Here is a 144,179-nt window from a genome sequence, read left to right as displayed (position 1 = left end):
AGGTAACTTCTTGAATCTAGATCTTTTCTTGGACTCGAATGTTTTGGTAATCTTCTCAATCAGATGCAGCAAGTGCTGCTCCTTTCACTTCTACTTCTTTGGACTATTGTATTGGAAGGATCCATAACTGAGTGTAATCTGCACCCTCCTGTAGTTTTTCAGGATTAAAAGTAGTGGTCTTTATTGTTAAATCTTAATATAATTCACTGTTAACATCTTGATATCACAAGTGGAACATTGGCAGACTTTCTGATATGAGTTGAGTTCTAACTTCTAATCAACATGCTTCTTGATACTGTAACAGAGGTCTCTCTTTTTTTCAATGAAGTTTTGCAATGAAACAGAATTGCTAATAATGCAGGAATTGTTAGTTACAAGTTTAAGGATTTTGATGCTGCTGTTGAAGACCTTTCTGCATGTGTGAAGCTTGATATGGATAACATGTCTGCCTACACATATTTAGTCAGTACCGATCATATGAAACTATGCTGATTCTACACTTGAGTTATATTATAGATTCTATTGATGATCATGCACTGACTGCATGTTTGACTTTAATAGGGTTTGGCATTATCTTCAATTGGAGAATATAAAAAGGCAGAGGAGGCACATCTAAAGGCAATCCAACTTGATCGCAATTTTCTTGAGGCATGGGCTCATCTAACCCAGGTATCTATGAGATACTATTATCTCTTATATGAGGGGCACAGTTTAGTTGATTTCTTAACTACGGATCGTCATGATAGTTATTGTTGTATTTCTAATGTCAATGCATGCAAGCATTAACTGGCAATAAGACACAGACCATCATGGAATCGGGCTGATGAGAAAGTCTCTTTACAATTGGCAGGCTTGTACAAAGCATGTTTCCAATATTCTGAATCTACACATTTTTCATTAACATAAAATTATTTATGTTAAATTGCATTTTCTTTGAATTGATACAACATAACAGAAGATGTTGTAGAACACAAGATTAAGAAATTGCTTTGATGATGCATATGTGGATAGTGATTGTGTGAACAAAATAGAGGGGAGTAAAACAATAAATTAGACTTTTATGGATGCAGAGATGAGAGAAAGATGGGGGATGGAGAGACTCAAGTTACCAAACAGTTGAAAATTTATGTTTGATCGAGGTATTAGTGAGATAGCAAGGTAGAATGGAGATGAATGAGCATAAAAAGAAAATGCAAGGAATTTGGGAATGGAAAATTAGTAGTTGATAATAGAGTCACTAGGTTATTTTCAATTTCAAGCACATACACATACAGATTGTGCTATCAGTCTTTGATGTGATGATTCCTTTTCTTTTTTTTTTTGTTTGTTTTGTTTTTTAAAATATCTACTTATTGCTTCTTCAAGACACAAGGCAAGTTTGTTAACATACTTCATATCTTACTATATCTGTCTTGATGGTAAACTTATTTCGTACTGAACTTGCTCAACATCTATATACAACTGGGTTCAGCTTCTTATTCTTTGTGGGTTTCCTGTGGCATTTAAATCTGAATGAAACACCTGTAAAGACTAAAATTTTTAGTTAATTGATTCAAAGTCTGAGAGCTTGGTGCACTCAAGGTTGTTAAAATCATTTAAAAAAAAAAAAAAAACTAGGATCAGCAGGGGGTTTGAAAAATCAAATTGTAAAATCAGAAGTTATTATAAACTACTAAAATTATGTTTTATAACTACAAATACAACCAGAATAAGTAAAAAAGTGCTCCACCGTCCTTCACTTATCCCATCCCATCCCATCCCATCCCATCTTGATTTTATGTCCACACTTTTAATCTATTGTTTTTTATGAAGATTGAAACTACTAAATTCAAATATCCTTGTCATTAAGCCACATAAATTACCAAGTTAATAAAACACACTTGTATAAAAGAAGTTATCGATCCAGGCCGTCAAATAAAGACTTGATTTGGGCCATGTTCAAATCAAGCACTTGAAAGGACTTTTCTTCCGTGCAGAAAACTTTGCAATCATTTGGTCAAATATCCAACACAACAACATTATTAAACCATGTAGTTTCTTTCTTATCTTCTCTATTTTTCTGTTTTCCATCTTTACTCCATTAAAGTGCCTGAAATCTTCTAAGAGTGATTCTAGTTTGTTTTCCTATACTTTATCAATCACTCTTCTTGCTCAATTGTTCTCATCCTTCTTCTTCTTAGTTGTAAGTCACACATGTCAGAAGAAAATTAGTCAGAGGATGATTGAAAATAGTGATCAAACTCCATTAGAACACAGAAAATGGAAATGGGATGAAGGAGATAAGAGAGTAGGTAAAGAGAGTGTAAGTGACAACTATAGATTCAGTAAATAATAGTAAAAGGAGGCAGGCATGAGAGGAGGGTTAGTTTTGTCACTGTATCAAAAACTCCTAATCCCTTTCAATTTTCAACTCCTTAAAGATGTGGGTAAACTCGTGATTTTAAAGAGCTTGACGTTTCAATTACTGATCTCATTCTAGTAGGATTTTCTAGAGTTAAATCATAGGTCAATTTTGAAATGTAAAACTTGAGAATCGTACAATCCAAAATGTGATTTTGATAGCCTTGGGTATAATTGAACATTGATTCCTGTGTTTTTTAGAACTAACAAAATAGTCTCTTGTCATTTTATTTACAAGGTAAGGCTTTAGTGGCTTTGTAACTTCATTCCTTGTTAATTATGCTTTATAGGGAATATGGTGTTGGTTTTAAAAGCACAAGGATTAAAATTTAACCCGCAACTTTAGGAATTTAAATTGCATTATTTAAAGTCTGTTCATGCTATCCTCACTAGAGGTTGGAAATAGTCATGATTCATTGTGTCTTCAGAGCACTATAGAACTATGCTGCACCAGGTAGCTCCCACCATTTTACTTAGTGTTAAAATTATAAAGAAAAAAGCTGCATTGCTAGTTTTGTGTGAAGCAGTTCTGTACATGTTTGTATTTCAATTGTATTTTTGGCAGTTCTATCAAGATATGGCAAACTCAACAAAAGCTTTAGACTGCATCAATCAAGTTCTCCAAATTAACTCAAGGTAACTGTCATGTCTGTTCCATTCTGTTCCTCTTCTGGATGAGTATGCTTACCTTCTGGTATCTGGTTCTTCCGATCCATTTATAAGCTTTTTTGAATTATGATTGTTACTGTTACTGCTTTCAATAGGTTTGCAAAAGCATATCATTTGCGTGGGCTGCTGCTTTATGGAATGGGTGAACACAGGTATTTTATACCAAATAATTGATGCTCTGTGAATGATTTGAGTTTTTATTTAGTTGAGAAGTGGTTCTCACAATTGACTTTTGTTATCCTTGGGACCAATCCATTGATGATGCTATGAGAAATTGGGAAGAATAATTTACTGTAATAATAAAATGAGAGGGTTGTTCACAGTTCTTTGTGGATTTGCTTAACATGATGTTACCGTTTGCTACATGACAATAAAAACTGTAATGTCAAATAATAACTTGGTCTTCTGTCCTAGTTCCAGGGTGATGATCTAATAATAACTTCATCATCTGATTACATAGCTACTGATGCATTTGGTTTTTTCTTTTCTCCTGATATTGTTATTTGACTGCCTCAGCATTCCCATTTTATGTGTGGATCCATGATTTTGATGCCCAAAAACGACAAAATAAGTGTACGGCAAAGCATTTCCATTCATTTGTGTTCTTATGCTTGAAGAACATCCATTTTGTATGTCCTGTCTGAGTGCTGCATTTTGTATAGTGAAACGTCTTCATGTTTGTCAGCAATAAGCCATTCTAAAGAGAAATCAAATCTTACAACACCAAGCAGTTACTTCTGATGCAATGTTAACTGATTTAGCCTTTTTTGTTTCTTTTCTAGTTTTATCTGTTGAATTGCACTTCTGGTTGATGGTCCCTCATTTTAGCATGAATTTTGTATAGGAATTTGTAGAGCTTCCTTTAGTGTTATAAAATTGAGATGCGACTAAGAGTTGGGTTTTGGATTGTGGTAATCATTTGCCAAGCCTTAATGGGATACTTTGACATTGCTTCATTGTATTCTTTTCATGCATTCTAAACTCTGTTTCTCCTTTTTTCCTCTCAGACCATAACACAAAGGCTATCAATTCTTCATAACATCTAATTTCTTGAATGTCTACCATAAGCATTGGAATTAAAGAATTTGAAGAAACTTACAAGGTTTATAATGCATCAAAATGTGGAGAGTCTTTGAAAGTCCCTGTTTTATGAATCTTATGCTTTTGAGTATGAACAACTTACATAGCGGGCTTTTGAGTATGCACGTGTGCATTTAGAATTGTTTCATCATCAGTGTTGGTGTTTTCTCACCAAGCAAATTGACTTTTGATTGTTGCAGGAAAGCCATCAAGGATTTATCAATTGGGCTGAGCATTGAAAATGCAAACATAGAGAGCTTATATTTACGAGCATCTTGCTATCACGCTATCGGAGAATATGGAGAGGCGGTAATGATTTTTTGTTTTTCTTCCATTTGTTCTCATTTCCCATAACAGAGTTGACCCCCTTAGATTACAAGTTCTTGAACAGCATTTGTTTATTTATTTAATGTTTCTACAAGCAATCGACTTTAATTTGTGGGTTATATTCAAATTCATAACTTGTATTTTTTTTCTTCAAATCTTTTAGGACATTTTTTTCAATATAATTCAACAGTATCAATTCACATACATTTGTCTTTTGGAAATTTTTTATCCAATCCATTAGAAACTGTGAATATGTTCTCCTTTTACTTTTGTTTAGCATATATTACACTACTTCTATAATACATCTTGTTTGTGGATAATTTTTTTAATATTCTGAATTATCTATTTGTAGTTTGATATTTTAAACTTTTTTCTCGAAGCTCAATTTATATTTGATTTAGTTAGAATGCAAGCCGACATCTGAACAACTAAAATGAAGATATGTGAAGCTACTAAAAGAAAATGAGCATTCAACTTTATATTTTGTTTATAAGTCTTTTATTACAGAGTACAGACCCCCTTTATTTTTTGTACTCACCATCTACACTTGGGAATTGACTGAAATCTTGGTCAGTCTCAATAACATGTTAAATCTCTACAACCATTTTTTCCATCAGTTTTCATAACATTTATTTGATGGTAACAGGTTAAAGATTATGATGCTACACTTGATTTGGAACTAGACTCAATGGAGAAGTTTGTGCTCCAATGCTTGGCCTTCTATCAGGTAGGGTTTGACTTAATAGTATAGCTTGTTACTTGTTAGACATGTGCCCTGTAGTGCTCTTCTTTTGAATATTTAAATTATTCCAGGTATTCAAGAATGCAACTGGTAGCCATAACCACCATTTGCACTGTATATGATTATATGTGCAGGGTTGCTAACTTGCACAATCCTTGAGCAAGTTGGCCTTGTGCCACTTTTATTGAATTTAAATTACCCCTAAATATAGAGTTTTTGAGCTTTTAAATGTCAAATCAGTGAAAATAAGGAAAACCCTTCAACTCTCTCCTATCAAAGCATGGTTCTCTCCCCTTAGCTCATGTTTTCTATGCTTTGATTGCTGAACAAAAAATTTTCACATCTTTAAAGTTTGGAGAAATCTATGATGATTTTTGTTACTGAAATCACTTGCTTTTGATATGGAAGAAATATATATATATTTTGAATTGCTATCTGATTGTTTGCTCACAATATAATGATTAGATTATATTTAAAATCTTGATGCATTTAAAACTTGTGTCATACTAGAAGACAGGAAAAGGTTCAAACTTGACTTTCAAAAGAATAGAAGTTCAACCCTGTAGTGTACACAGTTTTTTCAATTTTCAAAGTCTTCGTTATTTAATTGCGTAAAGATTGGCATGTGGGTTCCTATTGGTTGATTAAAAAATTGAAGTGGTAAGTGAATTCAATTATCTCTTATAAATTGATCATGAAAGGCCTTTCTGTTTGTTTGATTAGTTCAAAAACTGCAGTGAAGAAAGAAAAGATGTGAAGGGAGAATAAGTGAGATGAAGGTTTTTGTTAGTTTGACATATATCCGTAAAACCCTCTAATTCTAAGGGTAATTTAAGTCTGGGAAAAATAGGCACAAGGGGTGCACAAGTTAGCACCCCCTATATGTAATATAAACATTTTAAGTTTTGAAACTTATTTTGGACATTGTTTCAGCATATGATTTGAATTACCTGGTCACCATGTTGAATAAGATGTTCTTACTTCCCTTTTTCATAGTACAATTGTTTCGCTCGTGAGTTGAATATGCAGAATACAGGTGGCCTCTACTGTGCCTTCTTTCGCATTCCAGCAGCAATGCCTTTTAAAGAATATTAGGTGTTCTTTTCTATGAATTTTGAAACATTACAAAGAAGTATCATAACTGCAACATTTTATTTAGCCACTTATTTCCTTTTTTATTTTAACTGAAAGCTTTATGTTTTAAGCGCCATTTGTTTTTTCAACTGATATCATAAGGTAGTCAATCCACATGTAATTTAGAGGGACATGGTTTATTACGAATTTGCAATGCCTTTGCTTTTACTGAGGCATTGGATACAGCCCCTTACTATTTAATAAACCAATCGGGTAGTTATCACATTTAAACCCAAGGAAGTGTATAACTGACCCTAATTTTTGAAGAAGGTTCTAAATTAAACTCTTTTATTTTGCAGAAAGAAATTGCTTTGTACACAGCTTCAAAAATCAACAGCGAGTTTTGCTGGTTTGACATTGATGGAGATATCGATCCTCTGTTTAAGGTGATAGTTATTGAGAAATTTACTTATTCCACAATCTCATACTCTTTGCTATTACTGCTTTACATCTCATGCCTTAATTTTAGGGTTTTTTTTTTTTGGTATTTTATTTTATTGTGTACATGCTTGTGAACTCCATGAATATTTTGTTTTGAGAGCTCACTATAGCGTTTTAGACTTTTCTTTCAGATATATTATCATATTGTGTGATTTACTATTCATCCATCAACTTGCATGTTATTAACTTAATTGGAAAAGCACTTTGGTCTGAATTCCAACAGCCTTGATAAAATTGGAAAGAAATAGCAAAACACTTCCTCAGTGCAATTTAGACAAGTACCAACTGGCTTGTTTACATTAAAATCTCTCAATGCTTTCATGGACTATTCTGATGAAGCAAAAGTGCTTTATAATTGAAATAACTTTCTTTTAGGCGTGTTCTTCATGCCCATATTTACATTGAGTTATATCATGATGGAATTTTCAGGAGTACTGGTGCAAAAGATTGCACCCTAAGAATGTGTGTGAAAAAGTTTATAGACAACCTCCTCTGCGGGATTCTCTGAAAAAGGGTAAACTTAGAAAGCAAGATTTTGCCACAACAAAGCAGAAGATTGCTCTATTGGCAGCTGCAGATTCGATTGGCCAGAAGATTCAATATGATTGTTACGGCTTCTTATCCAATAGACGACAGGTAACTGATTTTGCAAACATATTTAAATTAATCTTTTTCTTATAGTGTTTCTATGGTTTCTTCATTTTCTTTTTATGTTCTCAGTATTTGTCCATGTAAAATCATTTTGCATCTTTCTTGTATCCAGAATGATTGTTATATGTGAAGTTTCCATATTATTTTAATGTTTTTTCCATGTAGTTTTGAAATTGAAACAAGATGATATCATGTTGCACTAGTTCTTGTGGTCAAACTGACTAATTTGGATGCTAAACTAAGAATTGATGTGATCAAGTTAGTTACTTGAAAGAAAGAATGAATTTCACCTCTGATAACACTTGTAGTTTTTGTAATGCTTGTGAATTGTGTATTGTTTTATTTTCATCTCTTTGGTTCAAATTGAAGATTATAAAACCATTGAGATGTGTTCTTCTCTAATCATTATTTTTTTGCAGGGTGCTCTGTTTTGTATTTCATCTTACAGTATGGAGCTAGAAAATCCTTATTCTGAGTGTTAGGTTGGCAGACAAAACAGATAGAACAGACATTGTTATGGCATTTAAACGGTTAATGACTGTTAATTCTTAGCTAATGTTCTTATTCCACAAGGGAAACATTTAAGCCAAAAAAATCGACTCATTGTCAGAAATATAGACCATTTGAAATGGATTTAGGACTTTAAATAATTGCAATTTTATTGGAGATTTTACGGATGTGAACATTAAGTATTTCTGATCTACTTCTGCTAGTGTATCAGAGTTTCCTGCAGCTGTTTCAGTTAAAATTGTCTCCATATGTTCCTAAGTGATGTGTCAGACAATCTTGTTAGCCTTGTCATTTCAAACTACACTTGCGAAGCACTATCCAGATTTCTGGTGTTCACATTCTAATAAATGATCCGGTCATTTCTAGAGAATTTCTCACTTATCTGAAGGGGCCTGCTAATAGTCTTATCAGGGTTCAACACAATTTTTTAATTCTCTTTCAAGAAGTAGATTTATTTTTTTATTTCCTGTCAATTGTCAAAGAATTTGAGTATATTAATAGATTCATTTTCTGTTACATGTCAGCATCGTATGGCAGGATTAGCCATTATTGAAATTGCACAAAAGGTTGCAAAAGCATGGCGTTCTTTACAAAATGAATGGAAGCATTCTAATAAAAGCACATCAAAATATGGTAAACGTGTCCGGAGAAGAGTCAACATACCCAGCCAGAATAGAGGTGGGGCAGGTTGTAGTACCAGTAGTCCCTCTGAAACGACAACCTCATATGGCGTTCTTGAAGATAGATCATCTGGCCGTTCTACAATGTCATGGAAAGATGTTTACTCGATGGCTGTCAAATGGAGGCAGATATCTGAACCTTGTGACCCAGTTGTTTGGGTTAACAAGCTAAGGTATCCTCTTCATCTACCAAATTGAGTAAAATCTGTTGGGATTGTCATACGTTTTGTAACAGTGCTATTTACCAGTTGTGTGATTTTCATTGCTGCCTTGTTACTTTGTTTGGAATAGAATGACTGAAAACTATGGTTTAAACTATTTTTGGTTATTTTTTTCTTTTTAATGTGAAACATCGCCATCATTTTTATTCCTCATAAAACCCATCATTTTTATTCCTCATAAAACATTAAACTCAAGCAAAAGCAGTACTGTCAAATCAAGACAACTCCTTTACTATCTCTTACCTTATTCGCTTGTGAGTTCCCATTCAAACCTGCACTTTCTGCTCCTAGTCGACTCCATATGTAGATCTCACCTTTGTTGAGTTGCTATAGTTATTCATGTGATGCTGAATCCAAACAATTCAGAAAAAAATTTCTACTTTTGTTTTATGTTTTTGAAAGTTTCAGATGAATGGTTTAATATGCTCTTCCTTTCTCCCATTGTTTGTTTTCGTGTTAATTTGGTATCCTTGCAATTCAGTGAGGAATTCAATTCTGGATTTGGGTCTCACACACCAATGATTCTTGGACAAGCGAAAGTTATTCGCTACTATCAAAATTATGAAAGGTGATACCTGGTTCTGATTTCTTTTAGATCAATATTGTCTCTATAAATGCTCACTACTGGTTGACACTGCAGAACATTTGATGTTGCAAAAACAATCATGAAGGATAAACTCTTTGTGCACAACAAGTCAGACAACATCATTGATTTGCCCAAAGATAAAATTCAAGCTGTGAGCATTTCAACTCTGTTTCCATAGATGATCTCCCTCCATTTTTTTCTTTCCATGATGATCTCCCTCCATTTTTTTCTTTCCATGACATGATGCTCAAAATAGGATGTTGTGTGTATAATTTTTTTGTAATGTGAATCATCTAAAATGTACAAGTGAAAGCTAATTAAATAGTAAGCTATGAAAGAGGTCAACTAGTACCTGAAAGACAACAATTCAGGTGTTGATCGGCTCTTGCTTGATTGTTACTGTTTGAAAGTCTTCGTCTTTGTCATCATCTTCTTCTTTATTTTGAATGGCTGTACTGTTTAAAAGCCTATGAAATGAATAACATCCATAATTTATTAATTCATTATTACATTTTGATAAGGCATTCCAGTTGATCAAATATTGTGTCTCAATTGATGTTGTTGGGTATTGGTTAAGAAAAAAGAATGGTTTATGCACAAGGCTAATGTTGAGATGCCATGTGCAGATTATAGATGCAAAAAACTGTTCTGATCTATACAACGTAGTTGGTGAGGACTTCTGGTTGGCTACATTGTGCAGCAGCACAGCATTTGAAGAGTAATTATCTTTTTAATTTAAAGTGCAATGCAGTGAGCATATAAAGTTTCTTTCATTAACATTGTTCTTGGCTTTTCACAATCATTTCAGGAAGCAACTTGAGGGCACGAGGATTACTCTAGTGAAGATGTAAATACCTTTATTATTGCTGCTGCTGCTGCTGCTGCTGCTGCTGCTGCTGCTGCTGCTACTCGTTGTTTCTTTCTTCTTTTATTTGATAATATACACTCTTCTAATTCTTTTTTTTTTGTGTGGAAATATTAAATGATTCTTTCAGGGGTGAAGGTGGATTTGACTTTGCAATCAGAACACCTTGTATGCCATCTAGATGGGATGACTTTGATGCAGAAATGACAATGGCATGGGAAGTAAGTCAACCAAGTCCTCAAAATAGTAGACCAAAACTCTTGGCATGTTTACTATCATGCTTTTGTTTCTCTATTAATTTTTTTTCTGTTCTGATTAGCTCATCTGTATTTTTTAAAAATGGTCCTTCAGTGTGTCATTTCTGATGTTCTAACTGAGCTTATGCTATTTCAATTGATTCCAAATAGAAACAGAAGATGTGCTAGCCATTTAAAAATGGAGTAGAAGAAGCTATGTCTGTTTCCCTTTAGGTTCTTATCTACCCGTGGTGTTTATCACAAGGTAGCTGTGAGAACTTCGTGTGCTTAATTGACAATTATAGTGGATGCTTTAGTGGTTGAGTGACAAAGGAGGACTTCAAGATTTGGGTTTGACTTGGGAGTGATCTTCTTACCACCGAGATGTCAATGTAACTGTACTTCAAGCCTTTGTACCATCCATTCTGGCTATTTTTTGATATTGTAACTCTTCTGGTTGGAGCTAGACCTGATGGATGATCAAGTTTAATAAATTCTGTACATGAGTTTATACATGCCCTACTTGATAAGGTCCTAAAATTAGCAACGTAACTGTACGAACCCACAACTTGGTGAAATCGCAATTACTTTCCTCAGTGGATCTGTGCTCTTTCCTTGGACTCTAGCCCCCATAAGCAGACTGGTAGCTCATTGTTATATCATGAAGTTTTGCTCATGTGTCAGATTCATGGTGTTGCTATTTAACACACCCACCTGCATTTTCTGCTGATGTTTTTTCTTTCTATTAAGACTGAGTAGTGGGTTTGGATTTGCAGGCTGTGTGCAATGCTTATTGCGGTGAAACTTATGGGTCAACTGATTTTGATGTCCTTGAAAATGTTAGAGATGCAATTCTAAGGATGACTTATTACTGGTATGATACATTTATGTTAATTGTGTTGAAATAATTGATCTTGGATAAGTTAAGGCTCTGTGTAATGATTTCTGGAATGTTTTTTAGGTACAATTTTATGCCATTGTCTAGAGGCTCTGCTGTTGTTGGGTTTACCGTTCTGCTTGGATTACTTCTTGCTGCAAATATGGAGTTTACAGGGAAAATCCCAAAGGGTATACAGGTGGACTGGGAAGCCATTCTGAATTTTGATCCTAACTCCTTTGCAGAATCTGTTAAGAGGTGGTTGTATTCTTCTCTAAAGATTACGACATCTTGGAAAGATTATCCAGATGTCGCATCGACTTTGGCAACAACAGGATCTGTAGTTGCTGCTCTGAGCTCCCATGATGATTGAGCTGCTATGAATCCAGAGCAGGTAAGTTAGATACATTAAACGTTTGAGGGGTAATTCATGATTGAGCTCCTATGAATTGTTGATCCATAATTCTTATAAATGGTGTGGTATTTTTACCATGAGAACTAGGAGTAACTATTAATGCGTTGCAAAACTCAAAAAACGTAATAGCATCTTGTTTCTGAGCATACAAATGGTTCTAACAAGCGTTCTGACCATGCAACTTCAACCTCAATGCAGTGAGGAAAGCGATGTGTTGCTCTTCCCTGGAATGGAGTCCTCCCTTCATGTGGACCAGAATCTCGCCCATTTAGACAACAGATGCCTCCGTTCCATACCACACCAGTTTAGCAATCTTGCAGGCATTATGTGTTGTACAACATCTTAGAATAATATAGTCGCAAAGCTTTAACAGTTGCAGATCTCCATATATTCAAAAATAAATGCTCATGTTTGCAGAAGTCTGTTCATTAGGATAAATAAACAACATGTCATTAGCCTTGTCGTTGTGTTTCATTTGGCTTGGTAATGATTGTATTTGATCGACATTTTCCTTTGCTGGTTTTGAGCACCTGCTAACATCCATTGGTCGTGTGCTTCATCTTCCCGCCGGAAACTGTGCCAACGCCTGCACTCTATATTGTCCTTCCATATAGATAACAACCATGTGGAAAGTTGAATACAAGGTGTAGCTCATTTTATATTATTCTTGGTTTATGTAATGTTTGTTTTTGATGCATTGATTTGTCTATGTATGTGAAGCTTAGGATTCTTCATCGCTTTTTTTTCTGTTCCCCCCCGGTAGAATGTACATATGAGGTCACTAAACTTGGTCCGTAATGGAAGGCTCACTGTGAATGCACGTACCCACCCACCCACCCACCCACCCAACATCCTCGATAGAGCCAGCTAACGTTAATGCACGATAGAGCCCTCTTTTATTAACGGGAGATGAACAATATTAATAACCAATTCCTCAATATTCAACAGTAAAGAACAATTAGTGAGTTAGGTAAGATATCCCACATGCAAAATCTAGATTAGGTATTAGAAAAGATTTTGGTTAGATTTTCCAGTGGGAATTACGGTCTTCATTAGATAACAGGTCATGATCCGTAAGCATCAATGTATTTTGTGGGGAAATTTCAAGGTAGGTTTTCCGTTAGTCAGCTCGATAAAAGTTGTGGAGAAATGGTTAAGACAGAACTAAGGCAACAAAAGTATAAAATTTAAATGGCCTTCAGGTATCAACGAAGACAGCTTTGAAATCGTGAGCAGTGGCTAGATGACAGTGCTTTTAATTTATAGTAGCTCTAGCTTGTTACAGTAATATAAGCAAGTCCATGTCTCTGTTTCTATTATTATTGTTATGGGCATGGCCATACGATAGGACGTTGATCTGCCTTGAAGCTTCCAAATTCATTTCTCGGATTTACACAGTAGTTCAACACATCTCACTGCATCTTGAGCTGCCAATTCTGCAGCAATGGCCAGCAGCGTCTTTTCTCTGCCTTGACCTACCTTGCTTGCTTCTACTTCTCCGTTCCCCTTCCATAAACGATCCATCTGGAACTGAATCTGGCAAAGAACAGAGCTAGTTTATGCTTTATGGACATAATTCAATCAATAATGCAATCTCAATGAGTATTTTGATTAAATAACTATCTAATCCTGTTAGTATTAAAAGCGGCTCAGAGAGCAAATTCTTCTTGCACAGTGGACATCCAATTAGACCCACAGATATGAAATGATAATAGAAAAAGAGTTTCATTTTAAGAATATTAAGGTTACCACTCACCATTTCTCTCTTTGATCCCTGTCACTTGGCATTGGTCCTCTCCATGCTCTAGTACTTTTGGTTTTTCTACTTCAGCTTCATATTTGTCTTTCGACTTGGCAACAGTTGCGAAAAGCCATGTTGCATTCATTTGCTTGTGAATCATACGTGCTGCGAAGTATGGGATCTTGGCATTCTTGGTTTTCTCAGCTTTCATGCGTCCATGGATGAACATCAAGCAGTCCATCAAACTCTCCTTAGCTAACCCTTTCATATCATAAGCCTGTGCCCTTCTCCAAAGGCTCTTCCTGTGAGGATTCGCAGTAGTGGATAGGCACAAGGCTCTAGTTGTGTCACTGATTACAGCTTCAGGGTTGTTAAGCAGCAAATAACCCTGGGCTCTATTACTATACAGAACTATTCTCTCCTTTCTCATCTTTGATGGGCACAAATCCAGGGCTTTTGTGTATCTGGTAACAGCTTTTTCAATGTGGCCAGACCAAAACTTTTTGTTTCCTTCCTGTTTCAGCATGCCTACCAAGTTTTTTCGCTCTTTCAGCTCTTCTTCAGACATTAGCTCCTCTCTCTTTCTTCTCTCTACCATCAAATCCCATGTCTCCTTTAATGCTCTCTCAGCATCTTGGCTACTCAACTTTAAGTCACCATATTTGATCTTATGGTAATCCTGTAAGAGTGCCTGTGTTATTGCTTCTCCGACTTTTTTTCTTTCATTAAGGCTTCTTAGCTCTACCAAATCAGCCAGAGATAAAGCTGCGGTGTTTATGACTATGTATCTTGTATCTGTGTCTTTTAGAAGTAAGAGAAGACAATCAATAGCCATACACTGCCAATCATCAGAAGATCTTGAGATATTGCATAAAATCTCTATCACTTCTTTGGAATTCGCTAAACTCTCTCTTCCAGTCTTGAAGTTGCACAGAGTTCTGATGCATCCTATCCCACCAGGCGATGCGCAATTTGCCAAGCCACCCCACATGCCGCCCAACTCCTTCAGGAAGTGTTTGTTGCAGATAAGATTTAGTGATCTTCCTTTGCAAGCAAAGCAGTTTAAGAGATGCAAGGACCAGCACTGTAACTGACTAGCCCATTCCTCAGCCTTTCTGTTCTCTATCTCCAAGTCTCCAAGCCCAGTTGTAAGCAGGTCCGAATGGTACTTCACTCTCTTGCTATCTTTAACACCAATAAACCTTCTATAGACGGTTTTAATGCAATTGCAAGCTATTTCCATGGCCAACTTTATGATTTCAACTTCATGCTCGGCAATGGCTTCAAAGGTTCTCGCATGGCTAGCCAAGTGGCCTAGTGATCGAACCGCAACTCTTTGCTCAACCCAACTGATTTTGCCTCTCAGAAGTTCTATTAGAGGCAGAACCACATTCGACTTAACTGCTTTCTCGGCAAATTGAACTTTGTTCATGGTGTATGAACCAATAATATGCGCTGCATAGTATGGGATGTAGATGTTTTGATCTCTAAGAAGCCATTCCTTATCGTTAACGGCTATCTGGATCAGTTTTCCCATGCACTCAAAGACGCCAAGGGATGGGAACTCAGGATCATCAGGTTGAGTCATGGCAATGTTCCAGATCCCACGTAGGACCAAGACATGTTCTTGATCATCTCTCAGGGGCATTTCTTTGAAGCATCGAGCTAGTTTGGCTTTTCTGAGAGACGGGTCTTGTTCATTCATGGTGCAAAAGAAACATGAAGGATTGGTGCATGCTGGTTCTTGGACCGAACTGATCCTGTCAAGTGACTTCTTTTGAGATTGTGACTCCATTGGAGGTTAGCGCAATGAGTAGAGTCGTCGTGTTTTTTGAATTCTCGTGGGGGGGTGATATACTTAACATGTAAGTTCAGTACTGCCTGTGAGAGGGGGGGAGAGATAATTACACTTTAAGCAAGCAGCAGCCACTAATAAAGTAACGTCCAAAACTAGGCTGAATCATATTCACAGGTGGGCAGAAAGAGAGAGAAATATTTTAGTGGAAATGAAACCAAGTTGGAATTAACAAGTCTTGAACAGGAAACAAAGTATTTCCCCTGTAAAACATTCCTCGAAGCACTTTAGAGCAGCCGCACTCGAAGTCAATTATACTAGAAATGGTCAGTGGACTGGACTGGAATAGCATACACAGGTATCAACCCATTAGCTTCAAATAACAATATTCATGAAAAGCAGAGACTTCAAAGACTACAAGCATCCATATTAGCTGCAGATCAGGACTCAAGTCAGTCATGATGATCCCCATTTAGAATTAGATCCCTTTAGAGCCAAGAAACTTGCCCTGGTCCCCCCCATATGAAGCCAATCAAAGTGCTCTGTTTTCCAAATAATGTATTAACTAGCCATACGCACCACAATTCATAAACACTAAAGCCTGCTTCTCAGTTAGTTTCCAACTCAAAAAGTGCAGTAGAAATCCCAAAGTATGCTCATGCAAGTACAGCCGGGTTGGTCTCAAGAAAATGCGGCTACCAAAATGCAATCTCTAACTGCAGGAAAAGCATGATCAGTCCCATATTTTGACTATGTATGTATGGGAACTTGGTTTAATAATGTTCCTGCGCATATTAAAGTAAGCAAAGTGAGTCTTTCTTTTTTAGCATGATTATGAACACGGCCATGATCATGATCATATTATCCACATACAGTTGAGTTCAGATCTTGACATGTGTGTGTGTGTGTGTCTGTATATAAATGCCCTAGCTCTTTTAGTTTGTCGTTATGTGTGCACCAGCATGAATCTTAAGGCACATGAAAAAAGATGGGCAACTTAGAGTGGACGAGAAGGCGTAATTCCTGGATAAAGTCTGCAGCAAGAATGAATGGAATATTTAATTTCAAAGAGTTCTTTAATTTTGCGAGCAAACCACCAAATTAAGGTCATTACAACTTGAATTTTAAAATTAGATGGAAGAGCATAAAATATGTTCATAGTAGTCTTTTTTATTCTTTGTTTCAAAAGTATTTTTTTAAAATTAATTTTTTTTCTTTGTTTCAAATTAATTTTTTTGGTGTTTTTAAATTGTTTTGATATGTCAATTTCAAAAATAAATTTTAAAAAATAAAAAAAATATTATTTCAATACATCTTTATAAAAAAAACATTTTAAAAAACAACTTTTTTATAAATAAATTAAAACAAAATAAAAAAATTATTTCAAAGCTTCTTCCAGTAAAAATTATGCGTCATTATAATATCAAATATGCATTTAATTTCACTCCCATAGAATGATGAGAACAGAATATACAGGTTAATTAAATGTTAGTACGAAGAGCACTCTATTAATTATTCTCTTTCCTTTCATTTTGTCGCAATCTCTATGAAAAACAAGTAGCGAGAGGACCCTCCCTCCCTTGTCTTCTTCCCTCCTACCTACCTACTTCTTTTCTCCCCATTTCCTTTCTTTTCAAGTTTCAGGGATCGACGGTCCTCGATTCTTAATTCATATCACAACAACATCTAATTATGTCATTATGCTCACAGCGTTCTCGATCCTCCAAGATTCCTGCTATAAACATCAGCAAACATTTCAAATAGATGGACATGGTGGTGTGATATGGATAACGATGCAGAGCTTCTTGGAATGGACATGGTTGTCCACTATGCTGTTTGTTCGTCAATTGCATAGAATTTTGTTACAGAAGTTGTTGTTTGCAAGAGGGATTATGAGAGCAAACAGATATTAAAATATAATTTATATTATTTTTTAATATAATTTTAGAAGCTAGTGAAAAAAATAGAGACGAGTTTGTAAAAACTAAAAGTTTAAAATATTTAAGTGAAGATATGATATTATTAGATTGAGATTTTACTGAATTATACTACAGAGATAAACTAATATATGTTTTTATACATCAATAAAATAGATTTAAATTTTAAAAAAATATTTGGTCACACTACACTAAGCTACCATTTTAGAACTAAAATAATAAGAGATTTGACTATTAAATTGAGATAAAAGATTTGACTATTAAATTGAAACTAAATTTTTTAATATAATTTTACAAGTAGTTTTTTTATGAGTAATTATTTTATTGCTTTTTGGGCCATTAGATCTTCGAGAATTAGATTCAGAAGTTGTTGTTTTGATTAATTTTGTTATTTTTTCTAGGATTTTTTTATATGTTTTTTTTTTATTTTGGATTATGTTATAATTTTCTTAATGTCTTTTAATTTTAAGTTGTTTTCTAATAGAAATAGGTTTTCTTGGTTCTATTTAAAGATCCTGTAAATTTCTTAAAAAAAACAATCATATACTTAAATTTCAGATAATAAAATTATAAATTTAGAATATATTTATATGCTAATAGATCTGTGCTGGTGAGATGATTACTGGCTTACAACTTTGGAGTTGAACTGATAAAGCTTTATACTTCTATTTCAATCCTTTATCTTGTTATCAATTGACCATTGCATTAACTAATACATTCAAAGAATTCCGAATGAACCATCTAGGTGGTGGCCCAGTGGTAAGAGTTTAAGACTAAGAGGTTTGCTCCCTCTGTGGTCTCAGGTTCGAACCCTGTGATTACTTATATGATGGCCACTGGAGGTTTACATGGTCGTTAACTTCAAGGCTCGTGGGATTAGTCGCGGTGCGCGCAAACTAACTCAGACACCCACGTTAAACTAAAAAAAAAAAATTCTAGGTGTGCACTGTTCATATTTTTAAATTGCAAATACATTATTTTAAGTTATATGATAATGGTTTTATAGGTTGAGATATCTTTATATTTGTGTGTGTGTGTGTGTGTATATACACAAAAGACTTTTGAGATATATAATTTGGTAATAAATTCAAGACTAATTTTGCAAACTAAAAATTTATTGATAGTTAAAAATAAAAATTAAAAGAATATAGACTAATTTTAACAAACAAAACAAAACATACCCCATTTTGAAGTTTAATATTTTTTTGTTTCTAAAATTTGTGGATAAAAGAGAAAGTCGCTAGAAAATATTTAGAAGAGAAAAAATTATTAATTATCAACATTTCAACTATAAAAAAAGATGATTTTAAAGTTAATGGGCTAAGCTTTTCTAGAGGAATTCGATGGAGGAGAAATTTTCACTCTCATCATATTAGAAAAGATAGATCGAGATTTCTAATTTTTTTAAGAGATTAAGGTTGTTCTTTTTTTTTTGTTACAAATGGGTTTTTAAAGACTTCTAAAGTATTTTTTTTTTAAAATAAAAACAGGGTGAGAAAGAGATTTTTAAGGTTCCAAAACTCAAAACCTTATTCTTTTGTTATAAAAAAAAATCAAAACATGTTATAAATGATGACATGTCATATGTCATAAAGGATGGCCTATTATCCAAGCTAAAATGAAGATCTCTTTTGGTTATCAACTACTCCATTAAAAAAGTTAGCCTGGACATGCCAAGACTATAGGTTCGGCTAATCACATTGGCTAACCTATTAGGCTCAACAATGCTTGATTTTTTATATATTTTTTGTTATTGTTTTTTAGTTTTAAAATTTTAAAATTTTTAATTTAATACCTTTCTTTTTTGTGTGTGTAGATTTTTCTTTTTATTTATTTTTATTGAAATTTAAATTAATATCTTCTCTCTCTAATTTTTTTTTAAATTGTTTAATTCATTTTAAAAAAAAGTAGTAATTTGTTTTATAATACTTCAAAGAGATTATTTTAATTCATCTTTAAATTCTTTTTTTTATATTTGATATATATTTATAAAAATAAAATTATTAGTTATTGATAAGAAAAAAATAACCTTTAAGATAAAAGAAATTATAAATTATAAATTAAAAAAAAGTTGAGGTTAAATATTTGGACACATATTAGTTTTTTTTCTTTTGAAAGGAAGATTAGCTTTTCATTTTAGTATTTAATTAGCATGAATAATGTTTTCTTAGTTTATCAGGGTTTTTTTAATTTATTTTATTAAGTGTAAGTAATATCTTTTTATTTTTAAATTAAAAAAAAATATTTGATATCAAAACACTTTTGTAACATTTATTATTGTATTCTCAAATAAATATCCCTATATTTAGTTTGTACTCGATTTTACAAGGGTCTATTTCTGTTATTGTATAATTAATTAAAAAAACAAAGTTATTAAACCTATTGGATGATTTTGGTAACGAGTTTAGAGGGTTAAATAATGAAGCGAAGTTGATTTAACACATCATTGTTTCGCTATTAAAAAAAAATCAACTTGAATTTTTTTTTTAAAGTCAAGTTTATTCTAAGTCAAGCCTATTTAGCACTGGAAAAGGAAAGCACGAAGAATTTAGTTTTTTGACATGCTAAATTAATTTAAAGAAGATTTATTGAAAAATGTTGTGAAGTTTACAATATCAGATCCCAGAAATAGAAACCTCGTCTACTTGACATCGATCGGATCCATTAATCAAGGCATGCAAATTAAAATAATAATTAAAACATGATTTCACAGCAGGCAAAGAAATCATTCAAGCCTAATTACAAAATCACATTAATGGCAGATCATTGAGAATTAAACTTAACCATATCACATAAATAAAGAAGCATGCTTACGTGAAAGTCTTGCCCACAAAATATGACATATACTGACACTATTATTATATATTATTATTTGTATAATTGATAGCATTTTATATACTAATATTATTATTTATCATTATTTATATATGTCATCTTATTCGGTATTTACAGAACCAAATAAGATGACATGGATAAAATTCAACCATATCATATAAAGAAGGACGCTAACGTGAAAGTTTTGGACACAAAATATGACAAATTGACACCATTATTCTGTTTATCAAAAGAGAAACTACAATATATATATATATATATATATATATATATATATATATATATATATATATATATATATAACCTACTATGTTTTGAGTGCAATGACATCTAAATATGACAAACACTTTGTATCTATATATAGATGATATCACTTTATATATACTAATTAAATTAAGAATATGTGAACTCAATTAATTAAAAAAGTGTAAAATATATATTATAGGTTTGTCCTTATTAATTGTTAATTTAGTACCCAAAACATCCTTAAAAATATCTATATGTATAAGTGAAATATTACAGATTTTCCACCACTCTTGCCCTTTATTCCCTCTCTCGTCCATGGAAGTAAAAACAAAACGAGTTGTTTCTTGCTTTTTCTTCTTAGGGTTTTGTTTCAATTTATTTCTCTCTTTATCTACAAAACAGTATATATAGTTTCAAGCTTTCTTATCGTATTTCATGGCCATCTTTTTTTGGTAAAGCTTATTGTAGCAAATGGTGGCTAACCTCTACTTACTTATCATATTTAGATGCTCATTACATAATTTGATCCATTTTGACTATTATAACTTTGCCTCCATCGACATTCTCAAATAAAAGATTTTGAATAACGAAGCATTTTATGTTAGTCTTTATAGATAACAATCATCTTCCACATGATTTTCTTGATGTTGTTATTGGCTACCTCTGCAACACCATCTATTTTTTGTTTGTATGGGAAGGAGTTTAAGTGTTTAAAGTTCCATTTCTTACAAAGTACAATAATCATTTTCTCATTAGAATTTCGAGCATTATCTGTTATCAATATCTTTAATGAACCATACCAACATATTAGGTCTTTCTTAATGAATTGTCAGACTATTTTTTAGGTTACATGAACATAAGAAGATGCTTCCACCTATTTGGTGAACTACTCGAACACCATTATAATAAAATGATGCCCATTGCTTTTCTTATAATTAATTAGATTGATAACATCCAATCCCTAGATGGAAAATGACCAAGAAGATACCATATTGAATAAAGGTATTTGAGGCGTATTGATCTTGTCAATATACACCTGACATTTATACATTTTCTAACATATTCAGTGCAGTTCCTTTTTATAGTCAACTCAAAGTACCATGATCAGAATATTTGTCTGGTCATCATATGCACATTAGAGTGTGTACTGTGTAGCATAAATTTCTTCATGGACTTCTTGTATAGTTTTCTTAGTTTATGTTGTGTTTAGAATTTATAACAAGGTTTCATCAAAAGCTCTTTTGTATAGTATTTTATCATCCAAGTAATAATCTACATCCATCTTTCTTAAAGTTTCTTTGTCCATTTTAGATTCTCCTAGTGGGTATTCTTGGCATTTGATATATTGCTTAACATCATAGTATTATGGTTTTTCATCTACTTCCCCTTTGACTGAGCAACAATAAGCCAGTGAGTTTCTAATTTCAATGCAAATAGTTTGTACTTAGAATCAATTTTAGCCATTAAAGTTAAAGTTATTAGATTTGTAAGTCGATTTTTATCTTGTCTTAGTCTGCAAATTCTTGGTAAGGTTTTAACTTTTTATCTTTAGTCTGCCACTCACCTGTCACTTGATAAATTATCAACATTGAATCATCATATATGTCAATCTTGACTCGTATTTTTAAAACAACTTCTAAATCATGGATACAAGTCTTATACCCTGCCATATTGTTGGTAAATTTAAATTATAGCTTTATAGAGATGGGGTATTATCTCTTATTTAGGAAAATCATTGCTGCCTTCAAACATTCCCGAAGGCATTCACAACAACATCAAAGTACATGCTCTACCATTCATCTTCCATATCACCTATTTCTGCTTTTATCATCATGATATCCTTGTCTAGGAAATCAGAATTTAAAGTTGCATGGTCGTTAATTGCATTGTCTATTGGATGATCAACAATCACACTACCTTTCAAATTGTTTCTCTCTTTATATAAATGATATCATATTCAGCCAACAACACTTGTCATCCTGCTATTTGACTTGATAGGTAAGGCTTCTAAAAAATGTACTTGAGAGTGTCCACCTTCAAGATTAGTCATGTGGTGTAATAAGCATGTATTGATGAAGTCGTCAAGCACTCTATACTAGACCACATCTTAGCTTTTCTAATGTACTATAGCAAAACTCGCATTAAGGTAGCGAATCGCTTGTCACTTTCTTCCAAAATATCATGTTGGTTCAATACACAACTCGTGGCAACTTCAATGATTATCATATATAAGGTGAGAGGTCTTCTATATACAGGTAGGACTAAAAAGGGTGGCTTATGTAGATACTATTTGATCTTATTGAAGGTTTTCTAACATTATACATCCTATTTTCCTGGATTTTTTTCTTTTAAAGAAGATGAAAGATTGGCTCATATGTAATGGTTAATTAAGAAATAAACTGAGCTTTACAGTTTAGGCAACCTAAAAAACTTTAGATTTCCCTCTTAGTGATTGGTATCGAGATTGCCTTTATAGCTTTAATCTTATCAAGATCAACATCATACCCTTATTTCTAACAATAAAGCCAAATAACTTTTTGGATATGATGCAAGAAGTACAATTTATAGGTTCAACTTTAATTGATACTTTTGCAACCTTTCGAATAATTTTCTTAGGATTTAGAAGTAATCCTTCCCTTATATGGATTTGGTGATTATATCATCCATATATACCTTAATTTCTTTATGTATCATATCATGGAATAATATAACTATTACTCGTTGATAAACTACCTTCATATTCTTTAACCCAAATAGCATGACTTTATAACAATAAGTTCCCTAAGGTATAATAAAAGTGGTTTTTATTTGTATTCTTCTTCCATCATGATTTGATTTTACCCTAAAAATCCATCCGTAAAGGAATACGTGGGATTCTTAGCAGAATTTTCCATGATAATTTTGATATGAGGTGAGGAAAAATCATTCTTAGGACATACTTTGTTCAAATCTTAAAAGTTAACACACATTCTTATCTTGTTATCTTATTTTTAGAATAACCATTATGTTTTAATACCCATTTGAGATATTCAACTACTTCTAGAAACCTAACCTCCCATTACTTACATACCTCCTCTTCACATTAATTAGTGTCTATGGCCTTATTATTCTTAACTTTTGTTTCACTGGCCTACCACCCGGTATCAATAAAAGTTCATGCACTACTATATTTGTGTCTACCCCAAACATGTTAGCTAAAGATGAGGCAAATACATTAGCATATATTTTTAACAACTTAATCAGATTGTTTTTTTCTTCAACTAAATTCAGAGTTCTAACCTTTAGTTCTTTTTAATTCTTATTCTTCAACATCATTATCCTCCTATTTTCTTCATCAATTACAATTAAAATTTTACCAAAATTTGGCCAAATATGCTCATGTAATGATTTTAGAATTTTAAGAAATGAGCACTTTCAGGATTCCTAAAAATAAAAAGTATAAGGAATAATCAAGTGATAAATAAAAAGAAAGAAATAACAAGTATGAATAAATGACACAAAAAGACATGATTTTTGGATAAAAACTACATGATCTCGTTAATATAAAAATAAACTACGCTTAACACAAATATAGATTCCTTTTTCTAGTATCTTGAGTTACAATTACTAAAAAATAAGGATAACATAATAGTAAAATTACTTAAATTTGAACATCATCTGAATCTTTTTTTCCTTTAAATTATTGAGTTCTCCATGCTCAATACACCTCTTAACCAGGTGTTCAATGGATGGTGTCTCTTCTAGGGTGTTGATGGTCAATTGAGGCAAGCTCACAACTTGAGAAAAAATCAACCTCAAATCAGGATAAATGACATGGTTTTCAGTCTCCTTCTCTTTTAGGTTATGGATGGTTATATCAATAAACACCTCATTCGGGTTTCTCACTTTATCATTAGGTTGTATTATACAAGTTGGATAAGAAAAGGTATTATGGATGAGTGGAACATCAATTTTTTTTATTTTTAGATTCACGACCCTCAATCCAGACCATCCTTTTCTTATATTTTCTTCTCACTACCCTTAAATAATCCTTTTGACTTGGTTTGAAACCTAAGCCAAACTGTTGATTGATATGCTTCAACTGCATATAGTTGATTCACTTGGGTTACTATGTGTTTAGATCATACCTCAATGGTAAACTATATTTAATCATGTATTCAGTGGGTTTTTTTTTTTTGTAGTTTCTGAAATCTCTAGCTTTCTTAAGATTATATTTTTTTATGTTATTTTCATACGATCATGTTTTAACATCTTGTTTGGTCTCATTCATGATATTTTGACTACTTAAATGATGGTAAAGATATTGATTTATATAGTGGAAGGACAACTAATTTATATCATTTTAATGCACCATCATTAGGATTTAACCAATCATTTGTGACCATGAATAAATATAATTTAATTATAACAAATTTAAGTTAAAATTATAATTGAAATAAATAAAACAATAGTAAATAAAATATATATTTCGATATATCTTGTGAAAGTCATAGTTGTCATCTCCTTATCACTTTAAGAGTCTCTTGGATGGTAATTGCATTTTTTTTTCAATGTTTTTGCATTTATTTTATATGGTTTTTCTTACTAGTAATTTTTCTATAAAGGTTAATATAATAGATCTTAGTGGACTAAAGCTAATTTCAAGGATGAAAATTTTTAATAACATAAAAGTAGGATATGCAAGGTAGTAGAGCTCCTAATTATCCTTAGATGATTTTGAAACTATCAATACTTTTAATTAAAAATAGTATTAGTAATTTAAAATATTATTAATATCATGTAACAAAAAAAAATCATATAACAACAAAACAACACATAAATAATTATTTATTTAAGTTAATCAGGCTATGCTAAATACCGGTATAATTTGGAAAGATCATAAATTATAGTATTTTTTTTCCTTCCAGAAGGACAATGGTACAAAGTCGATCCTTTATTACTTTTTTTCTTTACAAGATGGACATCCAAAAATACCTAGCATGTTGAAATTTATGGTTCAAAATAATTATTGATGGAATTGTAATATAAACAAGATTATAAACAACCAAATCCCCTTCATGCATTCCAAATGATACCTCAACATTTATCAACATATATAAATATTATTATTCTCATATTTAGTAGCAAAAAAATATAAAAATTCATTTTACGTTACCTAAATTATATTATATTGAATACCAATATCAATAGATTGCAAGTCAATGTGATTTGGAATAGTAATAAACTATTATATTATTTTCCTCTAATAACAAAATGATGATAACAAAGTAATCCCTTACTACTCTTTATTTACAATACAAGCATACAAAAACATCTATTATATCAAAACATATCATTCAAGTTGTTATGGTATCCTCCTTGCCAAACAAAGATTTAATAAAAAAAAATCAAAGACTTTCTCAATTACAAAACTAATAACATAAATGCACTCAATTTAAAAGGATAACACCAACTAGCAATTATGTTGAATCACTTTCATCAAAATCACAACTTATAATTTGTTCTCTAATTCATATCACAACTTGCATAAAAAAAATTATCCCAGGTGTTTATGGACCAGATTAAAGTATGAAGTTACTATTTTCCTATTTAATCTTTATTTTTAATTATTTGTTTCCTACTTAACTTAGAGCTTTTACTTTAATTAGTATTTTACTATATAGAAATCCTAATGCTAGAAGGATTTTAGTACTAATATAAATAAGGATGTTTAATTTATTTAATGGAGATGAAGACTATTATTCACATCTTAATAAAAATACCATAGAATTTTCTTTAGATTTCACTACAGTTTGGTTTGTAATTTTAGGGTTTGAGAACCCTTTTTAGATTTCACTATAGTTTGGTTTGTAATTTTAGGGTTTGAGAACCCTAATTTTATCTTTGCTATATGCTACATTAGGTGGTATTAAAACGAGTCAACATCTGGATCGATGACGAATAGTGAAGAGAATCGTGGAGTAGTTTATAACAATCATCTCCATGATGGTGATTAGAGGATGCATATTATTTAGGATCAGTTAGATCATCATTCAGTCGCGATAGTCGCTTTAGAGGGGCAAATGTAAATTGGGTTTGATGACATCAATAACAGAGTTGATGGTCTTACAACCAGGTTTGAGGTACTAAAGTTGCATAAAAATATGAACTGGGGAAGAAAAGAGACACGTCGGGGATGAGCTCGCGGCCAACTTGTCCCTGAACCAGTTCGTGCAAATCCTCATTATCGCACCCGATATCATGGCGGCCTTAAAATTTTTACATGGAAAGAACATATTTCTGGCATTTTGTTCTTTTAGGGGAAAATATCTTGTTTAAGGAGTTGTCGCGATGTCGGGTGCGACAATGAGGATTTGTGCGAACTGGTTCATTTATTGGGTGTGACAGAATGGTGACTCCACTGGGGACCTTAGGATTAAGCTTTGTCTTTTGTCTTATTATTGCTATTTTGTTTATTGTGTTTATTTGTTTATTTTTCTTGCATTTACTGTTTTAGCATGCATCCTTGTTTATGTTGTCATGCATCACTTTGAGAGCACACACTTTACAACCTAGGATAAGTGGGGGAGTAACGGTACCCCAATGACTTTAGCTTGGGTAAGACTCGTGAAACCATCCAACTCTCGCTTGATTGTTTACTTAGAAGTGGTTGATATGCTAAACTGATATTACTCAGGGCCTCTATCTTCACACTACTTGTAAGCCTCATATCGACCTTTCAAGGACGACCACTGAGCATGCGAGAGACCCTTTGAAACTAGATAATGACCAACCCTTTGATGCACTCAACAATTAGGATCTTCCTACTAGGTTGTCACCTCATGAAGGGCAAGTTTGTATTTCATACTTTTTTTTAATCAACATTTTTGCATAAATTGCATGATTTACATTTAGCAGGTTGAAATATAGGTTCCCCATTGAAACTCATCTATAACACTCGTTCGAGAAAAAGACAAATGGAAAACGAAGAAAGAGCCCAATTGAAAGCCTAACATCAAAAAGAGGTGGGCAATCATAAAGAAGAAGTCGTAAGGCTTACTAATCTACTCGAACAGGCCTTGAGAGACAAATTCGAAAAAGCAACACATATAGTTCAGCTTGAACCTATGCTTGTAAATCCTTTCAATCCACAAAATCTGGGGGCAAATGGGTTGTCATCTAATTTTCAATAAGCCATGCATTTTCAACCAGCATACCCCACAAGAATGCCATTTACTATTGATTCTACAAAAAAGGAATCTCAAAAGGGCAAGATGGTAAAAGAAGAGGGTCTAAAAAAATGGACTGCCCTAGAAGAGAGGGAAATGGCAGTTGAGGGAAACCATTTGTGTGACCTGGTGAAAGGTGCCAAGATGTGTTTAGTACCTAACGTTGTCATTCCTAAAAAGTTTAGAGTGCCAGAATTTGTCAAATATACGGGAATTCAATGCCCTATAACTCACCTCAAAGCATACTGCAATAAAATGGTTGAGGTGGTTGATGATGAGAAACTGTCGATTCATTTCTTTCAAGACAGCTTGAGTGACACTGCCCTCACTTAGTATATACGGTTGGACAATACCAAGGTTAAAAAATGGAAGGATTTAGTTGATGCCTTCATGAGGCAATATAAGTTCAATATAGACGTGGGCCCTGATTGGTCAAGCTTGCAAGCTATGAAAAAGGACAACAAGGAGTCCATAAGAGAATACACTCAAAGGTGGCGTGAGGCTGCCGCACAGTTAACCCTTCTTTATTGGAAAAGGAGATGATCAACTTGTTTATCAACACTTTCAAGGCCCCGTACTTTAAATACATGGTTGGAAGCTCTGCGCAACATTTCACTGACCTGGTTGTTATAGCCGAGAGGATTGAACAAGCTATTGGGTTAGGTAAAATTGCTGACCTGACTGAGAAGAACTGTTTTGGCTGGAAAAGAGAAGGACACGAAAGTTGGTTATCAAGGCACCTACCCTTCCTGTAGCTAATTTCTTCACACTGACTCCTAGAAATCAACTACCTTGAAGAAAAAGTTATGGTGATATTTGGCCAAGAATGGTCTGCATATGACTTCAACGAACTGTTGAAAAAATGCCATTGTCAAGAAAAGTAAGTGATTGAAAAATTTCGAAAATTTCAATCAATGATCATTAAATGTTGAGCCCCTTTAAGTGTTACCATGCCAGTATTCATAGCCCAAGATGTTGCCATAAGTTCTTTGTTGTTGAACTTCCTTTCCAAAGCTTCAATGAAATAATGAGTTTGTCATTCAATTGTGTTTACGACCAAGAATTATTCATTTTCCTGAAAGAGTTTTCTTATAAGAACTCATAAATACACATTTGAAGCCTCGCGTGATCTCATAGACACAATTCATCTCTTTCCCTATTGGAGTTTTAAAAAATTGAACTTGCATTTTGATTTCAAAAATAATTTGATGTTTATTCAAAACAATAATTTTGACATTCTACTTGTAGAATGGCGCATGAATCAAGCAACTCCATTATTGAGGTGACTAAATTATAAAACAAAAGAATATTGGATAAAAAAAAGAAAAAAAGAAATGAATAAACACCCTTACCCCATGACTCTTGAATCATGTGTTTTTAAATGTATGAATAATGATATATAGTGAACTCGTTGCTCATGACTTATAAAATGCATCTTTGCAAAGACCAAACCATCACACTAGATGAAGTCAAAGTTTATTGATCATAGCTGCTTGCACTTGAAATGAGGAAATGCCATCTTTGTTATCCCTTTCACGTTCTGAAATAAGTACATCCCTTGTGATCCCTTCTTGAGCCTAAATAATTTTTCTTTCATGAAAAAAAATCCCGACTAGGATCACACCCCACACTAGGGGGCAAGAGAAAATTTCAATGAGAAAAAAGAAAAAGCCATGAGAAAGCCAAAAAGGCATAAGAGCTCAAGAAAACTCAAATGCTAGGGGGCATGCCCAAATCACTAGAAAAAGTGACATCCAAGATAAAATGAGTATGCCATAGCAAAGCAATAAAAAAGAAGAAGCAACAAATCAAAGAAGAGCGGCAAAATAAAATATGAATGACGTCAAGAGTCAAACTGTTGATAGTGATCCTCAGTCTTTGAAACCCTGAAACACTCTCTAAGCCTTATGAAGCATTTTCTTTCATAGCAAAAAACCACAGCCTGCGTTACGTGCTTGTAGAAGTTATTTCTAATCAAGCAAGCAAGCAACCTGGAATAATAAACAATGCTCTCAAAATGCAAAGAATATTTTTTTTCATAAGATTCATGACATTAAGAATAAACTACTCATTATTATTCATGCTAATAAAAATGAATGTTAAAAAAAGAGATAAGTTTTTCTCAAACAAAACCTCGAGCTTTTTCTCGAGCCCTTCACTTTGAAAACCTATAAAGGTCACCTCATGATGTATTTTCACCAAAGACCTCATTACCAAACACAAAAGCAAATAATCTCTTTTCCAAGAAAGAAAATAACCAAGGAGTTGCAAGATTTCAAAAGCAAATTGTTTTAGGCTCACATCGAAACAATTTTTGTTTTCAAAATGCAAGATCAAGATTTCAAGCTTTATTCTCGACCCATATCCTTCACCAAACTGAAAAGGAGAGAAATAAGAGAAGAGCTTCTTAAAACCATTATTTGTCTAAGTAGCTGACATATCACACTTGGGGGCAATGACCAATACAAGGGGGCAACATTGTGTTTAGAAGAATAAATTCTAGAAAAAGAGATGGTAATTTCCTTCAACTAGACAAGGGGGCATTTGGTTTATAAAAAACAGCTTGATCCTTTCAGCAAGTGACACTGAATGTTTCTAGCAGTGAAACGAGGAGTAATGAATGGTCCTCTCAAATTATTTGACGAGTCAGAAAATCTTTAGCAAGCAAGTGGGTCATGATGGGTACCACAAAGGTTAAGTTGTGCAAAAAAATCTGGAAATAGACTTACATGGGCCAACTCGAGTGGGCTAGAAGCCAAACGACAAAGATGACCCAAATCAGAGGTAGCAAGTCTTTATCAATCAAGCAACAATAAGACTAAGAAGAAATGAGGGCCTACATTTCAAATCAGGTAAAGATGCATGCATATCATCTTCACTTTGAGACATTGGACAATGAGTTTTGCAAATTTCATAAGAGAAAATTCTGGCAGAATCCATCAAGTGGAAGGCCAACTTGAAATGACCAAAGATTGAAATTGCTTTTGAAAAATTTTTATTTTTGAGAATTTTTCAACCTGGGCAAGCTGTCCATGAGAATCAGGCCACCTGAAAAATATGTGTTTTTCCACCTTTTTGAATGCGCCTTTGAGCCTTCGATCATCATTTTAGGGCGCCTTCGACCCCTTGACCATCCAAGGTAATGTGTTTCCTAACCCTACCTCTCTTTTGAGTGCGCCTTCGAGCCCTCACCTCTTTCGAAGCGCCTTTGAGCCCTCGCTTCTTCTCGAGCGCGCCTTCAAGCCCTCGACCATCCTTTTGAGTGCGTCTTCGAGCCCTCATTTTCCTTTCGCTTTTTACTTGGGTAGGTCACCCATCACAATGAGACCCTTTCTTTTTTACTCGGGTAGGTCACCCATTACAATAAGACTCTTTTCTTTGTATTTGTTAAAAAAAATTTCCTCGTCTTATTCTTTATCGGGCAGGTCGCCTGGAATAATTAGACCACTCGCAAACCCCTTTTCGCGTTTTACTCTGCCTATCGGGCAGGTCGTCTGGAACAATTAGACCACTCATGAAACCTTTTTCGCGTTTTATTATTCATCGGGCAGGTCGCCTAGAACAATTAGACCACTCGCGAAACCCTTTTCGCGTTTTATTCTTCATCGGGCAGGTTGCCTAGAATAATTAGACCACTCGCGAAATCCTTCGCGTTTCTTCTTCCTATCGGGTAGGTCGTCTGGAATAATTAAACCACTCGCGAAACCCTTTTTGTGTTTCTTCTTCCTATCGGGCAGGTCGTTTGGAACAATTAGACCACTCGCGAAACTCTTTTCGCGTTTTATTCTTCAACGGGCAGGTCGCCTGGAACAATTAGACCACTCGTGAAATTTTTCGCGTTCTTTTATCATCGGGTAGGTTGCCCAAAACAATTTGATCCATTTAAAAAAAACAAAAACCAAAAAAGTGGGTCATCGTCCAAATGACTTATTTCTTGATTTCTACATCTCTATGTAAAAGTCATATGTCAATCTCCTGTTTTTGAAGTTTTCAAGACTCTAAAAAAAAGCACAAAAGTTCTTTTTGTATCTACTTTTCTTTAAAAAATTTACTATACAAAGCTAAAAAAAAAAATTTCTAATATCTTTGCATAGTAAATATTATAAAGAGGGGGCAACTGTCATAACCTAATTTTTGACTTTTTTTATTTTAATTATTATTATTATTTTATTTACTGAAAATGATAAAAAAAATGATGATGAAAAACAAGTAAAAATGAAATAAATGAAGAAACATTGCAAGACTTTCGAAACTACACGGGTCAAAACATAAAATGGCCACCTGTTATCTCCAAACGGCGTCGTTTTGAAAGGACATTGTTCATCATCTTCTTCTTTAAGCCAGTGACCATTTTGTGCAGTAAAGGCTGAGAAACATTGCAGCAGTAATCGACCGTTGGCTTTAGTTATGGGCACCTTAATGGTGGTCGACCCTCAGCATACCGCCCGTTACCAATACGTCGGGCTCTATATAAACAAAGGAGCACCAAAAAACAGGGGTTGGTTGGAGAGACAGGGAAAAAACCCAGGAGACAAAGAACGAATGAGCAGAAAAACCAGAGGAGAAAACACGAAAAAAAAAACCATTAGAAAGAGAGGAAAGCCCAGGAAAGAAACACACAAAGAGAACAAGAGAACAACCTAGAAGGACGAGCCAGAATTGCAGGACTGTTATTCCCCTGTTTCTTCTCAAAGAAATAGAGGAACGAGAACTAGAGAAGACAAGGACAAAAGAGAAAGAACAAACACGGGGGGAGGGGGGGAACACTAGAAACAAGAAGTGAGAGAATCAGCCCCACATTTGTCTTCATCCTTTAATCTCAAAACCAAAGGACAGAACGCAATCAAAGAAAGAAGCAAAGGAAAGTCACTAAGACCGTTGCTACTGCCTTCGGCATTTCCAGAACCAAGAGAGAAAGCAAAAGAAAGCAAAAGGAAAGGTCTTAAGCAGACAACAGGCACCATCACACCGCAACCATCTTCGCCGTTTACAGAAGTAGGTACGCTCCTCATCCCATTTTGCATCTTCATTTCAAATTGAATTGTTACAAGAGCTGTGCAAAGGTAATTTAATTACCTTCACACTGCTCATGCACGGGTGAAGCCACTTCACGCGTGCTTTTTTTTCGTTTTGCCCAGCCGCGTCACTGGCAGTGACTGGGCCGGGCTGGCTGGGTCTAGCCCAGCCCACATGGGTTGAGCTGGACCCAGCCCTAAAAAATAAAAAAATATATAAAAATAAAAAATAAAAAAATAGAACTAGAAATTGCATGCATTAGAAATTAGAAATAAGAAAATAAATGTGTTTTTATTGATTTTATTCACTGATGCCAGAATAAAAAAAATAATTTAAATGATTTTGTTTTTTATTAGCTACGAATTTTTACCAACGCTAGAGTTGGAATTACCCGGAATGGAATATTCACTAACACCAGCGTTGGAAGCATCTGTAATTAAATATTCACTAATGCTAGAGTCAGGAATATTACCAGTGAATTGTCATAACACAAATAAACAAAAAAAAATTAGCAATTTAAGACAAGATTAGTAATGCAGCTTACCTTAGGTAAGGTGCGCTAGGGGTGCTAATACCTTCCCTAGTCACAATCAGTCCCACACCATAGAATCTCTGTTGACCAGTTAGGGTTCCTAGTGACCATAATACTAGGTGGCGACTCCTTAAATGAGACATTTTCCACTAAAAGAACAAGATGCCAGAAATATGTTCTTTCCTTGTAAAAATTTTAAGGCCGCCATGATGTCAGGTGTGACATAATTGGTCAACAGATATTCTATGGTGCGGGACTGGTTGTGGCTAGAGAAGGTATTAGCATCCCTAGCGCACCTTACCTGAGGTAAGCTGCATTGCTAATCTTGTTTTAAATTGCTAAATTTTTTTGTTTATTTGAGAAGAACAGGGGAATAACAGTTCTGCAATTCTGGTTCATCCTTCTGGGTTGCTCTCTTGTTCTCTCGTGTGTTTATTTCCTGGGCTTTCCTCTCTCTCTAATGGTTTTTTTTCGTGTTTCCTCCTCTGATTTTTCTGCTCGTTCATCCTCTGTCTCCTGGGTTTTTTCCCCATCTCTCCAACCAACCCCTATTTTTTCGGTGCTCATCTGTTTATATAGAGCCCAACGGGTTAGTAACGGGCGATATACTGAGGGTCGACCACCATTAAGGCGCCCATAACTGAAGCCAACAGACGATTACTACTGCAACGTTTCTCAGCCTTTACTGCAGAAAACGGTCACTGGCTTAAAGAAGAAGAAGATGAACAACATTCTTTCAAAACGACGCTGTTTGGAGATAACAGGTGACCATTTTACGTTTTGACCCGTGCAGATTTGAAAGTCTTGCAATTAAGCCCCTGGTTTACACTGTAATTGCCCCCTGCATTTGCACGTCATTTTCAATGTAGTCCTTGGATTTTAATTTTGCAATTTTGACCCCAAACTTTAATATTTCTTCAATTAAAGTCCTTGAATAAGTTAATTCCAAGCTCAATTAAGTCTAAAACTTGTCAAGTCTCCAATTAAACCCTTGATTGGATTAATTAAATTAATTTCAAGCTTAATGAAGTCTCAAAACTTATCAATTCTCCAATCAAACCCTTAATTGGATTAATTAAATCAATTTCAAGCTTAATCAAGTCTCAAAACTTATCAATTCTCCAATTAAACCCTTGACTTGATTAATTAAACTAGTCAAAAATTTAATTAAATCTTTAAATTTCCAATCATGTTGCCCTTAACCCAAATTTTAATTCATTCTTCATTTATTTCATTTTTAATTGTTTTTCATCATTATTTTTTTTCATTATTTTTTATCATTTTCAGTAAATAAAATAATAATAATAATTAAAATAAAAGGGTAAAAAATTGGATTATGACACTCATGGTCAATATGATTACGAATATTCATTTGATGAAGAAGATCGAGCTAAGGTTGTTGGAAATAATAAGTATGATCAAGATTATAAAATGAAGGTTAGGATTTTTTGATGGTGATTTAGGAGTAGAGGAGTTCCTTGATTGGTTAGCTAAATGTGATTAATTATATGAATATACATGAATGTCAAACTCGAGGATGGTAAAAATTATAAGGTTTAAATTAAAGCATGGGCCCTTAGTATGATAGGATAGGCTATTGGATACTACGAGGCGAAGGTAAAAAACTTATTAAGACTTAGGAGTGGATGAAACAGTTGTTAAAGGGTAGTTTTTGCCCCCTAATTATGATAAGATTTTGTTCCGTCAGTATCATAGATGTTCCCAAGATTCTCGAACCGTGCATAAATATACAATGAAATTTTTATGCCTATTTAAGCACAATAATCTGTAATAAACTGATGGGCAACAGGTTGCTAGGTGTATAGAGGAGATAAAATATGTCATTAGATAAAATTAGGCTTTAAATGCTACTAATTATTACAGAGGCACAAAATATTACTTTAAAAAAGATATAAGAGGAGTGTTCTAAAGGTCAAACTAATGAAGATTTCCATATATATGATGATTACTTAATGAAAGGTAATCAATTATGTGTCCCCCGCACATCTATATGTGAGAAATTGATTCGAGACTTACATGATGGGGAAGAGATAAAATAGTGTCAGCTTTGAAAGATAAGTATGCTAGTCTCAGCTCAAGTGCGATGTAAACAAATTTGTTCAACAATGTTTTACTTGTCAAACAACTAATATGTAATCACAAAACACTAGTTTATACATGTCTATACCTATAACTGAAAATATCTAGGAAGATATTTCCATGGATTTTATGATAGGCCTTTCACAAACTCAATGGGAAATGGATTTTGTTTTTGTTGTTGTGGACAGATATTCAAAGATGACATACTTTATACCTTATAAGAAGACTACGAATATGATCAATATGGCTAGGTTATTTTTCAAGGAGATCATTAAGTTGTATGGTGTTCCAAAATCCATCATATCTGATAGAGATACTAGGTTTTTTAGTTACTTTTGGCTAACTTTATGGAAGATGTTTAATTTCTCTTTGAAGTTTAGTAAAATTGCTCATCCACAAACTGATGGCCAAACAAAGTCTCTAATTGGGCAATCTGATTCATAGCATTTAGGGAGACAAGCCTAAACAGTGGGATATTGTAGTGACTTAGCCAGAATTTGCTTACAACAATTCCAAGCATAGTGTTACTGGTAAGACACCATTTAAGATTGTGTCCATAAAGCCTCCAAATCATGTATTTAATCTATATTCACTGCTTAAAACTAATGGATTTAGTAAGCCAGTAGAGAATTTGGTTGAACAAGTGAAAATTATGCATCAAGAGGTTAGAGAAAACTAGAAGAAGCAGTTATAAAAAATAAGCTCACAACAAACAAACATAGTTAAATTAAATTGTTTCAAGAAAGAGACACGGTCATGGTTTTCTTGTGCAAGAAGAGGTTTCTATTAGGCACCTATAATAAACTAAAAATGAAGAAGATGGTCTTTACAAGGTGTTGAAGAAAATTAATGATAATGCTTATGTTATTAATCTCTTGGATAACATGTGCGTATAGAAGACCTTTAATGTTGTTGATCCTTACAAGTACTTTCCAGATACTAAACTTAACTCGAGGACGAGTTTTTCTAAAATAGAGGAGACTGGCGTAAAACAATTATCCCATGAGTTTATGGACTAGATTGAATTATGAATTTACTATTTTCCTATTTTAATTATTTTCTAGTCAATTTTGGATTTTAATTATTTGTTTTATAGTTAGCTTATGATTTTTAATTTAATTAGTATTTTACTATTTAAAAATTCTAATTCTAGATGGATTCTATTAACTAGATAAGTTTTAATCATGAATCATTTTCTATAAAGGATTTAGTACTACTATAAATAGGAATGCTCTAGTTTATTTTATGGAGATGAAGACTATTATTTAAATTTTAATAAAAATATCAAAGAATTTTTTCTAATTTTTTTTAAAGTTTAAAATATAATTTTAAGATTTGAAAATCCTAATTTTATTTTGACTATAAAATTAATCAACAAAAAAGGCTGTCATTAACTTAATCTAGAATCCTTATCACAACATTAGCGAGTATAATATTAAACGAGATAATACTAAATCTAAGCACATACATTAAATTATTATTGAAAAAAGTATTATTTATGTGTGAAACAGAATACTTTTGTTAAAGAAACTGTTTATATCTAAAATAATTAAGATTTTTGTTTTTAACTTTAAGAGATGTAGTTCAATTGGTCATATTTTAGATTTGTTTTCTAAAAATTATTGGTTCAAGTCTCATAAACTTCAAGGTTAATCTATATTAATAAAAATAATAATAAAAAAGATTTCCGTTTCAGTTACCGCTTCATCTAAATTTCATCAAAATAATCAGTACTTAAACATGGGTAATTGCTGTTTTCATTTTGTTAAAAAATATAAAGAAAAACATAAAGGGTTTGTTTTGTTGTATAATTTCCCGGAAATCGAGTAAAAACACACGGAAATGAAAAATCAACACGTTTCAATTTCCATCCATTCGAGTGTCAACTTATCATACCTCATCACCAAGCTGACAGAGGAGGAGCCACTAGTGTCCGAGTATCATCACCATTTTCCGGGAAAAAAAGAAATAAAAGAAAAGAAACAAACACACAACTCAAAACAGAAAGTTAAAGAAACAAATTATTTATTTGCTAAATTTCGATTCAATCAAGTTACAGCAACAATAAAATGAAGTACAGTTATGTAGTCTTATCCTTGAATCCGAGTTATGGAGGTCGGTGGTTGAGCAGCAGCAGCTCCGAGTCGACTCGGCCTGAGTTCACTGGCGAGAACGCGTATGATATCTTAGGAGTTTCGGAGAGCAGCTCATTGGCTGAAATCAAAGCTTCGTTTCATAAATTAGCGAAACAAACTCACCCTGACCTCGCTCATCACTCAAACGCCTTTAATTCTCACCGTTTCATTCAAATCCTCGCTGCTTATGAGGTTCTTACTCTTCTTCTTGGCTCTATTTGTTACTCTCTTTTTTTGTTCTTATTTATTAGTATCGTTTCTTTGTTGAATTTGATAATTTATTACCATTGGGTAGATTTTTTTTATGAACGATTTTTCAGATGCGTTTTAGAAATTAATTTAATTGTGGTTGAGAATGGTTTTCTGTAGAAATTATATACATTTTAATTATAGATGAGAATGATTTTTCGAGAAATTAATTTAATTGTAGTTGAGAATGTAGAAATTATTTTTAACTGCAGATTCTTTCGGACGCTGAGAAGAGGGCGCACTATGACAGTTATTTGCTATCTCAGAGAAAGAAAGTGATAGTGCCGAGACAAGGTTCGACATTGTACAGATACGAATCGCGAATGACTATGAATAAAGAGATGGAAGTTGTTGAGTGGTTAAAGTGGTATAGATTGGCTATAAATGATATATTGTCTCAGAGAGAGGTGGTGGCTGGAACTGGTTATTTTGATGTACTTGAAGCTGATTTTTATTCAGCCATACATGCAGCTTATTATGGACCTGTAATTGAGTCCATGGATCTTCTTCCTGATCGGTTTGAGGCGGAGGAAAGGTCTGTCTACGAAACTCCTGAGGTTCTGCATTTGGTTTCGGGTCGTCATCTTTTTGGAATGGTCTGCCTGGCCGACAAGATTCCTAAATTATCTTCTGCCTCTAATAAAAAATTAAAAAATGCCTTTGCATCTTTTGGTTTGGGAGTCTGTAAATCTGTTGAGGATACATGTGTCTTGAAAAATTCCAATGCGGTGGATGATGCTGGAATTTCTCAGACGCATCCAGGGAATAGTGCAAGTGATAAATCAGATGCATATGAAGATTTAGAATTGTATGTTTCTGGAAGGGTGGTGGCTGTGGCAACTAGAGTTCCTCCTAAAAACCAGGATGACAGAGCAGTACAGAATGAAGATGCACAAGATCAGATACATGTTTTTCTTAACTCGGATGATGATCTTGTGCATGCTAGCGAAGGTTTTTACAAGGAATCTCTTTTGACTGGTGCTGTTGGTGCAAGGATTCCACTAGGAACTATAAAGGGAATGGGCAGCAGTCCTGAAGAGGGATCATGCTTTGTCTATGATGGCTGTGGTACCAAAACTCATGTGATAATGAAACATAGAACATTGATGGTTTGTAGTGTTATTCTCCTGTCTGTATCTTTTCTTCTTCTTCTTCTTCTTCTTTTTTTTTTAAAAAAAATTTCATGACGCATAAGGTGCAAATTAAGCTTTTTGTTCTGTGCCTCTTCTTGATAATGCTAGTTTTATATGCTGTTTATTTTACATGGAATAACAAAGAGAGTACCGGGTCCCTGCATGATTAATGTCTCTTGCATAGACATCAAATACACGCAACATAAAGCCTCAATCCCAAACTAGTTGGGATTGGTTATTGGTGTCTCTTGCATACTTATTAAATATCCCTCTATGACCAAACTGGGAATTGGAATTGTCAATGAACAGAAGGACGACCCTCGTCCTCTTTATAGCTTGTGATGAAGATAAATGTCTTTATTTCCCTGTGTATCATCAATACTATAATTACATCGATTTGCTTTAATTTAATATCTCCAATAGCCCTGTTTAGTATTCTATCCTTGCATGTCATTGTTTGAGTTTCACCATCTAGATCCATTTACGAGCTGCATGGATTTGTTGCCACAATTCTTAAAATATTTTCTAGGCTATGCTGGTAGCTTGCCTGAGCACCTTTCATGAAAACGATTGATAGTTTTCAGACTGTTGTGGGAATGTAACTGATATTTATTAAACCTTTTTTTGTCCTTGGGTGGTTTTCCATTCAATCCTGGCATTAGGTGAATTTATTTATGTGGAAAAGTAAGGGATGGCCACAGATGGGACAGTAGATAATACAAGTAACTTTTTCCTGTTCACTATGCATGTCATTTTCTGTGAGAATTATCCATGCATGCCCTATAGGATCCTGTCCATGTTAGTTAATCATATAGTACTAATGAATTCTGTTAAAAAATTTCAGGTGAAGCATATGCACTGGTATGGAGTAGGAGATAAAGTTTCTATTGTTGAATGCAGATGCAGCAGAGCCCGATTGCCACCAAGCAAGTTAGTTGCTTCATTTCATTTTATTACAATGATGGATGAATTACTGTTTCCAACAGCCAATTTTCTCTTTAGTTTTTTATTTTTTATTTTAATTTGTTCCATGTAAATGGTTTCTATAGATTTTGGCTGTTTGAGCCTCGTTGTGACATGCACGACATAGGTGGTTGGTATGTTGAAACATTCGGTAGAGATAAGAAAGGTCGGACAGTTCCATCTCAAAGGTATTGGGATGGATTTGATGGAAATGAACAAAATGACAAGTAAGTACATGACATGTAGCCTAATGAGATTTTGAGTTATGTCATAGTTTCCCCTAACTTTGCATGATTCATCTTTTGATAAGGTCAAGGATTTCACTTGTATTATGTATGATCTTACTGGAAGTATTATGTACAACTTGTGGGATAGGTAGATATTTTCAAAGGTTTTAAAAAGGTACTAGATTTGTTAATACCTGAAATGGCTTGATAATAAACTTGGAATGAAGTCTCAACTTGTTATTTTTCTTCAAATTCAGTACTTTTTCTCCAAACCTCCTCTTATTGCAAGTTGGCATTTTAATCTGTAGGTGCATCTTGTCTATTTGTTGCATTAGGTATGTCATAACCTATTTTTGGGTTATTCCCCATTTCACATTTTTCCTCTCTTAAAAAAAATATATAATACAAAAAAATCAAAAAAATATTATCAAAAAAATATAATAGTGAAAAGAGCATGCCAGAACGCTCAGAAAGTAGTCAAAATTTGGTTGGGGAGGTTTAAAAATACAAAAATTAAAAGTTGGCAGTATTTTATTGACTGATGATAGCCCTATTGACAAAGAAAATTCAATTTCAGAAAGAAAAGTTCAAAATTAGATGTTGGTGGACTCAATTAAATTATATTGAAGGTTTAATTAAATTTATGGAGGGTTTGATTGTAAGAAAAATTGATTTTGGAGTTAATTTGGGCTTTAATTGGAAGAAATTAAAGTTCTGGGGTCAAATTATAATTTTTGAGAGTTAATTTGGTCAAATCAAGGGCTTAATTGCATAAATATTGAAGTTTGATGGCCAATTAGGGACTTAATTGAAGAAATCCGAGACCAAGGACCATAATGCAAAACGCACTTAAATTGAAGGATTGGCTTGAAATCTAGCGCTTTGGCGCCTGTTTTAATTTAAATGAAACGACGCGTTTTAAGCAAAACGACGCCCTTTCATGCGGTTTAAAAAAAAAAAAAAGAGACGAAACGGTGCTATTTTGAGGCGGCACTGTTTCTTCTTCTTCTTCCCCTGGACATGCAGCAGGGGAAGAGATGTTTTTTGTTTTCTTCTCTTTGTCTCTTCCTTTCCTTCCCACGTGCTCTGCCACCCACCTCATGATGAGATGCCCGAGCAGCCGTGCTCCGCAAGCAACGCCTCCATTGGCCACCACGGCCGGCGTCGTGGCAGAGGTGGCAACGTGCGCCACATGCACGCGGCAATGGGACGGGGCAGGGTCGACCTCGCTCCCTCTGCCCCTATAAATACCACCTGAACGCAGGAGGAAGAAAAGAAAAAAAGAACGGCAGAAAACGAGGAGGGAAACCGAGAGAGAGAAACCGACAGTGTTGAGAGAGAAGGAACTAAAACAATAGAAACTGAAAACCGGGGATATCGACAGAGAGACCGAGGGAGGCAAACGGAGAAAAGGAAAAAAAAAGGACAGAAGGAGTGAACCGGAGTGGCCCGGTGTCCCTACGCCGTGGAGAAGAAGAACCGCTCTGTCATCGGGCTTCTCCAGTAACCGCCACCACAGTGCCACCGAGAACAATCGCCAGCACCACCGTCAGCTCAGCCATCCGAGATCATCGCCTCAGGTAAATTCCCTTCCCCTCCTTAGCCGCCGGTCATTAGTCATCTTCTTGCTTGCAGAACGTGCACGCCGGTTACTGTGCTGTGCAAAGTAACCGGCTAATTAATTAACTGGTTACTGTGCTCATGCACAGTAACCAGTCATGGTTTTTCTGTTTTTTCTTTGGGCTGGAACATCAGCCCAGCCCACGCGGCTGGGCTGAGTCCAGTCCATTTCAATTTTTATTTTTTTATTTGTTTTTTCAATTTTTATTTTTTTATTTGTTTTTCTTTTCTCCTTTTTGTTTTGTGTATTTTTTGTTATCTATATATATTATTTGAAAGTTGTGATTTTCGCACAGATTTATATATATTTTTTGAAAGTTGTGATTTTCGCACGGATTTTTCTACGTCATTTCGACTAATATTGGTCTATATTTTTATATCTTAAAAATATAAATTCGGTATTAAAAAATACCCGGTTTTAAAAAAAAAACTTTTGTTTTTATGCATACGGTCAAGTCTCTCAAAGATAAAAAATCATATTGTATTTTTATACAATAAAGAAAACTTCAAAAAAAAATATTATTTTAGCATGCATTTTAGCTTTAATAACCGATTTATTAAAGTCACGAGAACTTTGGTCAATATTTCAAAAAATAAAAAATAAAAAATATTTTGTTTTGTTTTAATGTCTGGGATTACGAATTTATACGTAAAACGTAATTCTGATATTAAGAAGGTAGTTCTTTTATAGACATTAGACCGGTTAAGTTTCGCCCCATAAGATAAGAACCTCCTTATTGAGGAGGGCTTTTCTTGAACCATAGACAGACCAACATGATAAGACCGTAGATTTTTTATCAGACAATAAAACAATGCAGCTTACCTTAGGTAGGGCGTATTTGGGGTGGTAATACCTTCCCTTTACGCAACCAGTCTTCGTACCCAATCTCTGAGATCAGTTAGGGTTTCTAGTGACCAAAATACTAGGTGGCGACTCCCATTCCATTTTTCACCGCTAAGAGACAAAGAATTCCTTGTCTCACCATATTTTCCAGAATAGATAGACATACCACACCTGATGATGATGATTGAGGGTGGACGATCGCTGCGACGCCGTACACGTGCGACAAGGTATATGAAAGAACAGCAAAAAGCTAAAGAAAAGAGAGAGTGGTAGAAAAAGCAAACACAACATTTGAATCTAATGCCTATAGCAAAGCTGGGCCATCCGTGTAGCATACAAATCATGCAAATTTTTCATACAAACTGATTTGACAATTATTCTTTATATACTGAACTGATCATTTATCACTTACAACATTTGTTTGTATGGAATCGTGGTATGATTTGTTTGCATGCATCGCAATTTTTCTTCACTATGACTTCATTAGCATGAGATACCAGTTCAGTTTATCTTTGATGGCACATGATCTGAATGGATTCAAGATATTCACCTTTGTTTGCTATAAAGGATGTATTTTCGGCTTATCTAATCTTACCCTGATATTGACTTGTCATCAATAAATATTCCATACCTTCAAGCTAAGAAGAAAAATTTATGTATTTGTGTCCCATTGATTTGAATCTCAATGGAGATTTTAAGAACCATATTGTTGTAGAACCGCCAACAAGAACACAAATCAAGATAACTAGTTATTTAGGAGAAAACTTAATTTATTATAATAATCATTATAAGTTTAAACTGGATGTCTAGATAGAGTGCTTATCTATAGGCACTAAACCAAATAAAATAGGAAAACTAATAATAGTAGGAAAACCTTCGAAACAGTCTTATTTCCATAAGGAAACAAAAATATCAAAACTAAACTCTATTTTTCTCTCTGAAGTACTGAATCCTAAAAAACCTATCTTCCTGTAATCCCGCATCACATATTTTTTTGTGTTTTCCATTGCAGAAGACTACATCCGGCAATGTATTTACTTGCTCTTGCATATAGAACTCTGGATATTGAAGATTCAAAAAGAAGGAAACGGACAGTTAGGAATTTAGTTGAAAGTCAATTGTTTAGAATACTCCATTGGTGCAAGAAACTTGTGTAGGAGTGACCTTGAGGGCTTCGAGATTCATATCAGTTTCAGCTCTTATACTTGGCAAGCACATTGTTTATGATGTTGAAGGATGGTCAGTTACTATACTGTAGTATATATCAAGCAAGGCCATTGCATGAGCCATAGTTTCTGCAAGATGACTGAATATTTTGAAGAACAAATCTGTATTCTCAGGACAACAAAGTTGTTTAATAGGGAGCCATTTGGATGTTCAATTTCTGATGCTAAATATCGCAGCTCTAGAATATTGGATTATTTATTTCTATGATTGAAGAATGAGCTATTAAGTTTGCTCTGATATTCAATTGAGCAAGAGCTGGGTTGTGGTATCAATAATTTCTCAATATTCTATCATTGTATATCCTGCTACTGGAGACAGTTTTATGGCATACAGGTTTATAGGGAAAGTGGTCACTACTGTGCTAGCTGGATTTACAAGATGATTATCTAGATATCTTAGGGACATGAAAATTCTGTTTTGCCTGTACACCTATTCTAAGGGCTTATCATCTGCACCTGATAGTCTTGATTTTTTGCATGCAATTTTCCTCAGACATGGACAGAGGTGATTCTGTGAATCTTGAACCCGCTTGGCTAAATTTTATGCGAGTGCGTGAATTCTTCAGAACTCATCTTCTTTTTATTCGTGAATTCTTCAGAACTTATCTTCTTTTTATTCAGTGAATGGAATTCTTCAGAAACTATCCTTATGTTCCCTGCTATCAAAGATGACATTAGTGGTATATGGAGAAATTGTTTTCCTTTAGTTCTGGAGCTAACTGGATTTAAGAACAATTTATAGATATCTTTGGATGGCATACTTGCCCATTTTCTCTGTTTTTCTATTCTTCAGCGTATCTTTCTCTGGACCATATTTTCTTGAAGTTATTCTGAGGCATTGTTCATCAAGCATGTTAAAGTATTGGCATTTGGCAAATATCTAACTTCATCATGTGTAGATAGACCACAGATATACTTTGGCAGTTTTTTAAGCATAGATCATAGATGGTGGCTCATGAAGAAAAAGTGATGGTATCTCAAGATTAATTCAGTTGCTTTGTTGCAGGCATGAGTTTGCTTATTTGATTCGTGATAGTGTGTATATCATATCATTATAGCCTGCAGGTTTGCTGCATTTGCTTGCCTCTTTAAAGTTTCTAATCTACTGGCAATCAGTAAATTGGATTGTCCTGCATGAAGTTTATCTCTATGGTGGTTGCCTGATGTTCCCAAAACTTAGTTATTGTTCCAATTTTTAAAAGTACAATCATTTCCTTGAAGGTAACCACGTAAAATCATATATATAATTCTTATTCCAGTTGAAATGTTACAAAATATTTTTATAACCCCTGCGCCCTTTTTCCTCATCGGTTAAGTAGGTCTTCCCATTTGCAGTACTGTCCACCTGCTAATGCACGATAATATCTGTCTCTGCAGTAGACTGGTCTTCCACCAGCAGCCTTAGCGGCGGCAGCTGCCAAATCATCATCAGCTTTCACCTCCACAGGCAATCTAAGCAACTCCTCTTTTCTACGATATGTACAAGAAAATATAAGGATGTAAATTAAATGGACATGCAATGGCAGTAGGATTCTCTAGACTTGTGCTCATACCTCACGTTGTACTTTGTATTTTTCCCTGAAGCTGGATCAATTGATGGGTTTTCTTTTGTGGCAAAAGTCGTTTGAAAGAAATCTTCTACTGGTGTAGCAAAGATAAATAGCATTACTGCTGTCACGAGCAACGCTCCTGTTCCGACCAGTGTTTGTTTCAACATCTTGATGACTGGTTTAACCTAGGGGTTTGGAGGTTCAGTATGAATCTCTTTTGCTTTAGAAAATTTAAGAGCTCTATCATGTGCCAGTTTGTAATGTGAAAAGACAATGAATAAAATCATCTACAGTCCACTCCATAATTACGTTGGTGTTTGATTCCTTGTTAGTGAGTATTGTGTGGTTTCCTGTGCTTGTGCATTTATACTTGTTTGTGCTGTCTTGCTCTGGATGCAGTAATGCCCATTAATTCACACCTGTTCAACTCTATCAACACATGCAGTTCTTGTAAGATCTTTTAGTTCCATTGAAGTCCTTTTCATTTAGCATGTCAATCTGTCTTTACTTTTCTATACGTGTGGTATTTCATCTTGTTTAGTAGAAAAATTGTCCTTGTTATAATTTTCTCTGCAAGCATCATCCTGAATTGAATGTATGAAATGGCGTTCTTACCTTGTAAGAGCCCAACAGTCTATCACGAGCCAGGACCTGCATGGGAGAAAAAAAATTATTAATTCAAGTGTCATTCTGATTTGAAGAGATAATATCTGCATATGCCTGTTTTAGCAAGCATGCAAAGCAGAATGGAAAACAAACTGTTGATACATATGTCCTCCCTAGTTTGCTTAAACATTTCATCCTATCCCCACTTCAAACTACCACATTAGTGAGAAACTCTGGTTGAACATTAGTAGACATTCTTATTGCTATTAGTTATTTTGATTTTTCTATGGGATTGTGATATTTTACTTTTTGATGTTTTTTTGAAGTTTGGACTTTCAGACAATGCAATTGAGCTATCTCCATCACTGTGCTTTGTTGAGGGCATGTTGACTGCTAGCTGAGTTGGCTGATATCACAAGGTGGTAAGATAAGCTATGCTTTTACTTCTCCTCATTCATGGGAATTAAAGAATGTGCTTGTTATTATATTGGATTTTCATATACTCTTATGCTATTTCTTTTAATATATTCATTGTGTGTAGCCTTTCACTTGTTATGAGCTTATAAGATACTTTGACCCTTTTTTGGCCCAAGGAAAATGCATGATTTTACATCTATTCTAGTATCAATTAAGGGGGTTTTTCCTTCATGTTATTCAACAATTATTTTTTGATTGTTTTGTGGCCTGGCATTTCACAGACTCCTGTTAATATTTTGTTCTTGTAATTGCTTAATATCAGTAATGTCACAAAATACATAATTTCACTAGCTGTGGTGATCTCTCTGATTTATTCTCTCCTATCAAAGTTATATGCACACACAAGTGCCAGAAACATTGATAATTAAGAAAATGCATGGAATAGTATGTTGTTGGCAGAAATAATTCAAAATTGCTTTTTTTAAACAATGCCTCCACTTATATGTTCCCTTCAAGGCCTTTGCTGCCCTCAACCTTTTCACCAAGAATCTTAGTCCCGCCATTGGTATTGTGTTTAGGGCGCAATTAGAAAATTCTTGGAAGATGATTGACCCCCCTTGATATTGTGTTTTTCATTCATCATACAACCTAGTTGACCAGTTAACTGTTAGGAAATTGTCCTTTTCATATGTTTCCTATCCTTTTAATGCACTAGAATTAAGAATTCATTGAATTCTTCGTCCTAAAGAATTCATCAGCTTTTTCTGCATTCTTGCAGACACATGCCCCCCCACACCCAAAGACACACAGACACACTCATATGTATAGATGATAGAGAGAGAGATGCTAACCTCAGTTGGCTTTACCCACATTTGTCCATCATACCATCCACTCTCTTCATAGGGGATCACAGCTGACAGAAGTCTATCACCAACATAACTCCATCCCTGTGGTATGCACATTAAAATGTGGTAGTTTCCAAAGGATTACTTTAGAAAAATGTATGAATTGGTGGTCAGTTTCATGCTAAAATGGAAATGACTGAAAAGGGTGCAATTTGAATGTTAATTAGTTGGGATCACACCTCTTGTATCTCCTGCATACTGCTGGTTTGATTGTGCATTCATCTAGACTACGTGGTAGTTCTATATTAGGACAATTAGAGAAAAGATATGTTACAATATTTTAGAATATTCTGCCATGGTATGTTTCTAATATTTTGAGTGGGTAAAATATTCTTGCTGCCAGAGTTTAGTGTTTGAATAAACCATTGCAGAACAGATATATCAAACTGTGCTTCACAACTGTAACACTTTTCAACGCTGATTTTTTGATAAGAAACTACCATGTTAAGATAACCATCTGTTCATGCAGTTACTTTGTGTCTAGCCTTCTTCCTGATGAATTGAATAGAATATGTGTGGTGGAGGCTTTAAGAATATGGCCTTTCCAGTTGAGGAGCACCTTTCAGAACCTACCTTTTTTGGCTAATACATTCAGCAAGGGAGTGACTACAAACAAACTGGTTTTCTGTTAGGCTTCTCATAGTTATTTCCCTAGTAGTTTCCACCATCACAACCAGTCAAATGATTTGTTTTATTCCTATATTTATGAAAAGAATTATTACTCCATGACAATACTGAGAGTTCTTTGGATTGTGATTTTGATGGGTGTGATGTAACAATGATGATGATGAAAAGAAGATGAAGATGAAGATGAAGATGATACCAGATATATTCTTAAGATGATTAATGACACAAGGAATAGAGTTCCTGTTCCAGCAGCTAGCACAAATCTTAATGGTTCCTGCAAGATTGGAACACTGAAATAAAGCCTTAATATTCGCAAGTAAAAATCTTTTCACAGATCAAATATGTCTACCTTATATCTATCCTTTCTGAGTTTCTGAGATACGTGATTCTCCTCATCTCTATCATTCCATGTCTATACCCTTCTATCAGGTGGTTCTGCATCTAAAGCTAATTCTAATAATAGTTATAGGTAGAGGATAGGATAGGAAGAGAGCGCAAGTGCCCTAAAAAACCTTGCTTGGCTTCAAAAGCAAAAAGCGCAGGCAGAACTGCTGTTTCCTTGTGCTTCAGCATTGTAAATAACTTAAGAAATTCTTTTTGGACTTTTCATGTGATAACTAGCTTCAACTCTGGTTCAGATGTTTCATCAATATTCTTTTTTTGGAAAGATGGTATGCATTTTGAACTTACCCTGGAAGGATTGAAAGTTGCAGCTGCAATCGGAACTCCAAGAACTGTGAAGGTTACTAACCAGAGTCCACCAAGGCGAAGTAAAAAGGGTCCTGGACCAAGTTCACCCCAAGAATACAGGGGTCCCTCTTTCAAAGACGAGTACTCGTTCACCTATTAAAGAACTCGGACCACTGTAAGTGTGAATATGTCTTGTATCATGCTCAAGGGATGGTTTACTTGATGCATGCATATCTGAGTGTGCATTTGCAGCATACATGCTTTTCTTTTTTTTTTGGCAAGAAAATTATGCACATCTTCGAAAGCATTATAAGACACTAGGATATGAATTTGCATAAAGCAGTTGTGAAAGCTGTGCTTACAGTCACACAGCAGACTTACCGGCCTTTGTTCAAAAGGGACCTCAATTTCCAAGCCAGGCTCCCAGCTCCGGCCTGGGAAACTGCTTGTACCCCCATTAGTGTCATCTTTCAAAGCTTTCACAGAAACCAACGGTGATAGTTTCTGAGCTCTATGGTATCTAATGATCCATGATCTATAGCTGGCTCCAAGTGTGGCTTGTCTTGGACTAGGAATTAGAGAGCAGCAGACATTCAGCTTGAGCATTTAGTTTCAGGCCGTTAAACTAGCGGTAGACAGGTGCAGCAACAAAATTCTGAACTTTAGGTGTTCAAGTTTTTCGGTGGAAGGAGGGACTATCTAGTTAAAGGGATGGTTGCATTTTCTTCAGGGACCATGGATTATTTACGTGGAGGAAAACAAGGGATAGGTCGTTTTATTTATTTCTTTGAAGGAGAGGATTGATTTGTTGCCATGGTGGACAAAACTGGTCACGGTGACAAATCAAGATTTGGCATTGTCTAGGTGTCCCACAGATGGATTGCTTATATGTTCATGCCATCTATTTACGTGGCCTTGTTTAATACCACTTATTGCTGGGGGAATCAGATTATCCAAATGTGACATACTTTGGAAGTGTTTGGTATTATATTGATAATTGTTCTTTTTGGTTAATATATTAAAATAATATGTATTTTTTATTTTTTAAAATTTATTTTTGATATTAATATATTAAATCGATTTAAAAATAAAAAAAAATAATTTAGTTTTTTTTTTTTTAGAAAAGTGCAGCGTGGCGGCAAAAGACAAATAGGCTGCTCATGTGGTTCAAGACGAGGCATCCTCCTCTACCTTGCACGCAATTGTTTGTGTAGTTCTCGTGTTTCTACGGGCAAAGACATCGATAGAGTATGCTTTCTAACTCCAGCCAACTCAGATTTCCTTTGTACAACTAAAGTAGAATCCCACAGAAACAACCTTCGGTAGAACAAATGATCATTGTCCTCCCACCATTAAAATGGTAAAAAGTACAAGGAGCCCAAACTATCGTTGTAAAAAGCTAGGACTTGAAGGTAGCAGTCAGTATTGCGGGGTCCATCTAGTGCCAGGTACCCGAAGCAGTTTACAATGGTAATATGATTGGGTGTTTGCTAGTTACTTGGCTGGCGCTCCTTGCTGCAAATAATTGGTGATGTTAATGTATGAAATATATTTATTAAACCTTTAATAATTATCGTATTGTAATGGTATTTGAGGAGGTCAATAAAGAAGAAAAAAAAGATCACGACTATAGGGATAATGATGGCTTCGATTTGGAGTCCTCGTTACGTTAGCTTCACCTCTTTTTGTCTCATCAAATAAGATAGTTCTTGCTGTAAAACCGTCATTTTTTAATATTTTGAGATTTTTTTGTTTTAAATTAATTTTTTAAAACAATTTTAGATCGTTTAAAATTTTTTAAAAAAAATTATATATTTTAAATAAAAATATTTTAAAAAGCAATTATTACTATAATATTAAATATTATTTGAATGTGTTCACGCCATGTTACAAGCTAATAGATGTATATAAGAAAGTTGATTAAATTTTAAAAGAAAATACATTTTAGTCAAAATTGTCATTTCTAGTGTAAATGTTTTATTTTTATTTTGACAATAACATATTTTTTTATGCTTATCTAATAATAAATATTTGTAAAGAATTTAAATGACTTGAATTAAAGAGAAGACATGTTTCTCTTTAATAAAAACTTCATTTTCTTATTCCAACATTATTTTCTTATTTTGAAGAAAACATATTTTTTCATTAGAAATATTTTTTAAAAAAATAAAAAATATTATAATTATGAAAGGAAGTTTCAAAAAACAATTCATGAATCTCATTTCTATGCACTTGAATAAATCTAAGAATACTGAATATGAGAACATTATATAAAAAAAATTAATAATAAAAATAACAAAATAGATTTTCTATTCTTACTATTGAATATCAATTAGCATACTTAAAAAGGTTAATATATAATTAATTATAAATATTATTGCAAAAATCACTAATGCTCTTGAAAATTATTGCAAAGTTAAATAATTATTTAAATATCATTTTCATAAATTTATTTAAAAATAATTTAAAATTAAAAAAGGTTAAGGCTTGTTCAAAACTAGGCTAAACGTGTTTTGACATGTTTGGTCCTGTAAAGACTAGCCGAGTCTCGTCTAAAGTAAAAAATTCTAGATGCACATGGGCTTGGAAAGTTAAACCCGCGATCTTGACTTTGTTTTGTTTTAATGATCAAATAACATGTTGTTCACACTAGATTTTTTTTTTAGATCAGGCGATGTTTTGTTGAACTAGGTAGATGGTGTATTGTCTTTTGTTTTGTTGAAGATGTTTAGATGTCTAGAAAGTTAAGGGTCTAAGTTTTATGAACAAAAAAACATATTTTCAACTTTTTGTTGTACCTTAAAACACATAAAAATCATAAAAGGGACTTCATTAAATGCATTTAACCCAAAAACTCCCTTTGATCAACCAAAAAAAACCGTAGAAATTAAATAGAATAAAAAAAAATTCAAGCTCAAATCTATTTTTTTTCTAATTAGATGAAGAATCCAAACCACTTTTATAGAATTTCTCTCTTCAAGATGAATCAATTGATATTAAGATTCATCTTTTTTGTGTTTATAATGTGTCTGATTGACATGTTTCTCTTTCCTTTTATTTTTTAATAACTTATGCTTTTCTTTCTCAACATTTAGGTCCATAATATAACATATTTGGTCTAAAAAAAATCTAGAATACCAAAATGAAAATAAAAAAGAACTGTATAATGACCATCCATAGTGTAATGCAAGGGAGTGAACAATGCAGCATGGTGAATTGTCATTCTGTTTTTATTGTTATTGTAATTTTTGTTTTTCTAGATGAGCAATTCCTCATTTCTGTTCATATTGGACCTAATGGGTGCTGTTATTGCAGCCCTGCCCTTCTGATACTAAATAAAATAAATAAAGGCCAACTTTTCGAATTACAAGCTGGCGATAAAAAGGTGGGACTATTAAAGCTTCTAGAAGATGACCATGGAAGGCAATGCATAGGAGCTTAATCTCCAAGTTTTTCTAAATAAAACCTCAACGATGGTTACTTGGTTGTGTTAGGACACCTTGAAAATTTTAATTGTTTATAAAAAATAAATATTTATGTGTTATTCATGACTAGACATTGAAAGAAAATTAGAATTGATCAGTAACAATAAAATCAACTAGTATGGAAAGAATATAGATCAATTAGGGAGGATAGGAAGCAAACCAAGACAATGAGAGTTCGTACAATCAACTGAAAAATTCAGTTCTATTTAAAATATGAGTCCTCCTTGAAATAAACATTTATATGTTAAGTTATGAGTATTAGAATTAATCATGCAATCTTCTTCTTATTTAATATGAATAATTTGTATAAAATTAAATTTAGATATTTTTATGAAACTATGATATTTTACTAATATAAATAGACCTTTCAATTACTAGAAAAGATGATCAGTCTTATATATACAATTTCTCTATGTGATTTATAGCTTTTCTACAATTTATCTCTTTTTTTTTTCAACTTTCCTTTATATTTCATTTTATTTATTTATTTTTCTTTTACCTTTTTTCCTCGTACAAACACTTAAAAATAATATATCTTTTTGAGGAATTAGAACACACTATACACCTGTATTTCACATGTTTCTGAAGCTGCTATATGTTTCTATTCGAGATTCAATTTCTAATTATAGTTTCTTCTCGTTACGAGGAACGAGAATCATTTAAATTAGAGTACATCACGCCATAAAAAATGAATGCAGGTAGAATCAATGCATCAACACTTAATGATTAATCAGAATAGGCAATACATAGAGTTCATACTATTGGCCATGAAGAGACTAATAATACTCTATCATCACAAGTTCCTGTGGCCTCACATCACCAAGCAGTAGCCACGTCCTCTTCTCCAAGTAGCAACCATGTCTTCATCTCCTCCGTTCTTAGCAGCCACGACGACCCGACAATACTAGTCTCAGCTAAGGAGTCACAACAACACCAGCACCCATGTATCTATCTTCTCCATCCATAGCAGCTACGACGACAAGTCATAGCAATACCAGTTCAGCTGAGAGCCATGTCAATAGCAGCAGAGTCTTCAAACAGTGAGCAGCCTTTGATTCAAACCGTGCAACAACAGCTAAGCCTCCATCTCCTCTGCACTGTGAGCAGCAGTGGGCGATCTTTTTCATCAGCAATCAATTGGTCACGATACAACAGCTTCCTTTAAGTAGCAGTAGCAGAGTAACAGCTAGTCATTGCCTCTCCATCACAACAACAACAGACGTTTGCAATTCGGTAACTTCTCCAAGCCCTGCACAACAACAACAACAACAAATACTCCAGCCTAGGTAATGAAGAGAATAATGCTTAATATGGTTGTGGATGGACAATGGCATTATAATTCCTGTTAGTTAGAAGTGCATGCTCTTGGGCTTTAAACATGAACACTAACTGAATTTTGCAAAGGTGCTATGGTTGTTGTTGAAAATCATGGGTGTAGATCCTTTGTCATGAATATAGTTTGCGTTTTTAATGTTTATAGGCATGGGATGATAGTTTGGTTTTAATTGGGTCTGATTATTTTGACATCGAGCTGGGCTACAATAACAATATGGATTCCATGTTTTTTTTTTTAGACTGAATATTGTGTTTGTAAACTTGATGGGCTTTTGTTTTGGGTTTGACTATAAAACCTTGTCCACGTGAACGAGCCAAGCCCATTAAAGGCTAAAAGCATTGTTTTGTTGTGTAGAATTTTATATAGAAAAAATACAATACATACATATATATATATATATATATACATATATATATATATATATATATATATATAGTCTTTGAGCGTGTTTGATAAATATGACCTAACAAATTTTTTACAGTTTTTTTTATTAATGTTTTTGTTATTTGTCAAATAAATCCCAAATGATTTTCACAAATTCTAAAAAAATCAAAGGATCATTTTAAAATTATTTGTGGGTCTATTGCGTGTTTTCTTACAATTTTGCTTAATATCATATTGTAGACTTATACTATAAGATATTAACCCGATATTAAATATACTTGTTTTTCTTCAAAATTTTAGAGAAAAAATAAAATATTCCTTATTTAAAAAATATAAAAAATACATTTTTATTTGTGTGCATATGGTCAAGTCTATCAAAAATTAAAAAAATAAAAATAAAATCATATTTGCATAAATAATTAAAAAAATACAAGGCATGATTTAACATTTTTAAATATAAAAATTCAAGAAAATTAGTTTTGTTAGTATCTTTGCATGCATTTTTAGATTTAATAAATCGTTTATGAAATTCAACTTGGCTTCCATTTTAAAAACATCAAAAAAAATTATCTTGTTTGTTCCAATATCAAAAATTACAAACTTATGCATAAGATATATTTCCAATATTAAGAAACAAAATACAAAAATATTTTTTGTCTCTAGAATTACTATGTTTTAACCTAATAAGATAAGAATTTCCTTACCGATGATGACTTTTCTTAAACTTTAAACATACCAACAGTTAGAAAATATAACAATACCTTAATTTATATCAGACAAACAAATAATGTAGCTTACCTGAGGTAAGGTTTACAAGGGATGATACGTCATTTCTATACATAACCAGTACCCTTATCTAGACTTTGAGACCAATTAGGGTTTGTAGTGATCAAAATACTAGGTGGAGACTTTATCCCTTTTTTTACTAATAAAAAACAAGAATTCTTTATTCTTTCCTCCATCATTAGAAGATCCCAACCTGGAATGACAATTATTGTGATGTCGCACACGTGCGACAGAATAACGACTCCATTAAAGAAGCCTATGGACTTAGCTTTGTTTTTTTTTATCTAATTGTTATGTTTTAAATTATTTGGTCTATATTTATTTTCAACATGCCATTTCTAAACTTTTGTTTATATGCTTTAGTTTTTGTACAAATTGTTCATGCATTGTATAATTAATTCTTTCATGCATCACTTGCTTTGAGAGCACACACAAGTTTCTAAATTTTGTAGGGAATTAGTGGTCTATCTCCTATATAACTATTTGTCAGGGTTCAGATGTGTGAAACACTTAATTCATATTTGAGTGTTTGCTTGGTAATGGTGGATATTTGTACCTTAACCTTAACCATTCTTTCTTGGATGAGTTTGGATGTAAGCTAACATGTGTGTCCCATCATCATTATATCAAACTTCGATGTTTTATATACTAGATGGATCAAGTTAGGGATGTTAGATGTACGACTATATAATAATGATGCAGATCTAGCCCATTTCATGGGCGTAGATAACATAGGTCACCTATTTGACTTTCTAGTTAGAGAAAAAAAGTATGAATAAGGTGACTAACATCAGGCTTTTCTAGGTCAAGTGACTTTCTAGTAAAGAAAATGGCTAAAGATCTAAAACATGGGAATAAATGAGTCACTATGAATTATTGATATATTTTAAGGCTTTTAATGAATCCTGCCAACATATTGGCTATATAAAAAAAAATTGTTTGATATAATTAGATCAAGATTATCAATTGATCATGTTTGATGTGACAAGTCTTCCTCTAACACCACTAAAGATAGATGATAGATAAGTTAAACTTCATGATCCTTTAATTGAGATCAACTTAGGGACTAAAGACATACTTAGGCCAACTTTTATAAGTTCAAATTTACTAAAAGATTATAAAAAAGATCTAGTATCATAACTTCACATTTATAAAGATTGTTTTGCCTTGAATTATGATGAAATACCTAGTTTAGATAAAATTTTGGTTGAAGATCAATAAAGCTTGGGTTTAAGACATACAAAAAACCTTCATAAATAATGGATCTAGAAGTGATTGATCATGTGAAAGAGAAAATCAAATGACTCTTATAAGTTGTATTTGTTAAGTCAGTAAAATATGTTGAATGAATATTTAACGTAATATGAGTACTAAAAAAGAATGGCAAGTTGAGGAAATGTATAGATTTTATAAATCTTAACCTTGCAACTCTAAAAAATAAATATCTAATGATAATGGCTGATAATTGATATGTTAATCAATTTTACAGCCGATGATGAAATTATTAGCTTCATAAATGATCATTCAAGCTCTAATAAGATCTTCATTATGTCAGAAGAAATGTTTAAAATGATTTTAGATATGCTGGTGCATTAAAGATATATTAATAGGTGGTAGTGTCAATTGGTTTAAAAAACATTGATGCTATTACTTAAGAGAAATGAATCTAATTTCGCATTACATGATCAACCATAATATGTAGGTTTATTTTGATGATATTATGATAAAATTAAAGTTCAAAGCTAACCTTTTTTATGAGTTATGTGTTGTCTTCGAACATACGAGAATGCACAATTTAAAAATGAACCCATTAAAATACACCTTTGGCATGTAGGTAGGTAATTATTTGAGATTCGTGGTGCATCAACAAGCAATAAAGATGGATTAACAAAGAAAAATGCCATCATAAAAGCACATACTCAACAACAAAAGAAGGAATTATAGTGCTTTATTGAGAAAATTTTTTTTGAAAGTTTCATTCAAACACTATAAAAAATATCATACTATTTAAATTGATAGAAAATAGCATATATGAATTCTAATAGACTAAAAAACAATAAGTTTTGTTTTTAAAGATATAAAACTTATCTAACTAAACCTCTGGTAGTAGCCCATAAAAACCTAGAAAGCCTTTAAGGTATATCTCTTATACATACAAGTTAATTAATAGCATGTTAACTTAGAAAAAATGAAGTTGGATATGATCAAGTTATCTATTATCTTAATTATGTTCTTACAAGTGTTGAAAAACATTATACTTTATTAAAAAAGCTCTGCTCATCTTTATAGTTTTTTTCTTGTGTAAAAATTCAGTAGTATATATTATCAATAGACATGTATATTATTTATAAAATAAATTTAACAACAAGTTTTTTAGACTTTTCTTATGAGGTCAAATTGGAATATGAACTTTAGCATTGTTTGAATTGAATTTATATTACATACTATAAAAAGTAGTTTAAAACCAAGCTTTGATCACTTTGCCTTGATATCGATCATGAACTAGAACAAGACATTGACATTGTTATGGCCGAACTTATTCCATGATAATTATGATTTGATGGATTGAAAACTAAGAATAAGGCAGATATAAGGGTGATAATAATTTATCTAATATATAATAAGATGATCTCATCATTTGACTTGATTTTTATTGCACTAATAATCAAGCTGAATATAAAGTTTTAATAATAGGTATAGAAATACTCCTGGAGTTAGGGCACAATCTATCAAAGTAATAGGAGATTCTATACTTAATATAAACTAGTTAGTTAGTAAATATAAGTGTAAATACCATACATTAACTTCATAGCATCAAGTGACTAAAAGTCTTATTGAAAGGTTTTCTAATTTAATTTTTTGTTTTTCATTGGAAACAATATAGAAGCTAATGACTCAGCTCAAAATAGATCCAGTTATAAATTGGCTCTTGACCAGTATTGCATTATCAATGTAAGGATTATTATGTGATCAATTATTATTGATATGCAATAGGATCATAATGATGAGCAAAATATTATAATTTCATAGTAAAAAACATACAAGACAACTATATAAAACCACTGCTAAAATTTTGTATCGAGTATAGATAACTGGTCTTAAAAACCACTAGTGTTCTTGAATATAAAAGGATTGGACAGAATAAATCAAAACTTTTTTTATAAGACCTTTAACAAAAAGTTTTAAGATCTTTCATATCAATAGCGACCAATTAATCCTCCTAGTAAATGTATTATATAAGAGATATAAAATTATAGTTTTACTCAGATAACCAGGACAAAAAAAAAACATTATTAGTCATGATTGAGATTCTTGAAAAACTTTATAGAGTCTATTAATTAGGTATTAATATGATATGGTTAACCATGAACAATGACTTTTCATTGGCCATGTATAACCAAGGATTGTATTAATTATGCAAAAGGATGTCACCAATTTGGTCTAATCTAGTAAGAACCATCAAACAAAGTTAATACGATTGTCAAACATGGCTTTTTAGAGGATGAACAATGGACATTATTGGCAAAATATACCCACATGTATCAAGGAAACATAACTATATTTTTCTAGAAAAAAATTATTTTACCAGATGGGTTAAATTTATTCCATTTTGATCGATCAACAAAGAAACTATGATCAAACTTATTAAGAAACAAATCATTCACATATTTGGACTTCTAAAAACTATCACCACTCATACAATAGTCCTGTTATGCCTAATCAAATGTGGAAGTAGTATCAACCATTTAACTGTGATTCTTAATATACAAAAACTGGTCATATATAATCATAAGGCTTGACATGATGCATTATCATAAGTATTGTAAGCTTAGAGGACTTAATAGAAGACTATATTAAGAACTTCACCATTTACTCTAATTTATAGTCATGATGTTATGTTGCTCATAAAACTCACAGTACAATCACTTCAAAGAGCTACTGAGTTGATATAAATAACTTAAATTATGAATCATTAATGCTATTAGAGATAAAAGGTTTGAATGAGATAAAACTTGGTATATAGAGTCATTTACTAGCACATAAGAAGAAAGTTGAGAGAGCATATCACAAACTTAACCTTATATTTGGAGTAATGTAGAAGACGATGAAACTAGAGGCTTAACTTAGAGATCACAAGTTAAATTGCCTTGAATTTATACTATTTATACTTTATGATGCAAACCTCATAAATATAAAGACCTAGAAACCCACAGTCAAATCAACTTTTTCTAATAAAACTAAGATTATGTTTGGAATTAAGCTTAACACAACGATAATCTGTATTGAGGCACCAAGACTATAAGTAACTAAAAATCCACCCAACGCTTGAGAATTGAATACCTCATTTTAAGGTTAAGTATAAAAGATGACAATAAGTCATCCAAAAGGAAACCAAATCTTATGGTGCTCTAAAAGCAAAATTTATGGAACAAGTGATAAAGTCTCATAACAAAAAATCAAAAGAAAGGAAAGCAATTGCCAAAAACTTCAATGAAAAGTGCTATACCTATTACAAGATTGGGCATCTAGCCAAATATTATAGAAATAAAAGTCAATAAGGAAATCCTAAGAAAAAAATTTCTCAAGCCAATATCATCGAGGTTGATCACCTTACAAATAAAATTTTAAAAATGAAGTTGTTTTGTGTTGTTTTTTAAGACAATCTAATCAACAATCCTAGGTAATGGTAGGTTAACACTGGTGCTAAAAGACATGTATGCACTAAGAAAATGATGTTTTTCACTTATAAAGAAGTGTATGGAGAAAACCTATACCTAGATAACTCATTAGCCTCCAAGGTACTAGGCATTGGAAAGTTTATACTGAAGAGCTTTTAACCTCAACAATGTATTGCACGTTGTTAACATTAGAAAGAACTTAATATGTGGCTCATTGTTGAGCAAAAATGGTATTAAGATAGTTTTTTAGAATGATAAATTTATACTCTTTAAGGGTGGTATGCTTGTAGAAAAAGAGTATCTCTATGATGGCCTCTTTAAAATTAATATAATGACCATTATAACCAATGATGAGAACAATAATAAGATTGCCTCTTCTCCTTATTCGCTTGAGTCCTGTGATGTGTGGCATAACAAGTCAGGTCATGTGAATTATAATTTTATGTAAAGGTTAATAAACCATGAATTATTACCAAGTATGATTTTTGAGAAAAATTATAAGTGTGAAATTTGTGTAGAATCAAAATTTACAAAACCTTATTTTCAAACAATTAAAAGAAGTAATGAACCTCTAGACATAACTCACTCATATATTAGTGATTTAAAATGCGTATAAACTAGAGGTGGAAAAGGTATTATATTACTTTTATAGATGATTACATAAGGTATTGTTATACCTATTTGCTTAAGAGCAAAGATAAATCTTTTAAAATGTTTAAACATTACAAGAATAAAATTAAAAATCAACTTAACAAAAAAATAAAGGTAATAAAAAGTAATAAAGGTGGAAAATACAAACACCATTTGGTGAATTTGTTTTTTCTAAAATGGTATTATTCATCAAACTACTACTCCTTATTCATCCTTACAAAATTGCATTGCAAAATATAAGAACTGAACATTAAGAGAAATGATGAATTTCATGTTGATAAGTTTGAAAACACCTTAAAACATGCAGGGGAAGGCAATTCCAGCTGCCAATTATTTACTTAACAAAGTACCCCATAAAAAGTTAGAAAAAAACACCATATAAATTGTGGAAAGGTAGAAGACCCTCCTACAAATACTTTAAAATATGGGGGTGTCTTGCTAAGTTAACAATATTTGATCATAAAAAAGTTAAGATAGGACTTAAGATTGTGGATTGTATATTTATCAAATATGCATACAATAATAGTGTATATCAACTTCTTGTACACAAGTCAAGTTTTAAGAATATTTTTCCTAATACTATTATAAAATCAAGGAATGCTACATTCTTTAAGTATGCATTTTCAAGTAAGTTCAAAATCAATGAAGTTGATAAATATGTTTATGTGAAAAACATAAATAAAGATTATGTCGTTATATGTCTATATGTGAATGATATGCTAATTTTGGCCAGCAATGAACACATGATCAAGTCCATTAAAAAAGTGTTAACTAACAAGTTTGACACGGAAGACTTAGGTGTTGCAGAAGTCATATTAAAAATAAAAATTTCTACAACATCTAATGCATTAGTATTGTTCAATCTCATTATGTTGAGAAAATTCTCAATAAAGTTTTCTATAGGTGACAATAGTATTGTCAAAACACCAATTAATATAAATGTACATATCTCCAAGCATAGAGGTAAGGGAATAAACTAATTAGAATATTCTTGAATAATTAGAAGCCTAATATGTGTTATGAACTGCACAAAGTATGATATTGCTTACTTGGTTAGTAAATTAAGTAGATTTATAAGGAATCAAAGTATGGATCATTGAAAGATAATAAAAATGGTACTCAAGTATTTGAGGTACACCTTTGATTATGGGCTATACTACACTAGTTAATCAACCTTACTATAAGGGTATAATGATACTAATTGAATATCCAACACAAAGGATTCAAAATCCACAAATGAATATATCTTCATATTTTGTGGAGCAATTGTATAATGAAAATCCTCTAAACAAATGTGTATTGCTAGGTCTATAATGGAATCAGAGTTTATTGCTTTTGATAAGGTTAGAGAGGAAGCTAATAGATTTAAAATTTCCTAAACCAATGCCTGTTATTTATGTCTATTGTGATAGTTAGTCATTAATTGAAAGGTCACAAAGTGGTATGTATAATAGGAAGTCTAGATATATACATCGTATATATAATACTATTAAATACTTACTCTCAAATGGAATTATTTTCATTGACTTTGTATAGTCAAAAGAAAATATTGTTGATTCGTTAATCAAAGGTTTGTCAAGAAAGCCTATGTATAATAATTTCATCAAAAGGAATAATCTTAAAGCCTTTAATATATGAAAGAGTATAATGATGGTAACCTTACCTAGTTGATTAGAGATCCCAAGATTTAGATTCAAATAGAAAACTAATTCATATAACATTCTCCGCAGCACTAGGAAATTATTATTTCTTACTTATTCCTATGATGAAATAAGTTTTAGCTCCAGGGTGATAAAAGGGTAAGCTTAGCTTCACTATTTAGCCGAATAAATCTGATAGTTCACTAAGGAATGTTTAAATCCAAAAACTACTTATCATGATGTGTAATCTATTAAATCAATATCTCTGAACAAATCTTTGAGTTTTTTTCAAACTAGTGAGACAATTTCTATTCATATAAGAGATTGTTGAAAATTTATTTTAAATAACATGATTTAAACAAATTATAGGTGAATGAGAAATTAATCTCAAAGAACTCTTTATTTTCCTACTCAAAGAACCCTTGATTTTTCTAAATTTAATTCTTGATTTATGATGGCTAATCAAAGGTTAAAAATGGTGGGAATTAATTCTTATTAACTCTTTAACATTTTAACTTTCAAAATTCACTATAAAAAGAGGTTGAAGGAAGAGTTTTTAATTTGAATTTTTTAGATTTTTACATACTTTTCCTAACCTCATGTTTTAGTGTTTTCTTCTCATTTTAAGCTTTAGTTTTCTTGTAATATTTAGATTTTAGGTTCATATTGTTGAGAAATATTTGAGTTTCATATTCTTTATTTCAAAAATATTGTTTAGAAGTGCATCTAGATCAAAATGGTGTTATTAAAATCATGGAAGGTATATTGCAAACATCCTAGTTGATCCTAGTTGCATAAGTAAGGAGCAATAAAGCCTTAAGGTAAATTTATCCTTGACAAGAATAAAAATCTTATTACTTTAAAGTGCTTCTACAAGTAAGTATAATGATTCATTTTAATTTAAGCATAAATATTTTTATTATTTGTATGCATTTTAGGACTTTGAATTAATAATAATTATAAGTCTGAATATACGCTTGGTATGCATACTAGTGTTCTATTATTATATTTATGTTGAAAACATGTTTGCCATGAGTTATTATTTTACATGCTTATAGATTTAAACTTGTATGAACTCTAGACTTTGAATTAATAATAATTATAAGTTTGGATATATGCTTAGTATGCATGCTAGTATTCTGTTATTATATTTGTGTTGAAAACATATTTGACATGAGTTATTATTTTGCATGCTTATAGATTTAAATTTATAAAAACTCTAAATTTTTCTTGAAATTATTTTTATGTCTAACATGTTTTGTTATGATAAACTAAAAATCATTAGTCACTAGTCTAATATATTTACAAACTTTGATTCTACAATTATCTTATTAAAAATACATGAATTAAATAATAATTTACACTTACTTTAAATATTTACTTAATGAACATATTATTTGTTATGGGGTGTCAAACCAACAAACAAGCTTGATTGGCCAGGTTTTTTCTTAAGTTATTTTTTAGCATTTATCATCTTTTCTTTAAAGCAAAATAATTAAAAATATCAAATCACCAGATACGTGTTTGGTAAGACTTTTATTACATTATTGCTTGATTTTCGACGTGAAATGTAAATCTACATATAAAGACATTAGTTTTCACTAAAGAAAAACAAGTGATGCAATTTGAAGGAAAAAAAACTGCTTATTTTATATTTAAAAAATACTAAAAAATATTAGTAATAAATAAATAATGCATACATGAATCTTAATCAAATTATACTTTTTTATATAATTTTTATGTTTACTTTTTGTTTTTTTTTTTTTAAAGGAGTACTGCTAAACTATCTAACTATTTTGTTATCCCCACTACTTGACCTTTTTTTTTATATAATGACTAAGGTACGTTCTTCATGAATGTTTATTATTTAATGTATGCTCTTCATTAATGATGACAAGAAATAGTAGAAATAACAATTTCTGTAATGACTTTAGCACCATCCTAAAAAAAGTTAGATGTAATGTTTTAATTCTTGTTTTATTATTTTGCATAAATTATTTTTTTTCCCCTGAAAATTATAATTAGATCCTTTTTATTGTTAGTATTTCAATTTTAATTTTAATTTTAATTTTTTATTTTTAAGTTTTTAACTTTAACTCTTTTATAAAAGTTTTATTTGTTTTCAGTTTTAATATTATTCAATTTTAATTTACCAAATATTATATTCTCTAATGTAGTCCTTATTCTTTGAATTTCTAATTTTTTTCTTTTTTTTTTGTAAAAGTTTTAGTGATTTTTAATTTCATCCTTCAATTCAAATTGATAGTATTATGTTTTCCAATTTGATTGTCATCGTTTTTATTTTTATTTTTTTTCTTGGAATTTTTGTAAAAGTTATTATTCTTTTCAATGTCATCCTTTAATTACAATATTTTTTTTTATTTTTTTAAGTCAATTTTGGTTCTTATTATTTAAATAAGAAATTATACTTTTACTAAATTAGTTTTTAAAAAAAATTTCACCATTCAATTAAATATAAGATTTATTTTATTTTTTAATTTTGATCTATATTTTTTTTCAATTTCATCATTTAATATTAATTGATTAAGAATTAAATTTCTTGATTTTTCTAAATTGGATAGTTTAGATCTAATGACTCGGGTCACTGGTTTAAAAAGCTAACACAGTTTTTTAAAAAAAAAAACAATAAAGCTTTAAAATTATTTTTTATATATATTAAGTTATTCTAATCACATGATTTAAACTAGAAGTTTAACAAGATATCTTGAATTAACTCAACTCTAGTTGATATAATTATAGGTTTATCCTGAACTGTTTTTTATATGTTTTTTTTAATCCCAGCTCTAATTAGCAAAGTGTGTCCCACGAATAGATATAAGCCTAGAAGCTCTAAAGCCATGCTTTATTGCTTGCTTGCAAGTGCATGGTGAAGCATGCCTGGAGTCCTAAAAAGATTCAAACTTTGAAATCCCACTTCTCTTGGCCAACGGCTACATTTTCACACCCAAATATTAAGAGCTTACGATCAAATTCCCATTATGATGCAAGTGTTATTCATCCATGCATCCATGATTATTATAACTTTCGACTCATCGGTCACATACATCCATGTGCATGAACATGATAGTGATTATTAGCATCATGGTACTTGACGGCAGAATCCAGTTCATGAGGCCTCTCCTGTCTTTTTGACCATCAAGTGCATTTTGACCTAGAATTAAAATTTGAAAGAAACCAAGAAAGCAAATGACAAAATCCTGTGGGCTTTTTACCAGGGGACAGTCTTTGGTAAAGAGAGGAGAATATTTTTCCTTTTGAGAAAACGGACATTCCTATCCTGGTAAAATCTGTGAATAATTTACCAAATCCACGACAAATTCTGCAGTGCAATAACTCACCTTCCATTTCTACAAATTCCTGCCTGAGTCATTTTAGAACCACCACGTGTACCAGATGCCTTTCTGGCTCTAAGAATTAGCTGCCAAACACAGACAAATTCACTAACCTAGCTACATTCTGCTAGAGTGAGAGAGAGAGAGGGAAGAGAAGAGAAGAGAAGGTATCCCAACATAAAAGGGGAAAGAAAACACACATACACAGCTAGCAAGTGATCACTGAACACAAAAAATTGTTAAAGCATGAGAGGCAAAGCTTGTAAAGAAAACTGGAGGTTTTATAAGAAACCAAACTTAGGCTTTCCTGCTCTGATTCTCTCATGCTCATTTTTCTTTATGGCCGGCCTGTTTGCCTCAAATCTTCTTCTCTCTCAGGTACTTCTTTTCTGTATTTTTTTTTTTTTCCTTTGCTTTCTATCTGGTACTAGTAATAATTTCAACGCAGGGTACATCAAGTGATGGAAGGTGGCTGAGGGCAAGAGCAAGGCAACTCCAATCAGTGGAGGAAGAGATTATTAGCAAGTATGATCTATTACCAAGTGGAGAGAGTGGAGATGATTTTATTACCCTTATCCCGTTTCAGGTTGTATCAATAAATTTCAAGTGCTCAGCCGATCATCACATTAATCTCATTTTCTTTGCTTCTAAATCTCGTTATGTTCTGTGTACAGGTTTTAAGCTGGAGGCCGCGAGCACTATATTATCCAGGTTTTATAACCGCAGAGCAGTGTCAGCACATAATTAACATGGCAAAGCCAAGCCTTCAGCCTTCAACTTTGGCTTTACGGAAGGGAGAAACTGCAGAAACCACAAAAGGAATCAGAACAAGGTAAATAATGTTACATCAACAATAGTAAAGATGATGTCGGTGTCGTTATAGATATGTTTTTAACTAATTAAGACTTGCTTTTCGAACAGCTCTGGCATGTTTGTTTTTTCTTCCGAAGACCAAGCTGGAGTCTTACAAGTCATCGAGGAAAAAATTGCTCGGGCCACCATGATTCCAAGTACTCATGGAGAGGTATTCTTCTTGATTAGTCATGTCTATCTGTCAAGGAAAAATTAATTGTTTACTGTAGAAACAATACGAGCATATATAGTAACGCTAAGCATTTAACCAAATTAATTTAACATATATTGCATTCAAATAAACGCTCAAAAATTACAAACAAAGTAATATATATATATATATATATATATATATTAGTTAACTATTGCAGAAATACCATAAGTATAAAAAAAAGAAACTTTATATAATTATTTGCTGGAATAAAATAAGTTAAAAAAATAGAATATAAATGAACATAAGGAAATAGAAAGTGTAACATCCTTTAGCCTGAATTATCGGCCATTAGACACAAACGGCCTCAGCAACCTCGAAGGATTCTCTTAAAAGGTTACACTGCCGATGAAGGCTTATAAACTTTGAAAACATAGTCGATTTTCTTTCTATAACATAAGGTATCAAGCATATAAAATTGATAAGAATCCAGACAAGTACTATTCATGTGGTAACAAAACATGTTTTTCTAGACCAAAAGGTTATTTTATAATTAACCTCGATCTAAGCACGGGCTGAGTGTGTGCTTGTATGGCTTAAGCCCACGGCTCACATAATCTAAAATATTTTCTTTTTAAAAGCTATGGTGCCCTACGTGTCCAATTATAACTTCTTAAATTATCACTATATAAACCACTTGAAAGTTTTGTAATATTTTAATGTGGAATACAAGATTTTTGTGTTTGAAAAATTATCAATCAATGGTTCTTTAAGATCAATTTATCGTTCACTCATAATTGATTTTAGACATATTTATGTTTTTTGTTAAAATATTTATATTGAAGAATATTTTGCAACAAAATTTTAACCCCAAATGTGAGTGAACCTCACTTTTAACTCGGCCATAAATATACTTATTAACAATGTTTAAATAAATTTCTAATAATCCCTCACATGAATGGAAATTTTCTAACCAGTATACAAAGAAGCAAAGATTTGTACATAAATAAAAAAATGAATTGATAGATCACTACATCACGATAAGTAGCTTTTTAATTTGAATCTTTCTTAGTGAATTATTATTGTATTTACTCAGCTAATTAATGAACTTAATATTTTGAACTATTCAGTTTTTTTAAATTAAAAAAAAAAACCAAGATGATATTACTCATGTAGTTCTCTTCCTAGGGTACTCTTTAAATCTAATAGTTATGTTTTTGTTTACTCTAAACAATTTCTAATTTCATGCGTGCTTTAGAGAATTCAACCTTTCAAAATTCTTAAAAAACAAAAACAACCAATCATATTTCTCATTCATATAGATGATCTTTCATTAAGAGTATTTTGTTATACTTCATTTAGTAAGCCAATATATGAGAACACTTAAGAGTACAACTCACCCTTATCATGTTGTAACTAGCACCCATATTCATCATACAAATATGCAAAACATTTATTAATTTAAAGTGCTAGTAAGAGTGCCTTATGAATTAGTTTTTCATTTGAACCTAGGTTTAAAGATCTTTAGTCAACTAGGTAGTAACATTGAAGAACAATACTTTAATGCAATAAAAATCTCATATATCTTTTACCTTAGTTTATGAGAACAATTGTTTTTTTTTTATAAAGAAAAATGCATAACATATATCAATCTCACTGACTCTAGTTAATCTTTAGTTTTAATAGTGCATCAACCACAAACATTTATAAACAATGTTTTAATGCAATAGGAATCTCATAATTATAATAATTTTATAATTTTATTTGCAAAGAATTTTTGTCTTAAATATTTTATCTTTACTCTAAAATCATTAATCAAATATAAATAAATATTAAATATAAAAAATATCTTTATTAATAATAAATATGTTTTGCATGAACAAAGTCAATGTTATGTGTAACCAATCAATTGGCTATAGGACATAAACATTAACATAGGAGTCTCTAAAAAAGACTTGGTTATTCTCTCATACAACTTATTATCCTTTTCTATCATCAACCTTAGAATGAGATTTTTAACTATTATCTTTTTTTACTTATACTTTAAATAGTTTGATGATGATTATTTCTCAATAATTGCAACCACTTGAAATGATTTATTCAAAATCATTCCTTTAGAATGAACATCATGTAGGATAAGATGAAACTCATTACAATTTCTGAATCAATCATCTTGAATTCAAGAAATTTACTGATTATGAATTTTTTTTCATGCCAACATCTTCAGCCTTTTATTTTTAATCCAAATTCAAGAAACTATACATATCATATAGTTTATTGTCTAAATTCTTTATTGTATAGTTTTTGCATAAAAAAATAATCGTGCATCAACTTGTCCACAATTGCTATTATAGTAAGATCAAGTTCATTATCTAACAACTTTGGCACATCTTTAGCTAGTAATTTTTCCAAATTCTAGGTGATCAGATAAAAAAAATATCTTTTATCTAAATCAAATAACATATGGAATTAAATTCAATTCTACATGTGATTTGAATTCAATTGATAACTTATTATAACTCTTATGTTTAAAATAAAATACTAAACCACATTATTGAATTTAATTATATTATTTGGAATACATTTGAAAATAAGTTAAATTAGCAATCTTGACTATTTTTTATTTAATTCATAAATCATTTTTTTTTGTTAAAAAAAAACATTTCTTTTAGTTAAATGTTGGTGCTTGAATTAAAAGTCTCAAACGTTCAGTTTTAGATACAAAACATCTCTCCAAATCATTTTTTCTAGGTTGTTCAAAGTTCTAACAAAAAATTAAAGTTAAATCCAATAGCAGACCAATCAAATGTCTATGATGAAATCATAACATTTAACTTGTTAGCTTTAGTTAATTCTTTGTTTCTTCTTGGTTCTTTCAATGTTAGTAATGCAATTTCTACTTCCATAACTGTTTGGCTCTTAGCATACTTCAAATGATATCTACAATTAAGTTCTTGTTTTTATGGTTCTAATACGATGCAAAAATGCTCAAAATAACAATCTTATATTTTTGGACAAAAGAAACTATTAGAGTTGGTCTTAAGTAATTTCTTAACAGTTCTATATCCAAACTCATCAGGAGCTCTTGTTGAATTGATACACCACCAATTTACTTGAATCACTATTTTATTATACACTACAAATTATTTTGGTAACTAAGATTGCATGAGCATATACTTAAAAAGTCTACAACATTAGAATATGTTGTAATCCCGTAAACTAAAAAATGTCATTATGCCATGACCATAAATGTTTACCCCCATAAAAATATAACTTGAATTCCAAGAATACAACTTGAATTCCAAGACTTCTTGGTCTTTAATGATTGTGCTCATCTCATGGAATTATAATTTTTATTAAGGCTTACCAAATCATAAATCATCTTCAGGACTAGCAAATTGTCTATGGTAGTAAACATGTTTAATTGGATGGGAATAAAACAAAATAAAACTTTAATTTATTGAATTATAAAACAACTCAACAAAGCTATAAATCTCGACCATATATATATGGTCATGGCCACAAGCTTTTATTGGCGAGGTTAGGGAGGACCACTAACCTATTGAAAGACCCTCTTGCTAGCACTTTCCTACTTCATGTATTCTTGAGCCAAAAGGTATTTTTGTTAAAAAAAAAGAGATGGGAAGAGAGTAGTGAAAGAAGAGATATAATTTTCAATATCAATTCGAATTGAATTCCTTGAGCAAATCTTTCTGATTCAAATATGGTTATTTTTTATGAATTGAATTCCATTTGAAATTTAAATAAATACCCTTAAAATGGTTCTAAACATAGAAATTGATTTAACTCTCTGAATTGAATTTAATTTTCAGGGTTCCAAACAACCTATTAAAGTTTAAACCATTAAATTTTTTAGATTTCTCATCATGCATCACAAAAGATGATGGTAGAATTTTTTATGCCGAAACAATGCTTATCATAGCAACATTTTGAAGAAACTAAACAATTAATATAAGGAATTTAGCTTTAAGGCTGTATAGGAAAAATTGATTGTCTGATGTTCAAATAATTTGAGCATAATAGATTGAAAATAGATATATCAATTAAACTATAGCAGAATTATCATAAGTATAAAACAAATGAACTTCATATAATTATTTATAGGAATAAAGTAATTACTAAAAATTAGAATAATGTATATAGTGTACTTGTCGATGAATTTCTAAACAAATAGAAGGAATAGAAAGCATTGTTATCAAGGATTATACTATTTGTCTTTAAGACTAAATCGCTTGTCACTAACTCAAACAATCTCTATGTAAGCAACCTTCAAGAATTCTAACAACACTGTCTTGAAAGGTTGCACTACTGATTAAGTCAAGAACTTTGAAAACAAACTCAATTTTCTTTCTACAACATAAGAACCTAAAGGCTATAAGAAATAGATAATAGATAGGGGGGAAAGGCAAGAAGTAGAAGAAATAGTAATAGTAAAGGATATTATCACTATTTTCCCCTTGCCTCAAACAAATTTCCTTTACTCTTATTTACAAGAGACCTGAGTATAAAATGTTTTTGCATAATTGTTTTTTAAAATAAATACTAACATTTTATATTAATTATAATGGTTTTAAATCAATTAAATACATGATTTTTTAAAACCAACAAAAATATTCGAGTATTAAATAGACATTCAATAAATCTAGATAGGTATTATTAATGGATTAGACATAAAAAGAAATTAGACCAAAATATTGTTGGGTTTCTTGTAAAATATATACATGGCGGAAACTGTAAATTTAAGATTTTTTCAAGAGTTCCAAGAATTCTGTTAGATAGATATAGGGTTGTTTAGAGTTTAGACAAAGATTACCTGAAAATTAGATGTTTTTTTCAATGTTGAATAATTGTTTCAAGGCTAAGTTGTTACAAACCACAACCACAAGTCATCCAAGTGTTTGCCCTTTAACAGTAATCCACACAAATCACCATTAAGAAATCTCTTGAACCCTTTTTAGGAGAGTGAGATTGCTTCACCTTTGAGTGCTAGCTATATGTGTGTGTGTGTGTGTGTGTGTGTGTGTGTGTGTGTGCCTTCACCTAATAGGTTCTCTAATAAGTTTTTTCAAATATAAATCACAATCCTAAATAAAATAGGATTAAATAAATTAATTTATTATCAATTTAATAATTGATTGATTTATATTTGAAGACCAAGTACAACGTCTAGCAACCTGTCATGATCTCCTAAATATTAGGAAATTCATAAGTAGTTTGATTTAACTTTTCAATTACTAGTTTTTTAGTGTAATTTTTATCTCCTTATCAACTATGTTTCAATTTAAATATCATAGCATGAAGTGTATAAACTCTATCAAATCATGTTTATTTTTAACACCATAGTTATTGATTTTTTGAATAAGATTTGAAACTCTTTTCAAATCTCATTTCACCTTACACAAGGTTTTTCAATCAATATTATTTAAGAACATATAAGACATTTTCTATAAATCACATAGGGTGATGAATGTTCTCTTAATTTTTTAAATACCTTCATATAGTTTATGTCATATCAAATATTTGCCAATTTGTTACCCTTGATAAGAACAACGTGTAGTAAAATTAAAATGTAACACTCCCTATATAAAATAACTTCATGATCTCAAGTATAAGAATCTCTTATACAACTGTCATATAAGTCTTTCCATAAATACAAGTGATCTCTCCATGTGGAATTTTCATGTCGGTCAATTTAGAGTGTACATAGACACATTAATTAGAGTGTACATATCATTTGACAAGCACCTACATATTAGTTCTAGGTATCCCTTATACATCAATTTATGAGAATAATTGTTTCTTTTCATAAACAAAAGAATATAATATGTATTAGTCTTAACAGCTCTAATTAATATTCAATCTTAATAGAGTATTGACTATAAACATTTAGAAACAGTGTTTCGATGCAAAAAGAATTTCATAATTATAACAACTTTATAAATTTTTTTTGCAAAGCATTTTTACTCTAGATTCATTAATCAAATATTAGATTTATTAATAAAATATTTAATGAATTTTAAAAATAAATAAGTTTTTATTAATAAATTAAATATATTTACATGAACAAAGTTAATATCACATGTAATCAACCGATTAGTTATAAAATATATACACTAACAATATTATCTAACAATTAACACAAACGCAAGTATGAGCCAAGTGCACATGCGTTGTTTAAGTCTATCTATTATAAAGTTTTTTTGTTTTTGTTTTCTAAAAGCTTTAGTATCATACAATTCTAATTTTGCATCATTGTAATATTTTAATGTGAAATACAAGATTTTTTAGTTTGAAAATTTTCAGGAATTTTTAAAATTAATTTATTATTTATATATAATTGATTTTAAACATGTTAAAGAAGAATAATTTTTAACAATATCTTAACCCTAAACCTTTACTTTTTTTTAATTTGGCATCAAAATGTGTCCGTTAACTGTATGGAAACCAATGTCCAACAGTATCATTATTCTGCTCTTCTTTTAATTCAGTAGAAAATATTAGGGAATCATGAGAGCGAAAACTTTTGAAGCTGGCCAAAATACGATGCTCTCCATAGAAATTGTAAGATTTTCTAAGGATGGCACCGCTCCCTGTTTCAGGCTTTCAATGTCCTGCGCTATGAGATTGGCCAAAAGTATGATGCTCATTACGATGCGTTCAATCCTGCAGAATACGGGCCTCAAACGAGCCAAAGGGTACAGTAAATCTCATACTTTATGATTAGAATAAATACTTTATTATATTATTCCAACACATCCCTTTTCTTGACTTTTTTTTATTCAGGTGGCCACATTCTTGCTGTATCTATCTAATTTTGAAGAAGGCGGGGAGACCACATTTCCGATTGAGGTACACCTCCCTTCCCTTTCTATGTTTTCCCTTCTTGACAAATGATTCGGTTTATCTTCATGGCTTCAAGTCAATGCACAATATATTCATAATTGAGCTAATTGAAGTGAGTTTTAATTTGTTATTTCGATGGTATTTCTTTACCAGATCATCTAGATAATACGCGCATGACTAATTTTATATCAAAAATAGAGGTAAAAAGGACACAATTGATTCAATTAAAGATATAAGGACATATTTAGACATGACATATACTTCTTTTTCATAGAAATATAAGCAGTCATCCTCCTGACTCTTTTTTTTGGTGCAGAATGATGAAAACTTTGAAGGATATGATGCCCAGAAATGCAACGGTTTAAGGGTAAAACCACATCAAGGGGATGCAATTCTGTTCTACTCAATATTCCCTAACAATACAATTGACCCGGTAACTGTTCCCTCTCACTCATTCTCATCTCTATCACCTTTTCATTTAGGCTTCAAATCTCCCTCCACAGTATTCTGAGCAGAGCATCGGAGTTTTCTAAGTTCTGTGCACGTTAGCTTTTCTAGCCAGACATACCCGAAAGGAACATGTTAAAAGGGAAGACCTTAGCTGATGAACATTGCTGAGATAGAAATCACTTCAGGATAATTGCTTAGAATTGTAGTTTTCCATATTGGTTCATACGGCGGTGATGAATTATGTTGTTGTTTTTTTTTTTTTTTTGGCAGGCATCTCTTCATGCAAGCTGTCATGTAATCAAAGGGGAGAAATGGGTGGCTACTAAGTGGATTAGAGATCAAGTACAAGTTTAAATTGTTCATCGCTGTTTTACCCAAGTTTCTTCTAGGAAAGGATCTTTGCTGATGCTATATTTTGGGATTGTAAAATGCTTCTAGGACAAGAGTAATCTCTCATGTTACATCGCAATTTTAGAGGATTAAACAGTGGATGATCATTCTCTCCTGTTATTGGAGAAAGGCTTCTTTCAAGTAGGACATGGTTCGAGCTGGCAAAAATGGTAGATGTGTTTGTTAGTCAACTTCACGAAATGCTCTTCCGCCGATAGAGCTCTGTTTCATGCCATGCTATCATAATCGAGCCGACCGGGCTTTAAATCAGAGGAGGTCCCACGTCTCAGGTCGACTGGTCTGACTGATGGCTAATGACCTAGTGGTGGTGGGACATGCTTATGCTAACAAATGCAGCGTTAGCAGCCCTGCCATTGGTGAGGCCATCACCACCTCGTCCAATCCCATCTTCCTTTTTACATCTTCTCTGTTTGTTATAAATACCTTTAGGGATCAAATTCAGTATAAACAGAGGAGCAACAGCCACTATCAGTGCCATCTCTTGAATCAAGGAATGAGTCAACAAACATCATGTTTTCTTCCAACAAAATCTACGACCTCTCAACTTCGAAATGAATTCTCAAGCACGGATCTCCATTTCACTACGTCCTGTCTGATAATCGAAGAATTTTCTCATCCCTTTATCAAAATAGAACAATTCTTTCATTTTCATTTGATAGAAGAGGGAGAGGAAGGTGCGGTCATCGTCACAAATTTGAAAACCTTTATTTCCCACCAAATCCTTCTACGACTACACAACCAGATTGACCAGATAAAAGAAAAACCCAACGAGGTCATCAAATTCGCACCAGGTGGCTCCGTAAACAATTTTTCATCGGAACTGAACCAGCTTATTGTCTGGTTCGTCTATTAAACTAACCGGTCAAGTTGAGTTCTGATAGCACTGGCTTCATGAATGTCCTGTGCTGTTAGACACCCATTGACATAGCAACTAAAGATTCGTCACAGTGAACTCCTATCAAGAATGAAGTTAACAAATAGTAAAAAGTAAATTGATAACAAAAAAACATTATAAATTCACGACTGTTTCCAGTTATGACCAATTATCAGAGGGGGGCAATTCTTGTATGAAGACCGTGCCAGAGATTAATTATGGAAGATCACAAAATACTGTTTCGGTTTAAACAGTAAACTATTATGAAACTCTGGAAATGCAATCAAGCAGCTGTTACATCAATTGTGTATAGTGCCTTGCTTGAATAATGAAGCTTAGCAAGTCTTGAAATTCCTGTCAGTTTCAACTCACGCAAACCTCTTTTTTGAGCATCTTCCTTTTTTCTCATGTATTTTTTCCAGTTTTGCTGTCAATAATTCTCACAGGGTAAAAAAAAAAGCCATCAAAATATGGCTACTCAGGTTCTAGTTCAAACCTAAATTAATCAAAAATTGTCTGGCAGGTTGCTTCTTGACCACTCTTAGCTCTCTGTAAATTGTAACTTAACATAGTGGCTCGTTAATCAGTAGTTAAGCCTCCTTGCTGAAACGGCTGCTGAGAAACCAGTGTTGCCTGTGAAACACATTTCTCAATTTAGCAATAAAATTCAATAAACCAAAAATATCTAACCAATTCCCCTTTCCTCCTAGCCCTCCAGAAGACATTTTCAAGGCCATCAAATTTTTTCAGTCGCATTTTTTTATTTTATTTTGTTCAGTTTCTATTTAATTTTGAAGAAAAAAAAGAGTAAAAAACAGAAAAAAGGAGAAATTGCATACCTTTTTTGCTGACTTCATTGTGTCTTGAGAGCAGAAAAGATCACTCTTTCAACTTTCAGTTAATCAATCCAAAACAGATGATGGACACCATAACCAAATCAACTTTGGTGCTTGGTATCCAACGGAGCTTCTGGAAATTATGACTTGTGCCAGTTTTGAAACGGCTGCTTTCCCCAACGCTTCAACAAATGCATGGAACCAGATGCCATGAAAAGCCCAAGAGCAGCGAGTGCCACAATTGTTGAATTCTCTATTTTCTGGTAATAGCCTCTCTGAAATGTGTCAAAGGTGGCAAGTCCAATATTGTAAACGGTGAAGACCAGGACAGACAGTACAAAGAGATGCGATGCAGTGAACATTTCTTCAAGAAGTCATCATGGGGCTCAAAAAGGTTGGCCCCACAGTGACCCTTGCATATGGAAATGAATGGATGATCAACCTAAGTGCTCAAGTGATTTTGGGTTAGAGAAACGCACTAGTATCAGCAAAAACAGAATAGCTGCATTTGCGGGTGCTAGAGAAAGGCTTATCATCCCTCCACGCAATTCATTTGGTACATGACTATGAACAAATTAAGAAAAACACAAACCAAATTTAATATGCTTGATAAGAGACACTATCAGTAATGGTTAAATAGAATAATAAAGACACATCTTTAGCTTACATGGTCCTCAATCTTGCGAGTAAAGGTATAATCAGGCCCACACCCGCATGGAATAGGCAAAACAATGACACTAAAACTCCAATTTCCTGCATTTACAGTTGACAGCAAGAATTTATGGCCAGCTAACTTAGAACCAGATTAAGAGACAAAGACATGCATACCTGATAATCATAAGCTACAATAGACAAGGCAAGCCCCAGTACAGTGAAAGCATATACTAGGCAATCTTCAATCCGAAGTGATGATGGACCACTCAATAACCATGGAAACACAGTGCTTCCCAGCATTCTTGCACCCATTAGGCATGGATATATCAATCCTAGATGCACTTCTCGTCCATCAGCCTAAACTCACATGTAATATAAAAATTGTAATATTTTCTGATCAGGAGTTTATTTCTTACTAGGCAATGGTCATGCATAATCAGTTTAAGCTCTTCCATGGTTGTAAAAGAAAACACTGGAAGAGTTCAATATCATTTTTCTGAAAAGGAGCCATCTTCAATTTGCCAACACGCTTATTTTTGGTAATATAATTGCAAAATGAGAGAAGACACTGAAGGGTATAGATACTAACCGTCTCCTAACATAAATCAGTAAATGATTGAAATCTTCTTTAGTGACACAGATTAATTGTACCACAAAAGAAACCTGTTGTATGATACATAGATTAACATGTTACTCAGCATTTGTCTTTTTCCTGCATCTTGCTTTCATATCAGGCCACAGTCACTTATCAGGAAGGTTTTGTCTCCTTCCACATCTTATGTAAATGATTGATCTTAAACGGGCTATTAACATGTGATGCATGATTTACCAGGAGCAGAGCATATTTGAACTATTATCGTACAATAAAACAGGTCAGTATTGATGTCTGACACTTTAATTAATTTTTTTTTTTTTTTTGGTCAATATAAGAACATCAAATTTTAAACAAAATCAAGATAAATGATCAGCATTGATACAATTACTTCCAGAATTATGAGGAATTGAGATAACAGTATTGGATAGTTAAGGGAATTGATAATGATCATACCACCAATGTTGGGGCCCACAGGATCCAGAAGATTGCAATCGAGAACTGAAGGCAAGCATGTGCAAAACCCAGTAACAATATCCGTTTATCTGGAGTACAAAAAGTTCATTGATGATTCAAAGATACTGGAAGATACTCAAAATATGTTATGGTGACATCTAGTGAGATTTTGACCAAAAGAACATCAAAAGCTTTCCACTCTTTGCCTCAATCCTCAAAAATATCCATGCATCTTAAGAATTTGGTTGGACATTTGACATTCAAAATGTCCAATTGTCCATGTTTAAGGCCTATTTACACTTTTCGAAAGATTATGTCAACTAAAAGGACATTGGACATTTGAATATATATAGAATTAATTGTCAAAAAATAGATGGAAATTAGATTGGAGAGAGAGAGAGAGAGAGAGAGAGAGAGAGAGACTGAAGCTAACACCAATAAATGCACAAATCTACAAAGAATGCTTCCTTGTTGCCATTATTGTCAAATATCAGCACTTAAAGTCATGAGTTCCCAAGAAGCTCAGCCTCTACAAGTTTCTATATTCTATCACCAATCTAAGGCAGCAAGGAAAAAAGGTTACTTTAATTTAGCTGGACATATAGAGCATCATCGAACAAAAAATGCTTACAATGGAATAAAGACAATAACTTTTGGACCTTAGGTATATCATCCAAGGAAAGAACAGCAAATGGATACAGGTGACTATAAAGGGCAGGTCAAGTACCAGAAATAGACAGTATAACTCTCACAGCTTACTCACACTGAGGTAAAACAATGTACATCCCATTTAAGTTGTGGATGATTTCAAATAATAACTGTGGACATTTCAATATTCTAACTTTAGATTGAAGTCCAAATGATACACCGAAATGCAACCTTGTAATAATCTTCAAATTTTCACATAGAAGATGTTCACACACAAAACAGTCAATATAACATAAGTTTTTACTCAGAAAAGAAAAATACAGCACTCACCACTAAAGATATGCGTGTAAGACATCTGGCGGCGATCCTTTACTGGTGCAGAATATGGGGCTTGCTTCCATCCTTTGGTGACACAGAAAATGCCAATGATTGCAATGAAGATAGTTGCAGTGGAAGAAGATGCAATTCCTGTAGCCACATTACTAGCAAGTAGCCAATTTGCAAGCACCTGGCTTCCAATCAATGATGCAGACTCAAAGAAAGTCATTAACCAAAAAGTGTGAGTGAGAGCACGTTGCCTATACCCTTGGTTTTCATTTTCAAGAACGAGCCACGCCTCGAAAGCAAAAGAAAAAATGGAAGTGGCGAGCGATGAAGAGAGAGTGGGTAACCAAATACAAGGGTGTGATTGTGGCACCATCCTCTTCCATGTACCGACAAAGAGGTGTAGTATGCAAAACATCAAGCATGCCTTGTGGTGTCCGCCTCTAATAACCATACACAAACACTAATAATATTAATTACAAAAATAAATAAATTCCATGTGAGAAAATAAATAAATAAGACTTACATTGAATCAGAGAGGAAAGGTAGAAGAGAAGCGAAAAGAAGAGAAGATCCAAATCCAAGACAAAGGGAGAAGAGTATCTGCTCCTTACTCATGCCATTATAAACAAATTCAAAATCTCCGAAAACCGACCAAACTCCTTCCATCGCTGCAGAATAAAAAAAAAATCAAAATCAAATTGAATGAACAAAGGAAAGGAGAAAATAGAAAGAAATGAACTCTGATACCTGAAGCGATAGAGTAAAGGAAGAGGAAGTATCGGTGGGAAGAGGGAGAGAGGGACTGATCAGAGAAGGCAGAGGGAGAGACAGATTTGTTGAAAAAACGAGGAAAGAGAGCGATTGAAAAGAAGCAACACATTATTATGAATCCGTAGAGTGATGGATTTGGTTCCCATTTTGAATTCTCTGCTTCTACTCCCATTTTTCTTCCTCTCGATCTTACTTCCTTCTTCTTTTCTTATTTTATCCAGAGCCAGATCCAGATAGAGAGTGCCAATTTCAAGCTTTGCTTGCTTTTGAGAGATTCCTTGCCCTGGTAGCTTCTATAACAAACTTCGGCAAAGTTTTTCAGTTCCAGTTCGCCACGTGGCTTAGGGTGTTTGGCTTGGGATGCGGTGGATTTTTTTTCAAAGTCACATTACATTTTAAATACAAATCACACCTTTAAAAACTATAAAAACATATTTTTTACTAAAAAAAAACAACACAAACTGCCTCTTATCATAATTTTCTTCCCATTTGAGCTTTTGACCGGCCAAGTGGTCGTAGTAAAAAAAACTTGAGAAAAAAAATATTTAGTTATTGATAATGTGTTTTCTAAAAAAATAATAGGTTTTAATTATAAATTGAATGATTTTTTAATTTAATATTAATATGGAAAAATATATGATTTATTTGTATTAATTTGGGCTGATTTGTGAAAATTATGTGGATAATTTTGAAAAAAATAACAAAATAGAAAATTTAATCTCAAATTAACTTAATTTTAAAAAAAATAGGAAAAAAATCATTTAATTAAAAAAATAAAATGAACTTTATTCAACCAAGCAAACTTGCAATGAAAGTTATGCACGTCATCGGATCAATAAATTTTTTATCACATAAATTATTTTTCATTTAATATACAATAACAAAGAGCATTATATTTTTTTTATATGAAACAATATATTTTTTAAAGTAAAAAAAAAACAAAGGTAAATCATTGACAACAAATAATAAAAGTTTCATCGATAATGATTTAGATATGGTTGTTCGTTATTACAGTTGATTCTGATACACACACAAATATATATTATCATCTTCGCAATCGATTTATAAATCATATATCTATTATCGTTGTTATGATCATTCACAAACACAACATTTATTACCGTTATTGTGATTAATTATAACTCATGTAATAATTATCGTGGTTGTGGTTAATTTCACATCACATATAATATTATGTGATGTGAAATAGGAAAAAAAATCATTTAATTAAAAAAATAAAATGAACTTGATTTAACCAAACAAACTTGCAACAAAAGTTATGCATGTCATCGGATCAATAAATTTTTATAACATAAATTATTTTTCATTTAATATACAATAACAAAGAGCATTATATTTATTTATATGAAACAATATATTTTTAAAAGTAAAAAAAACAAAGGTAAATCATTGACAACAAATAATAAAAGTGTCATTGATAATGATTTAGATATGGTTGTTCGTCGTTACAGTTAATTCTGATACACACACACATATATATTTTCAACTTCGCAATCAATTTATAAATCATATATCTATTATCGTTGTTGTGATCATTCACAAACATAATATTTATTACTGTTATTGTAATTAATTATAACTCATATAATAATTATCATCGTTGTGGTTAATTTCACATCACATATAATATTATGTGATGTGAAATAGGAAAAAAAATCATTTGATTAAAAAAATAAAATGAACTTGATTCAACCAAGCAAACTTGAAATGAAAGTTACGCACGTCATCGGATCAATAAATTTTTTATCACATAAATTATTTTTCATTTAATATACAATAACAAAGAGCATTATATTTTTTTATATGAAACAATATATTTTTAAAGTAAAAAAAAAAAAAACAAAGGTAAATCATTGACAACAAATAATAAAAGTGTCATCAATAATGATTTAAATATAGTTGTTCGTTGTTACAGTTGATTCTGATACACACATATATATTCTCACCTTCGCAATCAATTTATAAATTATATATCTATTATCGTTATTGTGATCATTCACAAACACAATATTTATTACTATTATTGTGATTAATTATAACTCATATAATAATTATCGTCGTTGTGGTTGATTTCACATCACATATAATATTATTGTCTTTGCAATGAATCACAAAATACATATAATTTCATGATTATACACAACACAAATAAATATCCAATGAAAATCTAACAACTACAAAAACATTTAAAAAATTAAAAAGGCCAAGAAAAGGCAATACCTTCTAAACATTTCTCGTACAACTCTAAAATAATGACAATTAGTATTCATATCACTAATTAAAAATTCAACATTAAAAATCTCCATACATTGCAACATTCCAATTTATTTCAACCATATTTCCTACATTAATTTATATTTCAATTCAAAAATCAATATTTATGCCATCAAGTTAAATACTCACTAGGACTTTACATTTATAAATTTTAATTTAATGCTCAACACACCACAATACCCGTCATTCCTATTTTTCAAATCCTTCTTGCACACAATTATTTATTTTCACATGCATTGTAATAAAGTTTTTATACTTTTATTTTTTAACCATAATCCAATATTTAAGTATTTTATTTTACCTAGATCTCAATCATGTCTAAACACAAAGCCATCATTATATCAAACATTATTTTCATAATACCGTTCAAACACGAGGTTTTAACACCATTTAATCAACCTCTCATATTTCCATCATATTATTAAATCCACACTCCTAAAATATCATTCGAACATAATCCTTAACTTTTATATTATCAAAGAAACACAACAATACTAATGTATTTGATATTGTGGTAACTGTTATGGTTGTGGTTTGAAAAAAATTGTTTTATAAAAAGTATTTTTAGTTGAGGTTGGTTTAAAAAAATAGGTATTTGGTTAAAACTGTGGTTGAAATTGAGATTGAACAAAAAATAGTTTAATGTGTTTGGTTAAGAATGCTTTTGAAATTGAAATTATAAAATAATTTAAAAATATATATATTAATATTGATTGGTTTTTAATTTAAATATTGTAGATTTAACTGTTGTTATTACATCATGAAATAAATAATACTTTATATAAAATATTTTTTATTGTTCCATTAAACTATCCACAATTCCATCATGTATGAAATATATCCGACAAGGACTATAGTTTTCATAAATTTCTTAAGAGCGCAACAACATCAGGTAAAATATAATCAGGAACAAAATTGAGATTGCGATCAAATTCTGTAAATGCGGCATCATCAAGTGATCTTCGTCTAATTTATGTAGTCATTGAATAATGTTTAACACTAGTTTTTCGAATAAGACAAAATAAAAACTAAAAACTAAAAAATATTTTTTTTATTTTGTTGAGTCGGACCTGATTCAATGCATTTTTAGCTTTAAACCGGACCGGTCCGGTCGGAACAGTGAAGCATGCTCCACTGTTCATTGAAGAAAATAGATGAACAGTGGAGCATGGCCACTGTTCATTCATTTTCTCGTCACAAGAAGCAGCAAAGAGTTGCTTCTTGTAACCTGTGGTTGTGCCACAGTTAATACTGGGACCCACAGTAAAAAATTGTGGTAGGAACATTACCAAACATTAAAAATTATGGCTGCAGATAGATATCACCTGCAATTACAATACTGAAAAGCCACTAACTAGATCTTTCTTTCTCTCTCTTTTTTAGTGTTGTTGGTCCAATTTAACCCCTAGTGACACTACCCAACACCTCACCTTTAAAATCCATCGGCAGAACCATAGTAATTATATTTTATCTAATATGTATTTCATGTCAAATTAAGATTTTCACAACTAAACACCTATTCCCTTAGTTTTTATTAAAAAAAAACCCTAATTGAGAGAAATTAGGGATTTCTTTCGCACATGCCCCAAAACTTTATACACAACGAAATATACAGGGAAGAATACTTCACCAATCAAAATTGTACTCAATTTCTTGATTCATTGCAAGATTTCCATGCAATCCTTCTTGTTCCTTGACAAAATCCTTCTTTCTCTCTCTAACGATAACAAAATTTCTTCTGAACGAAAATTTTTATTATTTTTTCTTAGTTTCCTACTAAAATTTTTCATCACCATTCATAACAGAATTTCTCTAAATTTTATTATTTTTTCTCGATTTAAAATCTCATCATTAATCGTGGATTTACCCACATGTCGATATTTTCATGCACAAATTTATTCTTCAATCTATTTAGGATTTTCACACCAACTTACCAAGAATTTTTATTTTTAATCACAACGATGCCCTCATATTTCACCAGTTTTTATTTAAAATTTATGCAATTAAATATGAGGTTTATACTGAGACTCAACATTATGCACATGTAAATCTATCAATTCATTTATTTGGAGTTTCATTATATTTTTCTATGGAATTTCATCCCTCTTCACAAAAATTTCTATTTAAATAATTATTTTACCGATTAAAGAGGTATTACATAATTTGTTATTGGCTGACATTTCACAAACCAATTTATATTTTATTTTATCTTAGATTTAAATAATTTTACCGGGAATTTTTATTCCAAATCATAACAATTTACAATTTTTCCTCTTAATTTACCATTTTTTTTAATTGAGGATGTTTATTGATTATTGATTTTTAGATTAGAGGTTTACAAGACAGGGGTTTACAAGAGAGACGCATGCACAAACAAGATTGATGTCAATCTAGGTATGTCGTATCATCAATTAAAGTTGAGAAACGTATATTCACAATCCAAAGTTCATGATTATAATGCCTTGGAAGAACACGTCCTAGACTTGATAAAAGAAAGCTTATATGTCATCCTCATGATGCATACAGCATTGAACATGAACACATCATCAAGTTCCTGATAAACATCTTTCAAAACAATTTTCTTGGTGCTGGTTCGTTATGGTGAGAATTCATTACCGATTACAGTTTTGAGTTTTTAGACCAGGAGGGTGGGAAGGGAACGATGCTGATGATTACAAGAGCTTGTACGTTCCCTGGATATCAGTCCTCGTGACTTCTACGAAAAATGTATTATTTATAAATTGATGATGACTAATCGAACCACTGTCCACCATCATTTCATTCCCCTGCAAAAACCATTGGCCATGGCGAGGGATTCATGTCAACGGATGGCATGCGAAAATCACAAACAAAAGTATGACCACAGTGACTAAAGACCAAACACAATTCTTAACTGCCTGCTAACAACAAAAGGTATAGGGCAGATGGTCACAAGCACAATACATTATCCCATATGCAGTGGCCTCCAGCCCACTGACACACTCTAAGCAAGCACCAGCTACTTTGGCAGCATCCTGCTACTTTCTGCAGCCCTGGCTTGAATGGCATTTATGGGCGTACCTCCGGTCCACTGACAGACTCCATGAGAATACCAGCATAGCAACCTCCTACTGTGTCCGCATCCTGCTACTTTCTGCAGCCCTCACTTGAGAAAAATATGGGTGGGCCTTCATCAAAAACACCAAGGAACAATTATATAACATGTTCGCGTATCCAGAATGGCAAGCTTTTGTTATCAACCAAAACATTAACCAAGAATAGCTACAGGCAAGTTTGTGCTAGCCAATCCAAAAGCTCACATGCTCGCATTACAAAAACTAAAATGTCAAACCACAGAAGTTGGGACATTGCTCACATTTTAAACAAGCAGTAAGACTAACAAACGAGGTTCAAGGAGCAAAAAGATTGGATACACACACAAAGCAACCCCACTTGGAGTGCAACTTGCAAACCAATAGCAAGTTTGAGCTTCTCTTAAGCCAATTTTGTGTTTGGATGCTGGACAGGGATGGCATTTCTAACACATGCATTTTGTGCACACCCTCCCTTCCCATTGCACGTGATTCAACATGCTTGAGGAAAGACTGGATGGGATAAGTCTGTGCCCATTGATTAAACCACAGACAATAATATAGCTGACAAGCCAAAAATGGAATTACCATTGCTTCTCTAGCAGTTAGCCTGTCTTGATGATCATAACGAAGAAGCTTATCAAGAAAATCAAGGGCCTGCACATCAGCACCTCAATAGAATCAATGATAGTTTAAGGTTATCGATGATAGGTGGAGTAAACTTAACAAATTGTGTAAGATGACAAACCTCAGGAGACACAAGGTGCTGGTTATCTGAATTAATAAACTTGGACCAGGGCTTCCTACTGTGCCTGCAGCAGTATAACATGACACATTAATTCATGTTGGATATAGTAGTGTTGCTCTCTTGGTTTATTGTGGACTAACTAAATATAAATGGTCTTGATGTAGGGAGCGAAGGCACATTATAGCCTAATCAAACATTTTTCTTACTATTGGCAAACTAACTTGTAAAATGGAGAAGAAAATCATGATTAACAAACCTCCCAACAAGCGCATCAAGTTGAGGATCAAGCTCTAAATGATATTTATTCAGATATGCATTTAGCTCATCAGTTCCAAGTACCTGAAATTAGGTCAAGATCAGACACTGGGCATGTGGCAACAGTTTAGTTTTAAAAAAATTAATGTCATGATCTTCATAAAATATGGCTTGTATAGCATGCATAAAGCATTACAGAATGTTTTCAATAAACAACTGGATCAGCATTACCTTCGCAATTTTGACAAGCTGATCATGGTTGTCATGGCCATAAAAGAATGGCTCCTTCCTAAATATCTGCATCAAGAATAGTGACAATCAGCAAATCACATGATGACAAAGGATCAGCCAATCATATGGTAGATCTCATAAAGAAGTGTCATGTAAAGGCTTTGCATGAATGATTCTCACCATTCCAGCAAACATGCAACCAAGGCTCCACATATCTAAAGAATAATCATAGTCTTGTAAATCAACAAGAAGTTCAGGCCCCTTAAAATACCTGAGAAACAAGGAAAATACTTTAATCCTACATTAAAAGTTGAAGCCATAAATATATCACCATAAGAATATTATAAAAGGTAATGGTTAAACTGATACTAGATTTGCTTGGAACTTTCAGAAAACTGTTCAATTCTCGAAGTTCAGGATAAAAAATTTCAGAATTCCAAGAAAGCACCTCCTAGGAAATCCAAGGACTTGAAACCAAACCCAATCATAGAAAAAAAGAACATTTTGATGGTTGACTCACAAGATTTGCGGCATGAATCATGGATCATGGAATCATGCATTATCATAATGTCTCCCAGATTGATATGGAAAGAAACTTACATAGATTAGTTACCAAAAATGCATCATTATGAACCACTCAGTTTTCAGTTATTCAACTGATTCAAGGTATAGCTTAGAAAGAACATTACATAGAGGCCAGTTGAGTGGAATAAGCCTTTATTTATAGTTTACGCTTGAAAAATGGACACTAAATGTTAAGTTGCCTAATTAGAATGCTTTTAGTCCTTTAGCACATCAATAAAGGCCAGGAAGGGTCCGCTAAAATTTATCCTAAATTCTAGGGCTAAAAGTAAATAACAAAAACAAAAAGATAAAGAGGCAGAATTTCATTACAATGGTCTATCATGTCATGCATTCAGCCATTACCTCGAGGCCACCCGAACATTATACTCCTTGCCAGGATGGTAAAATTCAGCAAGACCCCAGTCTATCAAGCGGAGTTTTCGTAACTCATGGTCTATCATAACATTGTGAGGCTTGACATCTCTATGCATTATTCCTTGCGAGTGACAGTAATCTAGAGCCTGCATTGTGAAGATATCTTTATTTGTTCAGAAACCCTAATGTAATCACCATACTACACTTGCTTCATAATGAAAACGCTTCTTTCTTTTTTCATCAGTGAGCAGGTCCACATAAACTAGTACAGACTCAAATTTAAGATGATGACCTACAAACAAAGACACTAATATGCCTTAGGAAAGGTCAATAGATGAGACCATATCAATGTAATCACTTGAATAAAACAACCACATTATATACTCTCCAGTGACTTATAACATAATTTTATACATAACAAATTCCTAAGTTTCTGACCCATCAACATAAGTTTAAAAAGGGGAGAAAAGAGAGGGTTCCCATGCTTAAATTACCTTGAGAAGCTCGTAAATATAGTAGCGTATGTCATAATCAGTCAAAGTAGGGTACAAAACTTTGAAGTCTGTACTGTTCACATATTCAAATATGAGGCTGGGAGTTTTTGAGTGCTGATCTCTAACAATGTCTAGAAGCTTCACTACATTTGGGCCACCACAAAGGTTCTGAAGTATTTTTATTTCCCTCTTAATCTGCAAAAGGATCACAGAATGATCATCACTATGCCCCAAAGAGATTTGTAGCTAGATTTACAGAAAAACCTTTATTATAAGAGACAGAACATAAAACCACTGATATGTCAAATATAGGGATATTAATAATCACCTTCTTTTTCTTAACAGGTTTGAGTATCTTGATAACGCACCGCTCATTGCTATTGACATTTATGCCTTCAAAAACTTCACTATACTTTCCCCTTCCAACCTTCCGAACAACCTCGTAATCATCTTGATCTCTGGAAAGATCTTGAGAAGTTAAAGCATAAAGGAAAGGGAAAGAAAACACACCATGACTATCACTAGAAAGTTGGAATAAGAAAACAGAGGATGAACGGATCTTCCAGCTATATATAACACAATGCTCAATATAATAATCTGGTATTTTACTTTAAGACACTGAAACATCAATAGTAAACTGATATGAAGCCCACAATTTAATATAGAATACTCGTACCTGGAGCTAAATGGTACGAAAGGATTCATCAAAATCCAGCTCTCTCTAGTATTTTAGCTTTTAAAATTGCTGTGGTTTTCCGTGCTTTACCGTTCCCATTCATTTAAAGATTTAAGTTTTGCATCAATAAATGAAACTTGGTATCAACAACTTCCATTTAATATATGCTAGTCCTCTGTAATTATGCACTTAGAGATCCTTCAAACCAAACAGAAGTATCAATTTCTTACTGATTCTATAAAAAAACCAACTCCATAAAAAAAAAAATCAACTTCCATAAGCTGAATGAGGTTTAACCTTTAAAAAATTTAAGCATAAATCTCCCTCATTCACACAGTATATCCAGCTCTAGACAACAACTTTACGACCACAAAACAATAACACAAACGAAATAATTACTTTCAGTACTTTGGATACTATAGCATTTGAAAGAAATACCCAGGCCAAAGAAATGGGTCCCATCAATACGCCGAACCAGGCAACTTCGGATACCATTCTAGTCGTTAGCAACACTCCTAATACATCATAAACATCTTAGATTCCTCTCTCCCTCACCACTAGTAGATCCACACACACAAAAATCTAGCTCAGTACAACTTCGATAAACTCTTCCACGTCCCAAACACTTAATTTCTCAAGCCAGAGATTCCCCAATCACAGATTAGTAAAAAAATAAAATAAAAATGAAAAACCCTAAAAAGAGAGATTCAGTAGCAGATTAGGGTTTGATTAAAACATAATTACCCCCATTGAACGGTGAGAGACTCGTAATCCCAATACTCCTTAGGACGCAGAACATTAACATCGGTATAAACTCGCGCTTTCGACATCGATCCCCGTCGATTCGAGATCTCGATGATATTAACGGTATCGGTTTCTTCGTTGTTGGAGAGGATGGTGGCGCGCTGGATAGGGTCGTGCGCCACAGTCGCACGCAAAGCAATAAGGGCGCACAGTAGCAGAAAGCGAGGAAACAGAGGCGCTACTGCTGGGTTTCGCCCATCTTTTTTCATGTGCTGGTGGTGTTATCCTCTTTACTATCTACGCACCACCATCTCATTAAAATATAAAAATTACAAGGAAAAAAAAATCATAGTCCAACTTTCAATTTAATCCCCTAATTTTATAGTTTTCAATTAAGTTTTCAAAATCAATTGTTTTTCAATTAGATTCTTTAAGGTTCGAATGTTTTCAGACTTGTTAACTAGTCGTGGGGTTTTTTTTTGGTTAATATTATTAAATTCAGACCGGATTAGCTGGTCAGCATGACAATTCAAAAATTTTATCACCTGAATTTATATTTTTTATATTTTTGTGTTTCAAAAATATTTTAAAAAAATTAAAAAAAAATTAAAATTAATATTTTTTAGTGTTTTTAAATCATTTTGATGTGCTGATGTCAAAAATAATTTTTAAAAAATAAAAAAAATTATTTTAATATATTTTTGAGTGAAAATATTTTAAAAAAATAACCCCAATCACATTCTCAAATACAGATAAAAAGTCTAGACTCGTTAATTAAAATAAATAAGAGTTGATGATGTCAACTTAGCATATTCATAAGTGACTTGGTTATCAACCTAATAAAAAATATATTTTTTTAATTAAAATCCTAATTTTTTTTATTGAAGTATTTTTTTTTATAAAAAATTATGATAAGCATTGTTTTTTTTAAAAAAAAACTTATTATGATTATGAATGAAAATTTCAATAAAAAAAACTTAAAAAATCATTTTGATGTAACTACATGAGAACAATAAATCTAAGAAAGTTATATAAAGAAATCACTATAAAAAAAAACTAAAAAAATAGATATTTTAATCTCATTCAATATCTATCAACTAATTATTTTATAATTCGTATATATTATGATGATAAATAATTATTTATAAAGTAATTGATAATATCATTATAAAAACTTTAATCTTCTTTGAAACAATGATATGATCTTTTTATTAGTAGTATATTTTTTTAATACAAGGAAGCACAATTAAAACAAATGCTTGTCAACTATTTCAATCATTTCAAATAAATTGAAAAAAATATCTATCTTCGTTATAAACCTAATTTCTTTAGTAATGCATCTTTTTTAATTTTAATTGAAGCATGATTTTTAATCATAAGCATTATTTTTAAGAAAAAATCTATCATTATTTTTAAAAAGAAACTTTTTATTAAAAATTATTAAAATATGCCTCAATATTTTGTATGTGATTAAAAAAAATAATTAATGTGATAAAACCATGTCAAAAAAACTATTCAGAACTAATGAAAAAAAATTCATTGAATATTCATGAGTAATGTTTTAAATTGATATTTGCATTTTAGGTATATAATAATAAAAAAAAATCTTTAACATCCTTATAAAAACCTATAATATTACTTAAGAACTATGGTGAAACTATATAATAGTTTAAATATAATGATAAGTATTTAATTTATAGTGCATTTCAATCAAAATAAAAAAATAATAAAAAGAGATAAGGTGTCTAGGCATAGAGATTGGGTTTGCGTACCTTGCTCAACAAGAAAGAAAAAAAAAAGACCTGGCACATGTGAGTCGGCAAGGCCTAGCGTGGTCTCCTTCATTATTTTTATATTTAAGGGTAGATGACACATTATTCTCTCTCTTAATTAAAAAATAATATAAAATGAATAATGTGTCGTTTACTAGTTAAATTTCCAGCCACTTAAAAGTTGGTGAAAAGGGGCTTTTGGACTAAAAAATAATTTTTTAATCTATTTTAACCAAAACATCTAACAAATACCCTAATAAGCTTAATAAAACAATTTTTAACCCCTAAAACACTCCTAAATCAACCAAAAAACCCATTATTAAACTAGAAAAAAATTATTTCTTAACCTGTTATTTTTTTCACTTTTTTTATTAAGAGAAACTTAAAAAAACCAAGATTAAAAAATTTTGTGATTAGAAAGTGGTCGAGAATCACTTTCTCTCTCATTTCTAATTTTCCAGGGACTCTCTTGCTTCTTTTAAATTTAAAGACTCATATAAAATAAATAAAGTTTAGGACTAAAACATGAAATATTCAAAACACAAGGATCCAAAGTGAAAAAAATAAAAAATTAAGGGGCTAAAGTGTACTCTTTAGCACCTATGAACATTAAAAAAAGAAAAAAAATAAAGGGGATGCTTGTTTGTTGATGTGTTAAACTTAGTCTTTATTATTTTAATTTTTTTATAATGACAAATTCAAATCCCATTTAGCAAAATCGAGTATTAATCCAAAACCAAGATTGATTTCGACATAACAAACATGATGTATCACATGGATCGGAAAGAATTATAAGGTTTTAAATAATACAAGCATAACATGGAGTGATAAAATAAATAAAAAATAAAATTTCAGAGATAAAACTAACAATATTGAAAGGGCTGTATGAATAGGGATAAATTAGGCAGAGTGTGGCGGTCTACAGTCCGTGTAAGTCATGTTAAATGGTAAAAAAAATTAAAAAAGTAGAATTTTATCGGTTTGTTTTTGTGTTTTAAAAATATTTTTTAAAAGAATTAAATTTTATTTTATATTTTTCTTTACTTCAAATTAGTATTTTTTTTAGTATTTTCAAATCATTTTGATATGCTGATGTCAAAAATAATTTTTTTAAAAAAACAATATTTTAATATATTTTTAAATAAAAAACACTTTAAAAAATAATTATAAATTTACAATTATATTTTCAAATAAACTTGAGTTTTCAGGGAAATTAAGCACATTGTCGCAGTATACAATGCACGTAAGTCATGTTAAACAGTAAAAGAAACAATGAAAACCCATCTTGCTTTAGTTTATAATGTAATTTAATAAACGTGGAAAAGAAGGTTTTGAACTTTAAAAATCCAATTAATTGAAAAAATGTTTTTGAGTAATTAAGGTATGACTATGTGATTATATGCTTCTAAGGATAGGATGGATCAAAAAGCCAATCCAAATCCCGTTCATTCAATTAAAAAAAAATAATGGTATTTACCATAGTTATTAAACCTAGCTTGAAAATTGACCCGACAAATGCACTGGGTCCCAGGTTTTATAGGTAAACCCAGGTTAATCCAGGTCAACCTAAAAATTCATTCCTTTTTCTTTCTTTTGAAAGCTATTGACAATAGCTTCAACACCTAAAAAAATTAATATTCCCACAACTTTGTATTTTACCTTCTCTTTCTGGTAAAACATGTTTCCATATTTTCCAATCAAATGGTTCCAAAAGCTATGGGGAATGCCCCACATTGCAATTTAATATATTTCCTGGTCAACTAAATTTTTTGAAGGAAAGGCACACAAAAAGCCCTGAACTTTTCCCTACCTCTACCAAATAAAACAACAAGCCGCCGCTCCCCCTAGCTTTAGATTTTATGTCCAATCAACCAAAGCTTCCCTTTTTGCTTGGCCAAAGCAACTGCCATACGCGACTGACTATCAAAAATTGAAAGATAAAAGACAGCCTCTTCCCTTCTTTCTTCACTCTCGTTCTAGAAGGCATTCCGTCAAGCAGCATGGGATGAAGACCTCGACCACAACTTTCCTCATCCCTCTCTCAGTCATCCCCTGGTTTTTTGGCCAAAACTAGAGAGCTCTTCCTTCTTCTTCCCCAGCCGCCTCCATCTCTTGGCCAAACCAGAGCCGCTGCCCACTAACATAGGAGACCAGCCCGACCAGCCTCCAACGGTAGCGTCCCTCACTCTCCTTTCCTCTCTATTGCTACTAACAACAACTCATTGTAGAGAAGATGATGAAATAAGAAGGGAGGCTGAAAGACAGAAACCACATTTGAAAAGGGAAAAAAAACATCAGGTCTCGTCCGGGTCGTCCGGGTCATGGGTCGATCGGGTTTTGCCGGGTTGTTGCACTAGCCAGTCTTTTAACAAACCCAAACCGGTCCAGGTTCCGGGTAGGCAGGGTCCCAGGGTGACCCGCCAGTCCGGGTTTAATAACTATGGTATTTACTAGATTATAGATATTAGGCCATGCTACGTTATTAGGTTAAATAATTTTTTATGATGCAAAAAAATATTTAGATATTGTTAATGTATTTTCTAGTAAAAAAGAATTAAACAGTATTGGGGTTGACCGATATGACCTCGTCAACTTGACAAGTTCAGAGACAACCTAGATGATTGTTAAAAACATCGTTTAACTAAAAAAGGTTTTCAACGCAACATATTTTTTTAAAAAAAATATTAAGAAGGAAATATATTTGTTGAACCAAGTCAACCTGAGTTAACCAGCCAAATCCGAGACTTGAATTATAAAACAATGATAACTCTATAAAAAACATATCGAAATAATTTATAAAACTCATTTCTAATCAATTTAATATTGAAGGATAAAATTAAAAAAAATTAAAAAAAGATCAAAAAACAAACAACCCAAGTTATATAATTCAAGTCAGGTGACTAAGATAACCTCATATAAAGCAAATAAAAAAAAATTAAGAAGTTCAATTTTCCATCAACTTAATGTTGAATGATAAAATTAAAATTAAAAATCAATTAGTTGACCAATCAAATAATAAAATTTTAAAAAACAACTAAAAAAAAATATAAAAAACTAAGGATATAAGAAACTTTAAAGCCAACTCTTTTTTTTTTCCCTCCTGAAAAAGCTTTATTTTAAGTTCGTCGTTAGGCTTTCAAATTTTTTGTTTTATTTCTCGTATTATGTTGACTTTTTTATGTTGAGAGATCTTTCCGTCAATATATATATATATATATATATATATATAATCTTCAAGTCAAATTCAACATTAGAGTTTGAAATCCCAAAAAAAAAAAAAAACAAAAAACTCCGCGGAAAAGCTTTAGCATGTGCGAGAAATGGATCTGTTAAAATTGTTAAAATTTTAGGGTATATTTAAACTCATTCACGGGTTTTTTTTCACGTAAAATATTTTATAAAAATATATATTTGAAATATATTTGTTTTTTTTTAAATTTTTTTATAAAAATATTTTTTTGTGTTTGTTTTTCATATAATATTTTACAAGAAAATTGATGAATGTAAAATATATAATTAACATTTAAACTTAGTTAAGAAATATTTTTAACTCTTAAAATTTTATAAAATATTTTATAAATAGTAATCCACTTATAATAATAACCAATTATTTTAATCATCGTCTTTTTTTATAATCTTTACCTAACATAATTTTATTATTTTTCCTCCACAGCCACCGCTGCTTTCATTATAATCATTATGTTACCTCCATCTCTACTATTATCACTAAAAAATATTTATATATAAGAATATTTTTCAAGTCAAACATGAAAAATTAGTTTACAAAAAAATATTTATCCGTGAAATATTTTATATAAAACAAATAGATTCATAGATTAATAATATTTTACTTAGCTCTAGTTTAAAAATTTCCAGAAGTACTGTTATGAACTTTAGTTTAAAAAAAGTTTAAATTTCATTTCTATTCATTTAATAACCATAACCATAACCATAACCAGTGAGATCTTATCGCAAGCCCACACTTTGAAAGTTCTCGCAGGTGGTTTAGGTTATTAACTAATTTTGTGAGATACTAGCAGCACATGCATCCGGATTTAGAATGGAGACATGAGAGCAGGGGAAAAGATAAAAGAGAAGATGATGAGAACAGAGATTTTAAAAGTTAAAAACAACATTAGAAAAACTTTTCAGATAATATCAAGAGATTTTAAATTATTGGAAGGGCAGTGGAATATTGATGACTTCATACTTTATAGTTTATGGGAGCAAAAATGGAGTTCACCCAAATTTAAAACTTTGCATAATGCAAGGTGAGTGTATAATTCGTGTAAAAAATTCTGTCATATATCTGAGCGACCTTCACCACTGCCAGCCAACCTGAAAAAATGGGGTAAAGAAGAAAGAAAGATAGAGAGCATCATCACTTGTATCCCGGAACAGGTGTCAAACACTACCAAATCAATAATCATCATTTGACAGTACACAGGAAAAAGAAAATGAGAAACTGGGCCAGAAACGAATCGTTAATCCACTTCTATTTCAAAGGCTAAAGGAAACGAAAACGACATTATTTTCATTGAATCTTCATACAAGTTTTGGTTGAGTTTGCTCAAAATCAAAAACGTCAAACATGAGGCGCCTCACGTCTGGTTTCCCATATATAGTGTATGAAAGCCCGTGAAGGGAATGGTTAACAGCAGTTGTCGAAGGGTTTCTTAGTCTTCTATTGTGCTCGTATGCATCTGCAACCTTGTCAGCATAGATGATATATTTATGGAGATGCTTCTCTCTCAAGTACCTTCCACAGAACTTGTTCATGAGAACACGGCGGTGCTTCTCCTGTAGCCACTTTCCAGGAGCATCCAGATGCTTCATCAGTAATCTCTCGGCCATGACAATATCCTACAGGAAAGAAATGAAAACAGAGATTTCTCAAAATGATTTTACTAAAGCATATTTTGCTTGTATCTCAAACAGAGATTTCTCCTTTTCTTGAACTTCTTATTCCATGTTGTAGATTTTAAAGCTCATAGCAAAAACACAGTCGCATTCATAGAAACATAACATTTCATTTTACAAAGACAGGCAAAAAACAAGTTGAATTTGTTTGAGGAAAAACATACAAGGCATTACCTGGATCTTTTGGCCGACATATTCTAATCGCTCATAGCAAAATCGAGGGTGCTCAAATTTGTAGTTTGATGGGTGCAAGAAACAGAGCTGCAAAGAAGTGTCAGATGGTCAGGAAACAACAACCCAGAAAATTTTCTTATATAACAAAAAAAGAGAACAGAAAGCATATCTTCTGAATAAGGGATGTTTGAGAATTATGTATTTATTTGTATTTGTTGCCACACTTATAAAATGATGCCAGAAGGTAACTTCAGTTCATCTATATGCTTGCTATTTGTATGCTGGGAATAATTTATTACAACACCATATTGAAGGCAGATGGATCCTCACAAGTGAAATAGACGAGAGGGCTAGCCATATACAGTGGACATGTTGAATTGCTTTGATAAGTGGAAATATACAAGAATACACAGATGCATGTATCACATAAACATAAATTTTTATACATTAACATGCTTTTGTGATCGTCTGCACATATAAACTAGCATAGAGTAAAGAATACCTGTAACCCAAGTCCAAGTTCGATATTCCTAGCTTTAGTTATGTCTGGAATTCTGTCTCTCATTGTTAGGGGATAGCCCAATGTACGCATAACATGGGGTCTGCTTTCATAATCCCATATATTTCCTCGGAATCGGTGCATGCCTGGTGGGACACAAGCCCTGAAAAGCCTAGGGTGTGCAAAGAGAGCATCTTCAGGAGGCTGCAAAGGTAATGAACATCAATAAAGGGATTCCATCCAACATCGATGAAATGCAATCAGCTCTTGTTTTGTTAAGAGAAAAACAGATGAAGAATAAAATTAAAATAGAAGATTTGAACTTGCAACCACATGCTTATTTTCACTTTATAAACAGTGGGTAAAGTCACTCATGCATGATCCTTTTTCTGACCTCTTTCTGATCCCAAAACAGCTTGTATGTAAATCTAGAATGTTGTCTGATGTAATTGTTATACTCCATGGTTCAGTAAAGCACATGCAAGATGCCAAGAATGCTGCATTGACATGATATCAAGAACATGAAGATGACAACTGACGGTTATTATTCCATATAGCCATTTTTCAATCAGAACCCTGATGATTATACTTGTTCTCAATTTTCCTTTTTCCTTTTAAAGATGGTAAAATTATCATAACTTAAAAAAAGGCTTAAACATCACGAGAGCTTGCCTTATAAGCAGCAACATCTTGCCAACTGAGCTGCTTGCCTTCAAATTCAACAGAAACATAATCTACATCTTCAAATTGCCTCCTTAATTTTGGCTGGCAATCCTCTGCTTCTGGGTCCATCTCAAATACTTCAAAAAGAACACGATATACTTCTGGCATGCCAAAACACAAGTATATTGCCCCAAACAGAGCCCAGAACACAGACCTGCCCAGTGCCCATAGCAGCAGAATGTTAGAAACCATATATTTGCATATACCTATTTTATATAAATTCACATGTCAAGAACGGCAAAGCTAACAGTTTAAAATTGACAGGAAGGTGAGGTTTACCAACAAATCAAGCATGGAGATGCTGCTAAAGATAATCATTGTTATATAAAGGAACACGTAGATTTAAGCTGTGGAGAAGCTGTTACAGAAATAAAAAGTCACTGAACACAAGCTAATGTTTTTCTTTTTTCTTTTTTTTGAACAGTAAACTATCTAGAGATTTGGAAAAGATGAGATAAATATCCAGCCAACTGTACCGCTGACACTTATCTTACCAAAAGTTTCATTTACTTGCTGGGGGGTATAAACTTTCAATCTGTTAACATGTGAATACCAACTTACCAAGAGTATTTTCAAAATAAAATTGTCAACTTCAAAATACCATCTTTATCATCTTCTTTCTGGGAAGCATCAAAATGAAATGATTAGCATATTGAAGCAACAACCAAAGGCTTCATCCAAAGCTTTCAGCAACGTTGTTTTAAATTTTGGTTATTATCATGGTCACAAAGTCATGGTTATGGTCGACACTTTCTAGAAAATTGTTTCTAATTCAAAAAGTTTTCAACAATTTTAGAAAGAATAGTAGAAACAAGTCTGGCGATAAATAAAGCTCATAATTTACACCACTCTAAGAGTAGGAGAAAAATAAATTCTATGTATGCAGCATAAAGAAGGTAATTGTAACAATTTTTTGCAAAATAAATAAAAAAAAAACTAAAATAGTTGAGGTTTGTACTAAAATCTTCAAATCAAGAATAAGTGCTTGATTTTTAAAGCAAAATTAGGGGGGTTGTTTGGTATCTTTTTCATTTTTATTTTAAATATTAGAAAGACACGTTAGTTGTCAAAAAATTTCAAAACCAAGCAAAGTTGTTTTCAAAACATTTTCAATTTTTTTGTGCTTGATTTTTAAAAATTCTTCAAAGTGGTTGTTGGTTTTGCTTTTTTTCGACACACACACATATATATAAAGTTTATTGTTTCTGTTTCCAAAAATATGAAAACAAAAACAGTTAAAAGGTAGAAGTGCAAGAGAGGTGGCTCCTGTACTAAGCCTTCTAAAGCATAATGGTCTATTGATAATGGTTTTAAATAAAGGTTGTTCAGGGCATTACTCATGAATCTCCTAAGCCCGTTCCATAACAGGTTTTTGTTGTATGACTAATGGTTGATTTTTAAACCTTGTTCAGCTAGCACATAACTTGGAAAAGATTTGCATGCTTTGATATTTGATCTCCATGAAACTCCAATGTCAATTGACCTGTCTTGGTTCCCATCCTCTAGAGTTTGGAGAAAAGTTTGAGAACAGATACAACCTAGCAGATAAAATTCAACTTGCCTGCTTGAGCAAGTCTGCTCTCTGGCCCTCAACAAAAGGGAGAAATGATTCCCTTTTGATTCACTATCACACAGCATCCTAGTTCTCTAACAAATAAACATCAGCAATTGCATTATATTAGTCGCATACTATAAATCATAAAGCTGGTACCCATTTCACACTATATCAAGGAATCACCAACACAAATCCGTCTCCCATCAGATTTTTCTGAAAACATAATCTACCTCTCTTTCCTAAAGCCAGACAATGCCACCCTCCATATATGGAAAAATGGTACACAATTGTATGAGTATTCATGCACCCACTTGTATAAATGATCCATAGCCCTTAGATGCAGTTGGGCAATAGCCACAATCTCTTCAAGGATTTCATATAATGTATGCTAAGGCATGTCAACAACTAAAAACCAAAACATTGGCGCCATGTTTCAGATATGGAATCCATTCATTTGAACCTACCACATCGTATACTTCACATTAACAGCCAATCCGAAAGTTTTCACATAATCTAGAACTATCAAAAATCATTTTAGAAGCATATTGCATAACAAATCCACAACATAAATCCTAAAAATTCATGTTTTTTTTTTTGTTTTTTTGGATTCGAGGAAACCCCACCCCCGGAAAGCACACTTTATGGGTCCAAGTGAGTGAGTAAAACCCCGGCTATCCCAGACTCTTACAAGAGGTGCACGGACTCATCTTATTCATATTAATGCCACAGCTTCAAATTAAACTTTGAAATTCAATGAAATGAAGAGTTTATTCAAAAATCTAAAAAAAAAAACAGAAGCAAACTTACTTAACTGGCGGTTCTCGCTCCTTCCTCTGCAATTTATCCATATTATCATAAGGAAAAATCAAGTTGTGCAAACTGGCAGCTTTAATCCATTTGGGCAAATTCCTCTTCCCAATCAACCCAAAAACTCTTTCCCTCAAAGGAGCAGGAGACTCCCTAGGATATCTCTGCAAGAAATACTCAGCGAAAGCCAATTCCAAAACATACTGCCCCAAGAAGCACAACCTTGAATGCCCTGATCTCACATGCCTGGCATTAGTCCGTTCGCAACTCGGATGCTGAAATGCCAAATACAACAAAGTATCAAATTGTTTAGCAGGATTATCATCCCCAAATCTATCACTTGGCTCTAAAGGGTACCCCAAAGCTTGTTTGGCTTCTAACAAATACTCATCAATCCAAGTTTGATCAGCATTGTTCAGCCTTGAAGAAGGCAAACAAGAACTCAATAATGGAAATTGTTTGAGGGATAGTTGAGGGCTATTCAAAAACCTCTGTGCGAGTCTTTTATCATCGAGTGGGGGTTTAAGTATGAATCTTTTGGGGGGTATTCTTTTCTTTGGGGATGTGGTTTTCTTGCGTTCTGCTAGTTCTTTAAGAAGTCTTTGAGGGCTGTTTTTAGGGAGTTCTTGTGGGTCTACAGCGACTGCAAAAACACCAAGATTTTGTAGGGTTTTGTGGTGGGGTTTAAGGTATCTGATTTGAAGGGGGAAAGGAGCACAAGAAGATGAGAAGGAGATGTCAGATATTTTTGGTAATTGAGAGAAAGAAGAGGAGAGTTCCATTACTGGTCTGAAAGTGTTAAAAGAAATGTGAAATACTTCAAATTTATTTAGGACAGAAAATGGTGGGTTTTGGTTTTTGGCTAGGAAGATGGATAAGGTGTAGTGGTGACTAGCAAGAAAAGCTAGCAAGGTGGTGGTGGTGACGACTTGAGATTTTAACAAGACCATATCATATGTCATTGAATGTCAAAACGGTCTGTCGTTGGTTTTGTGAGGATGCCCTAAACGACCTGCCTTTTCAGATGTCGTTCTTCTTAGTTCTTACTATTAAACTTGATGCAAAATTCATTTGGCAGAAGAGAAGAGTAAGTTTTCAAAAATATTTTTTTAACGCTGAAAAATACAATGTAAATTTAGATTTTAAAATTATAAATAATTTTTTAATCATTTATATATTGAAAATTAAAGAAAAATAGTAAATAATAGTATAATACAATTAAAATAAAAATAAAATATACAATATAAAAATTTAAATATCTTAAAATATATAGTTCAAATAAAAACTTATACATGATTTAAATAAATTAAAAACACAATACAATATAATTATGTCTATAGGATTTTAGTAATTAAAAATAAATCAACCTAAAATAAATAATTTGCTTATGTTTTATTGCTTATATTTTCTCGTTATTCTTAAAATATTCATCTAGATAATTATCATTTAAAAAATTATTGGTGTTAATATCAATACCAACATCAATATTATTAACATTAATTATACTACTAATTTCTACACTAGCTTATATCAACCCAACTCCCATTAAATTATTAATATTTTATTTAATACTTGTCAAGAAATTCATAGAGTTCAAATTCATGTCAAGCTTTGTGTATATCAGTATAACTCACACTATAGTATTGTTTTTTAGGGGAGATAAAACTTAAATAAAACAGGATCTTGAATCTTTTTAATTATATTAGTAAGAAATAAATTAAAAATTCGCTTTACTTAGGGTTTGTGCTTCTTATCTTACACAGAAAGAAACTATATAATTAAAAACAACAAGAAAGATGTGGAGAAAAGAGAGAGCCAATTTATCAATAATAAATAAATAAATTGAAAGAAAATTAAAAGCAAAATAGGAGTCCAGATAAAAACAAGGAGAAGAATTGAAAAAGACCTATAGTGTATTTCTAGATCAATTGGTCAGCTGATCTGTAAATACAAAAGATGAAATAAAAATTGTGATGTCACATGAAGAAAAGTAAAGAGATAAATAGCAAGACACGAGTCACTTCGAAAGAAAAAAAAAAAATGAATCATGCAAGAAGCCTCTCCCTAGGTTGATTTAAAAAAAAATTTAAATACAAAAAAATACTTAGATATTGTTAATGTGTTTTAGTGAAAAAAATTTTAAAATATGTGAGGATTGATCCGATGTAATTTGGTTGAATTTGCGGATTTAAAAGTAACCTATATAACTCGTAAAAACATAGTTTGACTAAAAATAATTTTAAGATGACATCTTTTTTTAATATTAAGATAATAATATATTGAATTGACTTGGGTTAGTCCAGATTAACATGTTAAATTCTTAATTTAGGTTATGAGATTATGATAAACTTATAGAAAAAAAATCAAAATAAATTATGAAGCCTAATTTCCAATCAACTCAATATTGAAGGATAAAAATAAAAATAAATTAAAAAAGACTAAAAAAAGTGATTCAAGTTAACTTGTCAAACCCGCGATCTAGGTAATAAGATCGAGATAATCTCATGGAAAGTAAATGAAAACAAATTATGAATTTCAATCCCTAATCAGCTCAATGTTGAAGGATGATATTAATAAATAACCTAATTCAATCCGTCAAACTTATGACCCGGGTTATCAAACCGATATAACCTCAAAATAAAAAAATAACATGATTTAACCAAGGTTAACCAGCTAAATTCACGACTTTGATCATAGAACTGAGATAACTCCATATAGAGCAAATCAAAACAAAATATAAAACTCAATTTCCAATCGTCTTTGTCAGATCCAAAGTTGAATAATGAAATTTATAAAAATTCTAATTAAGAAAGTGACACAAAAAATGAGTCAAGTCAACTTGGGTTAACCTGTTAAGCACTATTACTAAGTTATGAGACTGAGATAACCTAATAAAAAATAAACTGAAACAAATCATGAATCTTAATTCTCAATCAAACATTACATTAAATGATGAGATTGGGGAAAAAGCCAATTAAAAAAAAATAAAAATAATTAAGTGAATTTAGTTAACCTACCAAACATGCGACCTAGGTCATGAGACGAGAACAACCCAATAAAAAAAATTCAATATTGAAGGACTCGTGACCCGGGTCATGAGACCGAGATAACATCTTTAAAAAGAAAATAAAAAAAACAACATGATTTAACCGAGGTTAAAATACCAAAACTTGCGACCTTAATCATGTAGCTATGATATCCCTATAAAAATAAATAAAAAAATTATAAAGCTTAAAACACCTCTAAAAAAACATCATTTACTGTAGTACCAATTATGCACAGGTATACTGAAAACTGTTATACTCTTTATTCTCATAAAAAATGTAAGATTTATACATTATTTTTATAACAGGTTCAATATTTTAGTGAGAAGAAAGAATGGTTTCCTGCAATTATTTATCTAAAGAACCTAATTTTAAATTACCAATAAAATTAGGGGCAATTAAAATGTATTTGGAAACGCGGTATAAATCACGTTTTCAAAAAATTCAAATATTATTTTTTGTTAAAATTTAATATGGTTTGTACGTTTTAGATTGTTTTGATGTGCTGATATCAAAAATAATTTTTAAAAAATAAAAAAACATCATTGACATGTATTTCGGCACAAAAAATTATTTGAAAAGCAACCACTACCACACTGCCTACCACATTCTTACAATATATATATATATATATATATATATATATATATATATATATATATATATATATTTTGTAAGGTCTGTAGTTTAAGCATTTTACATTTTAAGTAATTTTTTTTTAAATAACAAAAGCTAATATTGATCTCATATATAATAAATATAACACAAATAACAACTATCATGTCAATTTATTTTTTATAATCTCTTCCATTTCCTTCACATGTAGGGTTCTGTAACTAATAAAAATTAATCTGGGTTTTTTTTTTCAACAAAACCACTTTTAAATTGTACAAATCACAAAACTCTTAATCTCAAAATCTTTTTTCACTTGAGATGGGTTTTCATTTTTAAACTAAAAAATAGTTGTTTTGAAAATTTAGGATCTCATATTTTCACACGTTATATGCAGGTCAACTGATGAACCAGAAGCTGAGAATGCACCTTATGATTTTGATTGTGCAGGTCTAAAGCTACTTTGCCTTTTGAGTTTCTCGATCACTAGCTGAAATCTGCTGGTGTTCTTTCATGGTGCTGGTTCCTAAATAGACTTCTTTTCTTCTTTTTTGTTAAGGAATTGAAATTAGGAATCCATTTCAGAGATTGCCGTCACTCTAGGCAAGTGTTGTGCTGGGAAACAAGTTCTTCCCCGTAAGGTCATTCCGACCGAATTTGAGTCCAGTAATGGATGCCCTCTCATCCATTGTAGACCAGGAAAAAAAAAAAAAGGACTCCAGTTTTTCTTCTCTCCTCTTATCCTACCCCAACAACGATGGAAACTGAGATAATGCCGAAGTCTTTTTGGCTAGCTTCCTTGCCATTAAAATCTCATATCATTTAAAATGGAATTCCTTGAGCAACACTAAATTCAATCTTGCTCCTTGTAGTATCATTTTAGTTTCTTTGCCATTTCAAATTCTTCTGAGCGCGATTCTTATAATTAATTGGCTGGTTTTTACTCGTACTAGTTTCTAACTCTTTCTTCTTCTTTTGACAAGAGACATGCGAATTCTAAATTGGGATGAAAGGAAAATGACATTGAAAAATTGTCTCAAGAAATGCTTGAAAGGGATTCGTGTTATGATAGCATTATTTTAATTATGGATGTAAGGAAAAAATGAATACAAGGGAATTACATAAGGCATTATTGTAATTATAAATTATGATGACAATATAGGTGTAATAGATAACTTGATTTCCTTCTATATAGAAATCTATTCTTTCTATGACAAAGATTTCTTCTACACTCCAGTTCTTAAGGTAAAACTGATGATGCCAAAAAATTGGTGGATGGGATGAGGGAGGATGGGTTGTTTGGAATATTCATTAGGTGTCTGCTTTGGGATGTGCTGATGGCAAAGATCGTGGGTTGTTTTGGGAGCGAGGAAGAGGGCTGCGATTCTAGGTAGATTTTGGGTTTGAAGGAGGTTGAAATTTATGGTGATTTCTTGGTTTCTGTGATTTCGGCTCTGTTTTATTTTGTTCGTCTGACCCCTGCGTTCACTACAAGTCCTTGGTTCCTTTCCTCTTTAGTTGTAGTATATTTTATCGGTCTCTTTAGATCTCAAGAAAGATTGCAGGCTATGGTTTGTGTGTGTGCACGAGGAAGAGATAAAGATGTTCTTTGCATGTGAGTAGCTGCAATTGCTAAATGTCTCGTTATTTTACCAGTTAGAAAATATATTAATCAATATCAAAAGGCGGAGAGAGCAGTGTTAACCCAGCCAGTTTAATGTTAAAATGCTTCTTTTAAAGGTGCATATAACCTGTTTGTTAAAATACTTGTTTGAAGCATCATAATATGTAACTATTATTTTGAGGATTTTAACTGTTATTTAGTTATTAAAATAAATATAATAAAAAACATGCAAATAATTATATATTTTTTTATTAATTTTTTTTAGAATGTTAAATGTTAACGTTGATATATATATATATATATATATATATATATATATATATATATATATATATATCTAGTTTTATTTAGGAATTTAACCGTTGATTGTGTTTGTCCTGGTTAAAGAAACTCCTCCGTTTTACAAAAACCAGCACTACAATTTAGTAAGTCTACTTGTTACAGAAATTCTCCTCATATATGTTCATGATTCAAGGAATCAAATTCTGCATATCAACTCTTGTATTCTCATATTAGGCTTGTTATGTTGCAATCACACTGTTACTTTAGATATTTGGTAAACATGCGGTTGTTAAGAGTTTCATCTAACAGCTTGTTTTCAAGGAAAAAAAATAGGGGACTTGTTTTGGGCAGTGAATATACCATGTAGCTAATTAATTGATTATATATAGTACTGATTTTATTTATATAAAATATATTTATTATTAATTAAATTTTTTTTTATCTTTAATAATTAATTATATTTGATTAATAGATATAATGTTTGATTAATGAATCTATAGTATAGATAAAGTCCATGGAACAAATATACTTTGTATTGAAAATTATAAAATTGTTATAATTACGACATTTTTATTACATCAAAGCATTGTTACTCAATGTTCTATTAAGAGTGAATATTAATTAGAGTTATTAAGACCGATGCATATCATGTTCTTTCTTTTATAAAACAAAATAGTTGCTCTTATGAACTGGGATATGAAATAATTGAAACTAATATTACTTTGTTACTCAATGTTCTATTAAGAGTGAATATTAATTAGAGTTATTAAGACCGATGCATATCATGTTCTTTCTTTTATGAAACAAAGTAGTTGCTCTCATGAACTGGGATATGAAATAATTGAAACTAATATGCATGTGTTTGTCAGATAACATGTATGTTGAACTGATTTGAAAGAAAATTTCACATGGAGAGATCACCTATGTTTATAGAAAAACTCAGGTGATAGTTGTGTAAGTGATCCTTAAACTTGAGGTCACTAAGTTATCTTATATAAGGAATGATATACTTTAATCCTAATTACACATTGTCTTAATTAAGGGTAACAAACGAGTAGATATTGAGTAAACCATAAACTATATGATGATATTTGAGAAGAGAAGATTCATCATCTTAGGTGAATTAAAGAAAATATTCTATATGTTCTCAAATAGTATTGATTGTGAACTCATTAGCCAAGGTGGAATAAGATTTGAAAAAAATTTCAAATCTTATTCTAATAATCAATGACTATAGTGTTGAGAACAAAAAATAATTTAACAAAGCAGATATATTCCATGCTATAATATGTAAATCAAAACATTCTTAAAGAAGGAATAATAATTACACTAAGAAACTAATCACTGAAAGGTTAAGTCAAACCACATATGACTTTTCTAATATTTCAGGGATCATGACAAGTTGCTAGACATTGTACTTGATCTTCAAATATAAATCAATCAATTATTGAATTGATAATAAATAAAATTATTTAATTTATTTAATCCTACTTTATTTAGGATTTGAATTTATAATTAGACCAATTTATTAGGAACCTAATGGGTCATACACACAAAAACTATTAGTCAGAAATTAAAATGGAATGATTAATCATGTGTGACTTGATTATAAATGAATTTTAGAAATTCTGGACTAAAATGTAATTAATATTAAGGATTACAGTTCTAGACTTAAAAGAAAATCAAGTAAGGATTTGATTGAATAAGTTTATAAAATTATCATAAAATAATATATGTGATATTATTTAAGGGGTAAATTGATATTTTTTTATTTTTAGCATTTTTAGGTTTTCTTATAAATAGAATGTTATGCCTTTTATTTTATGCACATGAAAATACAACAATACAATACAAAAACACCAATATACAAAAGAAAATAGTTAGCACTCAAACGTATAATAATTTCTCTCTCCTAAAAAGAAGTTAAGAGATTTCTCACTGATAATTGGTGTCATAATCCAATTCTGGGTTATTTTTTAAAATTCACTTTTTTCAAAATAAAAATAAATAAAATAAAATAAAGGCTAGCGACGTGAAGAAAGCAAATTAAAGGAAGTTCAATGCCTAATTGTACCCCATTATGCCCGAAAATAGAGAAACAATGCAAATTCAAGGTCAAATTAAATGCTTATTGGATATATTTGCATAAAAACTTAAATCTAAGGACATAATTAAATTTTTATTAAGCCAATTTGATTTAATCATGGACCAAATTAAAGTTTAATTATATTTAAGAATTAATTTAGGTCCAATTGAAGGATTTAATTAAGTGCAAAGACTTAATTACACTTTAAATGGGTCAAATTAATTTTATTTTGGGCTTAATTGAGAAGATTTGAATTTTAAAAGACCAAATTTAATTTTTACCAAGTTAATTAATTGAATTTAGGGGTAAAATCACAAGAAGATTGTAGTTTTGAGGTCATTTAGAGGTCAAATTAAAGATTTTCGCAGCCATTAACTAGTTTATAAAAAGGCATCGAATTTTAGAAGCTTAATTGGTTGAAACCAGGGCTTAATTGAAATTGAAAGCTAAAAAAAAATAAACATATAATTTAAGCATTTTTTATATAAATTCTAAACGATTCGAAATCTATCTGATGAGAATACAGGGACTTCTGAAAAAGGTGCTTAAAGTAGCCATCACCATGTTCAATTTTTTTGTTTGTAGCCAATTGTACGCATCAAACATTCAAAACGGACTTCTGCTGCTGATTTGATCTCCATTTGTGTCGGCCATGGCTGACAGGCGGCATTCGTCGAAATCTGAGTATTTGCTTTGGAAAGACATGACAGTTACCAAGCACATTCATACAGATGTTTTTCACTAAACCTGGCCGGGCCTACACCGTTGAAATTTAGTAAAACGGACTTAGATCAACGGTCATGAGTGAGCAGATGAAGGGACTGCCTCGTATTTGGACTCCAGAGGCTCTCATGCTGTCTGGATCCCAACTCGGCAGGAATCTAAAACCAAGGGCAGTTAGGCAAATTACGGTTTGATGGTGGACCTTATGGACATTTGGTTGATTGATAGAAATGTAGATGACGTGTAGTTTCCCGGGTTGGTTTACACTATTATTTAGCAAGAATATAGCAATTCATTGAGTCCTCGCAAATCATGTGCTGTCTTCAGAAATTATTCGAATTTGAGAGTCTTTTCGCAATTCACGTTCCTTTTTTTTTAGAATTTTGTGCATAAAACAGCAACAACAATACTTGTGTATTGTTGCAGGAAACTATTGGGAAATGTCTTTAAACCCAGCCTCTATGGTTATCCTTTAAATTAAACTAAGCCAAGTGGATATTTACTTCATGCTATCTGGTTTACTTGACAAATTTAAACACAAGCTAGAAGATTGGTAAAAACATGGCTTTACTCGGAAGAAATTTCAAAATAATATTATTTTTTAAATATTAAAAAAACAATATATTGATTCGATTAGAGTCAATCCTTCAAATCTGTGATCTAGATCATGCATCAAATTAAGTTTAATAAGTTTATTTTTCTTAAAATATTTTTTTTTCTAATTATATAATAATAAAATTCAGTGATCGCAAAAAAGAAACCAAATAAAATAAAATAAAATTTTGATTATGATGGTTTGTACCATAAGAATGGTTGTTTGTGAACAAAGTAAAAAGTAAATGATATTTGATAAAATACTATCTTAAAAACATGTATATATTATATATTTTAAATTACTTAATTTTTAGAAAATTAAACTTTACAAAATAAAATAAAATAAAATACCAGACATAAGAGCCTAGATGGTATAACATGATGTAGCCTTTAAAAATAAGGCAAGGCGTATCGGTCTGTCAGCCTAGACCTGTGTGCTGGGGTTATTATTTTTTTTCTATTCAAATTTCAAAATGAGTTGATAATATATTGTCTATCTTTTCTGTTTTATGAAAAAAAGTAGGAGGCGACACATCATTTAGAGCCTAGAATTTAGTTACTATAAAGTCAAATGAGAAATTAAAGGTGTTATTTTTTATTAAAAAAATAATTTTTAATCAATTTTCACCTAATTAACATATCTATAACCTCTCAAAACCAATCTATCAATCTAAAAAATTATCCAAAATTACTATAATTTTTTTAATTATATTTTATTCTTTCAATTACAGTTGTTTAGGTATTTGGTTGTAGCAGTCCACAATAACTATAAATGTTTTTCAAATTTCTTTCTCAAACTTTTTTTCTTTCAATTAAAGCTTTTTTTGACCAATTTGTTAAAATTGATCCAAAATAGATAAAATTCAACAAAAAAAGATGAAAATATAAAATAAAGAGAAATCACAACCAATCTCAAAATTGCATAAAAAAGTTGTCTTGTTCACCTAATTTCCTTTCTCTTCCTCTATAGTCCTTTTATTTTTTTTTGTAATTTTAATTTTGATCCAAAAAATTATTTTATTCAATTTCTCATCCATGTGTTTGAGAGAGGAGAGAGAAACTCACTGAAAAATAATGAAGAAGAGATAAATTTATTGCTTGGTCATATTTCAAAACATGAAAAAGAACATTCTTAGTATCAATGAGTTCTATTTAGTAAGGAAAATTCCATTTAGGTAGTTTTAGACCTTGATCTTTTTTGAAAAAGTAAATCGGGATTCGAGAAGTTATTTTTAGATTTGTGTTGATTTTTCATTTTTTTAAATCATTTTCGTGCTAATCTAATGTCACAAATGGGTTTATTTAGGTATTTAGAGTGTTTCTTAAGTGTTTTCAAGTTCTAAAATATTAAAAATAAGTTTTTTTTAAATGTCGGATTTTTCAGCTAATTAAACTAGTTGAAGATGAACTAGAGTGAATGTGTTGGTTGCCTCTATACACAAGCATTGTATGTTTTTTTTTTAAAAAAAATTAGGCAGATCAGACATTGTATGCCAAATTTAAAAAATAAATAAAAAAAAAAACCAAGGTTGAGAGGCCCATACATCTGGGCTTTTTTTGAAGGCCCAATCAAGCTAGGCCACCTAAGCCTACTTGCTTTTTTTTTTGTTCTTTGTTCTTTGATTTTTTTATTGTTTTTTTTAATTTTAATTTTTAATATTTAATTGATTTTGAATTGGTATTTATATTTTGTTTCAATTTTTTTTTATAGGTTTGTCGTGATCTCAAACAAAATTCTTAGTATTTGATCGGTGCTCAATTTTGCAAATGTATGTTTTTGTTATTGTATAATTAAATAAAAAATAGTTATAAAAAAAAATTATTAAACCAAGTGGAGTCCATGACCCGGACACGAGTTTGAGGATTTAACTTGCATTGATTAAAAATTAAACTTCATAATTTATTTTGATTTGCTTTCTATGGGGTTGTTGCAGTTTCAAACAAACATCATAACATTAAGTTAGTACTCGATTTTGCAAGTATCTATTTTTGTTATCACATAATTAAATTATATATATATATATATATATATATTAAATCTAGTTGAGTTCATGACTTGAGTTGTGGGTTTGACGAGTAAAGTTACAAAACTCAAATCCATCTAATATGTTATTATTTCAATATTAAAAAAAAAAAGATGTCATCTTGAAATTTTTTAAAAGCTAAACTAAATTTTTACTAATCATATAAGTTGTTTATAAACTTGTCAAATTAATTATATCATATCAAGTCAACTCTTACATATTTTAATTTGAAACCGGAGCTTTGTTTCTGCTAAAGTGGTTCAAGGTTAAGTAATAAAAGCAACCATTGCCATGTTGTTAAGCAAATGCAATTCTATTTGAACTTAGACTTCCGTTTCTTCACAAGGGAGGTAGTGCCTCTTGAAGGCACAACTGTATCGATAGGGTGAGTGAGACTGAAATAGTAACAAAGAACAAGAATGGATTCGTATTTCTGTATTTGTTTCTGTCCTATGAACGATCAACATTATGAACTGGTCCGTGATGTGAAGAGACGTTCGTGAGAGTAGCTGTGTAATAATTGATGTCCCAGCAGCAAGATTTCTCATTTAATTTGAGGAGCAATATCATGAAGTAGCCTGTTTGTGACAATACAAGGCCACCCCCATGAGACCCCAGCTCTCAGAGTGTGTGTGTGTGTGTAATCCAGGTAGCATGTGAACATAGCCCATTTTGCCATGCATTCTCCCCAGAATCACCATTTTCCATGGCAAAAACAACAGGATCTAGCTAAATGCATGTGTGTGCACATTTCCCGCCTGGGGAAGGAGTGAGGTGGGCTTTTGGAGCTTTCGAGTCCTTTAATAATTTATATTAGTTGATATTTAAGAGTAAGATTATAGTTATTTTTTAAAGTATTATTTTTTGAAAATATATTTAAATAATATTTTTTTTTATAATTTGTTTTTGATATTAAAATGATTTAAAAATACTAAAAAAAATTATGTTAAAACAAAATGATACTAGGAGAAAATGAGAGATGGGTGCTTATGTATGTGGATAAGAACAATTCCCAAATGGAAACTCTCACCTAAAATGCACACATCTCATCCTTTCGACTGAAATGCTTAGCCTAGCTACACCACAAAATATAATCTACATCCTCTTACTTCAATTGTCCCTCCTTGCATCTGATAATACCCGAAATGCCATTCTGTACATTTCTATCCCTCAGAACAAGTCTCATCCCTGTTAAACAGTAAGCCTGATATGGGAAATTCATTTGAGAGCTTGAGCTTCTGCCCCATTATTGGTCATTTCAGCTTCTTATAGGAAGTTTGAAAAAAGGGTCACAAGGAAACAAAAAAAGCACTGGAGAGTGGAGATAGACATGCACATGAAGGGGGTGGTCTTGCCTAACCACAACCTTTGAAGAGTGACTGAAACTAAGGTTCTCTTTACTTTCGTTTCATCATTCGTTGCCTGATGGAGACACGATCATGATCATTATATCTCTGTCGAGGTGGAACTTGATCAGGAAGAAACTGCACCCACTAGTACTACTAGCATGTCCTCTAAAAAGAAGGAGCTTCTGTCCACTGCCATGAAGAGAACCAGTGAATGGTTTGATTCTTTACCCTTTTGTTTTTTCTATGTTTTCATCGAAGGTTTACTTATAAACTGTTTCAGCTTCTCGTTTCTTTCCTTTTCCTATTATTGTGTACTGGACATGACAAACACCATAAACCTTCACAGGATTTTTTCCCAGGAAATCCCCAGTGATGTCACGGTTCATGCTGGAGGAGCTTCTTTTTCATTGCACAAGGTAGGATTCTCATTTCAAAGTATGATCATTAGAGATTGAAGAACGATTAATAATTCCAGTCTAGTAATCTGTCTCCTACCTGTGTTACATTATAACTTAGATTTTGTTGTTTGTATCAATAAATCAAACCAATATCAAGAGAAAATGACTAGGTAGCAGTCATCTAATATTCGATTGTGATATTCGTACTTGTTTAAATTCACATGTTTTTTTTCTCCTTGTTTTACTGCAGTTTCCGTTAGTCTCGAAGTGCGGATACATTAGGAAAATGGTGTCAGAATCTAGTGATGCTGATCTTTCTGAGATAAAAATCCCTAATGTCCCTGGCGGGGCAGAAGCATTTGAGCTAGCGGCAAAGTTCTGTTATGGAATTAATTTTGAAATTAGTACAGAAAACATTGCCATGCTTCGATGTGTGGCAGAGTATCTAGAGATGACTGAGGACTATGCAGTTGGAAATTTAGTGTCAAGGACTGATGCGTATTTGAATGAAGTGGCACTAAAGAGCCTAGCAGGAGCAGTTTCAGTTTTACATCTCTCAGAAAACCTCCTCCCAATGGCAGAGAAAGTGAAATTGGTAAGCCGATGCTTAGATGCAATAGCACTTGCAGCCTGCAAAGAAAGCCAATTTTCAATGTCTGGAAGGTCCGATAGTGGCAATGAGGTTGTGATTTCTTCCATTGTGTCTCAGCCAAAGCCCATTGTTGATTGGTGGGCTGAAGGTTTAACTGTTCTTAGAATTGATATTTTCCAAAGGGTTTTGATTGCAATGATGGCAAGAGGGTTTAAACAGTACGCTCTTGGTCCTGTACTAATGCTCTATGCGCAGAAATCTCTACGAGGTTTGGTGAGATCCCAACCTGAAAAGTTGATTTGATTCAATTATGTGGCTTTTGTGTTCACAATATCTGAATCTTCTTTTTCTTGCAGGAAGCATTTGGGAAGGGAAGGAAGAAAATTGAGGCACAGCAAGAGCATGAGAAGAGGGTTGTTCTAGAAACAATAGTGAGTCTTCTACCAAGGGAAAAGAATGTACTGTCAGTTAGTTTCCTCTCTATGTTGCTTCGTGCTGCAATTTATCTTGAGACAACAGTCGCTTGCCGGCTTGATTTGGAGAAGAGGATGGGCTTGCAATTAGTACAGGCTGCCTTGGATGATCTCTTGATTCCTTCATATTCTTTTACAGGGGACACAATGTTTGATGTAGATACTGTTCAGCGGATCATGATCAATTACCTTGAGAATGAAGTTGAAGGAAACCGAATCGGTTACCATGCTGATGATGAATGTGGTGTTACTCTGCTAAGTGATATGGAACGAGTTGCGAAGCTGATGGAGAACTACCTAGCTGAAATAGCGTCCGACCGTAACTTGACAGTTTCAAAATTTATTGGTCTAGCTGAAATTATTCCAGAACAATCAAGGGTAACAGAAGATGGGATGTATAGGGCCATAGATATATACCTCAAGGTGCAGTCCCTTGCATGAAATTCTCTCTATCTGCATTACCTAAAATATACTGCCTCACTTAAAGTTTCAGATAGTATAGTTTGCATTACTAGTTTTGATCATAAGACAATTTGAATTACGCAGTTTCCATATTTATGTCTGGCTGAGCCTTGGCATGCTTGTTACTTCGTTGATGTCCATTCTTATATAAAAAAACCCCCTCTTATCTCTTCATGCTGTCAATTTAACAGAAGTTCTCCTTTTGATCCGTTCTTTAGGCCCATCCTGCTTTAAGTGACATGGAGAGGAAGAAAGTCTGCAGCTTGATGGATTGTCAGAAACTATCTCGGGAGGCCTGTGCTCATGCTGCTCAGAATGATCGGCTTCCAGTTCAAACTGTGGTCCAAGTGCTTTACTATGAGCAACAACGCCTTCGGGATGTCATGAATGGCAATCTCATGGGTGGAGATTCCCCTGCTCTTCCTCCCAAAGTAAATATATTCTCCACCGATATTCGTCCTGTTTCTGATGAGCTCTCCAGCTTACGCAGAGAGAACGAAGATCTGAAAATAGAGCTAGTAAAAATGAAAATGAAAATGAAGGAGATTGAAAGAGCTACTGTCGTATCAACTACAAGCAGTCCATCTGCTGATAAACCTCCTCTGCCTCGAAAATCATTTATTAACTCTGTGTCAAAAAAGCTTGGAAGGATTAATCCTTTCGTGCGAGCTGATGGATTCCCACTCTCCAATACCAAGGCTCGAACTAGACCAAGCAAAGATCGCCGGCATTCAATATCTTGAGTCTTAAAGACATGCGCTTATTTTTTTAGAACTACCAGTACTCTGTGAAGAGTACAGTGTAGGATTTTTTGGCTTTGTTTGTGAGGCCGGGGTGAGAAGGCTACTAGTTGCTGTCTCTTTGTATCTTAAGATCTCCTTCTTTGGTTTGATATTTTTATAAATATTATCTACATTGTGTTTTCAATAAAATATTGATTCAGAGGCTAAAAACAAACCCGGAATTATTAAACTTATTGTTCCTCAGATTGATGTTTCTACACAGCAATGAGTGATCCTCGTTTCTTCGCAAGAAATGAAAATCTGAGTTGCTGCTGCTGAGAGCATAACTCAAGCAGCAATCAGAAATAGTACATTATGACTTGTGTTTTCGTAACTTAGCGCACTATCCGGTTCTAGAACATTTCTAGCAAGCAACAAATGATAACATAAAGCCTAAGTAATAGTCCATTTAGTAGTCTATTGAAAATGAAGTTCGTTTAATCATCTTCCAGTTTCACGTTCTTATAACAGCTGCTTCTGACAAGAATCCCTGCAGGCAGGTCAAGAAATGGAGGACCTGTTAACAGTATAGCGTGGGGCCTGTATCTAAATTATGGATTCTTTTTGGATACAGGTTTTGGAAAAGCAACGATAGCTCATGGGACAGGCTAGCAGTAGTGCATGTTGAGTATGTCTGGGCCACACACACACACAGACACACACACACACACACACATATATATATATATGAAAGGTTTAAACTTTCAAAATCCAGGTATATGGAATGTTCCTGAGGGATCTACAAGAACCCGTGGAGGTAGGAAATTTTTTATCAATTATTGAAATAGGAACCTGGTGTTCATCTGGTGGCAGACAAACACAAATATACTCTTCTAGTTGTATTTAGTGGGGTAAGGTCTCGAGTTCCAGGCGGATTACAAAAACATTGAAGAAAAGTGGAAATTCTGTAAGGAACCTAAAATATTTGACAAAATTAATTCTCCAGGCTGCTTTGTTCTATAAAAGCAAAAGTCTCCTAGATAAAAAAAAATGATGGGAATAAGTAACATGGAAATTCCAGATAAAAATCCAGGGCCTAATTGCTAGATAATATATTTGGACTGGAACAGAAAAGGTCAGTCTTTAGATTATAATTAAATTGTAATGCGTTTTGCAAGGCACAGGGAAAATCATCTTTACACAAGAAACCCATTATGCTAGTAGCTAAGCAGAAAACCAATACAAGCATGGCTGATAGATTTAGTCGGTAAGAATCAGTCTAAAATCTTGTCATGTCGACTTCAAAGATATTTTTTCAAGCGATGTTCAGACGCAAAACTTGACAAAGCCAAGGAGGTTGTTTTAGTCTATCCTGCCCTACTTGTTCTTCAACGCCAATACTGTTTTTACTTCCATTTTGGTACCCCAAGGTAATGTCAGGAACCTGGAAAAGCCCCAATTCGGGGCCACTTAACTCTTCTCTTCTGGTGTTGATCTTTTGATTTGTCAAGGAACTTGTCCTGTTTAAATGACTGGATCCAGTGGAAGTCGAAGAGAGGCTTGGTCCTGAATCTGAAGTTAGTGGTGTTTCACGTTTCCTCCTTCTGTTATAGCTCGAAGGTCCAAGTGTTAGCTGAATCTCACTCTCATCTATTAGCTCTAATACTGTATCTGCATTTGATTCTGCAACATAAAGTTCAGCAGGCCTCTCCAAGTCAAGTTTCGCTATCGACTTCTGCTGCATATCGCGTGCATGATTAGTCTGATTAAAGCTAAAGCCATTTTTTGAGCTCCATAATTCTCCACTCCTCGCACTAGACCTGTTGCTTTCAATGTTTCTCATCATAATTTTTTGGGTTCGATATAGACGATGAAGTTCACATACCTGCAACATCATTCAAAAAATCAGAATCTCTTATAAGGACAGGCAATATAATTAGTTAAAAGACATCCATATTCATGTGGAGAAAAATTAAGCACCTGCTCTTTGAATGTTTCTTCATGTTTTAACATGGCCATTCTCATGTGTTCCTTGTCGTAGGGCTTGAGGAATTTCTCCATGTTTTTTGCTTGTGTTAGGCGTAGCCCAGTTGCCTCCTCGAGAAATTATATATATACCGTTGAATCCACAATGCCTACTTTCCAAGAACTTGCAAGCAGAAATGCGTTTAAAGTCACATTTCCAGTTTGGCGATGTATTCCCTGCTTGAATCTGTAAAAAGAAGATAAAAACGAAACAATTTAAAGCTATGAAGCTCCTTGATTGATGATAGATTGCTTAACAATAACAACAAAGAAGTGGTGTAGGATAGGAGCATTCATTTTTACTTCCAAATAGTAATAAATATAAATGCATTATAATAACATCAGCTACTTATATGATTTGTCTGTTTGCTAGCTTGTGTTTTCTTCCATTCATCCTTCCTGGGCCACAATCATAATTTCCATACACACATCTCCCAATCAAGAACCATAGGGTTACATCACGTTCTATGAAAATATTAAACATTAATTATTTTTTATTACTACTTTTCAATCAAAAGAAGAATATAATGGTTCTAACCTAGAATTAGACCACCATAACATACAGACAATTTAGCTCATCATCATTGCATATATATCTGAATGGAGAATTTCGATCCATATAAATAATTTGAATTGAGCTGAGACCTATGTTTCCAGAATTTGAGTAGATCAAGGAGAGAAGGGTATGCATGCAATGTTTAGATTTATGGGGATGATCGAAGCCCCTCTTTCAACAAGAAATTAGTATACAGCAAGCAATGGATTTAAGTATTATACTTTCATATTAATTGCAATATTAAACCATTTCTCTGTGTTATCCAAGATTAAAACTCAATATACACATCATTAAGCTAACAATCTCTCCCTCCCTCTCTCTCTCTATGTGTGTGTGTGTGTGTGTAATGACTAACGCAGAAGCCATTCTTTGACAATATTAGGACTAGATAGTAACGTATATATCTGTGTATGTGTAGCCTTGTTGCTAGTTAGATAAGGGAAACTGGAGAAGAAAACTTCTCCTAGTTTACGTAGCATAATCAAGAATATGATTGAAACGAAGATTTCAACAACTTATTTGTAAAAAGAAAAGAAAAAAGAACTATATATATATATATATATATGTCGTTTATAGAATTAAGCACCAAAAAGGGTTAAAGATTGATATGATCTTCTGACCTGTGTGTAGAGTTTCCAAGAGGAAGATCAAATCTTATGATCTGAAGAAGGAGAAGGAGAAGGAGAAGGAGCGAAACAGGAAAAAGAGCACTTCCAAGGAAAAGGCTAACAGTACTTCTTTTTCCACCCAAAACCTCTCTCACCTACAGCAGCTGCTTGTTAGATCAGAAAGACGTTCCTTCGCATTATCCTTCACTGTATGCTGCGGGAGATGGGAATAAATCGCAACTTAAGAAGAATTTAAGATTCTCTCCTCCCTTTCTCGCACACGAGAAACCAAAGTGTTTGTTTCATATGGGCTTCGAGGCATGCCAAACAAATCCCAGTGTCTTAGCCAATGTCATTCAAGTTTTGTGATAGAGATGCCCCAGACAAGTCCAGCAGCGCAGCTATATAAAATTGGATATAGTAAATTAACCTCAAATTGTTTTATATATAATTTTATAATATAGTTATTGTTGAGGATCACAAGGCCTTGCAATATCGCTCCGAACAATCAACGAAATAAATAGCTTGCGGCGATGGCTGAGATGAATTACACCACATGCAACCAAGAATTGTTTATCACCATTGACCACCACCAGTAATATATTTACTATTGTCTCAATTATATTATTATTTGTTTCTTGTGATAATATTCTCTAATTAATTAATTTACGCATCAATCCAAATAATGAAGTCTTTTTTTTATCCAATCTTAAATACATGTCTCTACATCGATCTAATGTTTTTTTTTAAAAAAATATTTTTAATAAATTAATTACTCTAGACAATAATTTCAAGATCTAACTAAAACAATAAAACAAATCTGCTTGACTATGGAAAATCCTATTTAAATTATTAAGTGTTTATACTCATGCACGTTATTAGGAGCTAGGAAGAAGTTTAGATGACATCTCATGGCCCGTGACAATATATCTCAACCACACGTTATTAAGGCTCCATTGATAATAAAAGTTATGTTTTTTAAATACATTAAAATAATTTTTTATTTTTTAAAATTTATTTTTGACATCAATATATTAAAATATTAAAAAATTTAATTTCAAAAAAATTAAAATTTTTTAAAATTACAATTCAAACATACTTCCATACACACCCTAAATATATGTTACTTAAAAACAGTAAAAAAAGTTAAAAAATTCTCAAACCAGTACTTCTCACACTTGGATACAACCAAGAATGATATTTTTTTAGAATTTATATTCACAAACAAAGGGATACAACCAAGAATGATGATTTCATCTAAACTTAATAAATACTAATCTAAACCGATTCGAATGAATAATGTTGTTTTTGGATAGTTAACTTAGTCTATGAGTAATGAATAAAATATTAATATTGTTATATATATATATATTAAATAATAAATAGTATGTAGATAATAAATAGCCATGGAGATCTTGAAACTAATAAATAAATAAAAAAAGATAAAGATATAGCATAGAACTAACTTGTTGACATCCATTATTATTTCTGGATGCAACATGATGGCTAATGGTAATGTGAGAGTACTATATAGTACAATCATTTCTCTTCATCTTTTTCTTTTTTTTTAAAAAAAAAAAAGGCACGAGAGGTTAATAATAAAAAGGGAAAAAAAAGAAAAAAAAATCTATCAAATAATAAAGATTATCCAATAATATTATCCCATGAAACAAAATACCGTACATGTTAGGTATACTTGTAATAAAATAATTGAATGAATTGAAGGTATCAGTATAACTACAGTTGTAATCATGTTTTCCAAGCAGAAATATCAGAATGATACTCTTAAGATAAGAAACGCAGGTGCCACTGTATCATTATCCACCTATATCTTTTTTTTCTTTTCGGATCAATTTACATACACTTCAACTAAATATATATATTTTAAAATTAATAATTATATAAATTTTTAATAACTATAATATTAATAATTATAGAGTTCGAATTTAAAACTACAAGAAAAGCAAATCTTTTAATCTCAATATTTTATTATTGGACCATTTATCGGATAATTATCTAGATCCCTTTTTGTTTCGGGGAGAGCGAGGTGGAGCTAGAGCTATTTGTCATTGTTATGTCATCACCATAGAAATGGATATGATAATTACTTACAAATTATTATTAGATAATTAGAGAGAAACTATATTCTATAAAATAAAGACAAAATAAACTGCAAGTAAACGGAAAAATAAAAAACCGTATGTCTGCCAGTCCTTGTCAAGAAACATATAATCACATCCACATGCATATGGAGGCCTTGTGTAAAATTGCTCTAAAAGTAATACCACAACTAATAATGGACGACAAGAATTTAGAAAGAAAGGTAAGGAAATGGTAGTCATAGGGGAAGAGTGTACTGGAGAGTGACATTGAAGCACGCGTTGCCGGTCAGGGGAGGTGCAGCCGTATGGGGAGGTGGGTCCATTGGGTTTGATGTAAAAGGCTGAGCCACGGAGGTGATGTGGGTGTGCTCTGGTCCCACCTCTTAAAAATATGAACAGATTCTTTTCATATATTTAAATCAATTTATGTAGCGAGTCTTTTTATTATTTCCTTGATAAAATAAGTCTTTGTTGTATTCTTAATTTCAGATAATTGAGCATAGTTTATTGGAATTAAAGGTTGATTTTAGTGAATTAAATAGTTTTTTCACCATTTAAATTATTATTATCAGCTTTTCTTTTCGTTTTTTTTAATCCTTAATAATACGAAGTGCACGAAGCTGTAGAGAGAGAGAGGAATAGTCGAAATTTAAATGCTTGAGAGGACAGTGACGAGGAAGGAGCGCTGTAGAGAGTGTTTTTGAAGTGGGATTGTCAAAACAGAACTCATTGAGGAATCTTGTTTCCTGCCATGTCGGTGAACATCTTTTACAGCAGCCAGCCAGCCAGCCAGCCATGTGATCATGAACATCTTTTATAGCAGCCAGCCAGCCAGCCATATGATCATGAACATCTTTTATAGCAGCCAGCCAGCCAGCCATATGATCATGAACATCTTTTATAGCAGCCAGCCAGCCAGCCAGCCATATCATCATCAACATGCGGATAAGCTTAAGATTCTCTTATCATTATTTAATTACACACCGCTACACTAGCTGATTTTGCCTTGAGGTTAGGTTAGATTTTAGTGGGAGAAGACATTAACATGATTCAATTATTGGCCCGCAATATATTCCGGTTATGATTAATTTTTTTAGTGCAATAAATAAATAAATGTGGTTAATGTATTTTTTAGTAGGAAAAAAAACTACCTGGAAGTAAATTTAATGATAAAATAGTGGAACATTTATATGAGAGCACAATAATTTTATATTAAAAAATCATAAATATCAATTTAAAATAAATTAAATATTGAAGGATGAAATTGAATTTTTTTTTAAAATCCAAAATTATATGATGAAATTGAAAAAAAAATAAAATCAAAGTAACTAAACAAAGGTTGAAGCGCGTGGGCGAGGCGTGTGGGCCTAAATAACAAGAGCCCAGGTGCACGAGTCCACTAGCCCAAACCCGCACGCATGGGATTTGATATTTTTTTATGTTTTAAAGGGGTAGACGACATGTTGTTTTTCTTTTTGTTTTTTTGAAAAAATAGAGCAAGCGACATGACAAACAATGCATTTCCTATTATGCCTAAATTCTACTCTTAAAAAGTCATTTTCAACCATTTTTCAACCTAAAACCACAAAAATTTTTTATAAATCTAAATAAACTTGTTTATGTTTTCAAACAACCTAAATAATGGTCCAAAAACAAAAAATCAACTTGGGATCCAAAAAATTCCCTTGTTCAAAGCTATTTTCTCAAGTAATTTGAAGATGAAACTCTTATCGAATGCAACATATAAATACTAAGATCGACCATTTTGATATTTGAAATTAGTGTCAACTGATGTTTTCTTTCTCAATCACTAGAATTTAATAACTTTTTTTTTTCTCTCATCTCAAATCAAGAATTAAAAAAATAATAGAAATAAAATTTTTGGATAAAAAGTGAATTCTCAAAAAAATATAAAAAATAAAATAAAAGCACTGAAAATTAATGAGTTGCGATGTAAGTGAGAAAAGTCAATTTTTTTAGTCAATCTCGAAATCACCATGAAGTTTCTTCTTGTTCTTGGCTTTAGTCCCACATCTCTTTAATTTTGCCTTTTGTTAACAAATAGAAAGCAATTAGCTTTTAATTTGGCTATATAAGGATGAAATTCTTAAAAATTAATTTGATGACCCAAACATAAAATAATTTACTTTTGTGAGTCCGCATTGGTTTTTAGTGAAATTATTGATATTAAAACAACCATAGTACTATTTAGTGTTTTCTATAATATTTATGCAATAAGACTAATTTTTATTCTCGTATAATATATGATTTTTCTTAAGTGAAAGTATTATTATGATTTTAAAATTTATTTATGTTGAGATTACAATTTGTTTTTTCTATGATTTTAAAATTTATTTATGTTGAGATTATAATTTTAATTAAAAAATAAAGGTGATGAAATTTAAATTTGTAATTGTTTAGTTATTAAATATTTAATACCATATCAAATAATATTTTAACTTAACAATTTAAACTATTAAATAAAACTTTTTATTAACTCTCTAGCAATAAAAATATTACTATATAATAAGTTTGTTATTTTTTAAATTCTTAATTGATTATTTTCACGAGAAGGAATTATGATGTTTATCTTCAACTTTGCATTACAGAAACCAAAACAAGTTCGTACACTTTCGCTAACTTTGAGATGCATGTCTCCAAAAAGAACACTATCACTTCCACAATGATGACAAATCTTTCTTTCTTTTTTTTTTTTAATAAAAAACAGCAATAATTAAAATAAAAATCTGTTAAAACTTTCAATCATCTGAATTAAGAAAAAAAAATAAAATTAACGAGTTGTTCGTTTAGTTTTTTGGTTACTAGAGAGGTAGGTAGAATGTCAAACTATGGTTTTTTGATTAAAAAATTAATTTTCAAACTATTTTCATAAAAAAAATTAAATAAACATCTTAAAAAGTTTAATGAATCAGTTTCTAACCCAAAAACACTTTTAAATTTGTTCAAAAAATAAATTAAATTGAATTTTTTTCTCTTAATCTCAATCTATTTTTTTGGGTGACATGAATTTTAATGGTTGGAATATGACTAACTAATATTTTTTTTTTTATCTTTTATTTTTCAATTACTTTCCTTTTCCTCTTACATTCTCGAGATTAAAATATAAAACAAATATAATTTAGAATTAAAAAGTTAAACCCTCTATAACCAGAGATAAAAGATGAAAAAAGTTAAAATATCTCGGGAACAAAGTGTACCTTTTCACTCCCCGTGAACATCACAAAAGAAAATAGGGCTAGAATTTTTTTCATTGTTAAATGTGGTCCCTATTATTTCAATTTTAATTTTTTCAATTTAAATTGAAAAGAAAAGAAATATCTGTTCAAGAAAAAGAAAAAAAAACAAAGAATGGACGAATCAGGAGCCCCGTAGCAGTGCACAGTGCACCTGAGAGTGCATCTATAGTAAAATGAAGAATGAATCGACATTCTCCTTTTGTTTATAGTGTAATATTGTAATAAAGTCAACAACTATATTATACTGATCATCCAACTATCTCATTTAATATTAGTTTAATTTGCAGCTTAGAGACACTTTTGTATCCCTTTGTATAATATATTTTGAAGGTAAGAAAAAATTGTAAATAATTCCAACTATACGTTTAGCATGATTTATAAAATAATATCTTATGATTTTGATGATCCCTTTTTTATTTTTTATTTTTTACTATATATAAGAAGATTAGCTGGTGTTACAGGGGACGGAAGGTCAAGCTTAATATACTCACCAACAAAAAATTACCTATTTTTTGAGTTATAATTAATTCAAAACCTTGTTTTTTTATATAGATAATTTTGGACTTGAAACTTGAACAGATTTACACTATATTTTACTTAATTTTTATTAAATAAATAAGAATGATGAGATTCAAACTCATGATCACTTGATCATCGAGGCTTCAATATCATGTCAAAAAATTATCTTAATCCAATAACTTAAACTATTAAATAATATCTTAAAATATAATTTATATTATTCTTAATAGTATAATATATAATATGACCGAAAGCAGGAAATTAGGAAACCGATACAAATAAGAGCAAGGCTTGTTTCTAAAAAGAAATGCATTCCATGAGAGACGTGGGTGTGTCATGGTATATTCTTTCAATGGACCTTTCAACCACCAAGAGGAGATCAAGAGTCAGTACTGTTCTGTCTCTACGAGTTATTGGTTCCCTTCATGATCATGGATCCTATTATTATAAAGCTAATTACAAGAAAAGTTATGATGATCGATGGTGGAATCTCAAATCCAGGCAATACTTAATGCGACAACGCTTCTCTCAAGCTAGTCTGGAGAGGGATTAGTGTAATGTGTGCGTAGTGGAGAAACACGTGGAGCTCTCTTCCACAATGGACATTCTTGACAGGATTGATGTATTATTATATATGCACTCCTTGGGAGCTTGTCATGAGCCACTCACCGGCGGGCACGAGCTTAGGGAGGAGCTAGCTAGATAGATATGTCCCCATTTGTTAAATCATATAGGTCGAAGAAGCATGGGAATAGAAAAAGGAGATTGAAAATATTCACGTCCGTTGGTGGCTCAGTGGTGATAATAAAATAAGTTAATCTTTTGGGTACCTAACTCCTAAAGTTACATGGGGCAATCACTGCCCTAAATGACCATCCTTTTCTTTGCCAAGAGAATACCATACCTTTACCTATAAACCTACCTGTTTCCAATTCAATATCAAGTCCAGTTTAACACCACTTGCTATTTGGTACTGTTCTTTCAAAATCTCCCAAAAATTATGGGGACCCTCTCTCTCTCTTACGCACATTAAACTACCAAGATTTAAGATGCACAGTGGATTCCCACAATGTTCCTTCTTTTTCTCTATGTTTTTCTACTGTGGTTGCTGGTTACTGAACCTTTTTTCTTGATTCATGTGTTTATTTTAAATTGATAAGCAACACACCATGTATCTTTAATTTTGAAGATCAAACTCCTTGGTTTACCACATAACTGTTTGGGCCCTTTCCACCAACCTTGAGGCTAATATTTTTTCATAGTTCTGGTACATTATCTACCACACAAAAATCTTGGTACTAATCGAAGATGATAATAATCTCATTTATTTATAATACCGCGAGTTCTATCGTTGTTAAGATCTTTAACAAGTCACTAACAAGAATTGATTGCTAATTCCCATATTCTTTTATTGTTGTTTACTCCATTAGCCATCAAAATATATTTGCAGTCCCTCTTTCATTATATCTCCCTCCTTTATAGTACTTGTCTTAATGTCATTTATTCATAACAAATTTCACTTGAATGATATCCTCAGATATTTGAGACTTCATACCTTAACCTTTAGTGCATTATAGTACTTGTCTTAATGTCATTTATTCATAACAAATTTCACTTGAATGATATCCTCAGATATTTGAGACTTCATACCTTAACCTTTAGTGCATTATAGTATTATAGTATTGGATGAGTTGTTTTATCCTTCTTTAATGAGTCAACACTCTATGCAATATCTATATTGAGTCCACTATCATAAATTCTTTTTCTTGAACTCATTACAACAATATTCCAATACTAATTATTTAATTTCTCTTCAAGTGAGAAATAATTTCTATTTTTATCATGAACATCTGAAAGTTCCATTCCAATTTACACTTACCTAAAATTAACAAACATCTTCTGTACACCACTTTTCTTGGAATCGATACATGTAGATTTAACAACTCATTTAATATACTTATCAACAAAACTTAAATAGTTATATAACTCTCCACGGGTTAATACATTGCTGTCAAGTATCTGAAAATTAAATTCAACATAAAAATTAACCATTAGCATCAATCACAACATTTATAAATTTATTAAATGCACTTCCATTATTTAACTTGACTAAGTTAAATTAAATCCTTCCTCGAACATCCGTCAACCAGGGTACTCAATCATATTGCCCACACTGAGCGATAATCCCTTAACTAGGGAAACTATTTTTTTGCCTTTTCACCTCTCCAATCCCCCTTCAAGTTTCAAAAGACACCTATTTTATAGCCTTTAAAAGGTAGGTGGTTGTGAAATCATATGTGGGTTTAAAAGTGGTTTTTCAAAACTAGATTATAGGGGATTCTTTCCCATTTCCTCTAATATGTTAGGGGACCACTCTCCTCTATTCTTCTTTTGTTTTCCCTCTCCCTAGATGTCTAACAAACTCTTGGAACTTCTAGAAAAAGTAGAGAACTTTATAGCAGAAACTTGGCTGAAAATGGTTGATTAAGGGTGTACATTTCATGAATTAATCATGGCAAATGGGAGGTCATTGAAGCCAACCAAGCTAGATATACTCTAGTGGGACCCCTCAAGTAAGGCACCATTTTCAAAGTAGTTTTTGGTTTTTAATTTGTTCAATTTAGCCCCTAAATAAGCCTTAATCTTTTATTTTCTTCAAGTTAGTCCTAGAAAAAGTTTGGTACAACCCCCAATGTTGTGAGTTTTTTGCAGAAAGGTCATTAGTCTTTAATTTCTTTAATATGACCCCTAATTGACCATTAAACTTTGATTTTCTAGCAATTTCACCCCTAATTTCATCCAATTAAGCTTGTAAAAAATAAATTTGGTCCTCTAAAATTCTAATCTTCTTAATTAAGCTCAAATTAGACTTCCAAACTTATTTTGTTTTATCAATTAAGTATTTAATAAGATTAAATTGACCTTTTAAAAGTCCATTTAAATCCTTACACTTAATTATTTTTTTTTTAATTTTGGCCTAAAGTTTTTCAAAAACGTAAATAAATCTTTAATTAGACCCATGATTAAATCAAATCAACCTATTAAAAATCTAATTAAGTCCCCAAACTTAATGTTTATGAAAATTATTCTAATATTCATTTAAGTTAACATTGAATTTGCATTTTGTTTTTCACATTTAGGTCCTTCAATAGTGCAATTAAGTTTCCAATATTGTCAAAGATCCAGTTTGGTCCCTTTATCTCTCATTTATATATTTAGATCTCTTATAAACTTGTTCTTGCCAACCAAGTCACTTGTCCTCCTATATTTTGTTTTATAATTTTTTCAACCTTCTTTCTTTTATATTATTATTTTTGTATTTATTATTTTTTATAAAATAAAATGGTAATTTTAAGGAACCTAAAATTAGGTTATGACAAGCCCAACCAACCAGGATCGAATAAGCTCAAAGATCTCCTCACTAATATTAAGGTGAGGTTAATAAGCCTGATGAAAGGCCTAAGTATTCTTTTCATACTAGATGAAGTAAATAATAATTGAGAGGACTAACAAATTTATGAAATCCTTCTTCTACCTATAGTGCATGTATGCCCACTAAAGCAAAGGTTACCATGTCATAGAATGCCAATTCATAAGGGTTCTACTTGTGATAGCCCTTAAAATTGAAGTATAAAAAAGGACACTAAAAGAAGAGATCATCATGTGTCTTAACATGCGACCCACAAAAGATACATATCGAGGAGCTGATGATTTGATAAGCATAGAGTCTATCTATGGTGTGAAGGCGACTTATAAAAGCAAGTTATAGGATAAATGAGTGTTTTGGGATATGACCTAAAAACTAGAGGAGGTGATACATAGAATATCTAGGTCTGGTGTATCTAAGAACCTCTCATGCTGAGTTGATAGAAAATCTCCATCATAAAAGACACTTTTAGACATAATGATCTGGAAATACAATCCTTAGATGGAAATGAATGAAGTCCTAAATAGGCTGAAGCCTTTGACCAGCCGAGGAAAAAGCCCAAATGCCTTCCTTTATGATGTCTCAATCTTGGCATACTAAAGAAACCCAATCAAGGGTAGCACCCTCAAAGAAAAAGGTCACAAAACCATTGCCCATCCGGCAACCAAAGTTTAACCATAAGGAAGTAGGAATCCTATCACTAATACATGAGACAAACCTCCCTTTACATTAATCTCTACTGAAGAGGATCTTTCTTCAGGAGAAAGAGGATACTGATGGAGGCCTGATATGCTAGAAAGATATACCCACGAGTAAGACACTATGAACACATCTTAACCAAACTAATGATCTCTTTAGAAAAATCTCAAGACATGATTGAGAATGACTACTCTATTCCAAGTCCTAAAACTCTTACTGCCTGAACCTCCCTCTTTAAGAGGATAACAAAATGAAACTTAGGCTACCTAGCCATTGAATGCGAGAGAGAATAGTCCTTCAAGAGAAAATAAGCTAATATTCTCTCAATCCTCCTAATAACGGTGTTGGGAAGAATAAACCTGGAACACTAGTATACCTAGATGAAAAAACAAACAAATTTGATCAATTGAAGGTGTACAATATAAGTAAGAGAAGTTGATGTCCATAACTTAATCCTAGAGAAAATCCATTATATCAAAGGCATACAATCGCTTTGTATCAGTCTAGTAGAGATCAATGGGACTCCTAAATACCTGATCTACAGAGAACCCGAATTGAAACCCAAAATAGTCTATAGATAAGCCTTAATTTTATTATTAACTCTTGACAAAAAGACATGACTTTTTTTTTGGATTTTAAAAAGTCTAAATAACCCAACAAAATCATCCAAATCCTTCCTCATAATCCTGACTGAGTCTATATCTACCCAGCAAAAAATCATAAGGTCATAAACAAAACATAAGTGAGTAATGACAATCTGTTGACACTGCTAGTAATATCGAAACCTTGGGTTCTACAAAGCCTTTCTAAATATGTCTCATAAACCCTTCATGGCCAATACAAATAAAAAAGAGGGATAAAAGGTTACCCTATCAAAGGCCTACAAAATATGGGAATAAATTGTGACTTTCCCTATTCATGACTGTTGAGAAATTAGTTGTAGATAAACATATCTCAATCCATCTAACCATGGTGTCAGACACTCTAATAACTTATAGCCTTGTTAGGATAAACTCCCAGCTAACATTATCAACTGCTTTCCTAATATCTATTTTTAAAGCACATCTAGGCATAAGACTAGTTAAGTGATAGTTATGCATAAGCTCCTTGTCAACAAGATGACATTCGAAATTTGCCTACTTCTAACAAAGACAATCCGAGCAGGACCAATAACATTTGTAAAAATCTTTTTCAATCTACTCACAATGACTTTAGATATGCATTTGTATATCACGTAACAACATGAGAGAGGTTTAAAGTCATTTATAGTGGTGGGTGTCTCAATCCTAGGAACCAAAGCAATCCTAGTAGCATTAACACATCTAGGTAGAGTAGAGGAATAAAAAAAGTATCTCACAACAACAACAAAGTCCCTGCTAGTTTAATATACCTTGTAGTCAATCCGTGGTTACACATGACATTATTATATTCATATAAATATATATTTATTATTAATAAAGACTAAATTTATCTTTATTATTCATATAATATTAGATTAATGAATTTAATATTTGATTTATGAATCTAGAGTAAAGATAAAGTTCATGGGACAAAAATACTTTACAAAAAAAATTATAAAGTTGTTATAATTATGTGATTTCTATTGTATCAAATTATTGTTTCTAAAATATTCTTGATCGATGCTCTTTTAAATAGTGGACATTTATTAGAGTCATAGAGACGGATACATATTATGTTTTTTCCTTTATGAAATGAAATAGTTGTTCTCATAAGCTTGGGTATAAAAGATACCTAGAACTAATACGTAAGTGTTTGTCATAAGACATGTACACTGAACCAACCGCATAAGAATTCCACATAAAGAAATCAGTTATGTCAACAGAAAGACTCACGTGACTGTTGTGTAAGTGATCCTTAGATTTAAGATTACTAAGTTATCTTATATAGAGAATGTTATGCATTGATCATGTTACATGTTATCTTAGTCAAAGTGACGAAGGAGCAGACATTGGGTATAACATGAATTGTATTAATATACTTGAGTGATCAAGAGAAGATTCATCACCCTATGTGAATTAGGAAAAATATTCCATTTGTTTTTCAATAGTATTGACTGAGAAACCATTGGCTAACGTAAAATGAGATTTGAAAAGAGTTTCCAATCTTATTCAAATTGTAACAACCTCAATTTTCTACATCCTTTTTCATGATACATTAGGAATTTTCAATGTAATTTTTTTTCATTTCTGTTGAAATTTTGGCAGAGTCTCTCCTTAACCAGAGTGGTACCAAGTTATTAACAATCATAATAACATGCCTTTCTAGCCAACACATCAGTGTTATTCTATTATCACAAGTCTCATTGACTTTTATCCACTATTAAACATCTAGAATAAAGAGTAATCAAGATAACTAGGATGATCAAATCTCATGAAGACATGTGATAAAAAATTTTCAATCATTTAGAGTTTAAAAGAAGAGATAAGGTTTAAGGATAAAGTTTCAACAGTGTAGACAACATATCAAATTTGTACAATGACATATAATGTCATAATTAAAAGGGATCTTGTAAATATTACATAAAATCTTAATGTATATGATTTATCATTTTGAAAGCTTCGCTTAATATGAGCGACAAACATTTACCACTCCACATGAGGCTAGGATGCACCTGATGTTACACAAGATTATTTAATGAGTCATCACATTCATATTTTTAATTGCATTATCTATTAAATTATAAGAAACTATTATCACTAAGAACCATAATTTAGTCAATCTCTAATCATCTAATAACTAATATTACAAGTCTCAATCCGATGACTAAGTTCTTACATTCATGGCCGTCGAATACACCGATGCCATTAGATTTCAAATTAAAAACTAATCAATTAATATCTTGATCGTCAAACATGCTGACACCATTAATTTTCAAACCAAGAATCTAATCGATTTTAAAATCCTAATTGTTAGACACGCTAACGCCATTAGTTTTCAAACTTGGAAACTAATCAATTAAAATCTTGGTCATCAAACATGCTAACGCCATTAGTTTCCAAACCAGGAAACTAATCAAATAAAAATTCTGGTCATTAGAAGGTCAATTACCAAGAATTTCAGCACTCTATTCGAGTGTCATGCACATTTATTCTGGTTTTTCATACAAAAGCCAATATCCATTTGATATCTCACCCCAATATCAATTCAATATTACATATCTTTTCTTCTGGCTTTTCATATAAAAGCCAATATTCATCTGATATCTCACTTAGTTATCAATTCAATACTACATATCTACACTCAATGCTATAAAGTCTAAATAAGAACATTGTTGATGAAGGGATAATAATTACACTGAGCAATTAATCACTAAAAGGTTAAGTCAAATCGTTTATAACTTTCTTAATATTTAGGATATCATGAAAGGTTACTAAACATTGTACTTGATCTTTAAATATAAATATATAAATTATTGAATTGAAAATATTTTATTTTATTTAGGATTGTGATTTAAATGTGAGCCAACTTATTAGGGAATCTAATAGGTCATACAAATAAAAACCTTTAGCTAACAATTAAATTAGGATGATTAATCAAGTATGACTTGATTGTAAATATGTTATAGAAAATGAGAATTAGAATGTAATTAATTTAAGAAATTATAATTTTAGACTTAGAAAAATCAAGCAGGGATTTGATTAAATTTTTTTCTAAATTTATCATGAGAAAATATATGTGATATTATTATAGGGGCAAATTGGAATTTTGTAATTTATAGAGTTTCCAAGTTTTCCTATAAATTGAATTTTATACCTTTTATTTTTTATATAGTACATAACACAATACAAAACACATGAAGAATATAAAAGAAAAGAGCTCACACTTAAAGACATAGCAATCCATATCTCCTGAAAAAGTTTAAAAGATTTCTTAGTGGTGGTTCATGTAGATTACTGTTAGAGGCCGGACACTTGGATAACTTGTGATTTGTGACAACCAAGCCTTAAATCAATTATTCAAAGCCAAAAAGAACATTCTTCAAGTTATCTTTGTATAAACTTTAAACAACTTTAGATCTGTCTAATGAGATCCTTGAAACTCTTGAAAAAAATTTAATTTACAAACCTGTACTTATACATGTAGATGTCAAAACCTCTAATTAACACGAAATTGAATTGTCCTTAGTAGCCAACAAACATTTGGTTCCTAAAATCGCACACAAGCGAAACAACATAACCCCTCCCTCTCTTTTAAAGGCCATGAATAAAATAGTGTCCAACGACTAAATATTTAAAGAGTGCTTCTCAAATTTATATAATTCCAAACATATAGAGATTTACTTCTTCTTTTTTTTTTGTCATTATCATCTATTGTTCTTTTTTTTGTATAAAAATAAAATAATTTACTAATAATAGTGTTTAGTAAATTGAGTCTAATCTCCAACAGAAAAATGAAAAATGAAGCAGTGAGTACAAAGACTTAAAGGAAAGTAGTTAAAAAAAATTATTAGCACACTGACCTCTTTTATAGCATAAATAAAAGACCAAGTCATTCAGCACACAAATCCTAGAGCAAGAAACATCTACATTTAAGTATTTAAAGAGTTATGAGAAAAAAGATCATACTACAATCAAAGAAAATTATATGATGTCAAATACAGGTAGGAAAGGCCTAAAATTCCCTTTAAACAAAAGGAAACCTCAGAAGCCATAAACCAAACCCAAATCCAAAATAACAAAAAAAAAACAAATCAACAAAATCTCAAAAGGAGATACGCACACACACGTGTACCATTGTCACCAATAATCACAAGCTTGAAGTATGGATAATCAACAGCTTCCTGATTCGGCAAAGTCTACACAAATTACTAAAAAGATCATTAAAATAAAAAATAAATAAAATCTTGAGATTATTGCAATATAGAAAATGAACCGAGAAAGGGAAATTACATCGAACGATGATGGATTAGGTGGCTTGATTGGTGGATGTTAGAAATTTGAAATGGGTGGGAGAGAGATCAGATTTAGGGTTTAAATTGAAATCAAATAAGAAGAATAAATAGGGGAGAAGAGAGGACATTTAATTGAGTTTTAATTCATTTTAGAATCACAAACATAAATTCCATCCATAATTTGACATATCTTAAATGCCAATGAAATATTATTTTTTAATTCGTCGTTGTTTCCATAAAAAATTATGAACAAAAAATTTTCAAATTATTTTTTTATTGGTGTTTTTATTGTTTTTTTTCCTAATTTTCTAATAATGAGAGGCTTAGTCATGTGCATAAAGAAAATTTTTATAGAAATTGGTATGAGATATTTTTAGTTGACATTGCATTTGACAAAAGAAGATGATAATATTTTTTTTGTGATTAAACTTAATTTAACTAAGGCTTCGTTTGTTTGGTGGAAAGTGGTTTTCTGGAAATCACTTTCTAAATTTTCTTGTGTTTATTTTCCATTAGAAAAATTGATCAATAGAAAACACTTTTTAGTCAAAAGAAAATTTGGCTTGATTTTCAAGAAAGTGTTTTCCTTTTATTTTGGGCGGAAAACATTTTCTAGAAGTTGTGAAAAATTTAGAAATATCATATTATTTGTTGATTATAATAAATTCGGTTTTCTCAAACTTTTGATTGCTATATATATTTTTTGAATTTTTTTTTAATTTCACCCCTTAGAATTTGATTTAATTTGATTTTTATATTAACTTTGGTCCCCATTTTTATGATTGTTATTTGCTTTTCTCTTATTAATGTTTTAATTGAAATTTTTTATCTATCAAATTTGATCTTCATTCTTTTGATTATTACTTATTTTATTTGAAATAATTTATGAATTTATAATTATAATTATTGTAATTTCATTATCTTTTAACTTTTTTATCTGTTAGATTTTATCTCTATTATTTTGATTGTTATTTATTTTATTTGAGATAATTTATGAAATTAGATTATTTTTTTCAATTTCATTGTCATTCAACTTTTTAATTTGTAAGATTTGTTCCTTATTATTTTAATAAACTTGAAAAAAAAATTAATAAGTTATTTTCCAGCTCATTTTCCATGACATAACCAAATACTGAAAAGTGTTTTCCAACTTATTTTTCATTATACTACCAAACATTGAAAAATAATTTATTTTCTAGAAAAACCACTTTTAAAAAAAATATTTTCCAGCAAATAAACAAAACCTAAAAAAACTGAAAGCAAAATAGATTTTAGAAACCTTAAACCGTCGTACATAAAACACAACTCACACACCCATACATGATACAACCATGGAATATAACTACCCATCACCCCTATAATGTCATATACACTGCGATGTCCTGGACTTTAGTTTTACATCCACAGTGCCGAAGATGGGAGGGAAACACATATCCTTATCATTATAAAATAAACTAGGAAAACCAGTAAATATTAAAAGAGTGCAGACGGACAAAGAGCTACCATTTTACTTTCACTATATAAAAAAAATTGATGCTCACAACATGTAAATAGAAACATGAATAATATAAGTGTTATGCTGCTTCTTGTTCCTATTTTACAGGTAATGAACACACTTCTATGACCCGTATATCCAACCTCCCTATACATTGAAGAGAATATTATTTCTAAAGCAGACAACATTTTTACCCAAGAGGAAAGCTCAAGCCCAAGAAAACCTGCCATGCATCTAATATCCTTTCTCTCCTTAAGGCTTATAGGTTCAACCATAGTTATTAAACTCGGATCGACCAACTCATCACACACCAAATTGCTTCCTGTGGTAATAGATGGATATACATAACGGTAGACAAGACAAGCACATGAAGGAGACATTTAAAACTTCCCATCTATCTTGATTGCTAACTCTTACAAAACATAAGTTAAAAATCATGCAATTACCATGCATTATTCAACAAAACAGGTTCACCATAAGAGATTAATTTTTACCTTGTAATAACTCAAAGATTGCATCCCAATTATGATTTGTTATCTCATATTACAATATTATGCCATTAACTACTCAAAGCGAGAAACAAAATGAAAGGGATTTAACATTGAGAAGCGGGTGAAAACTCACCTGAAATCGTTGTATTCACTGCTGCGGTTTCTCAGATTCCTTCCAAATATTGGTTGTTGTAAATGTTGAGAGACGTTGTTGGCACTACCACTGATCTTCAACACCATCTACAACCACACCACATCACTAGAGCTCTTCAGACTCAAAAGACAACCTAAGGGCTCGAGCACCACCACCAATTGCTATTGCATGATCAATGCCTATTGTTTTTGTCCATGTTAAAGGCAACACCTTCTGGAGCTACTGTAATTGAGCAGGGTTAGGGTAAGACCTTATAAACATGTATCGAAAGTCTGTAATTGTTTAAGAAAGAGCAAGTAGGGTTGTAGTGGGCGGGATGCCATAACTATAGATGGTGGGTTTTTTTTTTAAGGATCTTTTGTTTCGGAGAGGAAGAAGATGGTGGAGTTATAGCCAACCAACGTCGTTCTTACCTTAGTTTAGTTTTGGGAAACTCATTGTTTCACTTATGCACAATCTTTTCATATAAAATTTGATTACAATCCAATGTTGGACCAATAACTATGCTTGATAATATAAAAATATAGAGCAAGTAAATTTTATGCTAATTGCTCAATATTTTTTAAATGTTTTTATTTTATTAAATCATCAATATTTTTTTAAAAAATTTATTTGTAACTTTTATCACAATTTATAATATAGATTTTCCTTAAATCTTATCCCTTTTCGAGTTAACTGTGTGATTTTATATAGAGCTTATATGGATGGTCTAGGTCATTCACGCGTAAAACTAGATATTAATTTATTTAAAAATTCCAAATATTTTTTATAAATATTTTCTCCTCAAATTCATAAATATTATCTCTAGTTTATCATTTTTGGGCTACAAAGTTTACATTGTACCCTTTATGTTCGCCATGTTTTATTTTCCAGATTTAGACACATTTTTAATATTAAGTTTAAACTAATTACATTGAATTTTATTAAATTATATCCTAGAACATTTATTTCCCCTTTTATCTTTTCCTTTTGTTTACCTCAAGGTATTTATGGTGATGGATGGTTTTCCATCGGCACAAGATCACTTTTGATGATGGGTTGTAATTCATCGATGTAGACTTGTCTTTTCTTGATACCATGACTTAAAGACAACTTTCAATGATGGGTGGTAGTCCATTGATGCATGATCACTTTTGGTGATGGATGGTAGTTCATCATTACATGCTTGAATTTTCTTGATACCATGACTTAATGACAATTTTCAGCTATGATTGGTAGTCCATTGATACCGAATCATTTCTGGTGATGGATAATAGTCCATCGACATAGGATCGTTTCATATTAGATCTTTGTTAGCTTGGATTTATTTAAGTCTTATCAAACTCCATTGGGGATTTTCGCCTATGGAATTTCCATAAAAAAATATATGCAATGCTCTAGGTCAGATTACATGCATGTATCCTTACTTGTTTAGAAAATACAGCCCCCTTTTATTTGCAATCTATCTTTATTGTTTGTGGTAGGGTTTGTTATTTCTACACTAGTCTTTTTTGGTTTCTTAATTCACTAGCCTATTCGAGTTTGCTCAATCTAATTCTCTTGCTCGAATGTAAGTGCATAGCTTAGGCTTTTTACTATGACCACTACCTCTTTGTTTTCTATATGGAGTTTTTTTTGTTGACCATTTAGAAGGACTAATTATTTTTTGTCATGGCTATGCTTCATAAATGTGGTATTTTTACGCCATTCCATATTTGTTATCTATATTGAAGAAATTTTGTTTCATTGCTTTTCCTTTCTAGACAAGTTCATCAAATCATCTATTACTAAGAAAAATTTCAAATAAGATTACCCGCAATTGATATAGCTGCACATATCCTCTTTGCAATCATCAACATGCACTCATGTGACCACATCCTCATCATATATTTCTCTTAACTTTATAGGCTTGTCGTGGAGTTCTTTAAATCATTTTTTTTATTGAATTAAAACCATATTTTATAAAAGGGCAAATCATCCCTCACCCATAAGGTTACCCTTTAGTTGGATTGTGCTTCCTAAATCTAGTGTTACTCTAAACTTTTAAAGGATTTCACCCAATCATCAACTGTTATGGATTCTTTTAAACAACATTCCCTTAACTAATCTAGAAATGTTTATCTTCCTAGCAATCATTAATAAGCATTTACAAAACAAAATCTTCATCAAGTACCTCTTCAATCTAGACATTGATATCCCTAATAACTATAATAAGGCATGCATGTATTACCCTCATCCCTTGATATTTCTCTATCACTTATGGTTTGCGGTGGAGTTCCTTATGTCATCATCTAATTAATGGGTTTCTTCCCAATGGTTATGAAAAGAAAATTTCCCCCAACTGATTTAGATGTGCTCCTATTTCTAGTCATCAAGAAAAGACATATAGTCATCATACATTTCTTCTACCAGTTATAGCTTGGGGTGATGTTTATATGTTATTGACTTCTTCAAGTTGAATTGCCCTTAAACTAATCTAGATGTTTCCATTGGCCATTTAAAAGCATGTATGCATCCTCAACATTTTTCTTCCAAAAATATTCCCTTAAACTACATTGCACCTAGCTAGTTATACTACATATTCATCGTTGCTCATCATGGAATGCCTCTATTAATTTGGTCATTTACCTTCTAGGAGAAGACTTGCATGCTTTATCATAATCTTGTTCCTTTTAAATGAAAGCAATATTAGTTGTTTTAACCATGCATGTTTAATTATCTAGTGTGTATGCCTGAACATCATTCTTATTGAGAACCTTATAAAGTTAGCCAATAACTGTTTGTTTTTTGACAATCACCTTTCTTGCCTAAAAGTCAAATAGCGGAATTTCAAAGATTGTATCCATTCGAGTCTAATTATTGAAACAAAATCATATAAATATAGATTTGAAAATTGATTAAACTTCTTTGGCCGAAGATCCAAAACACATCATTCAACACTAAGACGCCAATCTTAGTTGATGTGTAATGAGATAGGCATTAGTTGGGATCATGAAAACGAAAGGTTTTTATCAATTCGTACCTGATGGGGGTCATTTTAGAAATGAAATGTTAAATATTAGAGGTAGGATTTGGATTTCTAAAAGATTAGGCTGCAAATTTCCTATGTGATGAGAGGTTATCTTGGAAATCACAAGTTAAAACTAGTGTAAACAATGAATGACAAGTTAAAATCTCAAAAATAGGGTTTGGTTTTTCAAAAGGATAACTGCTTACTTCATGTTGAGTGTGTTCCATTATCACACCTGGTAAGGAGTGTGATGCATAAATAAGTTATTCATTTCATCATCATTTTTTTAGAGGTTGGCATTGTCCAACACAAACGAGATGTTTTTAATCAAAAAGACTTTCGAGGCACACAACATAGACTATGGCTCATGGCTAAAAAAAGGATATATAAGACTCAAATAGTGTTTGAGAGTACAAAAACATAAGACCATTTATTTTGTATGGATATCTTTTTAGGTTTGATGCCTTGTCATTTTAGTGATTGATCTCATTACAATCTTAATTTTTCCAATCATATCTTTGTGTTTTGTCACTGCTTTTTTACCTTTGAGTTTGAACTTTTCACTATCATGATGGACGTTTTTTGTTTGTCTTTCCTTTTGTTTTGTCTTTTTTCTTTTGTTTTGAATTTGAATTTTTATTCATTTGAATTCCCATTTGATCATTTTGATAGCTCTTTTTTATAAGTATAACTAACCCTTTACTCATCTTTAAAACCAATGTTTATTTTTTAAGATTTATATTCTTTTTAAAGACTTAGGTAATGACTCTATTTTTCATAAATTCTCTTTAATTTTAGATATTTCATTTCATGTGTCAGGGGCAATGCCAATGGCTCAATAACGTTTTCTAATCAATCATCATGTCAAGTCTAACAACTATGTTATGAAGTTTAGTAGGTCTTTCATAATTAAAGTTGGTCACTTTGTTTGTTTGTTTTTTTTAATGGAACTAAATTCCTTTTTGATTTGGATTTAGTCTAATTTTGGCTTAAACTAAATGTTCATGTTACAAAGATATTTAATCTTTTTAGTTTCAACAACAACAACAAAAAAACCTAATCACTAATAAATAAAATTTAAAGAAAAACAATAATCTTTTAAGTTTTGAAACACACACCCGTAACAAAGCATGTAGAATCTTAGGCTAGTCATGAGACTATACTTATGGGGTGGATCTTTTATCTAGATAATAGATTGTCTAAATAAATTCAATTTAAGCCAAATTAGTTTCACATTGTTTATATTAATTAAACACCTTATTTGGTCTTATAGAGTATTGCTCGAGTCCAATCCAATATCTAAGCACTGTAATGCTGCTCGAGTCCCAAAGCTTACCCACAAATTTGTATTCACATCTTGAAACCTAACTAATCATTTGAGTTAGTTCTTCAAGTTTTATAAATTGAATTAAATAGTCTTTTTAATTTTAAAAAATAATTATTTAGTTCCTTTCATACATTTCAAGTTCTTTTTTAATGTACCATTTTTTTGTTTTAATAAATAAACAAATTAAATATTATGTAAAGATGGATGAGAAAAAAAAATATTTTTAGAACAAAGTAACATTAAATTAAGTATTGTCAACACTAGTCAAAATTTAATTAATTAATTTTTTAAACTAGAAGGGCTATTTAATTCATTTTGTAAAATTAGAGGGACTAATTTTATATATTTACTCCTAATCATATTAACAACGTAGGGTTCAATAGCTACTAGTTGTGTCCCGTGTTATGCCATGGGCCTTTCTTTGCATGAAAAATAATGCTCGGGTGCTGCAAACATATTTCAAAAAAGGAAGACAAATCAATAACGATAACATATGGACTAAATTAAAAAAAAATGATCATGAAAATTTGAGAAAAAAATTATTTTTCAAAAGGGAACAATGATGTAGCTCAATTCTTAGTCCATTAAATATGAAAGAATGAAATTGAGTAAAAAAAGGACCTAACAAATCAACCCGAGTCAACTCGAGTTAAAATTACAAACCTTTAACCCTGATAATCAAGGCCAAACCAATCTGGGTTGTCCTGCCAAACTCATGATCCAAGTCATGAGATCGAGATTAACACGATAAAAAATAAAATAAAGAAAATCACAAAGCCTATTAAAAAAACAAAGGTTAACTCACGTTAACTTTTCAAACACGTGACCCAAGTTATTAGACCATAAGTACTTTATCTAGAAAAAGCATTAAACTCAATTCTTAATAAATCAAATGTTGAAGCATGAAATTAAAAAAAAAATTCAATTATACAAAAGGAGTAAAAAAATATAAATTAAAAGAATGACTATCAAAATCGAAACACAAAATAAATTTTATCTTTGATTGAATGGTGAAATTGAAAAGAAAAAACCAATTTAACAAAAGAACAAAAAAAAAACAATGAGGATCAAAACTGAAATAAGAAATACAAACAATTTTTTTATTGAAGGGTGAAATTAAAAAGAAAAATTCATTTAACATAACGCAAAAAAAAAAAACAATCAAAAGAATGAGAACCAAATTAGAAAAAACCGCATTCTAAATTGGGATTGAATGATGAAATTAAAAACAAATCAAAGTTTTACAAAAAGGCTAAGAACAAAAATTAAAAATCAAAAGAATAAGGATTGAAAAGGAAAAATAAAAGGAAAAGTATAAAATTTTGCATGCCTAACACAAATTTCAAGGGTAGAAGAGAGAAAAGAGAGGGAAACAAATGTATTGTCGGTGATAAATTGTGCCACTAATGACCACTGTGTTGCCTTAAACGGAAGAGGGAATGATGACACTTTCAATGACACATTTTCGACCATTAGGAAGCACCCCCACACACCGCCTATAGGTCATGAGCACCTTTTATACGCCGGAGCATATGCAGCATACGCCACCAACTTTTGTTTTTATTTTATTTTTTTATTTAATTAAAATACTAAATTACCTATAAAATGACTTGATAATTACAAAGAAACCATGGTTAAAAAAAATAAAAAGTATATTGACACCAGTTTTTAATTTGTTTTTTCTTTTAAAGGAATATTGATCATTTTACTATGCCTTTTGTTTGTTTTTTTAATTTATTTTAGGTCAAATACCAAATTTCCCATCAATTGACCTGATAACAACAAAAAAATCATTTTGCAAATACAAAAATACACCTTAATGCTAGTTTTAAATTTTTGTGCTTTTAATGGTATTTTAGTCGTTTTGTTGTGCTTTTAAAATAAAAAAAAACTATTTTATCCCTAGTTAATTTTGTAATAATTAATGGGACTTGTGAAAAAACTTCAATGCCCTCTATAACTAATTTGAAGTTCTTTTTTTTTGTGAGAAGAGTTCATTCATAATGTTTCCCCTTCCTTTTTAACTTTTATTAATTATCTACACATTTTTTTTCTTTTGAATTATTGTTGCTCAAAAGGCAATTGGGTATTGTAAAAAAAAACAAAAGTGATAAATAACTTACAATGATAGAAATGATTGATTAAGGTGCATTTTTTATATGACAAAAGACTAGTTAAATGAAAATATATTGAATTGGTATAAATTATGATAAATTAGATATAACTATATATATTCTCATACCATGTTTGATGATGAGAAAAGACTATGAAATGTTTACAAAGATTATTTGGCCCTTGAAAGTTTTTCAATAACTATTGTAGTCCCTCTTATTTATTTTGATGATATTTTAATCCTCATTTGAAAGCTTTGAAGTCCTATAATATGAAGGTATATATACAATTAAGTTCTTATATCACAAGAGTTTTTGAAATTAATCCTCTTCATGTAGTAAATCATTTTTGATACAATATAGGTGCATTTGATCGAAATTTAATCAAACAAATAAAAAAAAAACAAATGAGTGATAAATTGATAATGAGCAATATAAGAAATTAATAATTTTTGCCCATGGTATTATACAAGCTTGCTTTACCTCATTCATGGTGGGACAAGAATTTTGCCTTTAGAGTAACTGTGGACCAGACAAAGATTGATAATTGTCCTGTTAATGTGCGCACCAGTACACTGAGAATGCCGGTTTTCCCTTCCTTTCAACTTGTATTTTTAAAAATTTCAAATTTTTTATTTAAAATTAATATTTTTTTAATATTTTTAAATTGATTTGATATATTAATATTAAAAATAATTTTTTTTAAATAAAAAATATTATTTTAATATATTTTTAAATAAAAAACACTCTAAAACATAAATATAATAAAATTATCGAACACAAATTAAATATAATATAACTCACAATGATGATGGATATCCACACACATATATATATATATATATATATATATATATATATATATATATATTGCCCGACAGCAGACAAGAACGTGAGGCCTTCAACTGTTTGGAAAAGCTGAATCGAAGCTGTAACCACATGTTTTAATGAGAAAAGTCACTAAACAGATTAATGAGTCAATAAAAATTGCTCAATCGAAGCAATATGACGTGCGTAAATCAATTAGCTATATATAGCTAATTAGCTATATATAATAAAGAATTTAGGAAATCCCATTAGAAATTAGCTATATTGATGCAGGGCAGAAGTACTGTTTTCCTCGTGATAATGACAAGGTTGAAAATAGACATCTTTTCCATATTTTTTTAATTTTTCTTCCTTTCGATCAGGTTTTAATTCGTGATTTGATTGATAATATAGTTTGCAGAAATTAATTATAATATTATAGCATTGGTGCTCAAAGTCAAGCCCAGTGCTTGTCCTTATTGCCGCTTTATATTTCATCCGACGTGACCTGATCGAATTTCTTTTCTTTTTGGGTTATTTCCATGCTTTATTTGCGTACAAGGCATCTTCCTTCGCTTTGGCAATCCAATAATTCACTGTACGTGGCAACATTTTGCCAAGTGTCCCCAAAAACGCAAGAACATCAAGTTCCTTTCTCGAGAAATTAAAGGGGCTCTTTTAGGGACATCGACGTGGCAGTACTTCTAATAGACCAGAGACTTGAAGCATGTTTGCTCTTCGTTGCTCGAGATCGTAAATTAAATCAAATCCAGGCCTCTAGTTGATTAGTAATTACCTTGATCTTTCAATCATATAATACTATTCATAGTCACTGAAGCCCACAAGAAGCAGCCTTAACGTGGATGCGACGTTCTATCCCATTTTGGTCCTCCCATGCGCCCTTTCTCAAGGTGTTTCCTCCCTCAATTGGCCCACGTCCTAGGGCATTTCTTTCTTATATTTCATGTTTATATTCTATTTACTGTTTATCAAGTTAAAAATTTAAATATTTATCAACGATATTCAATGAATATTCATTATTTATTGATCAATAAAAAATAAAATAATTAATATATATATTTAAAGTATATAAATAAATATTAAATGATAAATATTGTTCATACATTTGTGTTTTATATCAATATTAAATATACATATATCATATCGTATTAAAAAATTCTTAATATTTTACAAATATATTTATATAATATAAATATATATTTCAAATTATATTTAATAACATTTATATCCGGTCTATTTGATCAATATCCTTATGACTGGCATTGAATTTTCGACCATCAGACATTTGGACGAAGGGAAGGGATCAGTTAAATATTTATACGAAAGAAACAAAGGCGGCCAATCTACAGAGGCATTAGCTAACCACATCAATTTTTCTTTCAAACTTAACATTACAATGATTAAAAATTTAAAACAATACCATCACCCAGCTGTCAAGAAAGATTCTAATCCAACTGGCTTTGTACGACTATGACCACCTCTCTTGCATACCAGCTTACTATATAATCTCTGCATTTATTAGCTTCTTTCCTATCAGCAAATTCGATTTAAAGTAATCTTCTGATCTTCAAAAATGGCAGCTGCCCGGTTCCATCTCTTACTTGTTCTTGCACTCACTCTCAGTTTGTGCCACTTCCCTGACACCACATGGGCACAGCTTAGACAAAATTACTACGCTAGCAGTTGCCCCAGAGTGGAAAGCATAGTTAGGGGTGTCGTTCAGAATAAAATTAAGCAAACCTTTGTTACGATTCCGGCAACTCTCAGGCTTTTCTTCCATGATTGCTTTGTTCAGGTAATATTTATGGAATACAAAGAAACAGCCCATTGCTTCATTCATTTTCTCTAGCTTAAGATTAATGTTTTGTTTCTATAGGGCTGTGATGCTTCAGTTATAGTGGCCTCCACTGCGACCAACAAGGCGGAGAAGGACCATTCTGATAATTTATCATTAGCTGGAGATGGATTTGACACTGTGATCAAAGCGAAAGCGGCTGTTGATGCCACCCCCGGATGCAAAAACAAGGTCTCGTGTGCTGATATCCTTGCCATGGCAACAAGAGATGTTATCGCACTGGTCAGACCATCGTGTTCTTGATCTTCTTTCTTCTTCTTTTTCCTGATATGTTCAAGGGCTATAAATGTGATCTTGATGCAGTCTGGTGGGCCTTCATATCCTGTTGAATTGGGACGATTGGATGGTTTAAGCTCAACAGCTGCTAGTGTCAATGGGAAGCTGCCGCAGCCAACTTTCTCTTTGAATCAGCTTACTGCCATGTTTGCTGCGAACGGACTCAGCCAAACTGACATGATTGCTCTCTCAGGTATGACAATCATCTTAATTGTCCTAAATTCACGTGCTCCAATCACAGACATTTTATCTAGGTGGGTCCCGAAATTGGATCTCTCTTGGCCACATTTATTTATTTATTTTTATCAATGGAGCTCCTATCATTAATCAAACCCACAAGCAACCTTTTTATACTCCTATTGGTTTTTCAAGAATGAAATGATGCATATTATAGGTCATTTTTTTTTTAATTTAAAGATAGGAGTATCTTTAGATGAATTTACAATTTCATTGAGCTTGATTTTTCTTTGCATAATTTTGATAATGTACCTCCAATAATATATTAAAAAAATTAATTATATGCAACTTCAAAAAATGTGCACTATATTGTTTCAAGATGGATCAATTGATGATTTTTGACCCCTTTTTTTTTCCCATCAGCGGCACACACGCTTGGATTCTCTCATTGTAGCAAATTTGCCAACAGGATATATAGTTTTAGCAGGCGAGGTCCGATCGACCCTACACTCAACCGAACATATGCAAAAACACTGCAAACTCTGTGCCCCAAGAACGTTGACTCCAGAATAGCCATCAACATGGACCCAAACACTCCCAACACCTTTGACAACATGTATTACAAGAACCTCGTGCAAGGAATGGGCCTCTTCACCTCTGATCAAGTTCTATTCACAGACTCAAGGTCCAAGCCAACTGTTACTAAATGGGCTACTGACTCACAGGCCTTTCAACAAGCCTTTATCACTGCCATGACAAAGTTGGGCCGCGTCGGTGTCAAGAGCGGTCGAAACGGGAAAATTCGTCAAGACTGCGCAGTTTTGGCTTAAATGGAATTTGCTCAACA

At 31.9% G+C, this 144,179-nt stretch overlaps 11 protein-coding genes across 16 annotated transcripts in view; 5 read left to right on the top strand and 6 right to left on the bottom strand.

Annotated features, from left to right (window-relative positions):
- The window catches only part of LOC133672257 (suppressor of RPS4-RLD 1), a 16,091-nt gene extending 3,560 nt beyond the window's left edge, over positions 1-12,531 (top strand). For both annotated transcript variants that reach the window (XM_062092624.1, XM_062092625.1), the window contains 18 exons: positions 1-2; positions 362-462; positions 562-669; positions 2,966-3,036; positions 3,165-3,221; positions 4,350-4,458; positions 5,123-5,203; positions 6,652-6,738; positions 7,223-7,429; positions 8,479-8,807; positions 9,337-9,423; positions 9,496-9,592; positions 10,068-10,159; positions 10,250-10,288; positions 10,437-10,527; positions 11,319-11,416; positions 11,504-11,813; positions 12,033-12,531. The exon at positions 1-2 is cut by the window's left edge and continues 65 nt beyond it. In XM_062092624.1, the coding sequence (XP_061948608.1) occupies positions 1-2; positions 362-462; positions 562-669; positions 2,966-3,036; positions 3,165-3,221; positions 4,350-4,458; positions 5,123-5,203; positions 6,652-6,738; positions 7,223-7,429; positions 8,479-8,807; positions 9,337-9,423; positions 9,496-9,592; positions 10,068-10,159; positions 10,250-10,288; positions 10,437-10,527; positions 11,319-11,416; positions 11,504-11,792 (1,945 nt within the window). In that variant the 3' untranslated portion in view covers positions 11,793-11,813; positions 12,033-12,531. The remainder of the gene's footprint in view (positions 3-361; positions 463-561; positions 670-2,965; positions 3,037-3,164; positions 3,222-4,349; positions 4,459-5,122; positions 5,204-6,651; positions 6,739-7,222; positions 7,430-8,478; positions 8,808-9,336; positions 9,424-9,495; positions 9,593-10,067; positions 10,160-10,249; positions 10,289-10,436; positions 10,528-11,318; positions 11,417-11,503; positions 11,814-12,032) is intronic.
- A 468-nt stretch (positions 12,532-12,999) lies between these two features.
- On the bottom strand, positions 13,000-15,730 carry LOC133672921 (uncharacterized). Its single transcript, XM_062093497.1, has 2 exons — positions 13,591-15,730; positions 13,000-13,370 (listed from the first exon to the last, which is right to left on the bottom strand). Exons 1-2 carry the CDS (start codon positions 15,368-15,370, stop codon positions 13,237-13,239), a joined length of 1,914 nt encoding a protein of 637 aa, XP_061949481.1. The 5' UTR covers positions 15,371-15,730; the 3' UTR covers positions 13,000-13,236.
- A 21,354-nt stretch (positions 15,731-37,084) lies between these two features.
- LOC133672484 (uncharacterized) lies at positions 37,085-50,078 on the top strand. Of its 3 annotated transcripts, XR_009834859.1 has the most exons (6): positions 37,085-37,571; positions 37,841-38,737; positions 39,606-39,691; positions 39,811-39,951; positions 46,124-48,611; positions 49,558-50,078. XR_009834859.1 is itself a non-coding variant. In XM_062092914.1 (5 exons), the coding sequence occupies exons 1-5, from the start codon at positions 37,314-37,316 to the stop codon at positions 43,570-43,572; spliced, it is 1,527 nt and encodes a 508-aa protein (XP_061948898.1). In that variant the 5' UTR covers positions 37,089-37,313; the 3' UTR covers positions 43,573-43,894. The 3 variants fall into 3 exon arrangements, 2 of the variants coding, with proteins under 2 accessions (XP_061948899.1, XP_061948898.1); XM_062092914.1 differs by lacking the exons at positions 46,124-48,611; positions 49,558-50,078 and adding an exon at positions 43,428-43,894 and having other exon boundaries at positions 37,089-37,571; XM_062092915.1 differs by lacking the exons at positions 39,811-39,951; positions 46,124-48,611; positions 49,558-50,078 and adding an exon at positions 43,428-43,894.
- Positions 44,852-49,215, bottom strand: LOC133672485 (protein CONSERVED IN THE GREEN LINEAGE AND DIATOMS 27, chloroplastic). Its single transcript, XM_062092917.1, has 7 exons — positions 48,818-49,215; positions 48,437-48,589; positions 47,943-48,020; positions 47,066-47,161; positions 45,807-45,842; positions 45,195-45,376; positions 44,852-45,111 (listed from the first exon to the last, which is right to left on the bottom strand). Exons 1-7 carry the CDS (start codon positions 49,040-49,042, stop codon positions 44,946-44,948), a joined length of 936 nt encoding a protein of 311 aa, XP_061948901.1. The 5' UTR covers positions 49,043-49,215; the 3' UTR covers positions 44,852-44,945.
- A 14,614-nt stretch (positions 50,079-64,692) lies between the features above and the next one.
- Positions 64,693-73,601, top strand: LOC133673396 (probable prolyl 4-hydroxylase 9). Its single transcript, XM_062094168.1, has 8 exons — positions 64,693-65,128; positions 65,199-65,336; positions 65,425-65,582; positions 65,672-65,774; positions 72,374-72,469; positions 72,558-72,623; positions 72,934-73,050; positions 73,338-73,601. Exons 1-8 carry the CDS (start codon positions 64,997-64,999, stop codon positions 73,419-73,421), a joined length of 894 nt encoding a protein of 297 aa, XP_061950152.1. The 5' UTR covers positions 64,693-64,996; the 3' UTR covers positions 73,422-73,601.
- Positions 73,602-74,538: 937 nt separating this feature from the next.
- Positions 74,539-78,939, bottom strand: LOC133673395 (uncharacterized). 2 transcript variants are annotated; one of them, XM_062094165.1, is made up of 9 exons: positions 78,613-78,932; positions 78,389-78,533; positions 77,869-78,305; positions 76,891-76,979; positions 76,017-76,199; positions 75,856-75,941; positions 75,668-75,752; positions 75,192-75,463; positions 74,539-74,985 (listed from the first exon to the last, which is right to left on the bottom strand). In XM_062094165.1, the coding sequence occupies exons 1-8, from the start codon at positions 78,806-78,808 to the stop codon at positions 75,329-75,331; spliced, it is 1,356 nt and encodes a 451-aa protein (XP_061950149.1). In that variant the 5' UTR covers positions 78,809-78,932; the 3' UTR covers positions 74,539-74,985; positions 75,192-75,328. The 2 variants fall into 2 exon arrangements, with proteins under 2 accessions (XP_061950149.1, XP_061950151.1); XM_062094167.1 differs by lacking the exon at positions 75,668-75,752 and having other exon boundaries at positions 78,613-78,939.
- A 4,706-nt stretch (positions 78,940-83,645) lies between these two features.
- Positions 83,646-88,394, bottom strand: LOC133673145 (casein kinase II subunit alpha-2-like). 2 transcript variants are annotated; one of them, XM_062093812.1, is made up of 11 exons: positions 88,090-88,219; positions 87,346-87,543; positions 86,998-87,127; positions 86,670-86,864; positions 86,164-86,321; positions 85,417-85,507; positions 85,237-85,302; positions 85,007-85,089; positions 84,751-84,814; positions 84,591-84,659; positions 83,646-84,098 (listed from the first exon to the last, which is right to left on the bottom strand). In XM_062093812.1, exons 2-11 carry the CDS (start codon positions 87,372-87,374, stop codon positions 84,039-84,041), a joined length of 945 nt encoding a protein of 314 aa, XP_061949796.1. In that variant the 5' UTR covers positions 87,375-87,543; positions 88,090-88,219; the 3' UTR covers positions 83,646-84,038. The 2 variants fall into 2 exon arrangements, with proteins under 2 accessions (XP_061949796.1, XP_061949795.1); XM_062093811.1 differs by lacking the exon at positions 87,346-87,543 and having other exon boundaries at positions 88,090-88,394.
- A 5,852-nt stretch (positions 88,395-94,246) lies between these two features.
- On the bottom strand, positions 94,247-99,469 carry LOC133673463 (ribonuclease III domain-containing protein RNC1, chloroplastic). Its single transcript, XM_062094289.1, has 5 exons — positions 98,540-99,469; positions 96,127-96,331; positions 95,458-95,658; positions 94,956-95,042; positions 94,247-94,724 (listed from the first exon to the last, which is right to left on the bottom strand). Exons 1-5 carry the CDS (start codon positions 99,319-99,321, stop codon positions 94,407-94,409), a joined length of 1,593 nt encoding a protein of 530 aa, XP_061950273.1. The 5' UTR covers positions 99,322-99,469; the 3' UTR covers positions 94,247-94,406.
- An 11,208-nt stretch (positions 99,470-110,677) lies between these two features.
- LOC133673505 (BTB/POZ domain-containing protein SR1IP1) lies at positions 110,678-113,759 on the top strand. Its single transcript, XM_062094361.1, has 5 exons — positions 110,678-111,091; positions 111,224-111,293; positions 111,526-112,140; positions 112,224-112,763; positions 113,021-113,759. The coding sequence occupies exons 1-5, from the start codon at positions 111,036-111,038 to the stop codon at positions 113,543-113,545; spliced, it is 1,806 nt and encodes a 601-aa protein (XP_061950345.1). The 5' UTR covers positions 110,678-111,035; the 3' UTR covers positions 113,546-113,759.
- Positions 113,760-114,646: 887 nt separating this feature from the next.
- On the bottom strand, positions 114,647-117,103 carry LOC133672810 (uncharacterized). Its single transcript, XM_062093343.1, has 3 exons — positions 116,726-117,103; positions 115,505-115,736; positions 114,647-115,409 (listed from the first exon to the last, which is right to left on the bottom strand). The coding sequence occupies exons 2-3, from the start codon at positions 115,583-115,585 to the stop codon at positions 114,840-114,842; spliced, it is 651 nt and encodes a 216-aa protein (XP_061949327.1). The 5' UTR covers positions 115,586-115,736; positions 116,726-117,103; the 3' UTR covers positions 114,647-114,839.
- A 25,408-nt stretch (positions 117,104-142,511) lies between these two features.
- The window catches only part of LOC133672634 (peroxidase 73-like), a 1,770-nt gene continuing 102 nt past the window's right edge, over positions 142,512-144,179 (top strand). Inside the window, exons 1-4 of the mRNA XM_062093104.1 lie at positions 142,512-142,819; positions 142,901-143,101; positions 143,183-143,348; positions 143,756-144,179. The exon at positions 143,756-144,179 is cut by the window's right edge and continues 102 nt beyond it. Of these exons, the coding sequence (XP_061949088.1) occupies positions 142,598-142,819; positions 142,901-143,101; positions 143,183-143,348; positions 143,756-144,162 (996 nt within the window). The 5' untranslated portion in view covers positions 142,512-142,597 and the 3' untranslated portion in view covers positions 144,163-144,179. The remainder of the gene's footprint in view (positions 142,820-142,900; positions 143,102-143,182; positions 143,349-143,755) is intronic.

This window comes from Populus nigra, chromosome 14 (assembly GCF_951802175.1).
Source record: "Populus nigra chromosome 14, ddPopNigr1.1, whole genome shotgun sequence".
Taxonomy (NCBI): Eukaryota; Viridiplantae; Streptophyta; class Magnoliopsida; order Malpighiales; family Salicaceae; genus Populus; species Populus nigra.
Note: the sequence above shows the minus strand (reverse complement) of the source record. Positions and strands in the feature narration are given on the sequence as shown.

What these genes read in the sequence shown, in the direction of transcription:
- LOC133672921 (XM_062093497.1), bottom strand. Translation starts at nt 15,370, where the DNA reads ATGGAGTCACAATCTCAAAAGAAGTCACTTGACAGGATCAGTTCGGTC. An exon ending in AGGGATCAAAGAGAGAAATG is followed by an intron (nt 13,371 to 13,590) that starts GTGAGTGGTAAC and finishes GTTCTTTGCCAG; the next exon opens with ATTCAGTTCCAGATGGATCG.
- LOC133672484 (XM_062092914.1), top strand. Translation starts at nt 37,314, where the DNA reads ATGAAGTACAGTTATGTAGTCTTATCCTTGAATCCGAGTTATGGAGGT. An exon ending in GCCCGATTGCCACCAAGCAA is followed by an intron (nt 39,692 to 39,810) that starts GTTAGTTGCTTC and finishes TGGTTTCTATAG; the next exon opens with ATTTTGGCTGTTTGAGCCTC. An exon ending in GGAAATGAACAAAATGACAA is followed by an intron (nt 39,952 to 43,427) that starts GTAAGTACATGA and finishes TTTCCATTGCAG; the next exon opens with AAGACTACATCCGGCAATGT.
- LOC133672485 (XM_062092917.1), bottom strand. Translation starts at nt 49,042, where the DNA reads ATGCTCAAGCTGAATGTCTGCTGCTCTCTAATTCCTAGTCCAAGACAA. An exon ending in TCCCTTTTGAACAAAGGCCG is followed by an intron (nt 48,590 to 48,817) that starts GTAAGTCTGCTG and finishes GTTCTTTAATAG; the next exon opens with GTGAACGAGTACTCGTCTTT. An exon ending in AATACAAAGTACAACGTGAG is followed by an intron (nt 45,112 to 45,194) that starts GTATGAGCACAA and finishes TACATATCGTAG; the next exon opens with AAAAGAGGAGTTGCTTAGAT.
- LOC133673396 (XM_062094168.1), top strand. Translation starts at nt 64,997, where the DNA reads ATGAGAGGCAAAGCTTGTAAAGAAAACTGGAGGTTTTATAAGAAACCA. An exon ending in CAAATCTTCTTCTCTCTCAG is followed by an intron (nt 65,129 to 65,198) that starts GTACTTCTTTTC and finishes ATTTCAACGCAG; the next exon opens with GGTACATCAAGTGATGGAAG. An exon ending in CTAACAATACAATTGACCCG is followed by an intron (nt 73,051 to 73,337) that starts GTAACTGTTCCC and finishes TTTTTTTGGCAG; the next exon opens with GCATCTCTTCATGCAAGCTG.
- LOC133673395 (XM_062094165.1), bottom strand. Translation starts at nt 78,808, where the DNA reads ATGGGAGTAGAAGCAGAGAATTCAAAATGGGAACCAAATCCATCACTC. An exon ending in CTCGCAAGATTGAGGACCAT is followed by an intron (nt 75,753 to 75,855) that starts GTAAGCTAAAGA and finishes ATTTGTTCATAG; the next exon opens with TCATGTACCAAATGAATTGC. An exon ending in TTCTGTTTTTGCTGATACTA is followed by an intron (nt 75,464 to 75,667) that starts GTGCGTTTCTCT and finishes GACACATTTCAG; the next exon opens with AGAGGCTATTACCAGAAAAT.
- LOC133673145 (XM_062093811.1), bottom strand. Translation starts at nt 88,358, where the DNA reads ATGAAAAAAGATGGGCGAAACCCAGCAGTAGCGCCTCTGTTTCCTCGC. An exon ending in AATGTTCGGGTGGCCTCGAG is followed by an intron (nt 85,508 to 86,163) that starts GTAATGGCTGAA and finishes CTTGTTTCTCAG; the next exon opens with GTATTTTAAGGGGCCTGAAC. An exon ending in GTTGCATGTTTGCTGGAATG is followed by an intron (nt 85,303 to 85,416) that starts GTGAGAATCATT and finishes TTCTTGATGCAG; the next exon opens with ATATTTAGGAAGGAGCCATT.
- LOC133673463 (XM_062094289.1), bottom strand. Translation starts at nt 99,321, where the DNA reads ATGGAACTCTCCTCTTCTTTCTCTCAATTACCAAAAATATCTGACATC. An exon ending in GAGCGAGAACCGCCAGTTAA is followed by an intron (nt 96,332 to 98,539) that starts GTAAGTTTGCTT and finishes GGCACTGGGCAG; the next exon opens with GTCTGTGTTCTGGGCTCTGT. An exon ending in AAGATGTTGCTGCTTATAAG is followed by an intron (nt 95,659 to 96,126) that starts GCAAGCTCTCGT and finishes TTACCTTTGCAG; the next exon opens with CCTCCTGAAGATGCTCTCTT.
- LOC133673505 (XM_062094361.1), top strand. Translation starts at nt 111,036, where the DNA reads ATGTCCTCTAAAAAGAAGGAGCTTCTGTCCACTGCCATGAAGAGAACC. An exon ending in CTTCTTTTTCATTGCACAAG is followed by an intron (nt 111,294 to 111,525) that starts GTAGGATTCTCA and finishes GTTTTACTGCAG; the next exon opens with TTTCCGTTAGTCTCGAAGTG. An exon ending in AGAAATCTCTACGAGGTTTG is followed by an intron (nt 112,141 to 112,223) that starts GTGAGATCCCAA and finishes TTTTTCTTGCAG; the next exon opens with GAAGCATTTGGGAAGGGAAG.
- LOC133672810 (XM_062093343.1), bottom strand. Translation starts at nt 115,585, where the DNA reads ATGGAGAAATTCCTCAAGCCCTACGACAAGGAACACATGAGAATGGCC. An exon ending in AAGAAACATTCAAAGAGCAG is followed by an intron (nt 115,410 to 115,504) that starts GTGCTTAATTTT and finishes ATGATGTTGCAG; the next exon opens with GTATGTGAACTTCATCGTCT.